Here is a 144,179-nt window from a genome sequence, read left to right as displayed (position 1 = left end):
CATGAAACACGACACGGATAGCAACCAAGATAGATTTGTAATTCACCTAGCAGACAATGACGAGGACGACGAATAGAGGTAAGGTAAATACTGCATTTGTTTTAAAAGTAGCTAAGTTTGCTGGCTATTTTTTTGTCCGAACTACATACTCCGATATTTATTATTATTATTATTATTATTATTGTTACGGAGATATCCGTGGTAGGTAGAGGAGAAAGAAGGTGCGGGCGTGAATGGGTTTCAAGCTACGAAATTATAGTGCATGTAAAATGAATTTAAAATTTAACAAGGTTATATTTTCTTTTCAAAAACAAAGCAATAACAGACATGGCAGGAACAATGTAGCAAAACAAGGGGAGTTACAATATTTACAGGTTTTGGGCTTCACGCCCTGACTTCAGCGATCAGCTCAGTTTTACCACAAACACAAGTTTTAACAGAGGGGCAGAAAACCCCATTCATCCCTAGGAGCCCCTGGCTCCGAATTACACAGAAAAGCCTCCACGAGGCATATGACACTCCATTTTCAAAAGAGCGATCCGCTCTCAAAATTTAAGCCTCTCAAAGGCCACACCAAACTCTACCTTCAAGCTGTCCTCTAAGGACGTATTCACAGGGGTAAAATACCCAACCTACTGAGGTCTATTACATGAAAAGAAGGTTGATTACATGACCTCTAAAATAACAATTTGAGAGGAGGCGAATTTGCACTCCTAATACACTTTGTTTTTAAAACCTAATCTGGCTCTGGGCCGCTAACGCAAGGGCTAATCCCATACTACAGAGGTGACTTAGAGAAGAACACTTTACATTACATAAACGAAGAATAGTTTGAGAAAGTAAGTTCACCTCAAAACAAATGTGAGTGGGAGTTCGAGAGGGAAAGCACTCTCTATCCCAATATGTAGCTTTACAAGAAAAAGATGAAAAGAGTAATTACATTTTAGGAAAAGGTTACATGATGGAAATGCTTCGAACCCGCCGCGAGTGTTAAACTGCCGACCTAGCAAGAAAAGAAGTTATTAATAGGCCATTACCTGGTGTTGAACGGCTGAAGAAGAAAGAGGCGCTTCCCGCCTCCTGCTATGTACTAAATACACTGAAAGATGGAACAGAAGTGGCCCCGAGACCCTAAAATCAGCAGTTTATATCCTCTCGCGGAAGATTCTAGGCATTAGGGGAAAGAAAACACCCTCCCACAAAATTTTTATTGGCTAGGGAAAAGAAACCCCTACATAGAGGGAAAGGAAACACATTATTGGTGGAAAATTAATTAAAGAAATTCGGGATTGGCTAGATCCAAACTAAGGGGAAACAGAGGGGTATACAGCCAACTTAAACAATGACAGAAAGAAATTTAACAAAGAACAAACTCTTGAAATAAAAATTTCTCCAACAAAATAGTTCTTTGACTCCGCACTAGGTCGCACTATTGTTGATCTTAAGTAGTGTCCTCTAGAAGAGAAAGTTCACACTTCTTACTTCAAGCGAAACAAAAACACATCAAAAATGACCCAGTTCACAAACTCAAAAATTTCCAGGTAGTGACATCTTCTGAGAAATTAGTAGATTAATAGTGTAGATAAAGTTCAACCTTCCTCCAGAAGAGGAGTTTCAACTGGCGCAACTTTTAAATAAACGGTGTAGAGGTGTACCGCCCGGTACAGACCTCCCCCCCCCCAAAAGTTCCTCCAGGGGTGACACATGAAATCAGTTTGAAACAAAGTCCAAGTAATGATGTTGATACGAAGATAGATAGCAGAGCATTTACAAGATTTCTTAATTCAGTTACAAAATGTTGTTGTTGCAGGTGAATGAAAGTCTTTATGTTTGTAGAATTTGAATTTCTGAAGATAAACTTTTAATACTTAAAGGTGAAGAAAAATTTTGCAATGTCCACCAAATATTGTTGTTGAATTCCCAAGTGTAGTTATTGCTTATGGTGACTGTCCATGTAGTTGATGTAGATTGAGTCGGATGGCCAGACCGGCCGTTGCAGCTTGCGTCCAACGGAGGCCGCTCGGACCCCTCAAGTACCCTGAGATACCGCTCGCCCGCACTATGATGGGAGCAGCGGTGTTGAAGTACGCCGCGCCCGCGGTGAACAGATACAGGCTGCGGGCATGTAGCAGGTCGTGCGCCGCACATCAGCCTTGGCCGGGAGGAGAGCTCCGGCTCGCCGTGCACATGTCGTCCTCGCTGGAGAGGAGGGGGCCCATCCCCCTCCCCAGTCGCTGCACGGCGCTGCGCGGCTGCGGGGGCGCTGAAACATTAAAGCTAGGCGGCAGAATTGTGTTGGACTATCATCTTCTTTGAGGGTACAGGCTTGTGGAGAGGTTGAGGGGCCAGCGGCGTGTAGATCTCCATGGCATTTACTATTATGAAGCCACAGTGTAAGGTGGAGCAGGAGACGGGAGCGTGGTAATGGCCGTGGCAGGAACAGGATGGCAGTTTAACGGGTCGGGGCAGGTTTTACACAAGGCTTACATCTAAAACCAAAATATTACAGAAGGGGCAGAATGCCTTAAAAGTGAAACTCAAAAAAAATATAACCTTCATATCCTTTCAAAATAATATGAAGCAAGTTAACACAGAAATTACACCGGTTTCACCTGGGACAGGTGAACTCTAAATATCCTCTCGGTGGCTGGATTACTTAGCAATAAGGTAACCGGCGTAAGAAAATCGAGAATGATACAAGGCCCATGAAATCTGGGGGCAAGCTTGCCCGCGGGAACAAAATTTTTGACCATAACCTGGTCACCTACCTTCAAAGTGGTGGGTCTCCGTCCACGATCATACCTTTCCCTAACCTTTTCATGAGATACCTTAAGATTAGCTTTAGCCTTCTTCCAAAGATCTTTAATGTTGTCCGGATCTATTGTCTCGGGCAGAATGTCACTCAGAGATCAGAGGTTAGAGAGCGGCGTGTTGGGAACAAACTTAAACATCAAAGAAGCTGGAGTAAACTTGTGTGATTCATGAACCGCCGAATTCAAAGCAAAAGCTAACCAATGCAGGGACGTGTCCCACCTAGAATGATCTTCATGATGATAGGCAATAAGTGCGGACCTGAGATTACGGTTAACCCGTTCAGCCAGAGATGGTTGAGGGTAATAAGCAGATGTAGTTACATGAGAGATGGACAAGTCAAAACAGAATTTACGAAACAGATTTGATGTAAAAGCTTTAGCATTATCAGATACAATGTATTGGCACGGACCAAAAGAAGCAAAAATAGAATTTAGGCAAGTAATGGTGGACTGAGCGGTAGCCAGCTTAGTCGGAAATAACCAAGAAAATCTAGTAAAGCCATCTACGCACACACAGATGAACTTGTTAGCATTACCCTTTGACTGGGGGAAGGGTCCTACATAATCGATATACAGGCGTTCCATGGGGCGCGACGCTTGATGCGAAGACAAAAGGCCTACCTTGGTGGACATGGTGGGTTTACTAAGCAAACAAGATTTACAAGCTTTTACAAGTTCACGGATTTCACCGTCCATACCTTTCCAAATGAACATTTCACGAATTTTTTCACGGGTTTTAAAGATTCCAAGATGCCCTCCTAATGGGGTCTCATGATAATACTTGAAGATCATAGGCACAAGAACAGCTGGAACGACAACCTTCATCATCTTGTCATGCCTCGAAGGGCAACATAAAACACCATTCCTCAGAACATAAGGGACGACATGTTCCCCAGAAGAAAGGGTTTCCATTATCGGAGCCAGCGTCGGATCTTCACGTTGGTATTTCTCGATATCCCTAAAGAGCATGGGAGCATCTGTTAGGATGGCATTAACCTCAGATAGTATGGACTCGGAAGGTGATGAACTGTCGACAGGTTCATGGGTCTCGACGTCGTTAGAAAACATACGGCTGAGTCCATCAGCCACAACATTTTCGGTACCTCTGATATGCCTGACATCGAATTGGAAGGCGGAAATACGGATGGCCCAACGGGCTATACGACCAGTACGACGCGGTCTACCTAAGACCCAGCTTAAGGCTTGGTTATCTGTCTCCAGGTCGAATTTGACATGTTCCAGATAGAGACGGAACTTTTCTAAGGCGAATAAGACTGCCAACCCTTCGAGCTCATAGATGGAATACTTGGCTTCTTGAGCCGATAGAGTCCTAGATGCATAGGCGATGGGACGCCTCCCTAGTTCAGTCTCTTGAAGAAGGACTGCAGCTACAGCTGACGACGACGCGTCCGTTTGGACGATGAATTTCTTCGAGAAATCAGGCATAGCAAGTACAGGTGCATTACAGAGAGCTAATTTAAGGTCTTCAAAAGCGGCTTGTTGAGAAGGTCCCCACTCAAATTTGATGCCTTTCCTACGTAGAAGGTTTAAGGGCGCCGCTCTATTAGCAAAATTAGGAATGAACTTCCTGAAGAAATTCACCATACCGATGAACCTGGCGATACCTTTAATGTCCTTGGGAGGTTTAAAATCACGGATGGCCTGTGTTCTAGAATGATCGACTGCTACACCATCGGGTGACACAATATGCCCTAGGAATGACATAGAGGGCTTAGCAAAGGCAACCTTGGACAACTTAACAGTTAACCCAGCCTTACGAAGGCGATCAAGAACTTCTCGCAGATGATCTAGATGTTCTTCAAAGGTTTCGGAAAATACGACGACATCATCCAAGTAGTGATATAAGTACTCAAATTTGATGTCGGAAAAGACCCTATCTAGTAGCCTAGTGAGCACAGCTGCCCCCGTGGGGAGCCCGAAAGGCACGCGGTTGTATTCGTATAAATTCCAGTCCGTGGCAAACGCTGTAAGATGTTTAGACTCTTCGGCTAGAGGAATTTGGTTGTAGGCCTGATTCAAATCCAAGATCGTGAAGAACTTGGCCTTACGAAACCATGAAAAACAAGAATGAAGGTCGGGAAGGGGCACAGATTGCAACACCACCTTCCGATTGAGAGCCCTGTAATCAATGACAGGCCTGAAGCCTCCTTGGGGTTTCGGGACTAGAAAAATAGGCGAAGAATACGCTGACTTAGAGGGCGTAATAATACCATCCTTCAACATCTGATCGATGATTTCTTTTAGAGCCTTCATTTTAGGTGGAGATAGCCTATAAGGTGGAAAACGGACAGGAATCGAATCCGTGACCTCAATTTTGTATTCAATAGGATCAGTAACACCAAGAGTATCAGTGAATACCTCTGGAAATGACTGACATAATTTACGAATACTATTAGCCTGCTCCTCAGGTAGATGTCTAAGGTCTAACAACATCTCATCCTGGGTAGGCGAAATAGATGAACATGATGCAGAATTACACTTTAATAGAGGGATTTTACAATTAGAAGCAAATTTGAATGTGCACGACCTAGACTTGAGATCGAGCACAAGACCAGTGTGAGAAATGAAGTCCGCTCCCAGTATGATGGGGCAAGACAAATGCTTGGCCACAAACAATTTGATTTTCCATGTAAATTTAAAAACCCGAATTTTGACATGTAAGGAACCTAGAATTTCTAATGGAGATGAATTAGCCGAAACATATTTAACAGGAGATGAGTCATAGTCAGGGAGTTTACAAACAGCTTTCAATTTAGAGTACCAATCAGCCGAAATAATGGAACAAACACTGCCTGAATCTAAGAGAGCTGTTATAGGCTCGTTATTTAACTCAATCTTAAGAAAAGGAACAGGTGCGGGGGTATCCGCCGCAATCCTAAGACACTCTTTAGGGCATTCAAAAGATGAATTTGAAGGCTGGTCGTTCTCTGCATTTACAACCTGTTTACTAGGGGCTGAGTCTCGGGAAGATGGATTAGTCGGCTCAGCCGACGCCACTAGTCACTTTTTATTATTGGCATAGCTGAAATTTGCACCAGAAGTTGAGCAGGAGGGGGTGCTATTTGAGTTTGGGCAATTCTTGGCGATATGTGAGAAGGCCCCACACTTAAAACAGCCTTGTGATGACCCTGCTCCATTCCTTGTCCCACTTGACTTGGTCAGAGGACACTTATTCCGCAGATGGTCAGGCGACCCGCAAGCATAACATTTACGGGGATTGACTGGTCGGCGAGGTGGAGGCCGAGTGTTGCTAAAGGAAGGCGGGGGTTCTTTCGCGACGCGCAAAGAATCGGCGTATCTAACTCCTTCCGCTGAGACTGCCAATGCTTCAAGTTCCGAGAAAGTTTGCGGGCACGCCGCGAAACACAAATATGACCTATAGGATGGTGAAATACCTTCCACAATAGCTTGTACAATTTGATCCTCAGGGAAGTGAAGAGCAAACACCCTAGTATAAAACTTAATGTCCTGTATGAAATCAGCCAAGTTTTCATCCAAACGCTGTACACGATAATAGTACTTCTGAATAAGGGAGGACCTGGCCCTAGCCGGGATGAAGTTAGCTAGCAAATGGGCATGGAAATCCTCGATAGAAGATTGCTCGGCAATGGCTCTAACTATTTTGTCAGATAGAACACCAATAGCATAAGGATAGATAATTTGCAAAATTTGACATGGCGAAAGAGAAAACACAAGGGCATGATCCTGAAATTCCACTAGAAATCTTAAAAATGAAATTACGTCACTGGTGGTGTTGACGGAAAACTTAGAGATACCTCTAAGCAACATTGCCAATGGATGAGGCAAGCTGCTGAACCCAGGTGACATAGTCATTAAAGGTTTCAATGGCAAAGAAGTTAATTCAGAGCGGATGTTACTCAATGACACACGGCGTTCAGATTCGTTGTTCGATGGGGCAGAGATAGTTTGAGCAGCAACGGTTATCCTATTGACTTCTCCCTGAGGAGGCTCTTCCTCGTCACCTACATTCACCGTGGCGGGTTGATCAGTTTTGGGAGGAACTTCGCCGGTTAGCAATTGAGTGACCTTATTAGACAATTCAGAAATAGTTTCAAGGAGCGTATTAGCGTCCTTCCTCTGAACGTCATTCACCTTTAGAGACAACAGATCATTAACTCTATTTGCAAAGTGATACAGCCTGCCTTGCACACGCTTAATTTGATTAGGAGACGGATCGTTTTCATCAAAAAAGCTGACTACAGATGCTAGCCCAGTAATATTCTCGACAATCGTGGAAAGAGAGTCATCAATTTCTTTCTCTCCCAAGTTGGGGATGGAAATGGGCAAATCAAGGGACTCTCTAAGCTTGTTGGTGTCGATTGCAACCGTGCCTCCAGATTGCACATTTCTGATAGTTAACTCGTATATCAACTCCTCTTTACGCAAGTAGTTAAGGAGGAGAACATCGCGAGGGCCGGGCATGGTGACAGAACAATTTTGAAAAACTCAAAAAATTCCAGCAACTGAGAAAATTGTTAGAGTTCGAATCAAAGCAATGTTTAGCCGTCAAAAGGGGCTAAATTGAGACCCATTCAACCACGCTCTGCTACCACTTGTTACGGAGATATCCGTGGTAGGTAGAGGAGAAAGAAGGTGCGGGCGTGAATGGGTTTCAAGCTACGAAATTATAGTCCATGTAAAATGAATTTAAAATTTAACAAGGTTATATTTTCTTTTCAAAAACAAAGCAATAACAGACATGGCAGGAACAATGTAGCAAAACAAGGGGAGTTACAATATTTACAGGTTTTGGGCTTCACGCCCTGACTTCAGCGATCAGCTCAGTTTTACCACAAACACAAGTTTTAACAGAGGGGCAGAAAACCCCATTCATCCCTAGGAGCCCCTGGCTCCGAATTACACAGAAAAGCCTCCACGAGGCATATGACACTCCATTTTCAAAAGAGCGATCCGCTCTCAAAATTTAAGCCTCTCAAAGGCCACACCAAACTCTACCTTCAAGCTGTCCTCTAAGGACGTATTCACAGGGGTAAAATACCCAACCTACTGAGGTCTATTACATGAAAAGAAGGTTGATTACATGACCTCTAAAATAACAATTTGAGAGGAGGCGAATTTGCACTCCTAATACACTTTGTTTTTAAAACCTAATCTGGCTCTGGGCCGCTAACGCAAGGGCTAATCCCATACTACAGAGGTGACTTAGAGAAGAACACTTTACATTACATAAACGAAGAATAGTTTGAGAAAGTATGTTCACCTCAAAACAAATGTGAGTGGGAGTTCGAGAGGGAAAGCACTCTCTATCCCAATATGTAGCTTTACAAGAAAAAGATGAAAAGAGTAATTACATTTTAGGAAAAGGTTACATGATGGAAATGCTTCGAACCCGCCGCGAGTGTTAAACTGCCGACCTAGCAAGAAAAGAAGTTATTAATAGGCCATTACCTGGTGTTGAACGGCTGAAGAAGAAAGAGGCGCTTCCCGCCTCCTGCTATGTACTAAATACACTGAAAGATGGAACAGAAGTGGCCCCGAGACCCTAAAATCAGCAGTTTATATCCTCTCGCGGAAGATTCTAGGCATTAGGGGAAAGAAAACACCCTCCCACAAAATTTTTATTGGCTAGGGAAAAGAAACCCCTACATAGAGGAAAAGGAAACACGTTATTGGTGGAAAATTAATTAAAGAAATTCGGGATTGGCTAGATCCAAACTAAGGGGAAACAGAGGGGTATACAGCCAACTTAAACAATGACAGAAAGAAATTTAACAAAGAACAAACTCTTGAAATAAAAATTTCTCCAACAAAATAGTTCTTTGACTCCGCACTAGGTCGCACTATTGTTGATCTTAAGTAGTGTCCTCTAGAAGAGAAAGTTCACACTTCTTACTTCAAGCGAAACAAAAACACATCAAAAATGACCCAGTTCACAAACTCAAAAATTTCCAGGTAGTGACATCTTCTGAGAAATTAGTAGATTAATAGTGTAGATAAAGTTCAACCTTCCTCCAGAAGAGGAGTTTCAACTGGCGCAACTTTTAAATAAACGGTGTAGAGGTGTACCGCCCGGTACAATTATTATTATTATTATTATTATTATTATTATTATTATTATTATTATTATTATTATTATTATTATTATTATTATTAATCTGCTTACCCTCCAAGGTTGGTTTTCCCTCTGACTCAGAGGGATCCTACCTCTACCGCCTCAAGGGAAGTGTCCTGGAGCGTGAGACATTTGGTCGGGGGATACTACCGGGGAGAATGACCAGTACCTCGCCCAGGCGGTCTGACCTGCTATGCTGAACAGGGGCCTTGGTGGGGATGGGAAGATTGGAAGGGATAGGCAAGGAAGAGGGAAGGAAGTGGCCGTGGCCTTAAGTTAGGTACCATCCCGGCATTTGCCTGGAGGAGAAGAGGAAAAACACGGAAAACCACTTCCAGGATGGCTGAAGTGGGAATCGAACCAACCTCTACTCAGTTGACCTCCCGAGGCTGAGTGCACCCCGTTTCAGCCCACGTACCACTTTTCAAATTTCGTGGCACAGCCGCGAATCGAACCCGGGCCTCCGGGGGTGGCAACTAATCACACTAAACAACTACACCACAGAGGCGGACAATTATTATTATTATTATTATTATTATTATTATTATTATTATTATTATTATTATCCCAGTCCCTAGTTCGTGATTTTACTTTTCCTATGCCAGGCGAGTTGGCCGTGCGGTTAGGGGCGCATAGCTGTGAGCTTCCATCGGGGAGATAATGGGTTCAAGCTACACTGTCGGGAGCTCTGAAGATGGTTCACCGTGGTTTCCCATTTTCACACCAGGCAAATGCTGGGGAAGTACCTTAATTAAGGCCACGGGCATTTCCTTCCCATTCCTAGACCTTTCCTAGCCCATAGTCGCCATAACACCTATCTGTGTCGGTGCGACATAAAACAAATTGTAAAAAATTGTTGCACTTTTCATTTCTTTACTGAAAGCGAGACACTGATATTAGCAGCATAAAATTAATATTTTAATGGGCCTACTTTGGTATCAATTTACGTTTAGTCTTTGTCGAGTTTATTTGCCAATGCCTTCCTCCTGTTTCTTTCTTTCTTTCTTTCTTTCTTTCTTTCTTTCTTTCTTTCAACATCTGCGACCACCGCATGGGTTAAGCACGAAACAAATTATTCTGCGATACTGGTTTGTGCTGTGGTTCATTATCAAGTTTTTATATTTATATTTTGACTTTAGAATAAATTAAATGTTAACATGTTTAAATAATCGACGCAAAATATGACAACCTTGCTTTTGACAGAGCTCACTTGCCTTTTAAACGACACGCGCCTCTTGTGTCCAGAGGGAAGGAGCCGACTGTCAACCCTCATTATCACTAGGGCGGGCAGACTGTCAACCCTCATTATTATAAGGGTGGGCCAAGTTTTGAGATCAGAGGAAACCGCGTGGGTATGCTTTGAGCGTCAGGACTATACTCTCTGTGACTTGCTACCCACCGCTGTTATAATGAAGGTTTGCCTCACAGGAATCTCTGTTATATTCTGACTTTCTTTCAGAATTTCCTCGTAAAGCTTGGAGCTAATACATGACCTTTCACTACCAGAGTCTAATAATACCTTCACTTTTCTTCTCCATATAATAATTTCTATCGTCGGAGTCACTACCTCACTACTTATATCCTCAGTATTATAACTACTTACATCACTTAACAAATCACTCCTTATATCTAAATTAATACTACTATTTCTTACTTTATTATCTATGACTACGTCATCACTTAAAACATTTGACTTATCACTATTTAGGTCACAATCACGTTGTTCTCTTAAATCTAATTTTACTACACAATTATCTACACTACCTACCTGTTTTTGACAACTTTTACCTTCGGACTGTTCACGCGACCTGTTTATGCAGTCCGCTGAGAGTTTAAAGTGCGCTGGCTCAATGATGGCTCCTGAATTACATTCGTGTTAGGCCTATTTTCATCTCTATGACTCAAATCCCCACGCCTCCCATTGTCAGATTGCCTCGGGTAACTCTGTTGACCTCTATCACTATTGAAATTCCTATTAGCCCTCGTCTGATCATAATTGTTCCCTCTCCTCTGATAATTATCTGACCTGTTTCCCGCTCCCTCTACAGTTCTACTTTGTGGTCGATTACCACCTATGCTACTATTCAGAGCCTCAAAACTATCTAGCAATACCTCCATTTCTTTGATAGTACTGACTTTCTGCATACACGCAGCTTCCCTAATCCTATCAGAATAATGTTTTAACATAATCCTTACGATATCAACTTCTGAACCAATACTATTAAGATTTTTCCAGATAAGCACGTGTGCCAGAAAGTATTCTGTCATAGACACTCCCTCCTGGTGTCTATATTTACCAAACATAATCCGTTCTCTCTTACGACCCTGGACATTCTCATCCCAAAACTTATTAATGAACTTTTCTTTAAATTCTTCCAAATTGGACATATTATTACGGTACACTTGAAACCAGGTTTTACTTTCACCGATGAAGGAATTAGACAAGATCTCTAACACGTGTTCCCATTCGATAATATTATCCCTCAACTTACTTGCAAATCTTTTCTCAACTAATGTTACAAATTCCATAGGATTAAATTGTTTTCCAGTAAACTTAGGCAAATCTTGGTCCCTATTGTATAAATCACTCGTTAATACTATTTCTCTTGTAATCTGATCTTCTCTCATTTCTTGCCGTAGTACCCTCTGGCAATTCAAAACTTTTTCTTCCGCTACTTTCTCCGCATTCTCTTTCATTATTCTCAATTCTTCCTGTAATTTTTCCTCTTTCTCTGTAACCTTCTGCGACAAAGTTTCTTGTTTGTTCTTTAGTTCTCTGACCTGCCCAAGCTCTTTTTCAAACGTTTCTACCTTACTGACACATTCCCTCATATCTTGCCCCACTGCAATATGGATCTTGTCTAGTCTTTTATCTATGATCTCGTGAATTTCTTCCTGATTACTAGAAATCTTATTACTTAACTCTTTGATATTCTCTGTACAAGTTCCTTTGACATGCTCAATTTGAGTATGAAGTTCGCTCCGACTCAACTTCATTTCACCTTCAATTTCAACACACTCTTCATTTAGCTTATTTTCTAACTTAGATTCTAATTTAGATGTTTGATTATTTATCTCTAATATCTTAGTATCTATATTACTAATGATCGCATTACAATTTTCTTTATTACTGACAATTAATTCTTCCATCTTACTACTCACAGAGTTAATATTTTTATTAAAATTTTCGTTATTACTACTAATTATTCGATCCATTTTTACTAATACTTTCGTTATTCCTACTAATCATTTTTTAGATTTTTTTATTATTTTCAATTAATTCTTTCATGTGTTTAATCCTATCTTCACTCAGTTTCTTGTTTTCATTACTGATCTCGGTAAATTTGGCCATCAGCAAATTTAGAATAACTTGGTTCATTCCCCCCGCGATTTCCTTTTGGGTTTCAGTATGCTTCTCAATTTCTGCACTTTCCTGAATTACCTCAGAAGCCTCCATCGTATTCACCTGCTCCCTACTCTGAATTTCACCTTGGATGTCCGCAGAAGCAATGACCTCGTCGTCACATGACTTGTCATTGTCTTCCTTGTCCATCTTTGGTTCACTAGTGATAGAACGCGATCTCAAATTAATTTCCCTCTTCAAATCCCTTGACATATCCCCAAAATACAAATATATATCACAAACTTACACTCCTGACATTTACCGGTAATACTTCCGTTGGCTTAAATTGTGTATACTCCTCCCAAAATGAACCTATGATATGCTGTCATTCAGAACAAATTCTGAATTTCTTCGTGCACCACGTTGCGGAGCCAAATTGTAAAATGTTCCTGACTCTTTTACTGAATTTACAAACATATAAAATTTCATTTATATTGAAAAATCTGAATATCTGCATTTAACATGAAAATTATGAAAATTAACATTCATTAAATAAAATACACAATCGACGAACCCTGGACTCACACTTACTTCTTACCTGCTTACTTACACATACGTTATTTGAAGGGTGCCAGCTACCACTCAGTGCAGCAATAATAGAATGAGAATCTTGACTATCTCTAGGGTGTGGGGTAATAAGCTTACTTTTGACAACATACCATATAAGTTCTGGGAAAAGGAGATTGGCGTTCGGTTTCCCCATTAATTTTGAGGTTAAGATATTTTACTGTCATTGAAATAAAACTATGAATTCGTTTGACAGAACAAAATATATTCTTTAAATAATATATAAAAAATAGTGAGTCTTGTTGCGATAAAACAGATGAGAATATGAAATTATGACATTGCAACTGAAAGAAACTAGGCATGAATTTGAATTCTTCTTGACCGGACATTTAACAATTTATACGAAATATTTCCCTCACTGATTCACTTGACTGTACCTTCAACACTTTTAGTGTAATTATGACGTATTCCTTTGATCTGGTGTTTACTGTAGATGTGTCACGCCTAACTTGATGATACATCCTTGTGACTGCTTCTTCTCCATATCATCTGACTTCTTTGTAAGTCAATATGGTATTATCTCATAGCAGGTGGTATCCCTCTCTGACTCCATGGTAAGCCCTTGCGTCCGTGTCTTCAACTAAGTGACCAACTAACTTTGGCTTCACTCTCTCAATGACCAATGATTAATGGCTCACTGAGTCTTTTCTATCTCTCGTTCACACTCGTTGACTGACCGACTGAGGCCTCTTCATCTAGTAGACTTCTTCACTGTTCAGCTTCCGTTTAACTAATGACTGACGCTACAATATGCATCCACCTTTTATAGACGTTGGTTGACACAGCTACGTAACCTCCAGAAATAACAATGACATACTCCCACAACGCCTCAAACTGTTGCATGTAATGGTGAAATCCCCCGGGGCGGCTGAGTCTCTGAGCGAATTGCTAAAAGCTCACGATGACGTAGCCATGACGTAGCAATGACTTGGCAGAATCGCCAGCATTATTGCACAATGTAACGATGCCATATCCAACATCTGACATATAACAATTCTCACTGTACATGTATTGAGTGTTATTTTACACACACGTATATATGCATACATCTAAGTACAATCCTGCAAGCGACAAGCATTGCAAAATTGAATTGAATAAGAATTATAACAAAATAATAGTAATCTCACAGATAAAATAATAATAATACGGACATAATAATAATAATAATAATAATAATAATAATAATAATAATAATAATAATAATGATGATGATAATAGTACAGATATGATCTTGTAACGGGATTTGAACCGTTACAATATGAAGGGTTTAGAGCTGAAATGAAACTAGAGAACCCATCATCTTCAACCTGAGAAAATGGTTGAAAGTCTTTTGTGAACAGGCCGAGAAGTAATTTAACCAATTTTTTTTCTGAACAACATTGATCTTCCTTGGAATGTAATTTGAAATACTCGCTTGTGTCCTGCCTTTAGAAATGTTGGAAGAGGTAGAAGCTCCACCGTTGTTGTTTCTGTTGTTGGCTCCTGGAGTTAGTGTGACAATCACATTTTCAGTTCCACTTGAAGAGTGTGGCCTAATTGGAGTGGGAGCGTCAATGTCCGAATCATTTGACACGTCTGCTGTTCGCCTAGTAGTTTGTGTAGTAGAGTCTGCTTCTTCTTGTAAATTCACAGTAGGGTTTTCCTTCATATATGATTTTTTAAGTTTGAAATCATGGAACGGTACGACATTTGTAACCCACACAAATCACATTTTGCAGTTTTATTATTAACATTAACAGCACTAAAGTAAATCCACATATGACTGGTTTTGGAGCGCTCACTCATTTTTCCTTCCTTTGACAACACGCAGCAGCAGCCAGCAACGTTATTGCGACAATGGTACAGTAACTGCATGCAACGGTTAAAATTACTGTTTTAGTGTTTTGTCCAGCCGGAGTAGCTACGAGCTGAAAACTTCAGGAGGTGCCACATTCGTATTCCCGCGCTAACTGCTCTCGTAGCGAACTTCAACCAGTGACGTCACCGAGAATATAGGCCTGCTTCTCCCGTAGATTCCAAGTGGCTTCTGGTCAGCTGTGTAAGTGTTTATTACGAACAGGCAGCAATCACACTACTAGAAACGAGGGTGGTTCCTGACCTTGGTCTTATATATCCTACCCTTTCTGGCTGACGTTAAGCCCCCAGGCTGTCTCGTGAAAATTCTGGAAAGTATGTATCACAGCCAGGTAGTGGGACAGTTTGTGAGTGAGAATTGGCTGTCAGTACAGACCACAACAAAATAAGCACGCAGGACGAACCTCGCGTCAGCCAGAAAGGGTAGGATATTTGGTGTCGTCCTGATTGCGAACAGTCTAGATTCTGAACAAGTGGGTACCTGAAAGGGATGATTTGGGTTTGACATACATTACATTGCGAACAACTGGGTACCTGAGGGGGATGATTTGGGTTTGACACACATTAATGTGTCGAGATTGCGGCCAGGCATAAAGTAGAGGCACTTAAGCGAAAATATAATGAGCAATTGTGTGCCATTACAAAGACGCGGTTGGTTGATATTTCGTAACATTATGACCAATGATCCGACCTTCAATTGAAGAATGTGAGGCGGCAATCCTGGCAAATGCAGCGAGTTCAAAAATCTGTAAATCAAGAAGGACAGGTTTATTATTTTTATCACAAAAACTGTAAAATAGTCCACCTCTGTGGTGTACTGGTTAGTGTGATTAGCTGCCAACCCCGGAGGCCCGGGTTCGATTCCCGGCTCTGCCGCGAAATTTGAAAAAGTAGTACGAGGGCTGGAACGGTGTCCACTCAGCCTCGGCAGGTCAACTGAGTAGAGGTGGATTCGATTTCCACCCCAGCCATCCTGGAAGTGGTTTTCCGTGGTTTCCCACTTCTCCTCCAGGCTAATGCCGGGATGGTACCTAACTTAAGGCCACGGCCGTTTCCTTCCGTGTTCTTTGTCTATCCCTTCCAATCTTCCCATCCCCCCGCAAGGCCACTGTTCAGCATAGCAGGTGAGGCCGCCTGGGCGAGGTACTGGTCATCCCCCAGTTGTATCCCCCGACCCAGAGTCTGAAGCTCCAAGTCACTGCCCTTGAGGCGTTAGAGGTGGGATCCGTCGCTGAGTCCGAGGGAAAAGCCAACCCTGGAGGGTAAACAGATTAAGAAAGAAAGAAAGAAAGAAAGAAAGAAAGAAAGAAAGAAAGAAAGAAAGAAAGAAAGAAAGAACTATAAAATAAAATAAAATAAGCAAAGCAATATGGGGGATAAGTCTGTTTGTTGTATGTTAAAAGAAAGCAATGTTATATGTTACCTTGAGAAAGTTGGCATGAAATTGTCCCGAAGTACATTTGTTGCCCAAAATGAAGTTATTTGAAAGCAGTTGTTATATTTTTGGATATTTGTAAGGAAATGAACGGAATCTGTTCCAGTTCTTAAAACCAATGAGTACAATGGACCTGGTGGTGGAATCAGTGGCACTAATTTCACTTTTCCACAGTGGCGGTTTCTGGTATAGCGCAATGGAGCAATGAACCTCCAGTTTATATCAAATTTTATTCAACTACTTAATATTCATAACTCCCTTTCAATCTCGAAGCCCTTGCTTAGCCCATCTATCCGTAATATACTCGTATTGGCTTTCATTTCATGTGAACTGCGCACGTTCCGTGGCTGGATACTTGTCTGGAATGAACCCCCTTCGAAGGCGCTCTCTCCGTCCGTACCTGGGCGAAGGGAGTGGCGAGGTGCGGGGGGACATCGGCCAGCACGTAGACAAGACCAGGATATTGCAGAAACAGATATCCTTGGTTTACGCATGCGCAATATGCCACTCTCTCTAGTCGTGTTGTCGGTGGTGTTGGGGCAAGGTAGACTGACCTTGTGTTGGGGTATGTGCCTGCCATCTGTTGCCCTTACAGGAATTCAACTACGTAACAGAAAATAGTGCACATAATTAGCGCTAGTGTTGAAGAGCATCATTACTGCCAGCAGTCACATTAAACTGCCAAATTCCAATTGATGTATTTTCCAAATTTTGCCTTCTTTGGAATAAATACTTTTTGGAGAGAAAATTAACTTAAAAATCACCGAGGCAAAGAGTAGCGGGAATGTAATACCTCCTCTGCGAACCATGTGACCTTGCCGCGGTGGGGAGGCTTGCGTGTCCCAATGATGCAGATAGCCGAGCCGCAGGTGCAACCATATCGGATGGGTATCTGTTGAGAGACCAGACTAACGAATGGTTCATCGAAAGGGCGGTAGCAGCCTTTCGGTAGTTGCAAGGGCGCCAGTCTGGATGATTGACTGATACAGCCTTGTAATAATACTCAACATGGCTTAGCTGTGTTGATACTGCTACACGGCTGAAAGCAACGGGAAACTACAGCCGTAACTAACTCCCGAGGACATGCAGCTCTCTCTGTATGAATGATGTACTGATGATGGCTTCCTCCCGGGTAAAATATTCCGGAGGTAAACTAGTCCCCCATTCGGATCTCCGGGTGGGGACTACACGAGAGGGGGCGATCATCAGGAAGATGGATAGTGACATTCTGCGAGTCGGAGCGTGGAATGTTAGAAGTTTGAATCGTTGTGGTAGGTTAGAGAATCTGAAAAGGAAGATGGATAGGCTAAAGTTAGATGTAGTTGGCATAAGTGAAGTACGTTGGCAGGAAGAACAAGATTTTTGGTCAGGCGACTACCGAATTATCAACACAAAATCAAACAGAGGAAATGCAGGAGTTGGTTTAATAATGAATAAGAAAATAGGGCAGCGGGTAAGCTACTACGACCAGCATAGTGAAAGAATTATTGTCGTCAAGATAGACACCAAACCAATGCCCACCACAATAGTGCAGGTCTATATGCCTACTAGTTCAGCGGATGATGAATAAATCGAAAGAATATATGAGGAGATAGAAGATTTAATACAATATGTAAAAGGTGACGAGAATCTAATTGTGATGGGAGACTGGAATGCAGTGGTAGGCCAAGGAAGAGAAGGTAGTACAGTAGGAGAATTTGGATTGGGACGAAGGAACGAAAGAGGAAGTCGTCTGGTTGAATTCTGCACTGATCATAATTTAGTCCTTGCCAATACTTGGTTCAAACACCACAAACGACGGCTGTATACGTGGACGAGACCTGGAGACACTGGAAGGTATCAAATAGACTTCATTATGATTAGGCAGAGATTCAGAAACCAGGTGTTGGATTGCAAAACTTTCCCAGGAGCAGACGTGGACTCTGACCACAACTTGTTGGTCATGAAATGCCATCTGAAGTTGAAGAAATTGAAGAAAGGAAAGAATGCAAAAAGATGGGATCTAGACAAGTTGAAAGAAAAGAATGTGAGGACAGTAGCGGCTTTTCAGGTGCATCAGGTACAGCCCGGCTGCACTATCATTTCTCAAAACAATTGTCTATCATTTTCTGTATCCCTACATTTTCTGTTTAAAACATATTCGTTGAAGAATCCGAAGAGTGCGCTCTATATGTTGTGATTACTCAACATGCGTAGCGCTCAGAGTTAAGCAACCACCGCTGTTCGCTTCACTTACGAGTGCTGCGGACTGAGTGCAGCCCTCTCAATGCTCAAAGCAGTGCGGGCTGACTTGTGACGTGTAATACAACGGTTGCCATGACAACGCTCAAGACTGTCATGAGTACGCGTACGGTTGTATTTTGCGTGGTGCAGCCCAGCGAGTCTCTGGGATATTCGGCTGCTTGGCCCGAGCTGGGACGATATTATCCGAACCCAACCGAACGTGTAACCCGCCCTGTCGCTTAGGTTGAACACATGCGGGCTCCTACAGCATTGCTGCCAATATTGGTATCTCAATCTCACGCTAAAATACAATCAAACAAAGACACATTTACTAGTATATTTTGTCGCGAGAGTTGTGGCTACAGTTACACCAGCTGTAACAAGAGGCTTGTTATAAATTTGAACGTGTGGTGCACGGAGTATTCTTTCATAGTGAAAATAAATGTCCGTTGTTATAATGTGAATCGTGGCCGTGTGGCGGATTAATTGTGAGTGAACTGTAAATAACATAAGCGCATTTGAAGAGCATTTAATAGCACAGCTCACACGGTGAGCTCTTGGCGTTTTCATAGTTACTATGTGAAGCGTAGAATAATTATTGTCGTATGGATGTTTGGAGAGAAAGTGCGTTTGAAATTCATTAGGGATATAAATATGTAGTATTATAGTATTTAAATCTTTTCTTATAGCGTGAAAGAATAGTGTTCCCTCCAAAGCGTGCTTTAACATGGAACCCTCCGTGGATTTAGTTTGTATTTTAAGAGAAACTCCGTTTTCGAAATGGAAGGAGGAGGATAAAAGAGAAATTTTATCAGTCAATCGTCCCCAGCCAGATTTGACATATCAGAAAATAACAGGTACTGCCTCCGGAAAGATGCACACACGAACTTTCCAAGTATCTTGGTATAGTAGTTACCTGTGGTTATGCGGTAGTCATTATTTGCAGAAACACTTTTGTTGGCCTTGTCTTATTGTTGGAGTGAAACAGGGAGTCTGGAATCACACAGGATTTGAAAATATGTCCTGTGCTACTAGGTCTTTCCAAAAGCACGAAGGTTCCTCGGAGCATATAAAAATGCCGTGGGATTTAAAGAACTTAAGAAGAATCAGAATCAATTTACTGGCGCTTTAAGAAAAATGCTCGTCTATACATCACAAAATATAATGAGAATGTGAGGCTTAACAGACTTTTCAATGCAGTTTTATTTCTTTCTAAGCAGGAAATGACATTTAGAAGCCAAGATGAGAGCGGCGACTCCTTAAATAGAGGGAATTTCAAAGAACTGTTGAAACTTCTAGTTTCCAACAGCTCGTTAGAAATGCAGCATATCTTTTATAAAGAAAGTTTTTTAGCGCAGAATCGAAAACTATACAATGTGAGTTAATAGACTGCGTCTGTACCTTCATTAGGGATGCTGTGAAAGAAGAAATTTTAGAAACCTATTTCCTTTCACAGTTCAGGTCGACGATACAACTGACATCACAAAGAAATCGCAGTGTTCGGTGATACTTCGGTATATTATCCACAAAGGTGCGCTAGTTGAACGCTTTCTTGGTTTTTTGAAGTTAGTTCGGACCGTACGGCGATTACTTTATTCAGCTTGCTGCAGACTGTATTGAGTGAAATTTCCTACAAAACTAAATTGATTGGTCAGTGTTATGACGGAACTAGTGTCATGGCAGGTCATCTAAATGGTCTTCAAACTTAGGTCAATGAGGATGCCCCTCAAGCATTATTTGTACATTGTTCGGCACACTGATTAAATCTAGTGGTACAGCAAAGTATTACCAACATATCAGAGTGCCGTTTTTTTTTTTTTTTTTTTTTTTTTTGCGAGTCTTGGTGGTATTCTTTCATTTATTCATTCATCAGCCAAAAGAACTTTCGTAGCTGATTCAGTAATTACGAAGCGAATACCATCTGGTGTGGATACACGTTGGTCATCACATGGGAAACTTTTGAGCGTGGTTGTCGAGGAGTGGGAGGGATTGAAATAAATTTTTGAAAGAATCATGTACGATCCTCAGTCAGACGAAAAAACCATTCGCCAATCAGAGGGGTTGTTTAATAACTTTAATAGCTTCCAGTTCACATTTTTATCAATGGTATTCAATGACATTTTTGAGCTTGCTAATATATTATTTAACGTGCCCCAAAAGAAGTCTCTGGACGTTTAATTCTGCCTTTCAAAAGTAAGACCCACACGGCAACTGACACTAGGTAAAAGGAATGAAGAAACATTTAAAACCAGTTTTAGTACGGCTGAGAAGAAAACCAAAATTGAAATAAAAAGACATTCTGGTTTAAAAACAGAAAGTGAAATTTTGTCCGCCTCTGTGGTGTAGTGGTTAGCGTGATTAGCTGCCACCCCCGGAGGTCCGGGTTCGATTCCCGGCTCTGCCACGAAATTTCAAAAGTGGTACGAGGGCTGGAACGGGGTCCACTCAGCCTCGGGAGGTCAACTGAGTAGAGGTGGGTTCGATTCCCACCTCAGCCATCCTGGAAGTGGTTTTCCGTGGTTTCCCACTTCTCCAGGCAAATGCCGGGATGGTACCTAACTTAAGGCCACGGCCGCTTCCTTCCCTCTTCCTTGTCTATCCCTTCCAATCTTTCCCATCCCCCGCAAGGCTCCTGTTCAGCCTAGCAGGTGAGACCGCCTGGGCGAGGTACTGGTCATTCTCCCCAGTTGTATCCCCCGACCAAGAGTCTGAAGCTCCAGGACACTGCCCTTGAGGCGGTAGAGGTGGTATCCCTCGCTGAGTCCGAGGGAAAAACCGAACCTGGAGGGTAAACAGATGATGATGATGATGATGATGAAGTGAAATTTTTCTACAGTATCGAGTACTTTATTTTCAGATACTGGATTTAGTCTCCGTAGAGACTGATACAAGATTTCAAGATATGCAGAAGCTCCAATTTCTTTGCTTAGGGGATAGCTCTAAGTTTGAAGAATTTTCTAAAATCCTCCCTCTTGATGGTCTAGAGAACTTAAAAATATCTTATCCCACGACATTTGACACACAGGTTAAAAAATGAACTTCAGTTTATCTATTCTGATTCCACCTACAAAAATACCAGTTTGGAGGAAATAATTCTCAATAAAAATGAACTCACGGACGTTTTCAAAGAATCGTATAAACTATTTTAATTAATACTTACCATACCGTCTACCAGCTCCTCAGTAGAAAGAAGCTTTTCGTGCCTTAAGCGAATAAAAACCTACTTAAGGAATTCAACATCGCAGGAGAGGTTGACTGCGCTGGCAACTATATCCCTGGAGAAGTCACTGCTCAGCGACTTGATGGATACAATGCCCTTTTACGATGACATCATTGATAAGTTCGCTGCTTCAAAGGACGGAAGAATAGATTTAACGTACAAGCAATAGACGTTACCGAATGTAATATTTGTTTTTTAGTTGATGTTATAGTTACATTGTGCTTTTTAAAGTAATTGCATGAAAATTACACAGCGGATATTTGTAGACCATTATCATACCAAAAGATCTCCCCGATCCCTTATTTCCTCCTAGCTAGATTATCCAACACACCTATTCAAAATGTAGGCTACACATTTACTGCAGATGCGAGTGCTGGGCTGCACCAAACTTACAACCCACGAGCCGCCACTGTGTGAGGGATTGTTTCAAGGAACATGTTGCACAAGGACTAAATGAAAAGGCTGAAGGAAACACTATAGAGGAAGAGTGGAGAGTCATGAAAAATGAAGTCAGTAGGGCTGCTGAAGAAATGTTAGGCAGGAAGAAAAGATCAACTAAGAATCAGTGGATAACTCAGGAGATACTAGACCTGATTGATGAACGACGAAAATACAAGAATGCTAGAAATGAAGAGGGCAGAAAAGAATACAGGCGATTAAAGAATGAAGCGGATAGAAAGTGCAAGGCAGCTAAGGAAGAATGGCTGAAGGAGAAATGCAAGGAGGTCGAAGGCTGTATGGTCCTGGGAAAGGTAGATGCTGCATACAGGAAAATCAAGGAAACCTTTGGAGAAAGGAAATCTAGGTGTATGAATATTAAGAGCTCAGATGGAAAACCACTTCTAGGGAAAGAAGACAAAGCAGAAAGATGGCAGGAGCATATCCAACAGTTGTATCAAGGTAAAGATGTAGATAATTTGGTTCTGGAACATGAAGAGGCTGTTGATGCTGATGAAAAGGGAGACCCAATTTTGAGGTCAGAGTTTGACAGAGCTGTGAGTGACCTCAATAGGAACAAGGCACCTGGAATTGATGACATTCCCTCTGAATTACTGACTGCCTTAGGAGAAACCAGCATGGCAAGGTTATTTCATTTAGTGTGCAAGATGTATGAGACAGGAGAAGTCCCATCCGATTTTCAGCAGAATGTTGTTATACCTATTTCCAAGAAAGCCGGTGCTGACAGGTGTGAAAACTACCGCACCATTAGTTTAGTATCTCATGCCTGCAAAATTTTAACACGTATTATTTACAGAAGAATGGAAAAACAAGTTGAAGCTGAGTTGGGAGAAGATCAATTTGGCTTCAGAAGAAATGTAGGAACACGTGAAGCTATCCTGACTTTACGTCTGATCTTAGAGGATCGAATCAAGAAGGACAAGCCCACGTACATGGCATTCGTAGATCTAGAAAAGGCATTCGATAATGTTGATTGGACCAAGCTATTTATGATTCTGAAGATGATAGGGATCAGATACCGAGAACGAAGAATTATCTACAATCTGTATAAAAATCAGTCTGCAGTGATAAGAATCGAGGGCTTTGAAAAAGAAGCAGCAATCCAGAAAGGAGTGAGGCAAGGCTGCAGTTTGTCCCCTCTCCTTTTCAATGTTTACATAGAACAGGCAGTAAAGGAAATCAAAGAGAAATTTGGAAAGGGAATCACAGTCCAAGGAGAGGAAATCAAAACCTTGAGATTTGCTGATGATATTGTTATTTTATCTGAGACTGCAGAAGATCTCAAGAAGTTGCTGAATGGTATGGATGAAGTCTTGGGTAAGGAGTACAAGATGAAAATAAATAAGTCCAAAACAAAAGTAATGGAGTGCAGTCGAACGAAGGCAGGTGATGCAGGAAATATTAGATTAGGAAATGAAGTCTTAAAGGAAGTAGATGAATATTGTTACTTGGGTAGTAAAATAACTAACGATGGCAGAAGTAAGGAGGACATAAAATGCTGACTAGCACAAGCAAGGAAGAGCTTTCTTAAGAAAAGAAATTTGCTCACTTCAAACATTGATATCGGAATTAGAAAGATGTTTTTGAAGACTTTCGTGTGGAGCGTGGCATTGTATGGAAGTGAAACATGGACGATAACTGACTCAGAAAGAAAGAGAATAGAAGCTTTTGAAATGTGGTGTTAGAGAAGAATGCTGAAGGTGAGATGGATAGATCGAATCACAAATGAAGAGATACTGAATCGAATTGGTGAGAGGAGATCGATTTGGCTAAATTTGACGAGAAGAAGAGATAGAATGATAGGACACATCTTAAGACACCCAGGACTTGTTCTGTTGGTTTTTGAAGGAAGTGTAGGGGGTAAGAATGGTAGGGGTAGACCAAGATATGAATATGACAAGCAGATTAGAGCAGATGTAGGATGCAATAGTTACGTAGAAATGAAAAGGTTAGCACAGGATAGGGTGGCGTGGAGAGCTGCATCAAACCAGTCTATGGACTGATGACTCAAACAACAACAATACCAAAGAAAACGCTAACTGCCTAGCCACAGGAGTTCTTAAAATTAAGTTACTAACATTGCGAACATGCATCCAAAAAGTTTACTCTGTTTTTCAAGTGTGATGCTAGTGTTTACAACAGTTTGCAATAGTTATCATAATTCATAATATTATTGTACGCTGTGCAAGCGTGTGAGTGTTTTTCTGCATTGTTGTGCCGTTCAGAAACATAATTTTTAGGACATAAAGAAGTAATAATATTTTCTTTGTGTGTGTATTTTTGTGCACTGTAGTTGCGTCCATAATTTTTGTTCCCGGGAAAGGTAAGGAGCTATATAATAAGTTTGAAGAGTGATATGACACTTAAGAAGACAACCTTTCTTTCTCTCTCTCTCTCTCTCGCTCTCTCTTGAGTGTAAACTTAAGATTAAGGATGCCGGACGCCCAATGCCTGATCTTGATATAACGAGGCATCCTAAAAGTAAAAGTAATGAAATCATGCGTAAATTCAGATTGGATTTATACCGTATAAAATAATCGAGTGGATCTGTGGGTGCGAAATTACTAACATGTTGATTTGTTTTCCTTTTTTATGATTCATGAGTGATGAAAGCAAAAGGACTTGGACCAAAGTCGGAGTGGTAGATATAGGATATCTGCCCAAAAAATAATAATAAAGAAACACAGAAGTTCTAAATCTCATATGCTTGTCCAGTTACAATTCGATCTCCTGGGAAGACACGATAACCGTCAGTAATTTGACTGTGCTTACAGGCAGTCTGTGGAAAGAGACAACGACCAAGTACGGAAAATTCGTTATGTGCTGTGTAAAGTATGTGGCGCGTTTGAGATGGCATTGCGCGGGCATGACGAAACAAGTGAATAATCGAATCCTGGCATATTTCGAGGCTTCGTCAATTTTAATTCTGAAATTGACGTTGCATTAAGAGACCATCTGTTCAAAGCTACTGTTTTCAAAGGCACCTCGAAAGACATTCAGAATGATTTGCTTTCGTGCAGGTATGAAATCTGTCGTGAGGAAAAAAAATCCCCACAGCGCACTTCATTTCGGTAATCGCAGATGAGACCACCGATATATCAACTACCGCACAATTTGTTATCATTCTTCCCAACGGTAAGCCAGTTGAAAGATTCTGGGGTTTCCTCTACCCTCAAGTCATGATGCTAAGAAAATAGCAGAGTGTTTAAAATTTTCTTTGAGCGAAGTTGTAGATAATAGGGATAAGTTGATTTCACAAGGTTACGATGGAGCAAATGTAATGAGTGGTCACCAATCAGGGTGCAAGTTCTCATCAGGGAAGATTTTAGGCATGCACATTACGTGCACCGTTATGCCCATTCTCTGAACTTAGTCATGGCACGGGTGACAGGGGGGGGGGGGTATTTCTTTCTGTTGAACCCCCAGTGACGAAAGTTACGCGCCGCCACTGCTTTGCCATTTGCGCAACACAATCCAGCGGCTTCATTTTTGTATTTCAATGCCTTACAGTTTTGGCAAACTGAGTGGATACATCCAATAGCAACGCACTGGTAGGCACTGTAGTCAATTGAAACATCGTAACTGAAAGCAGCTCGATTCAAACTTGCAAGGTTATTAGCTGAACGACGCGCTGCACGGGTTTGTGATACTCGAATCCTTTCAGTTTCATTTCGCTCTTCACGTTGTACAGTCCGATTAGACTGAAAATTATCTTGGCTTGTAGTATTTCGAGTTCTTCGACCGAAGTTGCTCCGCCCGCGTCTTATAGGCGGCATGAGTCTTGAAAAGGGAATACTGTATATGGAAGCACACACAAAATATACAAATCAACTGTCCGGCTCCATGGCTAAATGGTTAGCGTGCTGGGCTTTGGTCACAGAGGTCCCGGGTTCGATTCCCGGCAGGGTCGGGAATTTTAACCATCATTGGTTAACTTCGCTGGCACGGGGGCTGGGGGTATGTGTTGTTTTCATCATCATTTCATCCTCATCACGTCGCGCAGCTCGCCTACGGGCGTCAAATCAAAGACCTGCACCTGGCGAGCCGAACATGTCCTCGGACACTCCCGGCCCTAAAAGCCATACGCCATTTCATTTTTTTAAAACCAATCAACCAAAGAAATCGATTAATTTGTTTGTTGAAAAGCGTTTGTTGAGATGCGAAGATTTAAAAACAATCTGGGTAGACAAAGGTCTCCAACTATAACAAAACACGACACTGCATTCGACTGTCTGGAGAGCGTTATGTTTGGGAGATCCGTACCGGCAGTCGAGGCAGCCAGCCAGCCAGCCAGCCCGCGCGAAACCAAAACTCATGGAGACAGTCTTCCTGTCACAAACTGAGAACTAAGCGAGATAAGAACTTGGGGTTTGTTTTAAAAATAACTTCCATATCTGAAGACCATTTTCGTCGCTTTGACCCCCCCCCCCCCCCATGCAAATTCAACAGCAAAGAAGTTGGCCAGCGACTGAATTTTTCGTGCCTGTACATAAAAATCTCTGAACATGACTGAAATGAAACACAAATAGTGCATGTTCTTATCATTTAAATTTAAAAAGGAACTTGTCTACGTCGAGCTGAAATGTTCCCTTACCAATAGTGAAAAAATTACAAATATAGTGATTATAAAATAGGAGTTATGACATGATAAGTTCTATGCAATGAAGATATTGCATTTGAGGTAACATTCCATTTTCACACTCAATTATTTTGTAAACTTTTTTTTTTTTGTTAACGGCATCAAATGCGGCTTGAAATTTTGTACATAATCCGATATTCACCCATTTTAACCGATAACATTGAGATTTACGGACATTTGGCAAACGCGCTGGATTAGAGGACAGCGCTAAACGCAAACGTGGGAGAAGGAAAGAGAGACGAACAGTTTGAATAGAAAAAGAGAAATGGGCTTTTACGTTTTTCCTGGCATTTTTTCCAATTTTTCTCTTCGTAAAAACCTTACTCGGACTTCGACGAATATTTGAAGAAAGAATTAGCCGAATTGGTCCAGCCGTTCCCGAGTTTTACGCGTAGCAACACATTTAGCGATTCATTTTTATTTATATAGATTTTATTTATTTATTTATTTATTTATTTATTTATTTATTTATTTATTTATTTATTTATTTATTTATTTATTTATTTATTGTTATGTATTTGCTTATTTATGTGTTTCTGTAGTCACGTCCTAGTTCGTGAACCATGGGCGACGGCCGAGTGGCCACGTAAGTGGTCCTGAGAGTCGGGATACCAGTTGCTATGGAATGGGAGTGGGGATCTCGGACGTATTCTGAGTCGTGGCCCTCCTTGTGCTCAGGCGGCTAGGACTATAAAATCCACCGGTGGTCCATAACACATTAGAGGAGAGATCCTCACCTGGACTATGTGCAAGTAGGGTAGCATCCTGCTTCATGAATTTACCGAGCTCAGAACATTTTAAGCAAGCCTCGGACCTATGGGAGTAACGGAGTCCCACTCCCATTTGACAGGCGAGGGATTCCTTGGAAACAACATGGCGAACAAAATAGACTTCGATGGGGAGCTATCAATATTAATGGGGCTTATGGAAGAAAGAAAGTAGAACTGGCTGAGTCAGCAAGGAGGTTGCATCTGGATGTGCTAGGAGTAAGTGATATTCGGTTACGGGGAGATAATGAGGAAGAGATAGGAGATTATAAAGTGTACTTGACGGGTGTTAGAAAGGGAGGAGAAAAATATGGGGTAGGGCTGTTTATCAGGAATACCATTGCACGCAACATACTTTTTATTAGGCACGTAAATGAGCGAATGATGTTGGTAGATTTGGCAGTTGGAGGAATTAGGACGAGAATTGTCTCAGGGTATTCACCATGTGAGGGTGCAGATGAGGATGAAGTTGACAAGTTTTATGAAGTATTGAGGGACACCATGGTCAGGGTCAACAGCAAGGATAGAATAGTGCTAATGGGCGATTTCAATGCGAGACTTGGAAATAGAGCTGAAGGATATAAAAGGGGGATTGGTAAATATGGGGAAGATATAGAAGCTAATAGGAATGGGAAGCGTTTGCTAGACTTCTGTGCTAGTATGTGTTTAGCAGTTACGAATACATTCTTCAAGCATAAGGCTATTCACCGCTACACATGGGAGGCTAGGGGTACCAGATCCATAATAGACTATATCTTAACCGACTTCGAATTCAGGAAATCTGTAAGGAATGTACGAGTTTTCCGGGGATTTTTCAATGATACAGACCGCTACCTGATCTGTAGTGAACTAAGTATCTCTAGGCCTAGGGTAGAGAAAGTGAAATCTGTCTGCAAACGAATAAGTGTAGAAAATCTCCCGGACGAGGAAATTAGACAAAAGTACATGGATATGATTAGTGAAAAGTTTTGAACAGTAGACAGTAAGCAGGTTCAAGATATAGAAAGAGAATCGGTGGCATACAGGGATGCTGTAGTAGAAACAGCAAGGGAATGCCTAAGAACAACTGTGTGTAAAGATGGGAAAAGGCGAACATCCTGGTGGAATGATGAAGCGAGAGCAGCTTGTAAACGTAAAAAGACGACTTATCAGAAATGGCTCCAAACAAGGGCCGAGGCAGTCAGGGATTTGTACGTACGTGAAAGGAACAGAGCGAAACAACTAGTTGATGAATCCAAAAAAAGAAGTCGTGGGAAGATTTTGGTAATAACCTTGAAAGGCCAGGTCAAGCATCAGGGAAACCTTTCTGGACAATAATAAAGAATCTTAGGGAATGAGAGAAAAAGGAAATGAACAGTGTTTTGAGTAATTCAGGTGAACTCATAATAGATCCCAGGGAATCACTGGACAGGTGGAGGAATTATTTTGAACATCTTCTCAACGTAAAAGTAAATCTTCCTGGTGGTGTTGCGAACAGCCAAGCTCATGGGGAGAAGGAAAATTATGTTGGTGAAATTACGCTTGAAGAAGTGGAAAGAATGGTAAATATACTACATTGTCATAAAGCAGCAGGAATAAATGAAATTAGACCTGAAATGGTGAAGTATAGTGGGAAGGCAGGGATGAAATGGTTTCATAGAGTAGCAAAATTAGCATGGAGTGTTAGTAAGCTACCTTCAGATTGGACAAAAGCAGTAATTGCACCTATCTTTAAGCAAGGGAACAGGAAGGATTGCAACAAATATCGAGGTATCTTATTGATTAGTATATCAGGCAAAGTGTTCACTGGCATCTTGGAAGGGAGGGTGCGATCGGTCGTTGAGAGGAAGTTGGATTAAAACGAGTGTGGATTCAGACCACAGAGAGGCTGTCAGGGTCAGATTTTCAATATGCGCCAGGTAACTGAAGAATGCTACGAGAGGAATAGACAGTTGTGTTTATGTTTCGTAGATCTAGAGAAAGCATATGACAGGGTACCGAGCGAAAAGATGTTCGCCATACTGGGGGACTATGGAATTAAAGGTAGATTATTAAAAGCAATCAAAGGTATTTATGTTGACAATTGGACTTCAGTGAGAATTGATGGTAGAATGAGTTCTTGGTTCAGGGTACTTACAGGTGTTAGACAAGGCTGTAATCTTTCACCTTTGCTGTTCGTAGTTTACATGGATCATCTGCTCAAAGGTATAAAATGGCTGGGAGGGATTCGGTTAGGTGGAAATGTAGTAAGCAGTGTGGCCTATGCTGACGATTTGGTCTTAATGGCAGACTGTGCCGAAAACCTGCAGTCTAATATCTTGGAACTTGAAAATATGTGCAATGAGTATGGTATGAGAATTAGTCTCTCGAAGACTAAATTGATGTCAGTAGGTAAGAAATTCAACAGAATTGAATGCCGGATTGGTGATACAAAGCTAGAACAGGTCGATAACTTCAAGTCTTTAGGTTGTGTGTTCTCCCAGGATGGTAATATGGTAAGTGAGATTGAATCAAGGTGTAGTAAAGCTAATGCAGTGAGCTCGTAGTTGCGATCAACAGTATTCTGTAAGAAGGAAGTGAGCACCCAGACAAAACTCTCTTTACATCGGTCTCTTTTCAGACCAAATTTGCTTTACGGGAGGGAAAGCTGGGTGGACTCAGGATATCTTATTCATAAGTTAGAAGTAACAGACATGAAAGTAGCAAGAATGATTGCTGGTACAAACATGTGGCAACAATGTCATGAGGGTACTCGGAATGTTGAAATAAAGGTTAATTTAGGAATGAACTCGATGGATGAAGCTGTACGCATAAACCGGCTTCGGTGGTGGGGTCATGTGAGGCGAATGGTGGAGAATAGGTTACCTAGGAGAATAATGGACTCTGCTATGGAGGGTAAGAGAAGTAGAGGTAGACTAAGACGACGATGGTTAGAGTCGGTTTCTAACGATTTAAAGATAAGATGTATAGAACTCAATGTGGCCACAACACTAGTTGCAAATCGAGGATTGTGGCGACGTTTAGTAAATTCACAGAGGCTTGCAGACTGAACGCTGAAAGGAATAACAGTCTATAAAGATAATGTATGTATGTTATTATTATTATTGAATATCCACTACAATATGGAGCCCTATTTCACAAAAGTGTATTAATGCTGTAGTTTATGACGTCAAAATATTTCTAAACAAAAGATTAAGAGTTCAATTTCTTAAAGATAATAATAATAATAATAATAATAATAATAATAATAATAATAATAATAATAATAATAATAATAATAATAAATATAACATTACTACTAATTTAGGCTTACCTTTCAGGACTTAATTTTGTTCATTTTCTTCGATTTTTTCCGTGCATGCGCATCCGTAGTCCAGCTTTCATTCACTGACCTCTTGAGTGCTCACTTTTTATCCAATTCTTTCATTCTTTCATTGTAATAAATGAACGAGTTCTCACAAAACACGTAACAGCGAAGTCGTCGACTTCACTTTACTTAGGTGTGATAATATTTATCAGTTCCTTCATCACTCTTGGGCACTTCCTTAGACAATTTCCGTGGAACCTTTAAAAATCTTTTTCTAGTTCGTAAACAGTGTCGAACCACTGGGGCGATGGATTCAGTAGTCCTCCTCTAGACAAAGGCAAGATCCAGTCAGAGTTCCTAATATTAATGCATTTTCCAGTTTTTCTCCGTAGATGAAGCTAGTGGTGATTCCTTTTTTCGTAACTCGGTATGCAATATACCCCGCCAGCATTTTCATTAAGTCCTTATTTTCAATACGTAAACAATCCTCGAGTTTGTGCTGCTCAGTAAACTGATCTATTAATGAGTCAATTATACAATTAAAGTCTTCATACTGTGAATCATAAATCTCCAAATTAGTTTCGACTGATTCTATGGAGTCATTAGTAACAGCACAGTCTACTCGGTCGAGGACATCTACAGTTAATGTTTCACACTCTTCCCTGTTGCAGTTTGCAGTTTTAATTATGCCATATGAACTTTTACTCAGTAACAGGGACTTTATTCTCTGGGTAACTGTTGTGGGCAGGGGGTGGTCGTATAAAATATACGATATAGCCTTAGCCACAGTGGCAGAGAGAAGTTCAGCGGCTTTTCTTGCGTTTAGTCGTTCACTACCAGTTACTAGTAATTAATGTTGTTCGGTTATTTTATGAGTGAACTTTTAGTCCCCAATTTTCTGGTACTGCACTAGGTGTACAAAGATGTCTTGCCTGAGTGAAATCACTGACACCAAAGATATTATAGACTGATATTAGCGCGCCAAGCAATGCGTAGTGTAATGGGAAGGACAGGCCAGGGCAGTCCACTGCGCATCCGTCTCTCTTCTAGCTACCGTGGTATTGACTACATGGCTCATCAAATTTATCAATTCCTAAAATAAAATTCGTCAGAATGGCGAAGTCGCTGGTCACTATCTTTGAAATGATGTCGCTATATGACTTCAAAAATATTCCAGATTGATGATGATGATGTTCATGTTGATATTTTGTGTTATTGGTTCTTTCCTCACCAAATAAAATGTGTAAATGATCAATACAAATCAATAAGTGTTGAAAACAAGGAAGGAAATGTAGGTGGCGGTAAAATGAAGTGGCGCATGTTTTTAGTGCCGAGAGTGTCCGAGGACATGTTCGGTTCGCCAGGTGCATGTCTTTTAATTAATTTGACTCACGTAGGCGACCTGCGTAGCTTGATGACAGGATTAGGTCCTTCCTAACATGAAGTCCTGTGCTGAAGACGGCACGAACACCAGTCCCAGAGCCATAGGAATTAAGTAATGAAAGTTAAAATCTCCGACTCGACCGGAAATCAAACTCAGGACTCGTTGGAGCAAAGGCCAGCATGCTAAACATTTACGCATGTGGCCGGACGACATGAAATTAAAGTAGGTATATTGCCCGCTGCTAGTTAAAAGAAACTCTCATCTCGTAGTACTGGCGCTTAGATCCATTATGCGGTCACAAGGCGGCATTTACTTGAATAACGAACTTTATTAAGCGATATTAACCACCAAGACGGTTAATTCACTCATTTCGTTTCAACATTTGGAGATTCGTTTCGAAAAAAAGCGTATTTCTATTTGTCGTAAGAGTTCATCTATTCGCTTATCTACTCGATGCACTTAAACTGAGAAATTATTCATGACGCATCCGATTATTGTGCGTGATATAACTGAATGATATTTGAACTTCACTCGATTATTTGATTCGATTATTTATGTTACCGAGTTTTTGTGGTGGTTAAGCATGAAAGAAGGTGCTGGGTGGTGAATAGGTCTCAAGCTACTAAAGAGAAATTAAATTTTAAAATTTAACAAGGTTATATTTTCTTTTCAAAATTAGGTAACAACAAATAGAACAGGTACTTAGTAGCCGAAATACAACTTGAAATGTACAATTACAGGGATAAAAGAATTTGGGCTTCGAGCCCTGAAAACACAATTCTTGAGCAACTAGCTCAACTTTACGATATACCAATTTCAACAAAAGGGGCAGAAGACCCCACTCAAACCCTGGAGCCCTTGCTCCAAATTACACAGCAAAGCCTCCTCGAGGCATACAACTCTCAGTTTTAGAAAAGAGCCACTCGCTCTTAAAGTTAAGCCTCTCCCAGGCCACACCAAACTCAACTTTCAAGTTGTCCTCAAAGGACATATACACAGGGGTAAAATACCCAACCTACTGAGGTCTATTAGGTGAGAAAAGATTAATACATGACCTCTAAAATACAACTTGAGAGGAGGCGAACTTGCACTCCTAATACACTTTGCTTTTAAAACCTAATCTGGCTCTGGGCCACTAACGCAAGGGCTAATCCCATACTACAGAGGTGACTTAGAGAAGAACACTTTACATTACATAAACGAAGAAAAGTTTGAGAAAATAAGTTCACCTCAAAACAAATGTGAGTGGGAGCTCGAGAGGGTTAGCACTCTCTATCCCAATATGTAACTTTACAAGAACAGAAGAAAAGAGTAGTTACATTTTAGGAAAAGGTTACATGATGGAAAACGCTTCGAACCCGCCGCGAGAGTTAAACTGCCGACCTAGCAAGAAAAGAAGATATTAATAGGCCATTACCTGGTAGTAGATCGCTGCCGAGGAAAGAGGCGCTTCCCGCCTCCTGCTATGTACTTAATACACTGAAAGATGGAACAGAAGTGGCCCGGAGACCCCAAAATCAGCAGTTTATATCCTCTCGCGGAAGATTCTAGGCGTTAGGGGAAATAAAACACCCTCCCACAAAATCTTTATTGGTTCGGGAAAAGAAACCCCTACATAGAGGAAAAAGAAACACATTATTGGTGGAAAATTAATTAAAGAAATTCGGGATTGGCTAGATCCAAACTAAGGGGAAAAAGAGGGGTATACAGCCAACTTAAACAATAACAGAAAGAAATTTAACAAGAAACAAACTTTTGAAATAAAAATTTCTCCAACAAAATAGTTCTTTGATTTCGCACTAGGTTGCACTATTGTAATTCTTCAGTAGTGTCCTCTAGAAGAGAAAGTTCACACTTCTTACTTCAAGCGAAACAAAAACACATCAAAAGTGACACAGTTCAAAAACTCAAAATTTTCCACGTGGTAACATCTTCTGATAAAGTAGAGAATTAATAGAATAGATAAAGTTCAACCTTCCTCCAGAAGAGGAGTTTCAACTGGCGCAACTTTTAAATAAACAGAGTAGAGGTGTACCGCCCGGTACAGACCTCCCCCCCCAAAAGTTCCTCCAAGGGGTAACACAGAAGAACATAAGCTTTGTTTCCAAAATAAGGTCCAAGTTTTGATGTTGATATTAAGATTAATTGCGGAAGCATTTATAAGATTTTAGTAATTTGGTTGGTTGCAATTTCAAAATTTTGTTGTTGCCGGTGCAGTAAAGTTTTTATGTTTGTAGAAGTTGAATTTCTGAAGATAAACCTTTAATGCTTAAAAGGTGAAGAAAAGTTTTGCAATGTCCACCAAATATTGTTGTTAAATTCCCAAATGTAATTATTGCTTATGGTGACTGTCCATGTAGTTGATGTAGATTGAGTCGGATGGCCAGACCGGCCGTTGCAGCTTGCGTCCAACGGAGGCCGCTCGGACCCCTCAAGTACCCTGAGATACCGCTCGCCCGCACTATGAGGGGAGCAGAGGTGTTGAAGTACGCCGCGCCCGCGGTGAACAGATACAGGCTGCGGGCATGTAGCAGGTCGTGCGCCGCACATCAGCCTTGGCCGGGAGGTGAGCTCCGGCTCGCCGTGCACATGTCGTCCTCGCTGGAGAGGAGGGGGCCCATCCCCCTCCCCAGTCGCTGCACGGCGCTGCGCGGCTGCGGGGGCGCTGAAACATTAAAGCTAGGCGGCAGAATTGTGTTGGACAATTATTTTCTTTGAGGGTACAGGCTTGTAGAGAGAGTGAGGGGCCAGCGGCGTGCAGATATTCATGGTATTCATTAAGCCACTGTGTAGAGAGGAGCAGGAGACGGGAGCGTGGTAATGGCCGTGGCAAGAACAGGATGGCAGTTTAACGGGTCGGGGCAGGTTTTACATAAGGCTTACATCTAAAACCAAAATATTACAGAAGGGGCAGAATGCCTTAAAAGTGAAACACAAAAAAATATAACCTTCATATCCTTTCAAAATAATATGGAGCAAGTTAACACAGAAATTACACCGGTTTCACCTGGGACAGGTGAACTCTAAATATCCTCTCGGTGGCTGGATTACTTAGCAATAAGGTAACCGGCGTAAGAAAATCGAGAATGATACAAGGCCCATGAAATCTGGGGGCAAGCTTGCCCGCGGGAACAAAATTTTTGACCATAACCTGGTCACCTACCTTCAAAGTGGTGGGTCTCCGTCCACGATCATACCTTTCCCTAACCTTTTCATGAGACACTTTAAGATTAGCTTTAGCCTTCTTCCAAAGATCTTTAATGTTGTCCGGATCTATTGTCTCGGGCAGAATGTCATTCAGAGACCAGAGGTTAGAGAGCGGCGTGTTGGGAACGAACTTAAACATCAAAGAAGCTGGAGTAAATTTGTGAGATTCATGAACCGCCGAATTCAAAGCAAAAGCTAACCAATGCAGGGACGTGTCCCACCTAGAATGATCTTCATGATGATAGGCAATAAGTGCGGACCTGAGATTGCGGTTAACCCGTTCAGCCAGAGATGGTTGAGGGTAATAAGCAGATGTAGTTACATGAGAGATGGACAAGTCAAAACAGAATTTACGAAACAGATTTGATGTAAAAGCTTTAGCATTATCAGATACAATGTATTGGCACGGACCAAAAGAAGCAAAAATAGAATTTAGGCAAGTAATGGTGGACTGAGCGGTAGCCAGCTTAGTCGGAAATAACCAGGAAAATCTTGTAAAACCATCTACACACACAAAGATGAACTTGTTGGCATTACCCTTTGACTGGGGGAAGGGTCCCACATAATCGATATACAGGCGTTCCATGGGGCGCGACGCTTGATGAGAAGACAAAAGGCCTACTTTAGTGGACATGGTGGGTTTACTGATCAAACAAGATTTACAAGCTTTTACAAGTTCTCGAATTTCACCGTCCATACCTTTCCATATGAACATTTCACGAATCTTTTCACGAGTTTTAAAGATTCCAAGATGCCCCCCCAATGGGGTCTCATGATAGTATTTGAAGATCATAGGTACAAGAACCGCTGGAACAACAACTTTCATCAACTTATCATGCCTCGAAGGGCAACATAGAACACCATTCCTCAGAACATAAGGGACAACATGTTCCCCAGAAGAAAGGGTTTCCATTATAGGAGCCAGCGTCGGATCTTCACGTTGGTATTTCTCAATATCCCTAAAAAGCATGGGAACACCTGTTAAGATGGCATTAACACCAGATAGTATGGACTCGGAAGGTGATGAACTATCGACCGGTTCGTGGGTCTCGACGTCGTTATGAAACATACGGCTGAGTCCATCAGCAACAACATTTTCGGTACCTCTGATATGTCGTACATCAAATTGGAAGGCAGAAATACGGATGGCCCAACGGGCTATACGACCAGTACGACGCGGCCTACCTAAGACCCAGCTTAAGGCTTGATTATCTGTCTCCAGGTCGAATTTGACATGTTCCAGATAGAGACGGAACTTTTCTAAGGCGAATAAGACTGCCAACCCTTCGAGCTCATAGATGGAATACTTGGCTTCTTGAATCGATAGAGTCCTAGATGCATAGGCGATGGGACGCCTCCCTAGTTCAGTCTCTTGAAGAAGGACTGCAGCTACAGCTGACGACGACGCGTCCGTTTGGACGATGAATTTCTTCGAGAAATCAGGCATAGCAAGTACAGGGGCATTACAGAGAGCTAATTTAAGATCTTCGAAAGCGGCTTGTTGAGAAGGTCCCCACTCGAATTTGATGCCTTTCCTACGAAGAAGGTTTAAGGGCGCCGCTCTATTAGCGAAGTTAGGAATAAACTTCCTGAAGAAATTCACCATACCGATGAATCTAGCGATACCTTTGATGTCCTTAGGAGGTTTAAAATCACGGATGGCCTGTGTTCTAGAATGATCGACTGCTACACCGTCAGGTGACACAATATGCCCTAGGAATGACATAGAGGGCTTAGCAAAGGCAACCTTGGACAACTTAACAGTTAACCCAGCCTTACGAAGGCGATTGAGAACTTCTCGCAAATGATCTAGATGTTCTTCAAAGGTTTCGGAAAATACGACGACATCATCCAAGTAGTGATATAAGTACTCAAATTTGATGTCGGAAAAGACCCTATCTAGTAGCCTAGTGAGCACAGCTGCCCCCGTGGGGAGCCCGAAAGGCACGCGGTTGTATTCATATAAATTCCAGTCCGTGGCAAACGCTGTAAGATGTTTAGACTCTTCGGCAAGGGGAATTTGATTGTAGGCCTGATTCAAATCCAAGATCGTGAAGAACTTGGCCTTACGAAACCATGAAAAGCAAGAATGAAGGTCGGGAAGGGGCACAGATTGCAACACCACCTTCCGATTGAGAGCCCTGTAATCAATGACAGGCCTGAAGCCTCCTTGGGGTTTCGGGACTAGAAAAATAGGCGAAGAATACGCTGACTTAGAGGGCCTAATAATACCATCCTTCAACATCTGATCGATGATTTCTTTCAGAGCCTTCATTTTAGGTGGAGATAGCCTATACGGTGGAAAACGGACAGGAATTGAATCCGTGACCTCAATTTTGTATTCAATAAGGTCAGTAACACCAAGAGTATCAGAGAACACCTCGGGAAACGACTGACACAGTTTCCGAATACTATCAGCCTGCTCCTCAGGTAGATGTCTAAGGTCTAACAACATCTCATCCTGGGTAGGCGAAATAGATGAACATGATACAGAATTACACTTTAACAAGGGAATTCTACAATTGGACGCAAATTTGAATATGCACGACCTACTCTGGAGATCGAGCACAAGACCAGTGTGAGAAATGAAGTCCGCTCCCAATATGATGGGGCAAGACAAACGCTTGGCCACAAACAATTTGATCTTCCATGTAAACTTAAAAACCCGAATTTTGACATGTATGGAACCTAGAATTTCTAATGGAGATGAATTAGCCGAAACATATTGAACAGGAGAAGAGACATAGTCAGGGAGTTTACAAACAGATTTCAATTTAGAATACCAATCAGCCGAAATAATGGAACAAACACTGCCTGAATCTAAGAGAGCTGTTATAGGCTCGTTATTTAACTCAATCTTAAGAAAAGGAACAGGTGCGGGGGTATCCGCCGCAATCCTAAGACACTCTTTAGGGCATTCAAAAGATGAATTTGAAGGCTGGTCGTTCTCTGCATTTACAACCTGTTTACTAGGGGCTAAGTCTCGGGAAGATGGATTAGTCGGCTCAGCCGACGCCACTAGTCACTTTTTATTATTGGAATAGCTGGAATTTGCACCAGAAGTTGAGCAGGAGGGTGTGCTATTTGAGTTTGGGCAATTCTTGGCGATATGTGAGAAGGCCCCACACTTAAAACAGCCTTGTGATGACCCTACTCCATTCCTTGTCCCACTTGACTTGATCAGAGGACACTTATTCCGCAGATGGTCAGGCGACCCACAAGCATAACATTTACGGGGATTGACTGGTCGGCGAGGTGGAGGCCGAGTGTTACTAAAGGAAGGCGGGGGTTCTTTCGCCACACGCAAGGAATCGGCATACCTAACTCCTTCCGCAGAGACGGCTAATGCTTCCAGTTCAGAGAAGGTTTGCGGGCACGCCGCGAAACACAAATATGACCTGTAGGGTGGTGAAATCCCTTCAACAATAGCTTGCACGATCTGATCCTCAGGGAAGTGGAGAGCAAACACCCTAGTATAAAACTTAATATCTTGGATGAAGTCTGCCAGGTTTTCATCCAAGCGCTGTACCCGATAATAGTATTTCTGAATAAGGGAGGACCTGGCCCTAGCCAGGATGAAGTTAGCTAGCAAATGGGCGTGGAAATCCTCAATAGAAGATTGCTCGGCAATGGCTCTAACTATTTTGTCAGATAGAACACCAATAGCATAAGGATAGATAATTTGTAAAATTTGACATGGGGAAAGAGAAAACACAAGGGCATGATCCTGAAATTCCACTAGAAATCTTAAAAATGAAATTACGTCACTGGTGGTGTTGACGGAAAACTTAGAGATACCTCTAAGCAACATTGCCAATGGATGAGGCAAGCTGCTGAACCCAGGTGTCATAGTCGTTAAAGGTTTCAAGGGCAAGGAAGTTAATTCAGAGCGGATGTTACTCAATGACGCACGGCGTTCAGATTCGTTGTTCGATGGGGCAGAGATAGTTTGAGCAACAACGGTTATCCTATTGACTTCTCCCTGAGGAGGCTCTTCCTCGTTACCTACATTCACCGTGGCGGGTTGATCAGTTTTGGGAGGAGCTTCGCCGGTTAGCAATTGAGTGACCTTATTAGACAATTCAGAAATAGTTTCAAGGAGCGTATTAGCTTGCTTCCTCTGAACGTCATTCACCTTTAGAGACAATAGATCATTAACTCTATTTGCAAAGTGATACAGCCTGCCTTGCACACGCTTAATTTGATTAGGAGATGGATCGTTTTCATCAAAAAAGCTGACTACCGATGCTAGCCCAGTAATATTCTCGACAATCGTGGAAAGAGAGTCGTCAATTTCTTTCTCTCCCAAATTGGGGATGGAAATGGGCAAATCAAGGGACTCTCTAAGCTTGTTAGTGTCTATTGCAACCGTGCCTCCAGATTGAACGTTTCTGATAGTTAACTCATATATCAACTCCTCTTTGCGCAAGTAGTTAAGGAGGAGAACATCGCGAGGGCCGGGCATGATGACAGAACAATTTTGAAAAACTCAAAAAATTCCAGCAACTGAGAAAATTGTTAGAGTTCGAATCAAAGCAATGTTTAGCCGTCAAAAGGGGCTAAATTGAGACCCATTCAACCACGCTCTGCTACCACTTGTTACCGAGTTTTTGTGGTGGTTAAGCATGAAAGAAGGTGCTGGGTGGTGAATAGGTCTCAAGCTACTAAAGAGAAATTAAATTTTAAAATTTAACAAGGTTATATTTTCTTTTCAAAATTAGGTAACAACAAATAGAACAGGTACTTAGTAGCCGAAATACAACTTGAAATGTACAATTACAGGGATTAAAGAATTTGGGCTTCGAGCCCTGAAAACACAATTCTTGAGCAACTAGCTCAACTTTACGATATACCAATTTCAACAAAAGGGGCAGAAGACCCCACTCAAACCCTGGAGCCCTTGCTCCGAATTACACAGCAAAGCCTCCTCGAGGCATACAACTCTCAGTTTTAGAAAAGAGCCACTCGCTCTTAAAGTTAAGCCTCTCCCAGGCCACACCAAACTCAACTTTCAAGTTGTCCTCAAAGGACATATACACAGGGGTAAAATACCCAACCTACTGAGGTCTATTAGGTGAGAAAAGATTAATACATGACCTCTAAAATACAACTTGAGAGGAGGCGAACTTGCACTCCTAATACACTTTGCTTTTAAAACCTAATCTGGCTCTGGGCCACTAACGCAAGGGCTAATCCCATACTACAGAGGTGACTTAGAGAAGAACACTTTACATTACATAAACGAAGAAAAGTTTGAGAAAATAAGTTCACCTCAAAACAAATGTGAGTGGGAGCTCGAGAGGGTTAGCACTCTCTATCCCAATATGTAACTTTACAAGAACAGAAGAAAAGAGTAGTTACATTTTAGGAAAAGGTTACATGATGGAAAACGCTTCGAACCCGCCGCGAGAGTTAAACTGCCGACCTAGCAAGAAAAGAAGATATTAATAGGCCATTACCTGGTAGTAGATCGCTGCCGAGGAAAGAGGCGCTTCCCGCCTCCTGCTATGTACTTAATACACTGAAAGATGGAACAGAAGTGGCCCGGAGACCCCAAAATCAGCAGTTTATATCCTCTCGCGGAAGATTCTAGGCGTTAGGGGAAATAAAACACCCTCCCACAAAATCTTTATTGGTTCGGGAAAAGAAACCCCTACATAGAGGAAAAAGAAACACATTATTGGTGGAAAATTAATTAAAGAAATTCGGGATTGGCTAGATCCAAACTAAGGGGAAAAAGAGGGGTATACAGCCAACTTAAACAATAACAGAAAGAAATTTAACAAGAAACAAACTTTTGAAATAAAAATTTCTCCAACAAAATAGTTCTTTGATTTCGCACTAGGTTGCACTATTGTAATTCTTCAGTAGTGTCCTCTAGAAGAGAAAGTTCACACTTCTTACTTCAAGCGAAACAAAAACACATCAAAAGTGACACAGTTCAAAAACTCAAAATTTTCCACGTGGTAACATCTTCTGATAAAGTAGAGAATTAATAGAATAGATAAAGTTCAACCTTCCTCCAGAAGAGGAGTTTCAACTGGCGCAACTTTTAAATAAACAGAGTAGAGGTGTACCGCCCGGTACAATTTAAATAAACGGTCGGCAGTTATTTGATTATTAAAAGTACTCCATTATCGCATCACTAATAGGGTGGACATTTATCAATTCCAAGAAGAAGTGGATCTTTTTTTTTCTTTGCTAGGGGCTTTACGCCGCACCGACACAGATAGGTCTTATGGCGACGATGGGATAGGAAAGGCCTAGGAGTTGGAAGGAAGCGGCCGTGCCCTTAATTAAGGTACAGCCCCAGCATTTGCCTGGTGTGAAAATGGGAAACCACGGAAAACCATATTCAGGGGTGCCGATAGTGGGGCTCGAACCTACTATCTCCCGGATGCAAGCTCACAGCACGGCCAACTCGCCCGGTAGAAGTCGATCTGGTCGTGTGTTTTGAGACTGGCCCATGCAGAGAAACCTGTTCTTACTAATCCTCTTCCTGGAATTTGTGAATTTAGAGACTCCTGAGTTTTGAGACGACACGGCACTGGGAAGAAAGACCACTTGCCATCACGAGGCTACCAGGGTTTTCCAACGTCTATGCAGCATGGGGCTGCTAATAAGGCTAGGCTAAGCGATTCTCAAAACCAGTCCCCACTCTCTCTTACATCATTTTTGAGATAAGATTAGTCTATAGTTTTCAACATACATCTTCGATGTAGCATTTGTTGTTAGGCTCTGAATTTCGGAGTGTGAGTTGGCGCCCACGGAGCCTTTACCTGAGTCCTCCCTTGTTTCCACTTACTTCTGCCAGGCTCCCCACTTTCATGTATCCTTTCCGACCCCGACGGTATTAGAATACCACCACCACATTGTTTTTGTTATCGGAGTCCTTACCTACGACGAATAGAAGCAAGCCTTGTGTTTATATAATAGATTGTTTTTATCGAGATTTACGGTAAAGTAAGGGATTTATGGGGAGCCTCCGTGGCTCAGACGGCAGCGCGTCGGCCTCTCACCGCTGGATACCGTGGTTCAAATCCCGGTCACTCCATGTGAGATTTGTGCTGGACAAAGCGGAGGCGGGACAGGTTTTTCTCCGGGTACTCCGGTTTTCCCTGTCATCTTTCATTCCAGCAACACTCTCCATTCTCATTTCGTAGCATCTATCAGTCATTAATATATCACTTTGCGAGTGGCGACCCCATCGTACTAACAGCCTATATATGCTTCATTCATTACATCCCTAACCCGATCAATGACTGGAAAACAGGTTGTAGGTTTAAGGGATTTATGGTGACCTGGGTATGTTTAAAACAGTGTTGCCAACTTATATTTTCAAGATCCGCTAAATACTACTAAAAATCCGCTAAAATTCTGCCAAGAAATCCGATCTCAAACATTGAGCAATAATAATAATAATAATAATAATAATAATAATAATAATAATAATAATAATAATAATAATAATAATAATAATAATAATAATAATAATCTCCTGTCTCGCTTTCGCAGATGATCTCGCAATCCTCGCAACAAACGAACAACAGGCAATCAGCCAAATCGAAACCCTCAAGAAATGCTCAGAAATATTCGGCCTACAAATCATCTCCTCATAAACCAAGGTCATGTGCAACCACTGCAGCCTCCAGAATTTGAACACGAAATTTGGCACAATCGAAAAAGTAACTGAGTTCCGATATCTCGGAGAAATTATAGTACCAACAGGAAAAGAACAGAAGGCCCTCGAGGTCTGCATCCAGAAAATGAAGAGAGCCCTCGGCCGAACGCAAAACATTTACAACAAAAAATGCCTTTCAATGTTCACCAAAATTCGACATTACAACACCGTGATCAAACCTGAAATACTACACGCGAGAGAAACACTGGGTCTCCACAGAAAAACAGTACTCGAAGACATCCTGAAAGAGGAACGTAAAATCATCAGAAAAATTCTCGGCCCAAAACTGACTGACGAAGGAATATAGACTGCCATCTACTACAAAAACCGAGGAGCTCTCGAACATTGCGGCCGACATCAGAAAAAGACGCCTGAAATTTTACGGACACATTAAACGCCTTCCAGAAAACAGCCTGACAAGAATCATACTTGAGGCAACAGAAAACATCCAAAGAAATAGGTGAAAAAGGGAAATCCGCCAGAACCTGGAAAAATCAGGGATCAAAGCGGCCGACATCGCTGACCGAACCTGCTACAGAACGAAAATCAACAAGTGGGAAGTAGAGTCAGAGAGAAACCACAAGAAGTAGACAGGAGTTAATTGGACAGAAGAACGAAGAGCCACGATGAGAGAAAAATTGAAGGCTGCCTGGCAAGGAAGGAAATGCACAACTTCTAAGTGAGCTCTGCGTGATCAGTTTTCTGGTCTTTTTCTCATCTAATAATAATAATAATAATAATAATAATAATAATAATAATAATAATAATAATAATAATAATAATAATAATAATAATAATGAAAGTAAATGTCTGCACTCACCTGATCTTTGAGTTTCACAGCGATTAACCCCCTGCCTGCGAGCCGGCGAGCTAAATCTTCTAGGCGTTTTACTGCCGGGTACAAACCTCAAGGGTCACACACAGAACAGGACAGTTCATTAAACGGTCTTCCTTCATAGCATAAATATAAATGCTACTCTCTCACAGTTTCATTATCTGTCGTCATTCGTCAACTAAGAGATAAGTACCCTTTCCGCACGCATTACAAATTTATCATACCATGATCTCATAACATCAAATCAAATAACATGTTTTCCTCATGTGACTGCTATCTCCTGACAAGAAATACGGAATAGCTCAGAGACAGACTTGAGTTAAATTTCAAAAATGTGAAATGGATAAAACGCTAAATTCCGCTATAATGAATCTAGAATTTCGCCAAAAAGTCCGCTGTCCGCTAAATGGTATATTTCTCCGCCGACAGTATTCTAATTCCGCCAAATTTAGCGGAAAATCCGCTAACTTGGCAACGCTGGTTTAAAATAGAAGAAATCCTAATGTATAAGAAGACTAGTGTGTCAAAGCGATACAAAGGTGAGAATGGTCGCTCACCAGTGTGTTCCAGACGAGTAGAACTTGGACGTAAAAAACCTAGGCTACATTTCGAGCGAAAAAGCGATCCCGCGAGGATAACATTGTGGCATTTCCTAAGATATTTGACCGAAAAAAATCAGCCTTTACTAAACAGCACTGACAAGTACTCCGTAGTTCTACAACTCAATGAGACCGCTGTACCGAAACAGAAACCATGCTCAAGGAAGATAAACATAGCCAGGAATTTCCGAAGTGGTTGTCTGACGGGGAGACATTTCACGGGACATTCAAAAGCTGCAGTAGTAATTTTAATCAAATTTGTTAAATACATGTAGACTTGAATCACAGAAAATGAAACAAACTTTTCACCAGTCGCCTTTGCTCACCTTTCTGATAGAAAGAAAGAAACTTATATACGAATGCTAGTATCCAGTATTCGGGAGATAGTAGGTTCGAATCCCACTGTCGGCAGCCCTGAAAATGGTTTTTCGTGGTTTCCCATTTTCATACCAGACAAATGCTGGGGCTGTACCTTAATTAAGGCCACGGCCACTTCCTTTCCTCCCCTAGCCCTTCCCTGTCCCATCGTTGCCATAAGACATATCTGTGTCGGTGCGACGTAAAGCAACTAGCAAAAAAAAAAAAAAAAAAAAAAAAAAATTACGAATGCTACGATTGCTTCTACGAGAATTACCTGGTTGGCAGCCTGAGACGGTGTATCCTGGCCTTAGAGCTTATATTTCCCTCAGTTAACATTCGCGGATGATTTTTATTTTTACGCAGTGCCTCCGGAGGAGGGTTCAGTAGATTGGTGTGACTACAATATACAAGTGAAATGAAGACGTCAGACTGTGTGTTGCTCTTGTTCTTCTCAAGCCTGAAAATGTTGAAGAAGGCTGGCTGTATCAAGCACCAGAAGAGGAATTCCTTCAGTACTTAGTGGAACAATGGCTAGAAAATACTGAAGTGCCACCTGCTACCGGCGACGTCATGCAACCAATCGCACCCCAGAATCAGCCACCTCATCAATACCGCACTTAAAATCTGAAGCTAAGAAATCTAATCCTGATATTCTGAAGACGGACTTGAATTTGTAAGGATTGAAACGCAAAACGGAGAGGCAGCGTTGGATGGAAGAATAGCAAGGATTACCGGAATGTGAGCCCCTGTCTTGAAGCTGGTGTGAGGCGACAAGATAAAATCACTTCAAAACTGTTGAGGTTCCTATTTACGAAGAAGGCTGTCGCTAACAATTGATCACTTCGCTCTATCATTATAGAATTATTATTTATTAAACTTATTTTAATATAAATAAGAATGTTTTTGACATTTTGTACATCTAATCCAAGCGTACAGACAAAATTATCATTTCATTTATTTAGGTGAAAAAAGGTTAATTGGCCGCACTACGGATATGAAGTCAAGCTCTGCATTCGGGGGACGAGCGGGTTTGAACTCCACCGTTCTCTGTGCTTTCATATTTTTACTTCAAGGCAAATGCTGGCACATTTCGTATTCATAGGCTACAACCGATTCCTCGCACCTCTTTGCCCAGCTTTATTAACTATAATACATTTAATCTTCATTAGCTCCTTAACTGAGTCTGGTACCAGGAGGGGCATCGGGTCGTAGAAACTTGCCGTATAAATTCATTGCAGCTCACCCCGATCCCAAATCCAGAAACGGAACTAAGTGTTAGACATGCAGGTAGGTAAAAATAGGCTAACAATATTTGACGCATTTGTTTACTTAACGTGCCGGTTTCAATATTTGAACAGTTTGAGCATTATTTAAGTGTCTCCTACCGTATAATGGGGAAAAGAACGTGTAATTTTACTGCTAAGTCTGCTTAGTCATTTTCGAACTAGTTTTCCGTGGTTTCCCATTTCTCCTCCAGGCAAATGGCGGGAGAGCACGTAACTTAAGGACACGGTTGCTTCCTTCCCTCTTTCTTGTCTCTCCGTTCCGATCTTCCCACCCCCGAAGAAGGGCCCTGTTCAGCACAGCAGGTGAGCCCGCCTGGGCGAGGTACTAGCCCTCGGTTGTATCATCTCACGCTCTCCAGGACATTTCCCTTGAGCTGGTAGAGGTGGATCCCTCTCTGAGTCCAAGCGAAAAGCCAACCCTGAAGTGTAAAGGGATTAAGAAAGAAAGAAAGAAAGAAGAGAGCACAGTAGCATAGTAATTTTTTAAAATATTATTCGTGCATTGACTGCTTAATAGTTAACTTTGCCAGTTAAAATAAACCTATCTATCAAGGAGAAGGGGAATCATGGGAAGCGTTAGCCCCAGGGAGTAAAGATACAGGGAGATGCCTTGGAGCAAATACAGTAGAGACAACACGCGACACTTACGGATTTCGCCTTTGCTAAAATGGGAGACAATTCAACGGTGGCGCTCCTAGTGACTTGACCTGAACAAATCGCGCTAAATTCAAATATCAATGGAAATGTATGTACGGAAATCGATAAATAAATTACGTCTAGAAAGAAAGTGGTATTGAGATATTAACTTCGAAGTTGCTAAAGCAATTCTGGATAAATAAATGAATAATTATTTAAAAGGTTATTATTCAAAGACTGAAATTAGACACATAAACAAGATATGAAATGTGCTGCTGTGAAATGGCTTGATCTTTCATTTATGCATTACTTTTTTAGCTTTAGCATTCCTGCCTGAACTTTTACGGTTGGATTTGTCTTTTTTCTCATTTAAAAAACATTGTATGATCACATTAAGACACTTGTCAATAAAAATATCGGCACATTCCTTACACACATGATGCAATGAATTAACATTTAAAAGCTGGACAATTTTCCTCTCAACATGAAGGCTACTAACAGAAGGAAAATCTATAAAATTCCGGCTTTAATCTGAGAAGAGGGATTAAAGAAAGAAAAGTATGAAAATGTTGTCGATAGTGATGCTTTGAGGAATATATACGTAGCCTACAATTAGAGTAAAAATGTAATATACCCTTGGCTGTATAGTCGAGGATTTTTAAAGTCAATGGCCTGGAAATGATTTGAACAGATCTTATAATTCTTATATAAGCGTAACGTCCCTTCTGTCTTGTACACCTTATCCAAATCACTTCTGTGACATTTCAAAACCCACAGATCACACCTACAACAACACATCGGTATTGAAGGTTAACTGCTGCACTATACAATAAAATATGCGTATTACCTTTTATGCCAGTTAAAATATGGGTCGAGCAGGTCAGAAGATTATGAAGTACTATAAAAATCTCTTTGTCACTGGAAGAATATATATGCAAACACACAGTGGCGAAACTACTTGGAGTCAGTTGAGGCAATGCCTACCCTAAGAAATACGAACAAATGCATCTGCTGTTGCTATTGTGTTAAATCAACAATGAACTGTTTTTGATATGTGCTACATGATGACAGCAGATGATGTGCTTCGCGATCGCCCCATTAGATGGCGACAGCAGACTACTTGTTCTGACAGGGAGGCAGTCTGTAACTTGTCTCACCTAGGACTTTTTGTTTTATTTCCCTTCCGTCAGCTTGTGAATGGCGCGGGGTGGTGGAGGAAGGGTTGGTTTACCGCCCGCACTCCTTTCTCCTCAAGGTCTAGAACCCAGAGAGGCAAGCCTCCTAGCTATTTGAGAGTGTAGTAACTCCCCGCGCAAAGGTGACAATGAAGTACCCAATTGTTAAGTGTGTTTTTCTTTTGAATTAGAAGGCAATCAATGCATTATTGGCTGTATTTGTGACAATTCAGATATGGACTGTTAGTTGTGTAAAACGAGACAATAATATCAGTCAGGCTCTTCTTTCATAATCTGACAGCATTTCATTCATTTTTTAGTATATCCTCAAAAAGAGATCATCTTCTAGAATCCAAAGGATTCAGATTTCCAAAAGCATGCGCTACCCATTGGAGCTCTCATTCGAGAGCAGTCCACACAATATTTTCACACTATGCTGATCTAAAACAGGTTTTTGAAGACATTGCAGAGAATGATGAGGACTGGGACAGTGAGTCGTACAATTCAGCTGTTGGGTTGCTTGCCATATACAAGAAGACCCAATTAATTTATTTGCTCTATCTCTATAGAGATTTTTTTATATATATAGAGACCATCTCGTTGCTCTACCACAACATAAAAGCACATCTGATGTAATTCTGTGCAATACTGAAATTAGAAAAACCACTGGTATCCTCAAGGTCCTGCGATCAGAAAATACAGTATCATTTTGCGTTGTAAAATGTCGCAAAATAAATAACGAGATAAGTGTAAATCACAGGACACTCCGAAAGCTCAAAATGTTAACATATTAAGTTCTTGACACCTTAATTATGCAAATGTAAATACGGTTTGGCGATTTTGAAAGCATCCAGTTTGAGTTGTTGGATCCAACTCAGTTCATAGTTTACAAAGAGAGCTTCCCTGCTATTAAACTGAACATAAGACTGTTCAGTTACCGCGTTTTTAATAGGGAAAGACTGGAAAGTGAATTGATTAACATTTATTCCAATATAGACAAACATTTGTCCCCTAAAACTTTTACATTATATTGTCCTCGATGACCTCGAACCAGTGTATGTGGAAGTGTCAAAATTGATTCCTTTAATATTAACATTTCCTGTGACCACGGCTTTCTATGAAGGGAGTATGAGCACTCTGAAGAGGATAAAAACATACTTGCGTATTTCAAAGAACAATGAAAGATTTCTATCGAGAAAATGCTTGTGAAAAAATTGATGAGTGATCAAGTATTGAAGGACCGTGTGATTGACCATTTTGCAACCAAGACAACTCGACGTTTGGAACTACTCTTCAAGAAACTTTAAGGTAAGATTTCCTGCCTACCCATTAATTAACTAATAGCTTCGCCACTGCAAACACAATATTACTTACATGTTCTTGTCACGAGGGAACTTGAAGAACGACCGCGCATTTTTCTCTACTTCGTAATTACTGCAGCCAAACACAGCGCTTACCTTTCCCCTCATGTTGAGAGGAGATATCAAGGAATGACACACGCTACTATTTAATTATGTCAACTCACTGAAAACGCATAAATAACACCAAAAACTTCACACAAAAATACACGTGCTCTTATGGGAGAATCAGTACTGTTCAGGTCTATCCGCTAGAGTGAGTTCCAATGGCTGTCCCTCGATATCTCGCTCAGTGTCGCGTATTGTCTCTACTGTAGGCTATTTGCTTGGAGCTCTGAGAGTGAAGCCCAATGACAGTGGTCTACATAGGGGGCGTAGTCGTAAATAGGCGCGAGAACCCATGCTATTTTTTGATAATCAAATCTGTCACAGCTCACTGAAGTGAGTACGGTGAACGCAAATTGTAATTCCGGGAATTTTCAGATGCAAACCCTCTACGACACGCTTAAACGTAAAAAAGATACTAATATTTAGTTGATGTTGTAGCTCTTACAATGTCGTGTTGTGCACACGGTTGCACGAATCGGAAATCCAAAAATATTCCTGGAATAACATTTCACGGGTATTATAAGATTCTAAGTATGGTTTGTAATATGTAGTACAGTATATTATATCACCTCCGTTGTTATTGCGCTAGTACTTCGGAGTCTCAGAAGCAACGTCCACTTTTCGTAATAATTTTTAGGTTAGACTTGCTGTTTATCGTCAATTTTTCTTGAGGTTTCCTGTTCATGAAGAAAGGAGAACAGAATGGATTAAGGCCATTAGAAGGGAAAATTGGATAACTTCTCCTTACACCAGAATATGCCCAGCACATTTCAAATCGGAATAGTTTGATCGGTCCATGAAGAAATTTGTTTTGAAGGAGAATGCAGTACGTACTATTTTCGATGCATTCCCTTCTTACGTACCGTACAGAATTAGAAAACTCGAGGCCTAGAGAGTTTCTCATTTGGGTATGATGCGCATAGGTATCACCCAAATATCACTATAAAATTTGTCACAAATGGAACATAACAATTGCTTTTACACATATCAAGTGAAAAATCTCTGGCAAATTAAGAAATACCGTCGTTATTTGAGAAATATGAAAACATACTTAAGGCTTGTAGACAGGACTGTTTTATGTCGTATTCCGCTGCTGATGCCGTCTTTTGTTACTTTCTTGAGGTCCAGGGCTAGCACAGCACCGAGGAATGCGAGTGCTATGTCTGTGGATTCTCATTATCCTTGTCCATTCGCTGCTGGTGCCGTCTTTTGTTACTTTCTTCAGGTGCACCGTGGAATGGGAGTGCTATGTCTGTAGATACTCATTATCTTTGTCCATATGACTAGAGTGGCCAGTTCAAACAGCAAAATGGAGGTCAACAGAAAAATCATCAGAGAAACATAGTAAATGTGAACTTTGCAACAAAACATGTACAAGATACCATCTACTCAGTTGTGCAAAAAGAGTGAAATCTCTCATAGAGTACAGCAAGGAGAACTAACTATTTTAAAATGCACAAATGTGCGCATTAGTTATATTATTATTATTAAAGAAAAATAGCATGATCCCTGGACCAATAAATATTTTTATTTCTGTTCGAACGAAAGTAGCTCGATCCCTGGACCAATAAATCACCAGTCCACTGAATTTTTCTTATGTACATTGGCCATACCATTTTGTTGCCTGTTAAATATTGTATATCGCGATACAATTCATGAAATGATGTCATAGACAAGTGAAGCAATGAAACGAAAGCAAAGAACTTCTTGTCTTGTCTTGTCTTGCGGATATTTATTTGGGATTCAAAAGACTTTTTCCCAGTCACAAGATCATTAATATGTTACACTTATATCACAAAAACACACGTTTACAACACGAATATCCGATTGTAGCATGATCACACGAAGATAGATGCACTTAAGGAAGTAATATTATATCGGGTATGAGGAGGGTTATGGAGGTAGTACATTCAGGACTGAGCAAAGACACAAAGAACTTAGTAAGCTGGAATAGGAGTAACGTGTGACGCTGTACGAGATCGGAAAATAATAAGAACCTTGAAACAGTATCTACTCACCAGGGACATTGAGAAGTGCCACCTCACAAACATGTCGGAACAAAACCAACTGCAAAACTAAATCGTGATTACAATTTTATGCGAGTGTTATCAAGGTACTCATTTAAAATAGTAATGATCGTAGGCGAAGGTTGGTGCAACAAAACTGAAAGTCGTGTAGGGAAAGATACTTGAACTTTAAGTAATTTCTGCATCAAAATGGTCTGGTAATGTGCATATTGGGGGCAATGAAAGAACAGGTGGTCAACATCGCACTCAGATTCTCCACAGGAACAAGTTGGGTCGTTCGTAATGTGAAATCGAGTTAAATATACTGGGGTTAAGGCATGATTAAATCGTAGTCGGATGATATTAGTAATGTGACGTCGTGTATACGTACCAGTTGCAAACCACGGTAATGTGGGAATACTCGGTTGAAGTTGGTAGTAATATTGTCCTTTCGTATGAGCAGATAATCGCCATTGTGTGCACCATGTGTGTTGAGCTGCAGCTTTGATATTCGAAAAGAAGTCGGGAATCGGAATTTTGATTTGTAATATATTCGCGGTATCTGCACTGGCGTCTTTCGCTGCTATATCGGCCATATCGTTGTCTACGTGCCGATTATGCCCTTTAATCCATATTAGCGTTATAACAAAACCGGATGTTTCAAGTCGAAATAGGAGAGACTTGACTTCGTAGACATATGTATTTGTATGAGGGGCGAGTGAATGCAGAGCTTGTAAAACACTTTGGGAATCGCTGAATATATTTATTTTTTTGGATTGCAACTGTTGAGCATATACAAGGGCTTGGTATATGGCATATAATTCTGCTGTAAAAATAGTTAAATTATTAGGTAACGGATATTTAAAGCTGATGAGTAGTTGGGGGTCGTAAAATGCTGCTCCGACTCCAGTATTGGATTTTGACCCATCGGTGAATAGGTGGTAATCTGGTGTAGTTATGGGACTTTTAAATTTCTTATGAGCATATAATGTGGGATAAGGTGCAGACATAGATTGGATTGATGCATCAGAAGGGGCAATGATAATAGAAGGACGGAATGTTTGAATATCATAGTGGTATGAATACGTATTAATACGTGGTGTACGAAATATAGTCTCAGTAAGATGGTGGATTTCAGCATAAGCCATATATATGGCAGGATACCGATGATTGGGAGGAGGACGCTGTTGATAATATTCATATAATAATTGTAATTTAGGGACAATAAGGGAGTTCGTTCTACTAATATGTTTAAGTAGGAATTTTTTGGAAAGTTTTATCCTGCGGATGTACAGTGGTTCTTCCGTAGTTTCGACTAATAAAGCGTTAGTAGGTGTTGTGCGAAGGGCACCCACACTGATACGTAGTGCTGAAAATTGGAGACGGTCCAACGCTAATAAACTATGTTTAGTGGTTAAATCAATAATATGGGCGCTGTAATCAATTATGGACCGAATGGTTGCATGATAAAGCTGTAGTGCTGACAAAGGGTCAGCACCCCATGCACGTTTCGTTACCGTTCGTAAAATGGTGATATAACGATCGGATTTCCTAATCAGGTGTCGTATATGAGGTTGCCATGTGAGTTTTTGGTCGAAATATATTCCTAAATATAAGTGTTGTGAAACCAAGGGAATGCTATAAGTGTCAAAGTTAATAGGGGTTTTATCAAAGGTCCGTTTATGTGTAAAGATCATTGCTGCACATTTAGGTATAGAAAGGGAAAGTCCATGGGCCGTTAGCCACTGAAAGACTAAACTTAGAACCTGAGATATTTTGTCTCTACAAAAGTCAATGTGGGAGTCAGCACAATAAATAACATAATCATCTGCGTAAGCTAGAATACGGGCGTGTGGTAGCACAAGAGATTCGAGCTCTTTCATGTAAAGGGCAAACAAAATTCCACTGAGTATTGATCCCTGTGGTAAACCTTGTGATGTGTAACGGCTATCAATTGTGTGTTGGTGAGATTTAATAGTTAACCGGCGGTTAGTAAATAGTTGATTTAAAATAGAAATGAATTGGAAAGGGATTCCAGCACTAAATAATTTCTCCCAGAGGATATGCAGTAATACAGCATCATAGGCACCTTTAATATCCAAAAACACCGCTACGAGAGATTGTTTCCGCCATTTTGCTAGTAAGATGTCAAGTAAGAAAATAATGATAGGGTCCTGTGTACTGATACCCCGTCTAAAGGCAAACTGGTACTTGGGTAATAGCGAGTAATATTCCAATACCCACGCCATGCGTTTCATAAGGATTTTACAAAAAACTTTGCGTATACACGATCCTAGAACTATGCCTCGGAAATTATCAGGTTCAGTAGGTCGTTTTGTTGGTTTTAGGATGGGGGTGATGAAAAACTCGTTCCAAGATGCTGGTACATGTAATGTCTCTAAAATACTATTATAATATTTGAGTAAGTAAATTTGAACATGGGGGGGTAAGGCCTTGAGCATTTGATAAGTAATTGCATCAGGTCCTGGTGATGAGCTATTGACGTTACATAATACAGAGCGTAATTCATTATATGTAATTGGATTCAAAAGGGAAAGAAAAGAACAAGAGTTATTCTGTGAGGTGGGTAGAAAGAGGGGATTTACGGTGACAGGGGCAAGGGTGTATAAAAAATCTTCTAGAACTTGTCGCGGATAAGCAGAAGAGGTTTGGTATTGGAAAGTTCTCGTGATCATGCGGATTGCGTTCCAAAATTTTGCTGCTGGGAGTTGTGGAGTTAATTGAGAAATAAAAGATTGCCAAGCTTTTCGCTTTTTTGCATTAAAGACGAGTTTTGTTTTCGCGATATGGTTTCGCAATTGAAAATAATGCTGCTGCGTCATCGATTGGCGATATTGTTTGAATAATTGTTTGCGCTTGTGGATAAGATCATGACATTCTTTATCCCACCATTTTAGTTCGTATTGCTGTGGATGGGTCGTCACTTTTAATGGTCGACATGGATGAAACATGTTTAAATATTGGGTTAAATAAGGGAGTAAAAGGGAAAAGGAAAGAGGGGACTTATGTTTCTGCTGCAAGATATAATTGAGGTATGATTGGTAAGTAGAGACATTGAAGTTTTTATAAGATCGGACGTTACTTATACAGGAGGGTGGAAGAAATTGGAAATGTGGTGGGTGAACACCATAGGTGATGATAATGGGGAAATGATCACTAGTGTGCGTATCAGATAATGTATGCCAGGTGGTAACAGGGGCCATAGTGGTGCGGCAGAAAGTAAGGTCTACTGCGCTAGGTGGAGATCCAGGCGGAGTCAAACGGGTCGGAGAACCGTCATTTAAGAGAAACAAATTCTGATGAGTTGAAATAGTAAGTAAGTTGGAACCTTTGATTGTATCTACCATACATCCCCATTCAGTATGGTGACAATTAAAATCTCCGAGAAGAAAAAGATGTGGAAATGTGTCAAATTGTTGGATAAAATGCGTCCATTGGTTCTGAGTGATGTAAATGTGGGGAGGGCAATAGATGTTGATGAAACAGGTGTTATGGTGTACTATTCCTACAGCATAAGTGTGCGGGATGATGTATTGTAAGGATAATTGTGTAACTGATAAAGAAGTATGTACACATGTGGCAACTCCATCAAAGCCGTTACCATCATGTCGGAGAACTTGATAACCTCGTAAACGAAAAGGGATATGCGGTTGAAACCACGTTTCTTGTAAACAGATAAAATGAGCTCGTGTTTCATTCAACAAAACTTGTAACTCATGTCTTTTAGAGGCGGCACTTCGACAATTCCATTGAAGTAAAGTGATCATGCTAGGATATTCATGATAGAGTCTCGTAGCTTGTATAAGACATGGTGAAGTTGAGGCTCGTGACCCATACTTTGAATTAACAGTACCAGCAATTGCTGGATTTCTTGTTGTAGGCGTTCCTTGGAAGGAGGATAGGGTGTATCTTGAGGGGTTGTAGAGGGTGGCTGCCTAGCAGATGAGAGCGCACTGGAGGGATATGCTATTGACAGGGGTTGTTGCATGGCACTCGTGGATGGAATCGAATGTACTGGAACTGACGGTTCGTTTCGCAGAATGGCCATGTATCCTTGACGATCGAAACCGGGTTCAGGTGTAGGAGGGGGAGATTGCATGATTACTTGGGTGAATTTGCGTTTACGCGGATTGGGAGTCGAAGGGGATGGGGGATTTGACGGTAGAGGAGGAAACTGAAGGTCTTGTTGCTCAGAATGATAAATGGGGAGGGCGATTCGGGCTTTGGCTTCGGGAAAGGATTTGTGCTCAGTACTCATTAATTTTTTAATGGTGACCTGATATTTATGTTCTAGACAAATTGATGAACCTGTGACATGATTTTTTTTACAGTACGCACATTGCGTAAATTGCTCCGTACATGCTTGGGTTTCATGTTGTTGAGCACATTTCCCACAACGAGCAGTTTTCGCTTGACATTGTCGAATGGTGTGGCCATATCGCTGACATTTGCGGCAGCGAATCGGTGAAAAGATGTAGGGTTCTACTTCCATGTACACCTTATATAAGGCGACATGGGAGGGTAATGCTTGTGATCTGAAAACAATTTTTACTGAACCCGTAGGCAGGTATTGGGTTTCCCCATCTTGGACGGCACGGCGATTAAGTCGTTGCACACTTTTCACGGGTGCCTCGGATTCAAAGTACTTTAATATGTCGTCATTCGATAAACCCTTTTCAACGCCGCGAATAATGCCAACTCTTAACACTTGTGAGGATGGGATGTACGCTTTAATTTTTAGGGTTTCAAGCATGGGATTACTCAGAAATGCGTTTGCTTGAGAAGCCGTATGAAAGGTAACTTGTAGTCGATTACGTCCTTTACGTTGAATCGACTTGACATTGAGTTTGGTTTCATAAAAACGGCGACCAAGTGCCATAGGATGCAAATTGCCGATGTTTTGCTCGTTTAGGGATTCAACAAAGACAAAGAAAGGTCCGTGATGAAATCGATTATAATATTCCGGAGTAGGAGCCACTTGGGGCGTCTCGGCTTGGTTGTTAGATTGTTCAGAATTAGACCGGTCTACCACTTCGGTATTACTTCCCTGAACGTCAGACGCAGTGGACTGAGAATCTTGCTGTCTTGTCGTATTACTGGATGAATTGGTTATAGGTTCTTCTTCCATAGGTACTACGATTTCACGCTCCACTCGTAAGGAAGTCCCATTTACCACTGACGTTCCTCCACTGTCGGTCTCCATTGCTTGGCACTCCCGCACCACACGCAAACGAACACACAAGTGATGACCACTACCTTGCACCTCTAACTTGCACAAGTAGAGTAGTGTACCGCACCACTGTCACTGCGTGACTGAAAGCAAAGAACTTCAGTGAACACAGATATCACACACGAAATTGTTGAAAGTGTAAGACAAAAGACATACGTGTGTCACTGTGATACAGGTGGGCTAAACTGCTATTTGTGTGAAACAGTTTCAACTGTTCCTGTTTCGAGCTCGAAACAGTTTCAAAATAACTGTTTCGAGTAGCAGTTTTGCTTCTTCCAAATACTAGTGTTATGGCACGATTCAAGACCAACTACAATATCTCAGACCTTAACCGACCTATCGAAACTGTCCATAATGGCGGCAGCTGGAGTGTTAGCATGCGTTTATCTTGATTTGTGAAAGTCGTGTTGTTACCAAATATTTACGGAAATTTGAATATTATTAATCGTACATTATATTTATTTATGGTCTTAAGAAGGTTATAGATCCTCTTTCAATGCCGTAAGAAGCTGTTTGTTCTCAAAGAGCTTATTTATTCCAACAATATCGGTGGTGATTAGGTTAACGTTCATTCTCGTGTTGTTCTCTGAAAGTATTTTCTTCATTTTTAGTTACCTATGCAATATGTTTATAGTTTAATGTGCTGTGTGCCTGGATGTAAGTAAGAGTTTCAGTGTTCCCGTTTCCAAAAGACCTAATATTAAGGCAAAATTGGGTTAAGAGCATTCGTAAGGAAAACTTCGAACCGAATCATAGGCCTAATAATGCTGTGTACATTAATCATTTTATCATTTTCGAAATCAAATGTATTGTTAGGGAAAACATTATATACCCGTAGAAGGTGGTGATCTAATTCGAGTGCCGCGCAAACTTCCGAAGTTAAAACTAATGATGCCTATCCTAGCATTTGCCCTATCAGCCAACGCACCTTACTACAAAGAAAATTAAATCAGTCCCAAAAACATCCGGAAAATCATGACCAAGATTTATGATTTAGAGACGAAATTAACCGGTGGTGCAAGAATGATGTAATTAATTTTCAACGTTTTACAATGAACGTGCGTAAACTAAACCTAACCCCTTTCCCGTGAGTGAACATGAGGATTATGTTCTTTTTATGTAATATACAATTTCGCCGTCAATTCTGATGAGTTATAAGGTAACGAGTTCTTTAGATGGCCAAGTGTTTCATACAAATATCGCTTGTACCTACTCAACAATACAGGTGGATTTTGGATTGTTGAAATATTGTTGGAGAAATTTGTTTGCGTGTTTTACATAATGGGCGGTGGTTAATAGTGGTGTCATAGTATTTCATGTAAGGTTAATAATGTTCTTTGTTGACATCTATATATCGTATTTAATTATTCATATTTCGAGTTAATGAGTTGCATTTCATGACGTTCGACTTGTGATCTTTTCTTTAGGTGACTCGGAATAAACACGCATAACCTTGCCCTCAACCTCTCATATCGCCCACCAATGTCCGCCATGTTTTCCCTGGATTACGGTCTGATGTAATTATAGTTGGTCTTGCACGATTACTACAGTGTTGTTGCACATTGCTATTCTAATAGCGACTTAAAATCTGCTGTACAGAAGGAATTAACATAAAAATAAATTAAACTAAACTGTTTTTTGCCAGTGAAGTGATGCTTCAAGAGCTACAACTAATAATTAAACATGATTACTTTTTAATATATTGTTTAAATGCTCTCGTTAATGCTTTTACACAATTAAGTAAACATTAAGGTTAGATCATACTGGTTTTTTTACACTATAATTTGGCTTTTTCTCCTTGATTCCAGTATAAAGACATGCTAATACTGCTCATAAACAAATACCTTTCCAAGCGGCTATTAGAAAATTTTCGGTCGTAAGTTATAATATTGTCAAGGGGAACCTGAGTAACCGGGACTGTGCCTGTGGCTGGGTCCAATGACTTGTTATTAGCATGGTTGTGTTTTTACAGTTTATACAGAATAACCTTTCCCAATGTTACTAACATTTATTATATCCATTAATACCAAAAGGCCATAGACTTGTACAGAAGAACTGTATACAAAATTTTGGGGTGTGCCTTTACAAATTGAGCTCAGTGAATAGGGATGTACTGAAACACTACCGATAGATGTCTCACGTGTAGTACCCGGTATGCGCTTGTCGATCGTCATTTGTTTATATGTGTTTTTTAATGGAAGTTACCTAGTTAAATGCTGAAGTTAAAGATTTAATATATCGTTACGACAACAAAGACGACAAGAAAATTGTGATACGTGACTACTGCTGTGTCCCAATACCCCAAAATCAAGGTCGACCGAATTCATACCAGCAATTCCCTAAGCAAGAGGCTTTCCGTAAAAAGTGGTTGCATGCGATTCATAGGTAGGACCTACGTAATAATAACATGACTCCTAATATCAAAGTCTGCTCGAAACATTTTACAGTTGAAGATTATGTCATTACTGAAACTGGTAAGTAAGCCAATTAGTACTAATTAAGAAATAATTTCAGTTAATATGACCTATTTCAATAATTTTAGGCGAAAGACAAGACTTAAAGAGAACGCTGTACCTTCGATATTTGCATGGTGTAGCACAGGTACCTTGGAAATAATTCAGACAGCAAGAAGATATAGAAGTGGGAAAACAGCCGTAAAACCGTGTGCGCTACGGTACCCTGAATCACACAGTGACATATAATTTGACACTGGAGCACCATCAATTTCAGACTTCCTGAACAGGAAATAACTCATTACTTCCAAATTTGAAATTTTTAAACAGGTACGGTATTTGTCTTATGGTCCGAAACAAGATCCTGAAACTCGTGCGCTACATGGAAATGAAGTTCAGTTGTACTGGATGTAGCCCCAGGCACTGCTGTCATACCAATGTCAAATCAAATCAAAATCTCTTTATTTGCAAATGAGGTGTTTACCTCGGTGGCAAATGGTACACTAAAATACATTATTGTCAAGCACTAAATATTAAATTAACAAGAGAATAAAATTTTCCTATAATACAATATTATATAATTTACGCAAACAATGTTTTCTATTAAACACACAGCTCATCCTTAATTAATTTACATTGTTTACAAAATTCTACTTATAATATCTCCTGTGCTATTTACAAATATAGTCATCTGATATACAGTATGTGGAATTACTTCAAATGATACTGTACAACTGGTATAAGATTAAAATCTACATTGCATTTATTTACTTTTTCTTTTCTTTACCCATTCTGGAACCTAAGTAGCATAACGACCTGCTGCGTCTTAACCAGAGCCCCTTTTACCACCACTTTTCAGAGTTCCTGAAAGGCCTTCACAGCTACCGTAGCGGTCCCAGGGCCCTCGAAGTCCCCACTGTACTTCACCCCTACAGGCAGTCCCCTACTTTGGCTGTCCAAACTCCTTAGACCAGGGGATGGAATTAATTTATTCACACACATTTTTTATTTACATTAACCTGCACTGGTCGAATGCCCTCTAACATTTCATTTATTTTCTCTATTGCTGTTTATTCTCTTCTTGAATATCTGTACAGATTTTGGAAAAGGATCAAACACTACCCCTGGTAAACTGTTCCACTCCTTCACACCCTTCCCAATGAAAGAAAATTTACCCCAATCGCTTCTGCTAAAATTCCTTCTAATTTTATATTTGTGGTCAGTCCTGCCGATATAATTATTTTCCAACTGAAGCCTCTCACGGATATCTCCCCATGCTGCTTCTCCTGTATAGGCTCTATATAAACCTATAAGTCTAGTTTTCTCCCTTCTCTTACTTAAAGTTTCCCACCCTAGTTTCTTTAACATTTCTGACACACTACCCTTTCTCCTGAAATCCCCTGTTACAAATCTTGCTGCTTTCCTCTGCACACTATCTATTTCTTTTATTAGGTATTCTTGGTGAGGATCCCAAACACTGTTTGCATATTCCAATAATGGACGAACCATACTTAAGTAACTTTTCTCTTTTAATTCTTTGTTGCATCCTTTAAGTAGCTTCATTATGATATGTAATGATCTGTATGCTTTCCCAACAATGTCATCCACATGACCCTTCCAGTGCAAATTACTTTCAAATCTTACACCTAAGTATTTGCACTTGCCATCTTTTGGGATAACTACCCCATCCAAAGTATATTCAAATTCAGTTTTAAAACTCCTGTTTGTAAATGTTGTAACAGTTGATTTGCCTCCATTAACCTTCATGTTATTCTCTTCAACCCATTGTTGGATACTCTCAAGGTCCCTTTGTAATTCTGAACAATCCTCAATGGTATTTATTTCCCTATAAACAATTATGTCATCTGCATACAATCTTATTTTTGATGTTATATTGTTCCCTAAATCATTTATGTATATTAAGAAAAGTAACGGACCGATTATACTACCCTGTGCAATTCCCTTCCAAACTTTCTCTTCCTGCCATATGTTAATTCCTACTTTGACTTTCTGAGCCCTTTAATTTAGAAATGTTTTTACCCAATGTGTAACCCTTATGTCCAATCCTATTCCCTCCAATTTCTTTAATAATATTCCATGTTCCACTCTATCAAAGGCTTTGGAAAGATCTATGGCTATGCAATCTAACTGGCCTCCTGAATCCAATTGATCTGATATGTCCTGCTGAAATCCCACCAGTTGTGCCTCACAAGAAAATTTCTTTCTAAATCCATACTGGCTCCTCATGAACCAATTTTTATCATCACATATCCCTCTGATGTACTTTGATATTAAACTCTCCAGTATTTTACAAACTATACTGGTCAGGCTGATAGGTCTGTAGTTCTCTGGTTTCCTTTTATCACCCTTTCCTTTATAAATTGGTATTATTATAGATTCCTTCCATTCCTTTGGTATTTCACTATTATTTATGACATAGTCAAAGAGAAATCTTAAATAAGGCACTATGTACCACCCCATTGTCTTCAATACTTCTCCAGTAATTTAATCACTTCCTGCCGCTTTTCCTTGATGAAGCAGTTGGATTTCTCTGAAAATATCTTCATTTGTGAATGAGAAGCTTCTTGTTACCCTCTGTGTCTCTTCCTCTCTATCTTCTGTTTCGGTTTCCAACTCCTGACAATCATCTACTGAATCTCTGAATTCCCTACTAAATAGGTTTGCTTTCTCAGTATGTGTTAAATAGAGTTCACCCTCTTCTCTCACCATTGTAGGAATTTGGATTCCTTTTCCTTTTTGATTCCTGATATATGAATACAGCTTTTTCCATTTCCCTTTGTGGTCATTGCCCTCTTGAAGTATGCCATTCATATAATTCTCTTTTGCTTACTTTTTCACTCTATTCAGTTCCCTCATTAGCTGTTTTCTACTTTCTCTACTCTCCCTACCTTCTTTGATTTTCCTGTTTACTATTCTACATTTTCTTTTTAATTTTCTTATTTCCCTTGTATAATAAACAGGGTCTGAGGTCATTTTACCCTTCTTAACAGGTACAAATCTCTTCTCTCCTTCCCAAATGATTTCTTTGAATTTAGCCCAAAGTGTATCCACATTACTCCCTACACTTATCCAACAACTCAATTGTGATTTAAGGTAAGTCCCAAATTCATCAACTTTAGTTTTTCTGTACAATTTCTTGTTTTGTGTGACCCTCTTATTAAGCATTTTTGGTACCAGTCCTACATCCATTATTACAGCCTTATGGTCACCTATTCCTTCAATTACCTCAGTTATATCAACAATTTCCCATGGTTTAACCAAGAATACATCTAGTAAGTTATTGAGACGAGTCGGTTCTTGTACTACTTGTGTAAATCCTCCCTCCCAAATTAATTTATTTGCCAGTTTCTGTTCATGGGCTTCACTTGTAGCTCCATTCCATTCAACCTCAGGCAAGTTTAGATCTCCCCCAATTATTACCACATCATTATTATTGTTCTTATGAGTATAATCTATTATTTTCTCAAATATTTCCATGTCTCTTTCCTCTCTTCCAGGCCTGTATGTTCCTATAATTCCCACCTCCTTCATATTATCACAAATTAATTTTATCCCTAATATTTCATCCCTTCATCAGTAAACCATTCATGTGAACAATATGTTTCCTTCACCAGAATAAACACCCCCCCTCCCTTTTTATCTCCTCGGTCTCTACGATAGACTGTGTACCCTTCTGGAAATACTTCTCTATTACCCACCCCTTCTCTCAACCACGATTTCACTCCTATCACCACATCAGTCTCATAAGATTCCATCAATGTACTGAATTTTAATTGTTTATTTACTACACTCTGACAGTTTACCAAGAGCAATCTCAGACCCCCTTCCTCCCTAAAAATTGACTGTTGCAATTGGGTAACTTGAAATTCCTTAATTTCCTGAGTTTCATTTTCTAGTTGGCTGAGCCAGCTTGAAGTACAGCTGGCTCTTTCTACTAGTTTTCCTGGTCGGTATTATAACTCAAGGGAGTGGCCTTTTTTACAGTACATATCTTATGATTAATAAAATCTAGAACAATATTTGCTATCTTTCGTTTACCTGAATTGTTTAGATGAAGGCCATGCTTTGTGTAACAGTGTCTCTCGAAACTGCTGCTATCAATTACCTGTGTATTACGAAAATGTTTACAAATTTTAACCATATCTGTATTAACTTTGTCCACTTCAATGTTCACACACGAGTCTATAATCAAATCATGCCTGTGGGGCACGTTCACTACAAAGATGTTAGTGTGAGTCAGCTTACCTAGTGTACATTTAAGTTCAGAAATAACATTCTTGGCGTCGTTGTGAGCTACGTCGTTCGTCCCGCCGATGATCACCACTGAATCACGACTTCCGAGATTTCTTGCCGCCTGCTCCGTGTTTTCCAATACCTTCTTCATTGGGGCCCCAGGATAGATGACTGCCGATGCTGCAATATCTTCATTGACCATTTTCTCCGCAATTCCCCTCGCCTGGCTATCACCAAATATAAGAATGTTCGACACTTTCGCCGGTGCACTGTGTGGGATTTTAGGCCTAACTTTGCCGCTTCTCGTAACGGATTTTGCGCTATACGTTTGACTGCTTCCCGTACGGATACCTTGCGTATCGCTTACTGCCCTCAGGGCTGAAAATCTATTTTTGGTGTCAATTACAAAGTTGTCCTTATTAAACTGTACACTTTTCCTCCTAGAATCTGAAGCAACTTGACACCACGCGCTAGAATTCTCGGAGCCACCTGTGTTCTGAGTGTTTCCTGGTACCGGTACTTTCGATTCCAGTAAACGTACCTTTTCCTTTAAAATCTCATTCTCCACTTTTAATGCTTGTAAATCCTGTTGCAATGAAGAGAGAATTACAAGTACATTATCATTACCTCCATCCTCCAAGTAATGAGACGCCAGCGATTCGTTGACCGTTGTAGGCCTAGGTTTGCTACCGCTATTCAAATTGCTCTCGCCACAGCTAACACAAGTCCAAGTATCTTCATTTTTAGCAAAACCAGCACTACATATACACTCAAAATGGTACCAAATTAAACACTTTTCACACTGGATACCATTCTTCACTCGCTTCTAGTTTACACCACATTTATTCCCGATTATTTCGCAAGAGAACCGGGAGCTATCTTCACTTACATCCTTCGCTGACGCCATCTATCAACATGTCATGCCTTATGTACGCCTATAACCGGCAAAGAAAAGAAAAAATACCGTATTAGGAATGTTTTCAAAATGCCATTTGTACTTTAAGAATTCAATCTTAACAAAAATGCTAAAAGAAGGAGTTGCTGCATTTATTCCTTACTGGTACCTTTCAATCAACTCTCGCATTTTTCTGGATGTTTTTTCGCCCCTTTTTTTCAATTCTGTTTCCAAATCCGCAATCGTCATTGCACCTATACCATTTCCCGTCTTGTTGAAAACATTAGCAGAATATGGTAACTCCATTTTAATGCATTTAAAGCAAAAGTTTCGTTTCGATGATCGCAGATGTAGGAATACTCCATATAAGTCTCATGTAAAACAATCGAGCAGCGGAAAGCTCATACCGGGTATTACCATTACGCTGCCTAGCGAACAAGTTTTGCGTGATACATCCCTATTAAGAGTACCAGTACTGTACTAATAACAGGACGAAATTTAGATACATTGGTGGATTATGCCTACAAAAGTAATATAAGCATTCATAATAGAAAACTAATTATCAGAAAATTGGGGCACATACAGTGTATGAATAGAAGATATCCTAGTTTAATTATGTACACAGACTTAAATGACAGACACACAATAAACTGAATTAAAGAAAAAACTATGATGTTAACAATGCCTCATTAGAAGGGGAGACATGTAACAGATTTAAACCAACTTAAATTCTGCTTGTATAATCTGCAGAGATAACTGTAAATATATATGAGCATGCTGAGAATATAGGTTAGGCCTACATGAGATTTTTTTAAAGATTAAGCAACATTACATCTAATATTTTGTGTTCAAATTAAGATTAAATTATATAAAACTAATTACCAGCACACTGGAGTACTTGACTTAAGTTGATATGATTCATTGTATGAATAGAAGCTATCCTTGTTAAATGATCAACATAGATTTAACAGGTAGACACAATAAACTGAATTAACATAAAAACAATATTCACATAGCCTCACTAGAGTGAAATTTAAGTAACTTAAATTGTAAGTCGATCTGGGGAGATATTTACAAATATTTACAAGCATGCTAAGGATGTACATAATTTAAGAGCAAGCTTACATTATCTTACAGCAATATTGCAGCTAATATTTTATGTACAAAATAAAATTAAATTATAGAAAACTAATTACCAGAAAACTGTATGTATGAACAGAAGATATCCTTGTTAAATGATTCATTCATTCATTCATTTATTTCAATTAATTCCAACGAGCCTGCAGGCTCATACATAGGAATTGTACAGGACATTACATACTGGCGGGCACTTACACATCAAAATATAGTTTGTGTATATAAGATAATTAGTGAATGGTTGAACATATAAACACATACAATATATAAAATATGTACATCATCAATATGAGGATTACAGAGAATTATTTCTGACTGTATTTACATTTACGTAACATGAAAGTTGCAAGGCACAAGAATGGATTATGGAGTATTTTCATTTACATAAGAGTTGCTGAAGTACTAGATTTCAGATTATTTACAATTACATAACACAAAAGTTGCAGACGTACAGGAATTGATTACAGAGTATTTACAGTATATATACAAAACTCAGAGTTGCAGAGATCTACATAGATTTATCTGACAGACATAATAAACTGAATTAATGTAAAAACAATATTGATAGCCTCACTAGGGTGGAACATAAGTAACTGAAATTGTAAGTTGATAATCTGAGGAGATATTACAAATATACACAAGCATGCCAATAATGTACATGAACTTACAGCAACATTACATGTAATATTTTATATACAAATTAAAATCACAGTCTTAGTAATTGCACTGTATTTCACTGTCTTCAGTATCTTACATACTCCAGTTACACTGCCTTTAATACTGTAACATGATACCCAGAAGCTATGATGCAGTCCACTGGCTAAAATTGGCATTGAGGAACAATAACTGCCGCACGTGTTGTGGACTTAGTCTAATGCGTTTCTCATTGACAAACGCTCCAGCCTTCGAGAATATACGTTCGCAAGGAACTGATGATGCAACCATGCCAAATCTCTCTCGCACAACTTTTGACAGCAGTGGATAATTATGACTGTGTTTTTGCCACCACAACAAAGGATCCGCAGTCCTGGGATAGTATGCCTCCTGCAGGAACTGTTGTACTTCTACTATAGCCCCAGATGTGCCTGTTCCTGGAATAAAAATATTTAAAATATTTAAAATAATTTTCTTGAAATGTAAATTAATAACCATCACATTAGTTTATTGAACTTTTTCCTTACCTTGTGGTTGAGTGTTGGCAATCATTCTGTCAAACTCCTCCCAGACTGACGAGTCACAGTTCGAAGTTGCTTCTTGTGGTGCAGATGGCTGTGTTGTCTGAATACTTTTGTAGCCAGTTCTAGTGCATGTTTCTTTGCTGCTTCTGCAGCAGTTGTATCTACAAATCCAGGCTTCCTGTATCTGGGATCCAAGAATGTACACAGAGCTAGAGTTCCAGAATGCTCAATATTATGGTATCTTGTGGCAATTTCCTGGTTTAAAATTTCCAGTACCGACTTCACGGGGGCACAGATTCTTTGTCTCAGCATAGACTTGCAAACTAATGATAAAACATGTGTCAGTGGAATAGCATCGCTACCTGTGATATACTTTTCTCCACTAAGCTGCTTTGTGATTTCTTCAAATGGTTTCAGCACTGTGCAGAGATCTTTACAAATTTCCCATTCTTCTTCAGAGAGTACAGGTAAGGTGTTGCTGGTCAATGCTGTTGTTACCTTTATTGCATCTTTGAGCTCTACAAAGCGACTCAAGCATATAAAATGTCGAGTTCCACCTAGTTGGTACACTCTGAATTAATTTTTTAGGGATAACATCACTGTGAGCTTTCTGGTAGTCCAATAGCTTTCTTGTTGCAGTTGCACTTCGTTTGAAGAAGGCAACAATAGATTTGACCTTTTCTTGTAGTGGTTGTACTTTATCTAAAGCTTCCTGAACAACCAGGTTCAGGGTATGTGCATAACAATCAAAATGCTTCCACCCTAGGTCATTCTTCACAGCATTTTTTATGTTACTTGCATTATCTGTGACAACCAATTGAACTTTCTCAGATAAATTTAATTACATGTTTCTTACATGTGTAGCCAAATTACTGCTAGTATGTGGCCCATCTACTGGTGTACAGTCCAGTAATGTTGTAATAAACTTGAAGTTTTCATCCAAGTAGTGGGCAGTGACAGCTATGTAAGAATCATTATTTTTAGAAGTCCAACAAACTGTAATAAGGCAGACACTTTCAGTAGATAACAGCTGTTGTGAGACAGCATTGAAACATTGCTCATATGCTGCTGGTAGGTAACTAGAAGATAGGAGTTTCCTGTTGGGGAGTTCATATGAAGAATTTAATGCCTTCACAAATTCCCTAAACCCACGGTCTTCCACTATAGAGAAAGGTTGAAAATCCAGCACAAACAGCTTCATTAAGTGGTGATTGAGCCTTTTCTGAACAGAATGACTGATTTTCTTTGTCAAAAAACTTGATATATGTGACTGGTGGGATGAACTGCTGGTGTTTGTTGCTGTAGTATTAAGCCCTGAAGAAGAGTTGACACTTGTAGTGGGTACTGAAGTTGAAGGAATGTGAAGATCTTGATTATGGGATAGGAAAGAAGACACAGGAGGTTACTAAGGATTGCTTTGATTTTCTGAATTGTCAGGTAAGTGGGAAGGTGGCCCTGAAGCAGTACTTTTTCTTGAAATGTGAGCAGAAACTTGAGGATTATCCACATTGACTATTTCACTGTAAAAATTTTCACCTGATTTCGATATTATCACTGTAGGGTGTTTTCTCCTTAGATGTGTTTTTAAGTTTGTTATTGATGATTTATACGACAGCTTCTGGCTACAGATATCACATTGTGCCACATGGTCACTGTCCCTTACCTCTGTAAAAATGACCATAATGGGCTGGTTTTATTCCTCTTGACCCTCACATTCATTTTCAAACACTATAATTTACTAGTGCTATACAAAATGCGTTCACGAATAAGTTAATGAACCAAAATAAAACACACTTAAAATTTACACTGCACTCACAAGTCAGCCATATCCTGATTTTCACCCTGTATAACTCAAAATTACAGAAGCGTTCACCTGCGCGTGTTGCATACAGAATTTGCGGGAAGTGAATATCATGAATTTGCAATTTCTGCAAATTTTGAACTATATGGCGATATCCCACATGATCAGGTAACAGAATATTATTTCTCTCTATTATTGCATTTCAATACAGAATTCGTTAATACTAGAACAAAGGTAACGATTAAGCGTATATAATTGCCAGTGGATTGTTTACTTTTTGTTCTTTACTACACTCAGGCGTCAATTAAATCGTATTAACTTCGAGTATTTAAAATTCGCGGTTTAAGGATTGTGAGCCTTTTAAATCGCTCTCGGCGCCGGGCTTGTGCATCTGTTTCATTGGTGTTCTGCCAGATGGCACTGACGATCTCGTTGGGCACGCAGACCGGCCAATAGTTACAGCCATTAGCGAAGTAGCAACAGAGAAAAGAACAGTTTCAGATTCAGTGGTCGTAACAGAGTGTTTTGTGAAACAGCTACATTTCGAAACGGTTTCGATACCGGGTCACGCAGAGCAAGACCAACTACAATTACATCAGACCGTAATCCAGGGAAAACATGGCGGACATCGATGGGCGATATGAGAGGTTGAGGGCAAGGTTATGTGTGTTTATTCCGAGTCACCTAAAGAAAAGATCACAAGTCGAACGTCATGAAATGCAACTCATTAACTCGAAATATGAATAATTAAATACGATATATAGATGTCAACAAAGAACATTATTAACCTTACATGAAATACTATGACACCACTATTAACCACCGCCCATTATGTAAAACACGCAAACAAATTTCTCCAACAATATTTCAACCCTCCAAAATCCACCTGTATTGTTGAGTAGGTACAAGCGATATTTGTATGATACACTTGGCCATCTAAAGAACTCGTTACCTTATAACTCACCAGAATTGACGGCAAAATTGTATATTACATAAAAAAGAATATAATCCTCATGTTCACTCACGGGAAAGGGGTTAGGTTTAGTTTACGCACGTTCATTGTAAAACGTTGAAAATTAATTACAACATTCTTGCACCACCGTTTAATTTCGTCTCTAAATCATAAATCTTGGTCATGATTTTCCGGATGTTTTTGGGACTGATTTAATTTTCTTTGTAGTAAGGTACGTTGGCTGATAGGGAAAATGCTAGGATAGGCATCATTAGTTTTAATTTCGGAAGTTTGCGCGCACTCGAATTATACATACATACATACATATCTTTATTGCCCACCCTAGTGTACACCATCGGCTTAAAGGCAATAAAGACAGACAGACAGAGCGAAACAAAGGAAAACAAGCAATAATAGCAACTACATCTCTCTTTAAACTACTTAACTACATTTACTACCTCTACATCTACTCAGTATCATCCCACACGTACACGGATAGCCAGCACACATGCAGGACGATACCGCACTAATAACTACCCAAAGCCCAACCCCTGACTACCACCTAAAAAAAAAAATGATTAGACTGGTCGCTGCAACAGCCCTGGCATGGAACACACGCCCACCAACCCGTCTACAGCAGCCACCAGCCTTGCCACGTGAGAACTGGTATCGTATCTCACCGACCCTCGCTGACAAACACTGTGTTCCTTTCCTTATCATGTGTTACAAGCCACCCTGGCTGAAACCAGACCCAACAGGTGGCCTGCAACACACTTCCGCTATGTACGTCACACATACTCTTGACCATTGTCAGCACACTACCTTCCCTATCCTTTTCATTTCCGTGCAGACATGCTCAAGTCTAACTTCTTTGGAGTGGGGTCAAGTCCCCCACCCCTCCCTCTTCCCTTGATACGTCACCCTCACCTCTCACGCACTACTCCCGCTATCTACATCTCACCTTATAAAACTTAAGACTTAAACATCAGCTAACAACCATTTAAAATCCCTCATCAACGCACCTAAAACAATTAACACCTTTTTTTTTACACAGACAAACTTTTTTCATTCGAAGTCCATTAGTTCACTCAGTCTTCTCCACCTACCGCACCACACTTCATATATCAAACCGACTCACCTTATTAAGCTTCAGACTTAAACATCAACTAACAATCCTTTTATATCGCACTTAAAACAATTTGACTTTTTTTTTAACATTTCACTTACACACAAACAAACAGTTTCCATTCCAAATCCATTAGTTCACTCCGTCTTCTCAGTCTACAACACCTCAATTACATCAAACTGTTAGATCCCATTTCTTCCATCCTATTAAACTTAATACATAAACATCAAGAATCCCTCAATTTTACACCCCTCATCAAGGCATCTACACCATTTAAAATTTTTTTTTTAAATAATTTTTTTTAATGACCTACTTTCATAATTTCCATACTGCCAACATTTTCTCCTTAACTACATTCCCACTTAATCTATCACAATTCTATCACATATACCTTCTTTATACTCCCTCCTCACACAAATACACTTAAACAATCCATTTTTTTTCACTCCTCATTTACACACCAACAGACAGTACTCCATTCCAAGTCCATTAGTTCACTCAGTCAACTCGCTTTTTTTGTTTTTTTATTATTTTTTTTTTACTTCCACCTAAGCTTTACACTACCCTCAAACCTACTCAACCTCCCCTTTTCTCAACGCTTACCTGATTTTCTCAGGCTTTCCCTTTGCCCCAGGCGGATCACCTTTCCACAGGGCAAGGTGTTCTCCCCCTTTCCCCTAACACTACAGCCCCCTCTTCTGATATCATGATTGCCATGATACCCTTCCCGCATTTGCTCCGGGCGGATATCCATTCCTCTGAGCAGAATGCCTTCCCCCTTTCTCCCTCAGCACGAACCACACTATCTGCACAACCCCTGTTACTCCCTCAATTTCTTTATAAATATAGCTCTGGCCACATTTAAGAATTTCGTTATATTCGTTCCTTTCTCCCACTCTCTACATAACCAAGATGTTATCTTATAGCTTTACCCTACCATATGCAGCTCCTTCTTACTTAGTAGTTTGATCTTTATCTCCGCCAAAGGTCGGCATTGATTAAAAATATGCAGGTCCTCCCACTTCTCTCCACATAACACACATCTATCCCTATTCTCACTACCTACCCACCCCCTATTCCTCGGAACACCCAATAGCCACCAATACAAACCTCTCTTGTCCCTTCTACCCTCAAACTCCGTTTTCGGGTTTATTACTTCCACCAATTTATTTAATACTGATAAAGAGACTCTCTCTCTACATTCCCCTATTAAGCTCTGTCTTTCAATATCTAGTAATCTTCCCTTTATCCTTTCCCATACCCATTTATTCCTACCATCCCCCCAGACCTCTCCATATACCCCCAATCCAATCTTTTGTAACCATTTTTTGCACTTATTCACCCAGTAACCTTCATTCGTCATACCTTTCTGAAAATTAAACGTTTCTTGTACTAACGCCCCACCCTTCCCTTCCTCCAATCTAATCCAGTACTTGAACACCCTCTTAGCTATTTCAACCTCTATCGATTCTTTACAGACTAATCTGGCCCCGGCATTGGCTGTACAATTCGGTAGGTCCATCATGATCTTGCTAAATTTCGCCACCACCTGGTTTAGTTCACTCCTGTCTTCCTCCATTCCCCATACTTCAACCCCAAATAGCATTTTGCCCATTACCAGTGATTTAAACACCGTTTTCTGAATTTTGTATTTAACGTCTGGAAATTTCTTTTCTAATACTCCTACTACCGCAAGCGCTCCTCTTCCTTTAAGTTTTGCCTTCTTACACTGATTTTTCCAAGAAGCATTCCTACTAATTATTGCACCTAGGTACTCAATTTTTCCCCCTGGTTTAATTTCTTCCTGCTGCAGCCTCCAGACTTCCTTATTCTTTCTCCCACCCCTTTTCCTACACACCATTATCTGAGTCTTTCTTACATTTACTCTGAGAGACCATTTCCTAGTATATTCAACTACCTTGTCAACCCTTTTTGCAAACCATTTGCCGTCAAAGCCAAAATCAATAGGTCATTCGCGAATAGCAACCCCGGAACCTCCATTTTCCCTACCCAAGGGCATTGCCATGCGTCTCCACCATGACCCTCTAAAATATTATTTATAAATAATATAAATAATATCGGGGATAGCTTACATCCCTGTCTCACCCCGCTTTTCGATTCAAAACACTTACTCAACCTTCCATCCTGCAATTTAATCATCACAAACACTTCCTCATAAATAGTTTCAATTGCCACCCTCATTTTTTTCGACATTCCAACCTCCCCTAATCTCAAAAATAGCGCCTCCCTACTGACCGTATCAAAGGCTTTTTCTAAGTCAATCGCTGCTATAAATAATTTACGCCCTGCTATCAAAGTGTCCAAAATCCAAACATTATCAATTGTATTACATCCTTTCCTAAATCCATTTTGGAACTCAGATATCCTACCGTACTGTTCCGCCCAATTTGTTATCCTATTCGCCAAAACCCCTGTGTACACCTTTGACAGCGAGTCTAGGAGTGTAATTCTTCTATAGTTGTTTGGATCACTACTAGCTCCTTTATTTTTATAAATAGGGCATAATACCCCCTTCCTCCATTCTCTAGGAAATTTCCCCGTTTCCAGCAACCTATTAAAGAATTTCACAATCCCTCTCAACATCGGTTCATTTGCCACTACCTCTTTCCATACACTATTGGAAATACCATTCACACCTCCTGCAGCCTTGGGTCTAGCATTTTTTAATACTGTAATTACCTCCTGCCTTGTTATCTCCCCATCCAATATTGTAATGCCTACTTCCAGTTCCCTTCCAATTTGTGACTTGTCTATTCCTCTACCCAATTTCCTCTCCCCTTCTAAAAGCCTTTTAAAATGCCTAACCCACTCGTTTTCTCCTATTTTATCCCCCTTCCCCTCCGGTTTCGTTCTTCTGATCTTGTTTATTGACTCCCAAATCCTCTCAAATTTCTTCTCTCTACAATATATATTTATTTTTTCAGCTTCCGCCTCCTTCCATCCTCTTTTCTTCTCATTCAATACCTCCTTATATTCCCTTCTCAATTTACAATATTCCTTCCTTTTTTCTTGCACACCCTCCTTCCTAAACTCCGCAAGGGCTCTCATTACAACCTCACGTTTTCTCCTACAGTCTTCATCAAACCATCCATTCATTTTATTCTTTTTTCCCTCTACCCTTCTCCTCACTTTCTTCCCCACCCTCCATACAGGGAGTTCAATTAATTTTAGCACGTTATCCATATCATTCCCTTCTACCGCCCTTTCAATTCCTACCCTTAATATATCTCCCTCCTCTTTCAAATGCCGTCTTAAATTCTCTTTAGTATTATCATCCCATACATACTTCCATCCTCCATTCCTATACCTCTCCTTACTTTCCTCCATCTTTCCCTTCTTATCAGCGACCAACGTTCTCAATTTTATTTTGATAGGTATATGTTCTGTCAACCCATATTCTAACACCTCAAAACTTATTATTCTCCTTAACGCTATCTCTGAGCTTATTCCTATGTCCACCACACTCCCTCCATTTGTTGTAATATACGTCAAATCTCCCACACTATCCCCCTTCATCCACCCATTTAAAATAAATAAATGTTCTAGAGCGCATAACTCTAATAACCTTTCTCCATAACTATTTACAACATTATCCTAACTCTTCCTTTGCAGTACCCCGTCTACTTTTACTTCTTTCCCGTATACCGGTACTCTATTGCTCACTCTCGCATTCCAATCCCCCAATAAAATCATCCCATCTTCTACATACATTCCTTTAATTGTGTTTATTTATTCAATCAGTTCATCAAAAAAATGTTTATTTGCATACACTGAATCGCTCAGATGGTTATAAAGCAGTGCCAGACAAATTGCTTCTGCTGCCCCCTTCCCAATTTTTACTCTCAACCACACTACCCCTTCTACCCTAGTCTGTAACGTCTCCACCCATTCAGCTATCTCATTTCTTATTAAAACTACTATGCCCCCTGGGTTTCGGCCCCTCTCCCCTATTTTTTTCCTTAACACGTTAACTACTCTATAACCGTCCCATGTAATTTCAACCCCCTTCCCTAACCACATCTCTACTAGAGCAATAATCTCAAAATCTTTCACTAAATCCACAATTTCCTTATTCCGTAACTTCCCCATCAACCCCTCAATATTCAGCATCCCTATCACCATATCTAGTTATTTATTTCCCCCCCCTCCCTCCCTATACTTCTGCAATTCACCACTTCCCCCCTTACTTCTCGTGATTCTTCCTTTTGGCTCCACCCCATCCCTCTCTTTCTTCTCACCCCCATCCTTCCCCTTTTCCGTGCCAGAGCCTTTTTTCCCACCCCATAGATCTTTTAAACTTAAGGATCTCGCCTTATTTAACGCCTGCTTTCTCTCCAGGTTTATTTCTGCATTATTCCTATTCGGGGAGGTTGAGTCACTACCCTGACTCCTTTCCCTTCCCGTCACCTCTTCACTACCTGTATCCACTTCACTTCGGTCTAGTGTCCTACTTGTTGATTCACTCCTTCCTGGGCTGTTCTGACTCACCAAGGACTCTGCTGTCTTCGCTACCTGCCCGCTGACACCGCAGTCCCCTCTTCTCTCTTCCTTCTCCGTGCTGATGTCGCCCTGCTCTCGATTTCTGCAACTCAATTCCTCCTCACATTTTTCCATCCTCAGCAGTTCCTCCTGTGTCGACGATCGCGACCAATTTCTGCCTGAAGTAACCAGACACCTCCCCACTATCTTGACTCGCAATCCCTGCGCTCTAGCACGCCACATATGCCGCTTATAGACACCCGACCGCATCCTGTCTTCTTTCTCTATCTCAGCCTTCAAATAAATGTTCGATACTTTCAAATTTCCAGCATTCCTCAGAAGTATATCAGCCATCAGGGTTGATATTAATCTTAACTTCACCGGCCTATGTCCCTTGTTCCTTCCCACTCTATATATATCATCTATATCAACTACAGAAAAGTTTATCTTCATTTTGTTCGAAACTATGTCCACCACTTTCAATACTAATTCCACTTTTGATTCTGTTCCTTCATCCGGTACACCATACACAAACACATTTTTTCTTGCTGATTCGTTCCTCGCTAACCTCACTTCTCTCTTCATTGCTGTTAATTCCTCTTCCAGTACCACCACCTTCCTTTTCAAGCTCCCTACCTCATCTTCTATCTCTGCTAACTTGTCATTTACACCTCCAATTTCTTCTTTTATAAAACTTTTTAAGTCCTTCATCTCCTTCATTTGGGTTGCCTGGTGTTCCTGCATCATTTCCTTAATTTCTTCTCCTTTGCTTGCTTCCTTCACCACTCTCTTGATCTCTTCAAGCTCCTCCCAGCCGAACGGTCCCTGGTTTGGACCCGGATTTTTTTCTATACCTCCTACCACCAGCAGCGTAGCAATAACCGTCGCACACAACATAATCTCCAACAGTCCTTTATAACCACTAATTTCTCTTCCTCTCTCAACTCCACCATCCTTCCAACACTGCCTTGCACCATGCCATCTTCCAATTCTTAGCCTGTATTGCTGTATCGTTATTCCCACATTGCGCACCTCAGCTCATTCACACGTCCGCACTTCCCGATGTCTCGCTCGTGACTGTGGCACTCGAATTAGATCACCACCTTCTAGGGGTATATAAGGTTTTCCCTAACAATACATTTGATTTCAAAAATGATAAAATGATTAATGTACACAGCATTATTAGGCCTATGATTCGGTTCGAAGTTTTCCTTACGAATGCTCTTAACCCAATTTTGCCTTAATATTAGGTCTTTTGGAAACGGGAACACTGAAACTCTTACTTACATCCAGGCACACAGCACATTAAACTATAAACATATTGCATAGGTAACTAAAAATGAAGAAAATACTTTCAGAGAACAACACGAGAATGAACGTTAACCTAATCACCACCGATATTGTTGGAATAAATAAGCTCTTTGAGAACAAACAGCTTCTTACGGCACTGAAAGAGGATCTATAACCTTCTTAAGACCATAAATAAATATAATGTACGATTAATAATATTCAAATTTCCGTAAATATTTGGTAACAACACGACTTTCACAAATCAAGATAAACGCATGCTAACACTCCAGCTGCCGCCATTATGGACAGTTTCGATAGGTCGTTTAAGGTCTGAGATATTGTAGCAAATACAGTATTTGATTGTAGTTGGTCTTGCGCAGAGCGAGCGACGAATACAGTAGTTCGATTAGCGAGGTAGCAACAGAACAGTTTCAGAAGCAGTGGTTGTAACAGGGTGTTTTTTTGAAACAGCTACATTTCGAAACGGTTTCAATACCAAAACAGTTTCAAAATAGCGGTTGCGTTTAATCTGTCCCATCTCTAAACTGTGAGCGCAACACCAAATGTACTTGTAAAGTGGTAATGTACGTATACATAATATTCTCCAAAAATCAAATATTTCTTAATTTGCCAAAGATTTTTCACTTGATATGTGTAAAAGCAATTATTATGTTCCATTTGTGACAAATTTTATAGTGATATTTGGGTGATACCAATGCGCACTATACCCTCTCATTTTCTCGCCCTTCGTGGCCCTTGTCTTCGTTTGGCCGATACCTTAATTTTTCGAAGTGTCGGATCCCTTCCATTTTTGCTCCTAATTAGTGTTAAAAGAGGATGGTTGCCATGCTGTAATTACTCTTAAAACAATAATCACTACCACCACCTCTAAAATATTTATATCCCCCTATAGGCGAGGATAGAATAAGGCCCACGGTATCCCCTGCTTGTCGTAAAAGTCCCTGTGGAATTGGGGTAGTAGAACAACAACCACGGCATCCCCTGCTTTTCGTAAGAGGCGACTGAAAGGGGCCACAGAAGCTCTCAATTTTGGAGCATGGGTTGGCAACCACGGGGCCCTTAGCTGAGTCCTGGTATTGATTCCACTTACTTGTGCCAGGTTAATTTTAATCTCATGTCCGACCACCGATGGTCAACTCTTGTTCTTCTCCGACCCCGAGGCTATAAGAGGGTTCGAGGGTTAGGGAGTCTTTCATTTTCTCGCCCTTCATGCCCCTTGTCTTTATTTGGCCGATATCTTCATTTCTCTCTGATTAGTGTTAATACAGGATGGTTGCCTAGTTGTACTCCCTCTTAAAGCAATAATCGCCGCCACGTGTGTCCGGCTCCATGGCTAAATGGTTAGCGTGCTGGCCTTTGGTCACAAGGGTCCCGGGTTCGATTCCCGGTAGGGTCTGGAATTGTAACCATCGTTGGTTAATTTCGTTGGCACGGGGGCTGGGTGTATGTGTCATATTCATCATAATTTCATCCTCATCTCGACGCGCAGGTCGCCCACGGATGTCAAATAAAAAGACCTGCACCTGGCGAGCCGAACATAAACTGGTTATTACATCTCAGGTACGGTACCTATTAGTTTCCTATCAACCTCAAGCCTTACGGTATATGTATGTATAGCGATGTAGAGATCACGTAACAGTCCATATTGAAGAAATAATTGAATATGTCACTTGGGTTTTGTAACTAGATCGTAAATAAAGGTTACAAGTATCTTCACATGGGTGAGGGTATTTAGGGATCTCTAGTAAGACCCCAGTTAGAATATGATTCCACACCAGGACTACTGGTGAAGATTCAAAAGAAATTAGCTCGATTTGTTCTGGGTGATTCCGGACAAAGGCTGGGAAGTCTTGGGAGTAAGGAGACGTGCTGTTCGAGATCTCAGTGGAGAGATGGCGTGGACGGATCAGCTTGAGTGGTGTGTTTAAACGTAGGAAATATGAAGATAAAATTGGAATTGGGGCAAATATTAACTTATACAGGAAGATCAATTAGGAATTTGAATAACTTATCGATATATGTCCAAGTTCTTTGAAACGGTTTAAGTAAAGACTGGGAACACAAAAGAAGAGAGGACGACGAATATACAAATTTTGTGTTGAAGTAGACGGTTTGTCAACGCGAACTATTGTCAACCCGGAGAAATTCCTTTTAGAACCAAATTCAAGAGCAATATTAGACGACACAGGTTTAGGTGGGCTCTTTCCTTTACAGTGTAACGTTGTACATCTGTTGTCAACTGAAAGAATTGAGATTTAGCAAGGTTGGGAATTCAACTCTGCCGACACATCTTATCATAGAAGCCCCATGTAAAGTTTGACTTCTAACCCGTCCGGGATCGGTTCGGTGTTTGTTGGAAAGTTTTATCCCAAATTAAAATGCTTATGACGATCACGGATTGTTGTTGGAACGAACCTACAGTTTATTCGTATGTTCCATGCAAAATTTCAACTCTATGACGAATATTTCAGAGCACCTATTTCTCTGCTTGTGTCGACTAGGTTTTGCAAATTTGTAAAATAACCGCCTAGTCAAACACAAAGTTGTACTAGTTTTAGTTGTTACAATGAAATTGACTGTCAAAGATTAGACGAAAACTTCTGGGCGATAATACTTCCAGTAGTGACTAAAGTTAAAACTGTGCAGCTCTTCTTGTTTGACTTTGATTATTTGTTACTCAGTAATGTATCTCAGAAAATATAGGAGTTTCATTTTTCTTATTTCAAGTTTAATAGTACAGTATTATCTTTTGTCCATACCTCCATTTTTGAACCCAGCCTCGGGACTGTTCCGTTGATACCTGTGGTCTTAATACTGAAAGAAGCATTCTGACATAGAGCAAGGTCCGTTTACTGCCTGCCTGGGTGGGAAGAACGTTGCCATTGGAAACATGGGTGGATCCAGTGCGGTTGCCATGGCCGGTTTATGTTGCTTAGATTTGTCAAACCCTCTTGTCAATTTATTTCTTATAATTGCAATTCAGTATGGAACAAAAATGAAATTTATAGCTTATAATAAGATGGTACCAGTCTGAGCGAACAAATAAGCTGGTAGTGAGGGGAAGGAGGAAGGAATGTGGCAATACTGTGCAGTGCTCCTCCCTTCAGTCTTACCTGCCAGAATGCTGGGTATAGCGCAGGGTTTCTAATGTTAATGTGACACTTTAAAGATAGGTAAGTGGCCATATGGACATTTCTGTGGAAACTGTTTGTGCTGTACAATTCTTAACACAAACTGCAGAGTTTGTGGATATCTTTAACGCATACCCCCTGTGGGTATGGGACGCATGGTATCCCCTGCCTGTCATAAGAGGCAAGTAAAATGGGCCCTAGGGGCTCTCAACTGGGGAGCGTGGGTTGGCGACAGTGGGACCCTTAGATGAGTCTTGGCATTGCTTCCACTTACTTGTGCCACGCTCCTCTCATCCATCTATCCTGTCTGACCTCCGTTGCTCAACTCTTGTTGTTTTCTGACCCCGATGGTATTAAAGCATTCGAGGCCTTGGGAGTCTTTCATTTTCATGCCCTTTGTGGCCCCCGTTTTTCTTTGTCTGGTACTGCATTTTTTTAAGTATTGGATCCCTTCTTTTTTCCTTCTTTCTCTAACCCCTGTGGGCAGGGGATGCAGATGTAGACTACACCCACGGTATCCCCTGCCTGTCATAAGAGACGACTAAAAGGAGCGACCAAGGAATGATGACGTTAGAACCATGAGATTGCTTGTGATTAGTATCATTGCGTGTGGAACACCATGGGTCGGCATTGCTTGCGACTGGTACCACATTATTTCATATTGTATGTTAGGTATTCAGCCCGAAGCCTGGTTTGATCCTCTACAGCTGCACCAACAGCTGCCATAGATAGCCTAGGAGTCACTGAAGAAGCATACTAGGGAAATGAGGAGTACGGTAGTTTCCCGTTGCTTTCTGCACTGAGCCAGAAGTTGCTATTACATATCAGTCTGCCAAGCCCACTGAAATGCATGCACCAACTGACCCTATGAGCGGTATTTTCACACCATTCATAACAGGGACTGGCTGCATAAGGGATGGTATTACTAGAATCGCTCATACCTCAGTCACTTTCATATTGTCGGAGCCAAGGGAGAGACTGAGGCAGGTCAATGAAAGTAACAAATTTATTCTAGCCTGTACCAGGTGACATAGTGCTCTGTAAACACTGCATGTTGCCAGCAAGGGCATTGTTTCATATTGAAATGCAATTATAAGAAATAAATTGACAAGAGGGTCCTCCTTTTCAAAACAATATATCAAGTAAATAATATTACATCAGTTTTGGGACTAGTTTCAGCCACTTAGTGGCCAACTTCAGCCAAATAAAAGTTATACAGATTATGTGATAATTAAAACATATGTATAACAGACAAAGACAATGTTGCAGGAATATTATAACATTAAAATACATAAAGTAACAAAATTATGGTTATGATCATCTTGTCATAATATGATGTCTTTAAGTTGACTTAGGGGGGACAAAGAAAGAGCCTCCCCGAAGAGTGTATGATTTATATTCGAGCGTTCCCTGGGCAATGGTGAGGTGTTAACACCGGCTGACCTTTCCAATCCAGAAGTAACATCAACTATTATATAATGACATTCATAAGTTGGGAAAGGTTCTTTTCAGAACCAAAAATGACCATCATAACTATAAACATAGAAGGTATGTCAGATTGTAAAAACAGCTCTTACAAGAACTTTGCCAAACAACAAACTGTGATGTAATATGTGTACAGGAAACTCACAGGGATGTACACCAACCACGTCCTACAATACCAGGTATGAAATTGGCAGGAGAGAGACCACACAGACGATATGGTAGTGCAGTCTTCGTCAAGCCAGATTTCCAGATACTCTCCACATCAATTACAGAAGAAAATGATATAGAATTGATCGCAGTGGAATTGAGCAATTCGGTTATAGTTTCCATGTATAAACCTCCTAATGTAACATTCTCATTCATGCCACCTAACAATCTCGATGATTGGAAAGTATCTTTCTTCATTGGTGACTTCAACAGCCATAGCAGTATTTGGGGCTATGAACAAGACAACGAGATTGGTGAGAATGTTTTAGAATGGGCTAAGGAACACCATCTGTCTCTTATCCATCATAGCAAGCTCCCTTCTTCTTTTGACAGTGGTAGATGGAAGCGGGGCTATAATCCAGACTTAATATTTGTGAGCGAGAAGATAGCACATCAGTGTGTTAAATCTGTATGTGCTCCTATTCCAAATACACAGCATCACCCAATAATGTGTCAACTAGTAGCTGCCATTAGATCTCAAGAGGTCTACTTTAAAAGGAGATATAATTTTAAGAAAGCTAACTGGGAAAGATTCACCAACTTACTGGACGAGAAGATCAAACCACTCAATCCAATTCCAGAAGCATATGAATAGTTTAAGAATATCATCAGGGAGTGTTCAAGAGCTACAATCCCTAGTGGATGTAGAACAAACCACATACAAGGTCTAACTCAAGAAACATCTGCCCTCCTAAAAGAGTATCATAAACTATTCGAAGAAAACCCTTTCAGGAATGACACCATCACAATGGGACAACAAGTAATTTCTTCTATTTCTGAAGTAAAACAGGCACAATGGTTAAGTTTGATGGAAGAGATTGACATGGGTAGTTCAAGCTTGGCGATTACTTAGACGACTCAGTAGTGATCCTAATAAAACTTCAACACATTCCCATGTCACAGCAAACCAAATAGCACATCAACTTCTACGAAATGGACAACCATCAAAATACATGTCGGCTTCAGAATAAAGGAATTGAGAGGGATTATGAGCAGGAGACAGATACACTCACTAAACCTTTTAATTTATCTGAGCTGAAGATAGCCATAAATCAGTGTAAGAATGGTAAGGCTGCCAGCCTAGATGAAATACTGTATGTGTTGCGCAAATTAAGCAATTTGGACCTGTTGCTAAACAGTGGCTATTAGAACTGTACAACAACTGTATAAACACCTGCAAGTAACCACGTGTGTGGAGAAAAGGCAGAGTAATCGCAGTTCTCAAACCAGGAAAAGACCCAAATGATCTGAAAAATTACAGACCTATCTCATTGTTGTGTCATCTGTACAAGATCCTCGAACGGATGATCCTGGAAAGACTCACTGTGATCATTGAACCACTTCTTATTCCAGAGCAAGCAGGATTCTGTAAAGGGGAAAGTTGTACTTCACAGGTCCTCCATCTGACACAGTATATCGAAGATGGATATGAAAATCATGAAATCACAGGGGTGGCTTTTAACGACTTATCTGTTGCATATGATACAGTTAATCATCGTATACTGTTGCGCAAATTATACAGGTAGTGTTCTTGCCCCTATGCTCTTCAATATCTATACGAATGACCAACCTTTTCCTTGGCACCAGAAGCTTCATATATGCAGGCATAGTCAGGGTTGTCAGATACCTGAAATAAAAATACGGGGCAGGTGTGTGATCTAGGAAAACAATGGGCTCATATGCTACAAGTTATAAACTTTGCTTCAAAATGGTACATTTATTATTATGGTGACATCATAGTGCAGTTTATTAAAGCATGCCTTAACATTTATGCAGAGACTGAAACTTTCAGCACCGAGCAAGTTGACCATGTGGTTTGGGCCATGTAGCTACGGGCTTGTATTCGGGAGACAGTGGGTTCGAACACCTCTGTCAGCAGATCTAAACATCATTTCCTGCAATTTCCCATTTTACACCAGCCAGATGCTGGGCCCATGGTCGATTCCAGTCCTAGCCCTTTTCTATCCCATCGTCACCATAAGACCTGCCTCTGTCGGTGCGATGTAAAACAAATTTAAAAAACTTAGTGTATTTAATTACTCATACCAGTTCTTTCGAATTCTTAGCAATTTCATAAAAATCTCTGCGTGACGTTAAAGAAAAATTTACAGAAATGAACAGCTCAGACCTAATCAAGTCAACAGAACATAATTTTTTGTCACAGCTGACAATTTCACATGAACATGTGGTGGACTTGGACTACCTCAGGTAGTTGTCCACTATTACACGTGTTATTCACCAGGATGGGCAACCTAAGACTGCAGACAAAATAAAAAACAATTTTAAACATGTACAAACTCACACCAGGAAAAAACCAAGGAGTGAAGAAATATGCTGTCTTTGAAAGAAAGAAGAAAAGCTCTTGGTACTTATCAGAGGAGGAAACACATGCGTATTTCTCTTGAGGTTCAAAATACACGACAGTTCCAGTCCCGGATAGGAACTGTCTGGGATGCGGGACATTTAACATGAATATGGTACTGTTCTGTAAAATCCGGGATGTCTGGCAACCCTAGGCGTGGATTTTATTAACAGGAGCCTATTCTAAAAGAATTATTGCACTCACTCTAGTTTTAGTGTTTAATTATAAGGATTGCATTTATTATCTCAGAAAAATTTCCTGATATTTATTCATTTCATATGTTGACCTAATACTGATCATCCATCTGGCTCCAAGGCTAAATGATTAGAATGCTGGCCATTGGTTCAATGGAGTCCTGGGTTTGATTCCTGGTTGAGTCGGGGATTTTAACACTCATTAGTTAATTTCTGTGGCTCAAGGGCTGGGTATTTATGATGTTCTCAGCATTAGATAGGGCCCCATCCTCATAGACATGCAGCTTGCCTATATGGCATTATTATTGTTATTTAGATGATCGTTTCAACCTCATATGTGTTACAATTACACAACTTCCTTGACTGTTGCAGTTCTTTCTTTTTACGTCAATACTTCATTCTCTGGTTCGCTTTTGCTTGTTCCTCATTCGTGAACACCCTTCTTGTTCTGGATTTCTCTATGAGCAGATCCGTCATCTCCGCACTTTTCCTTCTGAACACTGTTCTGTTTGAGATGCCACATTTTTTAAGATCCTGATTAACATTTTTCAGCCATGGTACTTGGGTCTTTCTTCTTTTCTGGAAGATGAGGATCGTATTTGCTGGGTGTTCCGGTCCCCTTTTTCTCAGGTGTCCATAGAGTGCCAGTTGCCTTTTTCTAATCGAGGTTGAAATGTTCTCGTAATTTTCATACAGCTCATGATTTGATCTCAAACGGAAGGTAAAGTCTTTTCCTGCTGCTTTCTTGGGTCTCAGAATTTTCCTCAGAAATTTACGCTGTTTCTTTTTTATTTCTGTAATCCCCTTTCTGTCTCTGCTGCATACAGGTATTATAGTGTCTGAGTTTGGCTTGATAGGAGAGGAAAGTTTCCTGGCATAGTCTGAATGCAGTCTCCATGTTCTTTGCTCTTTCTTTGATAGCTGGCATCTCATTGTTAGGAGTCACAATGTCCCCCAGATATTTTAATATGTGGACTCTCTTTATGTCACCTTACTTGTCCAGGTTGGTTCTTTGGGATCTGTGTTCATCTACTTCGTTTTCTCAAATGATATATGCAGTCCTGCCTTTTCTGCAGTTCCTTACAAAACTTCTATTATTATTATTATTATTATTGTTATTATTATTATTGATCGTCTGAAAGCTTTTTTTCCCTTCAGTGTCTGTCTGTTCTTGAAACTGAAAAGTGGCTGGACATGTTTTTGCCAACTCTGTATTTAGAATCTACCCATTTAGGATTGTGCTATCAGACGATAATGACTTAAAGCTGATCGCATGGAGTAAGAGTTTATATGATGAATAGAATGGTTATTCATAAATATCTGGTTTAAGATAAGGTCCATCAAAAAATTGTACATAACAGATTTTGTAAAAAAAATACAATTTCCAATTACCATATGCGTAGTTATTGTTTGATGGATAAGAATAGAGTTTTGTACAAAAATGTGATGTTCTTGCTGGAAGTCCCATGAGGCACTTCATACATATCATTTCAGGGTCACTTCAGGGTGGGTTCATGGGAAGAAAAAACAGTCACAGCACCATGTTAGTGGTAAAATGAGCTACAGTATACAACTGATATTCAGGGACAGTTTTGTAACTTTTGTACAAAGAACCGTACTGTAATATATATTTTGAAATCATCTTCATTCTCTCCAAAATTTGTTCAGCTTTGTATTGCTTCATGTTACTGTGCATCCTGAATCAAATCTGCGAATGCAGCCATGTACAATAACGGTACATAAATCCATGGAGGAAACATATATTCAGTTGCAATTTGCCACTTGAATTTGCTATTTGCTTAACGTCGCACCGATACAGATAAATCATAGGGTGATGATGGGAGAGGAAAGGCCTAGGAATGGGAAAGAAGTGGCTGTGACCTTAATTTAGGTACAGCCCCAGCATTTGCCTGGTGTGGAAATGGGAAACCATGGAAAACCATCTTCAGGGCTGCTGACAGTGGAGTTCGAACCTACTATCTCCCAGATACGAGCTCACAGGTGCGCACCCCTAACTGCATGGCCAACTCACCTGGTAAATCGCCATTTGAAGAATTGATATAAATGCTAATTTTTAATAAAATTCTGTACATTTTTGAAAAATTCACTGAAAATTTCTCAGATTAATATTTTGTGTTATGCATAAAAATCTTTGTCTACACGCTCTGATGCGGGTTTATGTCTGACTCTTTACTCTCATTGGATTGCTCGCTGTCAGAATTGTGTTTAATATATATGCCGGGCTCAGTAGCTCAGGCGGTGAAGCGCTGGCCACCTTCACTCAAGTTGTTGGGTGCTGATTTGTCCTGCTGTTAGAAAATCTAAATATTGCAAATTTTTTTCATCGCCATCTAGTTTTATGTGTTGAGCGGCACCTAGATCGCTCTTCAGTACTTCCTCCACTACCTTAGTGATGTCACGTTATTCCAGGGATAGTGGCTTGCGCGTGTTTAATGGGTACATTTTGAAGTGGACACGATACATGTTTTAGTCGGTGTCTGGCGACGCAACTGATCACACAGTGCTGTGTTAGATTACTTCCCAAGTGTTCTTTCCTCTTTGTAATGTTGCCATGTTAAGGAGCTCTGGTGACTCACTTGTTGCTTACATGACTGCATTGAAGAATTCTGCCATCCTGATTACTCTGTGATGTGTTACAGTAAACAGAACATTGAAATTGACATACATTCTAAATGGCATTTGCACCCCCTGTGGGTGGGGAACGCAGACGAAGAATACACCCACAATATCCCCTGCGTGTCATAAGAGACAACTAAAAGGGGTAACCAAGAGATGGTTGTATTAGAACCATGAAACTACTTGTGATCAGTACCATCACACGGGGAACATCATGGGTCGCCTTTACTTGAAAGTAGTACACAATAGTTTTGTGATTAGTAACAGCAGAGTGTGGTTCACTGCCCCGTGATTAGTACCATTGTGAGAAACACCACAGGTCTGGGCGTTGCCTGTGATTAGTACCACTATATGAGCGACACCGTGGGTCTGCGTTGCCTGTGATTAGTACCTACTATAAGAGGAAACCACAGGAATACCAGTGCCCATGATTAGTATGTAAGGAACACCATGGGTTTGTGTTGCCTATGAGTGGTGCCATTATGTGAGAAACACCATAGGTCTGAGACACCTGTGCGACGTACAATACTTGTGAGTAGTACCATAATGTGTGGAACACCATGAGTCCATGCTACTTTTGATTAGTATCGCAACATGACAAATACCATGGTTCTACTTTACTAGTGATAAGTACCATTATGAGGGGCCATTGACCTGGATTTTAGACCCCTTTAGACAACAGGGTATCCTCGAATCAGGACTGTGCTTTAGAAAAAATCTGTTGGTCAGTAATACTATTGTTTATGATAGTTTCTGGGTCGGATCCACTGATTGTTTTAAATTCATATATATCCATTCATCCTTCGTCACATTTTTATTCTGCTCAGTGGATGATTTTGAACTTTTAAATTGTCATTACATTTCCTACCTTTAGGGGCCGATGACTTAGATGTTAGGCCCCTTTAAATGATGAGCATCGTCATCATTATCATCAAACCAAGCTCGGTAGCTGCAGTCGCTTAAGTGTGGCCGGTATCCAGTATTCAGGAGATAGTAGGTTCGAACCCCACTGTCGGCAGCCCTGAAGATGGTTTTCCATGGTTTCCCGTTTTCACACGAGGCATATGCTGGGGCTGTACCTTAAATAAGGCCACGGCCTATTCCTTCCCAGTCCTAGCTCTTTCCTGTCCCATTGTCATCAAAAGACATATCTGTGTTAGTGCGGCGTAAAGCCAATAGCAAAAAAAAAATATATATATAGCATTATCATCTATCTGTTTGCAACACGGTAGTTGAGAACACAGGATTATTACTTTAATAATTCACCAAAAACCTAGTTCAAAAAAAGATGTTTGATATCTGTCTTGTTTACCATCAAGGTTCCTGAGACAGAGAGTAATATCCTCCAATGCACTTTCATATAAAGTTTGGTGAATATGCTCATTGAGCGGCTGCTGTTTATGTCAATGACCTACGTCTCTGCACTTATCATACTTTGTTTTGAGTCAGCGATTTGCAGTGTCATTCTGCTGCAGTTTTTAGTTTCTATCCTTGTGACTTATTTCATGAAAACTGATGAACAGCTGCGCTATGGCAAGGAAGTGGAGCACCAAGGGAGAGACGGGGCAGCACACTGTAATTCAAAATTGGTCAATACTGGACTCTTTCAGGTCTTGGCACTTATGATGTATAGATATAATCTACGTTATAGAGATAAACATGGTACTTACATGTCTCGGTCGTATTCCAGGACTCCATAAACTTCATCATGATCATCATAATTTCCTCAACCTGAAGGCTGCAGAACAACATGGACGTAAACTTCACTCAGCCAGTAGTTGGATTTGATTACAAAGTTGTCTGATGCTATCAAGGAATGTTCTGTATGTCTTTCTTCGGGTATTCTGCCTGCAATACATCCTTCCAGTATTATGCGCCAGTTGGAATGTCTTATCCGATGGCCAATAAGGTTTTTCCTTTACTCAGTAGTCTTCATCTTACAAAAATTTCACATGCAGTAAATGTTGTAATTCCTTAACCCTTTGCAGTCCAATTTTCTGTCACATGTTCCAACAGTCTGGTCCAAATTTGTTTTGCACATTTTTCCCTAGTCAGATTAAACTCAGAACTTTCATTCATAACTATAATTTTATTATTATTATTATTATTATTATTATTATTATTGTTACCGTGTTTTAGCGGTAGTTATGCGTAAAAGAAGGTGCGGGCGTGAATGGGTTTCAAGCTACGAAATTATAGTGCATGTAAAATTAATTTAAAATTTAACAAGGTTATATTTCTTTTCAAAAACAAAGCAATAACAGACATGGCAGGAACAATGTAGCAAAACAAGGGGAGTTACAATATTTACAGGTTTTGGGCTTCACGCCCTGACTTCAGCGATCAGCTCAGTTTTACCACAAACACAAGTTTTAACAGAGGGGCAGAAAACCCCATTTATCCCTAGGAGCCCCTGGCTCCGAATTACACAGAAAAGCCTCCACGAGGCATATGACACTCCATTTTCAAAAGAGCGATCCGCTCTCAAAATTTAAGCCTCTCAAAGGCCACACCAAACTCTACCTTCCAGCTGTCCTCTAAGGACGTATTCACAGGGGTAAAATACCCAACCTACGGAGGTCTATTACATGAAAAGAAGGTTGATTACATGACCTCTAAAATAACAATTTGAGAGGAGGCGAATTTGCACTCCTAATACACTTTGTTTTTAAAACCTAATCTGGCTCTGGGCCGCTAACGCAAGGGCTAATCCCATACTACAGAGGTGACTTAGAGAAGAACACTTTACATTACATAAACGAAGAATAGTTTGAGAAAGTAAGTTCACCTCAAAACAAATGTGAGTGGGAGTTCGAGAGGGTTAGCACTCTCTATCCCAATATGTAGCTTTACAAGAAAAAGATGAAAAGAGTAATTACATTTTAGGAAAAGGTTACATGATGGAAATGCTTCGAACCCGCCGCGAGTGTTAAACTGCCGACCTAGCAAGAAAAGAAGTTATTAATAGGCCATTACCTGGTGTTGAACGGCTGAAGAAGAAAGAGGCGCTTCCCGCCTCCTGCTATGTACTAAATACACTGAAAGATGGAACAGAAGTGGCCCCGAGACCCTAAAATCAGCAGTTTATATCCTCTCGCGGAAGATTCTAGGCGTTAGGGGAAAGAAAACACCCTCCCACAAAATTTTTATTGGCTAGGGAAAAGAAACCCCTACATAGAGGAAAAAGAAACACATTATTGGTGGAAAATTAATTAAAGAAATTCGGGATTGGCTAGATCCAAACTAAGGGGAAAAAGAGGGGTATACAGCCAACTTAAACAATGACAGAAAGAAATTTAACAAAGAGCAAACTCTTGAAATAAAAATTTCTCCAACAAAATAGTTCTTTGACTCCGCACTAGGTCGCACTATTGTTGATCTTCAGTAGTGTCCTCTAGAAGAGAAAGTTCACACTTCTTACTTCAAGCGAAACAAAAACACATCAAAAATGACACAGTTCACAAACTCAAAAATTTCCAGGTAGTGACATCTTCTGAGAAATTAGTAGATTAATAGTGTAGATAAAGTTCAGACTTCCTCCAGAAGAGGAGTTTCAACTGGCGCAACTTTTAAATAAACAGAGTAGAGGTGTACCGTCCGGTACAATTATTATAAATATGAGCCTAGTGAGTTATTTACAGCTTTACACAAAAGTCTAATGTCTCATTTGCCAATTATGAAAGATCACTCGTCTAAATAATTTTTTATTGTGTGCCTTTCTTCAGTGGAATTTTCACTAGGAAATGATTTTTTACAAATATTTTGGATGCTCCATTTAGGAAACACTCAGAATCAAGCTATCAGCTTTAGAACAAGAACTCAGAAAGTTAGTAATTTTCTAAAATATGTTGACAGTAAATATAGGAAATATTTCATTCCTGGGCCAAACTTGTCAGTTGACGAATCTGTTGTTAGTTTCAAGGGAAGAAATATCCTGTATAACCTACAACCCCAGAAAACCAACTAAGTGAGGGCTCCGTGTGTATGTGTTGACGGACTCTCTTTGTGGATACTTTGTATACTTTGTGCCTTACCACGAAAAATTGACAACTTGCAATGCTGGAATTCACTACACCATCTTTACTTGACAATTCTCTAAACTCTTCGTCTAATTCATATAACACTGGCCTACGAAGATTTTGCGGAAAAAATAATTGTATGTGATATACATTACATTTAGTGTCCTTTGTAAAAAGAAGAAAAAACAGTTGTTTCATATCACGTAAAGATTTGTAACAAGTCTGTCTTATGTTTATGCAAATGGAGCTTTGTTGTTGTAAATGAGGCTTGGTTGGATTGTATGGAATGCAGGTATGGACATGTCAGAGAGAAAATATTGCATGTGCTCTGTTTTGGAGGGGAGTAGGTAATCGTACAGGAACACCAGAAGAACAATTAGAACAGTTGGAGTTCGTGCATGCGTCATATCAGACAAGGTCAAAATGCCAAGATCGCATTTCTCTGTAGTCTGAGAGGAGAATCTGAGAACGTGTGTCACGCCTTTGCCTACAAGTTACTATGTGCACTTGAAGTTGATTGAGTGAATAAGTGAGTTAGTTTGTGTTAAAATGGCAAGTGGCAGTGATGTGTGTACAAACCCAACTCTTTCTGTTATACATGCGGCCAGTATACAATTAAAGGCCAGAAGCGAAATATTACGCCACTTATAAAAAGCCTGTACTTAGCATATTTTAACATGAAGTGAGGTGATCAGGACAAGAATTTCGCACCCCATATTGTGTGTAAAATGTGTGTAGCAAACTTGCGGCAATGGTAAAATGGGTTGTTGCATCAATGCCATTCGGAATCCCAATGGCTTGGCAGGAACAAAGAAATCATTTTGACGAATGTTATTTATTTTTATTTTTATGTAAAGTCTCCGGGTTCAATACGAAAAACAAAACGCACATTGTGTACCCCTGCCTTCCAACTGCTATAACCCCCGTACCACATGGACCCGATGTTCCTGTCCCTAAACAACCAATACAGTTACCACAGAGTGTGTGTCTTCGTCATCTTCAAGTGCGGAGGATGGTGATGATGATACCTTTGTACTGAATGTTGAGGATAAAACTCCACGTCTTTATAATGAGTGTACCCAGCTCGATATCTGCAGTCACTTAAGTGCAGCCAGTATCCAGTATTTGGAAGATAGTGCATTTGAGCCCCACTGTCGGCAGCCCTGAAGATGGTTTTCCATGATTTCCCATGGAGGAAAAAACATTGCAAATCATCCATTCATTCATCCTCAAAGTGTGTTATTGCCCCCTTTACATATTAAATTGGGACTTAAGAAGCAGTACGTGAAGAGTTTGGATAGAGGCAGTCGCTGCTTTCGGTACCTCTGTCCGAAGTTTACAGGACTTTTGGATGCTAAAATTAAGGAAGGTGTTTTCGACGGCCCCCATACCTTCTGCTTCAGGTACATTTTCTACTTCAGTTACTGCTTCGTCGTCTAAAAGGTGAGCCTACTTCAACGGTTTGACTGAAGATGAAGTTTGTAAAGTTGAAAATCAGGTGCCTGAACCACTGAGCAGAAAACTAAATTGGGAAAAGAAGAACCTGAATCCGAAGGAACATAATTTCAACGCAGCTAATTCCGGACTGGAAAGTTTAGTGGACAATGTTAAGTTTCTTCCAGCTGCTTTTTAGCACGAGTATCATAACTCTTTTGTATGAGGGGACTAATAGATACTTATCTCAGAAGGTGGCTGCAGGTGGTGTTCTGCATTAAAAATAAAATACATTTAACCTCTTCCTGTTCTCTTCTCACCAAGCTCGATAACTGCAGTCACTTCAGTGCGGCCAGTATCCAGTAATTGGGAGATAGTGGGTTCGAATCCCAATGTCGGCAGCCCTGAAGATGGTTTTCCGTGGTTTCCCATTTTCACACCAGGCAAATACTGGGGCTGTACCTTAATTAAGGCCACGGCCGCTTCCTTCCCATTCCTAGGCCTTTCCTGTCCCATCGTTGCCATAAGACCTATATGTGTCGGTGCGACATAAAGCTAAAAAAAAAAAAAAAGAAGAAGAAAAGTTCTCTTCTCATGTTGTGAGGAGCGAAACAAGTATCCAGTACAGCGGGCTCGGTGAGCCACTTACTGCTCGCATCCAGAGGGTCACGCCACTGTACTCGTTATGCCGGAGTGAAAGGGTAAATTAATTTAGGTGTTTAGAACATATGTTGGAACCAATAATGTAATGACGTTCGTCTTGCTAAACTTGTCCCCACCTGTCCATGTCTTGACTGCCAGTCCCTTCCCGCGCTCTCCCATGCACTGCAACAGGAGAACGTAGTAGTGCACTTCCAACACTGTTGCCTCATGTCGGTAGATTTACTGTATAAATTATAACCAGGAGAGTTTTCCACCTATTCAATACTTAATTGTATTTACAATGTTATTTACATTACATGGGAGTGGTTTCAACCCTACTTGGGGTCATCATCAATCATATTAAACACACACAATATTTGACAAAATCCTAAAACATGTTTTTAAACAGTAAGAACATAACAGTAAGAACTTTATGAATATATAAAATAATTTACAATATGATGTGTGGTTGAAATAGGCAAGGTGCTATGGCACTCAAAATGTTGCAATGAAAGTGAAATATTCCGAGTGACATAGGTGAGCGAAGTAATAAACTTCATTGTTAGGTTCCGTATTGAGTTGAGACTATGCTTAAAGTAAATACAAAATTTTAATATTCCACCTTCTCAATACTAAAAATCATTTGATGTTTTTACAAAAAACATTACAATGATATTAATAGGTACTAGTTTCGGTCCACTGTGGACCATCATCAGCCTAGCCAAATTACAACAGTAAAAGACATAGTGATAAAAATAGTGTGGAGAAATGAGAGAGGATCTAGAAGGATGGGATGGTGGTGGAATGACAGACAAAAGTTAAAAACTTTATTTGCGAATAATGATAAAAGTAATAGAAGTGTTCACATTGACAAGTAAAATCTTGTGAAGTCACGTAAAAACTCTTGATGAGATAGTCTTTGGTTGGCAGTTACTCCTGTGTTGCACAATTAAAATATATAACTAAGTATATGCTTCTAGAAAGTTCTAGATGTGAGTTCCACTTTAGCGTAGAGGGAAGAATTGTCCGATGAGACCAGCATAAGATTAAAAGTTGACAAAGTTGGACATGTTCTATGGTGGAATGAAAAGCTTGCTGTGTTAAACAGAAGTAGTCTCAGTTCAATCGGGACCCCAATGAACCTGGGGAAAGAAGGTAGTATTAACGCGAGTAATCGAATAGAGAACAAACGAGGCGCCGGAAAATATATAAACTATGACTCACCTTGTGCTGCGTGGAACAAACTTGCTGTATTGAATGCAACTTACGGAGTGAGCGTAGCGTGGAGTAGATCAGCAGGAGAGGGGGTAGGTGAATACGGAGGGGAGGAATGATGTAAGTGGTGGAGGGTGGGAGGGATGGGAAAGGTTCAAGGCGGGGTGGACGGGAGAGGAAGTGATGGTGTTTGTATTGTTGGGGGACCCTTAATTGACTTAAAGAAAGAATTTTGGACGACCGATTTGTTTTTTCTGTAGTAAGTAATGAAAAGGTCAAATAAAATATTGGGTTTCTCAGTTATTTCGTTAAGGTTATAGTTGGCATTAAAGTATTGATCTAAATGAATGTAAAAGTTCTCTATTATATTGAGTAGAGGTCCTTTCTTAGCTATTTTGAGAATGTCCATGTCTGTTTCAGTATTCGTGAATTTGTGGTTATAGTCGACCATATGTTGACCGATAGCTGAGAATTTGTTGTATCTGACTGCATTGAAATGTTCCAAATATCTAATGTTGAAGCTCCGGCCGGTTTGCCCCACATAAGAAGTATTAGAGAATATATTACATTTAATCCTGTAGATGCCTGATTTTGTGTACCTATTTATTTTATTAATATGTGATGTGTTATGTAAGATTTGTGTGTTGTTGTTGTTGTTGGTTTTAAAGGCTATTTTCATACCTTTTTTCTTTAAAACATTGGTGATCTTGTGAATTCCATTGACGTAAGTGAAGATGGAAAAAGAGTCGCAATACAAACACCATCACTTCCTCTCCCGACCACCCCGCCTTGAACCTTTCCCATCCCTCCCACCCTCCACCACTTACGTCATTCCTCCCCTCCGTATGCACCTACCCCCTCTCCTGCTGATCTACTCCGCGCTACGCTCACTCCGTAAGTTGCATTCAATACAGCAAGTTTGTTCCACGCAGCGCAAGGTGAGTCATAGTTTATATATTTTCCGGTGCCTCGCTTGTTCTCTATTCGATTATTCGCGTTAATACTACCTTCTTTCCCCAGGTTCATTGGGGTCCCGATTGAACTGAGACTGCTTCTGTTTAACACAGCAAGCTTTTCATTCCACCATAGAACATGTCCAACTTTGTCAACTTTTAATCTTATGCTGGTCTCATCGGACAATTCTTCCCTCTACGCTAAAGTGGAACTCACATCTAGAACTTTCTAGAAGCATATACATAGTTATATATTTTAATTGTGCAACACAGGAGTAACTGCCAACCAAATACTATCTCATCAAGAGTTTTTACGTGACTTCACAAGATTTTACTTGTCAATGTGAACACTTCTGTTACTTTTATCATTTTATCATTAATACGGTTTTTTACTTTTGTCTGTCATTCCACCACCATCCCATCCTTCTAGATCCTCTCTCATTTCTCCACACTATTTTTATCACTATGTCTTTTACTGTTGTAATTTGGCTAGGCTGATGATGGTCCACAGTGGACCGAAACTAGTACCTATTAATATCATTGTAATGTTTTTGTAAAAACATCAAATGATTTTTAGTATTGAGAATGTGGAATATTAAAATTTTGTATTTACTTTAAGCATAGGTGAGCGATACATAATACAAGTACACTAAACATGTTAAAAAGTCTGGGATAAAAGTACAAAACAGATGCTCTGTGTTGTAGGTCAATTTCAGTATGATTTTAGACACATGGTGTATCAGATGGAATTCAGTGGGTCCTGGTAATGCATTAGACCCTACGGTTGTGGGCCGAGTGCTATGGTACTAAGATGAACACAATATAACATGATACATATAACCAAATATACAAGTATGTACAATGTTTGAGTAACAAATATGTAGATGATACACTCTAGAAGAATCTGTGAAGGGTTGATTATACACTGTATCAGCTTAAGCAGAGAATTTGATACTTGGTGTATTAAATAACCAAGCTATGTCGATAGGGCTGCATGGTTGATTGTTGCAATTGTGCAGACTGAATATGATGTTTTAGAATTCTTCTTGAGATGAAAGTAGACACTGTGCATGGTGATATTAATGGGCGGAACTCTCAGTTCATAGTGGAAACAAATTGAACCTGTTAAAATTGAGAAAAGCCAGTAAAATGCAAAGTACGCGGAAAGAAGAAAAGATTACAACAAAGCGAATGGACACTCACCTCATGCAGTGGTGTGTGCAGCTTAGCTGAGAGTATGTGACTGGTGGCGGAAGGAGAAAGATGGGAGGGGAGGAAGGCAGGCGCTTGCGGGTTGGCTAGAGTGGTGGTGGCTTGGGAGGGGATGGGGTGGGTGGGTTGGAAGGGGGAGGAGGGGAGAATTTAAGGCGGAGCTGAAGGGTGTGGGTGAGAGGGTAATTGTTTTGGAAAAGTACCTTTAATTAAACTTAGGATTGAATTATGGTTGGCTGAATTATTGCTTCTGAGAAAAGTGATAAATAAATCAAAAAGAATGTTGGTTTTATCTGAGATTTCATTAACATTGCAGTTGGCATTAAAATATTGGTCTAGGGGTATGTAGTCATTTTCCATTATGTTGAGTAAAGGGCCCTTATTTGCTAATTCAAGAATGTCCATGTCTTGTTCAGTATTGGTGAAATTATGGTTGTACTCTTGCATGTGTTGGCCAATAGCTGAAAACATATTGTAATTTTTACAGGTATTGCATTTGATCCTATAAACTCCTGATTTTTGTAAGCTGTGGTGGGACAGTGAACTGGAACTGGATGTTGTGTGTTGCAAGAAGTTAGAGTTTGAAAATGTAAAAGTTTTTTTTTATTTAACATAACTGAAGGATTTTATTTTGTTCGTAATATTTTGAGAAATGAAGAAAAAAGAACTCTGGACTTTGTTGGAATATTTGTTTATGTAGCTGAAATATATGTGTAATAATTTTCTTTCAGGCAATAGAAAAATGTAAATTAAGAAAACTTCAAGATCGGATTGTTAACATAGCAAGAGTGATAAAGTGATTCGTATATCATGATTTAATTTGGTAACATTTAATTTGGAACAGCCTATACCGCACGCGCGGTTAGGGATGTTGAAATACTGATGTAATTTATCTAGCGTCTGTAGACAGGAAATGACCATATATGGTTATGCGAATGTATTGGCAAACGAGAATCTAGTGGAAATTGTTTCTTATTGGTTGATTGTAATCGGGCCATATCCGGTCTTTTTGCCGGCTTTGGAAAAATGATGCGTATGCTCGGCGTCATTTTCCATCCGACCGCCCTAGCGAGCGTTCGCGCTCGAGGGCTACCCTCGGGAACTCCTGCCTTTCCGAGGTAAGCGTTATTTCAGTGCTATTTTCATGTTATTATCTATGTTTTCTGATTTAATTTAATTTAGTTCCTTTGCGTTTCGGCATTTTCTTGGTTAATGTGATTTTCAAAGTTTTAATATTCAACGTGTCTTGAGTTTGCCCTAGATTCTCGCTTTCGTAATTTAAAGTCTTTCTCCTGTCTTTTAATCAACTATCCTTTCATTTGTGTTTTGGTTTTGTAATCATTCCGTTAGTCAAGTGTGTAAAGTATCTGCAGCTCTGTTATGTAATTTAATCTCTTGTAATTTTGGTTATTTGTTATTTTTAATATAATTGAGCTAGAGGGTGTTTCATGTAAGTCTTTTCTCCCCCAGAACGTCATACGTTCCATGTACCTCGATAAGGGCTTCCCGCACGTTCCACATCCTGTCTTAGTTGTCACTTTAGGCCTGTAAGTGTTTTCTATATTTGCTTTAATTTTGCGTATTTTAAAGATGTCAATACATTGCCACTGCGTTATTTACAACTATTTCCTTAGTCATATTATTAAGTATTATATTATTTACTACTGGTATTACCTTATTATTATTATTATTATTATTATTATGTTATTTACTATTTCTATTATTATTTTTATTTATGTACACGCTTGAAATTGCGGTTACATTTGATTTCACTAGTGACAAATTTAAAATGAAAGAAACGACCAAAATTACAAGAGATTAAATTACATAACAGAGCTGCAGATACTTTACACACTTGACTAACGGAATGATTACAAAACCAAAACACAAATGAAAGGATAGTTGATTAAAAGACAGGAGAAAGACTTTAAATTACGAAAGCGAGAATCTAGGGCAAACTCAAGACACGTTGAATATTAAAACTTTGAAAATCACATTAACCAAGAAAATGCCGAAACGCAAAGGAACTAAATTAAATTAAATCAGAAAACATAGATAATAACATGAAAATAGCACTGAAATAACGCTTACCTCGGAAAGGCAGGAGTTCCCGAGGGTAGCCCTCGAGCGCGAACGCTCGCTAGGGCGGTCGGATGGAAAATGACGCCGAGCATACGCATCATTTTTCCAAAGCCGGCAAGAAGACCGGATATGGCCCGATTACAATCAACCAATAAGAAACAATTTCCACTAGATTCTCGTTTGCCAATACATTCGCATAACCATATATGGTCATTTCCTGTCTACAGACGCTAGATAAATTACATCAGTATTTCAACATCCCTAACCGCGCGTGCGGTATAGGCTGTTCCAAATTAAATGTTACCAAATTACATCATGATATACGAATCACTTTATCACTCTTGCAATGTTAACAATCCGATCTTGAAGTTTTCTTAATTTACCGGTACATTTTACTATTGCCTGAAAGAAAATTATTACACATATATTTCAGCTACATAAACAAATATTCCAACAAAGTCCAGAGTTCTTTTTTCTTCATTTCTCAAAATATTACGAACAAAATAAAATCCTTCAGTTATGTTAAATAAAAAAAAACTTTTACATTTTCAAACTCTAACTTCTTGCAACACACAACATCCAGTTCCAGTTCACTGTCCCACCACAGCTTACAATTAAAAAAAACTGCTGTTCTTGTTGATGTGTGAAGTATTGTTCATGCTGTTGGTCCTGAAAGCTATTTTAATGCCTTGTTTCCTAAAGATATTGGTTAACTTGTAAACATCATTGTTGTACGTGAAGGTGGAAAATGTTAGAGGTTTAGTAATTTCTTTTTTGAGGGTAGTTTTAGGGCGATGTTTGTGTTTATTGATTATCCTTTCTATAAAATGATCGCTGAAACTGTTGAATTTTAAAATTCCGCAGATTTTGTTTAGTTCATTCTTTAGATCTTTCTTGGACATGGGTATGCTAAAAGCTCGATGAACTAGATTATTGTATGTAGCTCGTTTGTGAGACTGGGGGTGCATTGAATCTTGGCGAATGGTGGAAGCTGTTTGAGTAGGTTTAATGAATATTTTATAACTGAAAGAATCTGAGTTTCTAGTGATAGTTAAATCTAGAAAGTTTATTTTTTGATTTGATTCGGTTTCTAGTGTGAATTTGATATGAGGATCAATACTATTGAGTTTTTGGAGGGTAGTGGAAATGTTAATTCAATTTTCATCCATAATTATGAAAACATCGTCAGCATATCTGGCCCAGAAGTTAATGTTTTCAAATTCATTGTCAGTTTTGGTGTATTTGATGAAATCTAGGTATATTTCTGCCAAGATGCCTAAGGCTGGTGATCCCATTGCCAAATCGTCCTGCTGGTATATGACATTGTCGAAAGTGAAAAACTTTTTGTTTACAATTATATTTAATAAAGTGATGAAATCTTGTATCTCTAATAAGGATACATATTTACAATATCGAAAGAGTGAATAGAGTAGTCAGGTTGCATAATGAACTTGTTTAGTTTATCTACTAGCTCTGATGTGTTTTTTAATAGACTTTTTAGATAAAAATTGATAGTTTTGCTTAAGAAACTTTAGATGAATTGTGATATTTTGTATAAGGGACTTTGTCTATAGTTGATAATTGGGCGAATGGGAACGCCAGCCTTGTGTATTTTGGGCAGAGCTTTAGCAGTGGAGAGACCTAGGTTCATAAATATGAGTTTGGTTTTTTCCTGTTCAGTTAATAAAAATGAAGTGTTTTTAAGAGTTTTTTAAAGTAGTCTTTGAAATTTTTTGGTGGGGTCTTTTTTGATTATGGAAAAGAAGCTATTTGTGAAAAAGTTTTTTGTTTTATTAACATATTCTTTTTTTATCTGTAATCACTGTTGCATTGCCTCTGTCAGCTGTGGTTACGATAAGTTTGTTGTCATTGATTTTCTTTTTGAGGGTGTATATGCGCTTTTGTTCTGCTATTTTTTCTTTATTATTGAGATCATTCGTAGGGGTTGTTTGAGTTGGAGAGGATGTTGTTCAGTTTCCTTTTAACATTGGTTCTAACTTCATTTTGTGTACCTTCTGGCCTTTTGCTTATGGCTAGCTCTGATTCTGTAATCATGGTGGCTATGTTGATATTGTTCAAATTGGGCCATTTGTGTTTGGGTCCTTTGGCTAAAGTTGAGTGTTCAAATTCACCTAAGGGTGTGTTTGATAGATTTACAACAGATGGGTGAAACTGCTTACAATTGTCTATGTTTCTGTTAAAGTTTCTATTTTGATTGTTATGTAGTTGGGAGTTTTTTAGCCTGTTTAGTTTTTCTCCAAATTTGATTGTTTCCTGGATAGTTTGTGGAATAATTTATTTTCTACTTGGTGATAGAAAAGTGTCCATTGTGCGCTTGAAAGTAGTTTAGTCACTGCGAGGTGAGTGACATATAATTTATGTTTTAAATAAATTTTGTTTCCCTAGAAGAATTTAATTTTGTCACTTAACTATATTTTGTTGGTTCTATTTTGAGTTTTGACAGTTTGGGGTGAGATCCGATGTTACCTTTTATTGCTTTTTAGAAAATTAGGTGTCAAGTTAAGTGATACACATTGTTTTAGGAAGTTTATAACCCTTGGTAGATTTACTTGCATGTAAAAGATCTTGTGTGGGACTAAATTACGGCACCTTGGCGTCTCTGAAAAAACTGTAAAATTAGTTACTGGGATGTAGAAACAAATAACATTTTCAAAACTGTTGTCCTGTTTCTCTAGCAGTGTAAGCACGCTTGTTCTGTAACACGAGTGTTGTTCAGTTCTTCCGTTTGTTAGTGAATACAGCAGGGAAAAAGCTACAACTCTTATCACTTGATGAGAAAAAATTCAGTACTGTAAAATTAGTTATTGGGACGTAAAAACAAATAACACTTTCAAAACTGTTCTCCTGTTTCTCTAGCAGTCTAAGCACACTTGTTCTATAACATGAGTGTTGTTCAGTTCTTCCATTTGTTAGTGAATACAGCAGGGAAAAAAAAAATACAACTCTTATCCCTTGATGAGAAAAAATTCAGTTCATAGAAGCAAATTAAAATCAGAAGCAGTCAGTGAAATCTTATCCAAGTGTTATTTCAATGTGGAGAAGCACAACTCTATGATACAATTAAGAGAAAAGATAGTGGAGTGGTAGTACAGTACTTACATGCAGTGTAACACTTGTTTTTTCAAAGATAATTGTCCAAAATTGTTCCAACACATGTTTTGAATAGGAACACAATAAGCTTAAAATATTGATCAACCATGCATAAAGCAGAAATATTTTCTGATCCTGACTCCTTGGGTTGGTATATTTTAAGAAAAGGTTTGAATTAAATACCCCCAGCAGTTTTCCAGCTATAAGCATACAAAGAGACAGATAAAAGTACAACATTTTGTTCATAGACTTACAAACAGCCTGAAACATACAGAGTTTCTTTTATAAACCCAGACCATCCAGCAGCATTTCTACTTTCCAAAACCTAAGCAGTTCTATGGGCGGCGCGTGCATAGTTCTTGACCTTGCCAGGAGTGTGCACTTGTCTGACCTATCATCAGTAGCCAGTCTGAATTTCAGCTGTTAACATGTTGAGATAGCTATCATTGCAACACCATATTTTCATATGTTAAAGTTATTTTAAGTTCGAGTCTGCTCGACGGGTAGGCAATGCATTTGTTCAGCAATTTCCTAGTGAAGTGCCACCTTCATGAGCACAGATTCATGTAATTGTAAATAAATTTGAAACTGCTGGCTCAGTGCTCACACGAACAGTTTTAACAGAGGAAAAGCTAGATGACATTGGTGCGAATCTTGAACGGTCAGGGAATAAATCACTCACAAAATTAACACAACAAGTAGAGGTTTCGGTTTCTTCTGAACACAAAGCTACAAAACTGTTACACATCAAACTGTATAGGTTTACACGGGCCCATGGTTTAAAACCTGCTGATCCAGCCACAAGAGTGAGATATTGTGAATTGTATCTTGCATCATTGAATGATCATTTATTCGACCCAGAGCTCATGTTCTTTCCGGATGAGGCCTGGTTTCATCTTAGTGCTCATGTCAGCAGTCATAACTCTCGCTATTGGTGTACAGAAAATCGTAATGGTGTTTATAAAGTCCCTCATTATGAAGGATTTCACTTCCAGCATCTTATATAAGGTAAAATTTCATAGAAGATTGTATACACACTTAAAGCAGGGCAGCCGCGCGCGATGTAAGTTGGGCTGAGGCAGCTGCTGTAGCACAGAGAACTCGGTCTGAGTTTATAAGAGAGACTCTGTATACAAAAAATAATGTAAATGTATTTACTGAATTTGTAGAATACAATCAAACTTTGCTTTTTTGATATTGATAGATTTGTAACCCTTCTTTTTGTAGCTGTTCCAGGATGAAGGTGTCATTACTGGTTTCTTTTAGATGACATGTACCATATGTTTACTGTTTTGTTCTTCAGATTCTCTTAAAGCTATGGAGGTGCCTTTCCTCGTCAAGTGTGAGCCAAGTTGGCAGTCTGATAGAGAAGAACCCTGTTGCACCGTAAGTTAACTTTTTAATGTCATATATTGTTTGATATTACCAAAGTATGCAATGCTATTACAGAGATGCATCATGTCATCAGTGTACTAAACACATTCCCTTCAGTAAGTAACAGGATACACCAAAACTCTTGGGATCAGAATTTATTATTATTATTATTATTATTATTATTATTATTGTTACGGAGTTTTCCGTGGTAGGTAGAGGTGAAAGAAGGTGCGGGTGTGAACGGGTCTCAAGCTACGAAAGTAAAATTAATTTAAAATTTAACAAGGTTATATTTTCTTTTCAAAAACAAATAAATAACAAGCATGGCAGGTACAAAGTAGCAAGTCAAAAGGGTAGTTACAATATTTACAGGATTTGGGCTTCACGCCCTGACTTCACAATGCTTGGGCAATCAGCTCAGTTTTACCCCAAACACAAGTTTCAACAGAGGGGCAGAAAACCCCATTCATGCCTAGGAGCCCTTGCTCCAAATTACACTGAAAAGCCTCCACGAGGCATACAACGCTCAATTTTCAAAAGAGCCACTCGCTCTCAAATTTAAGCCTCTCCCAGGCCACACCAAACTCCACCTTCAAGCTGTCCTCAACGGACATAAACACAGGGGTAAAATACCCAATCTACTGAGGTCTATTAAGTGAGAAAAGGTTAATTAAATGACCTCTAAAATAACAATTTGAGAGGAGGCGAACTTGCACTCCTAATACACTTTGATTAAGACCTACTTGGCACTAGGCCGTTAATGCAAGGGCTAATCCCATACTAAAGAGGTGACTTAAGAAGAGAACAATTTGTTTTACGTTAACGAAGAATAGGTTGAGAAAAATAAGTTCACCTCAAAACAATATGAGTGGGAGCTCGAGAGGGTTAGCACTCTCTATCCCAGTATGTAGCTTTAAAAGAGAATAGATGAAAAGAGTAGTTACATTTTAGGAAAAGGTTACATGGTGGAACGCTTCGAACCCGCCCCGAGAGTTAAACTGCTGAGCTAGGAAAGAAAGAAGTTATTAATTGGCCATTACCTTGTTGTTGACCGCTGCCGAAGAAAGAGGCGCTTCCCGCCTCCTGCTATGTACTTTACACACTGAGAGAAGGAACAGAAGTGGCCCGGAGACCCTAAAATCAGCAGTTTATATACTCTCGCGGAAGGTTCTAGGCGTTAGAGGAATGAGAACACCCTCCCACGAGGATTTTATTGGTTCATCAATAAACCCCCTACACAATACTAAGAAGAAACACATAATTGGTGGAAAATTAATTTAAGAAATTCGGGATAGGCTAGATTTAAAACAAGGGGAAAGAAGGGGTTAATATTGCCAACTTAACCAATTACTGAAAGAAATTTAGCAAAGAACAAACATTTGAAATAAAAATTTCTCCAACAAAATAGTTCTTTGACTCCGCACTAGGGTGCACTATTGTTGGTCTTCAGTAGTGTCCTCTAGAAGAGAAGGTTCACACTTCTTACTTCAAGCGAAACAAAAACACATAAAAAATGACACAGTTCAAAAACTCAAAATTTTCCACGTGGTGACATCTTCTGAGAAAGTAGAGAATTAATAGCGTAGATAAAGTTCAGACTTCCTCCAGCAGAGGAGTTTCAACTGGCGCAAATTTTAAATTAGCGGCGTGGAGGTGTACCGCCCGGTACAATTATTATTATTATTATTATTATTATTATTATTATTATTAACAAATACATTGCAGTTGAAAAATTTCCTGGTGGCAATGGTCATGTACAGTAGTGCAATAATAAAGTAACGTTAAAACATAATGAAACAACAACTAGAATATTACAAGAAATGCTACTGGTTTTACATTCTAAATCCAGAAGGAAATTACAACTTTTACTTTTCACTTTACACTAGCACAATGGTCTTCTTAATTGATTTGATACCGGGAGGGAATCTGTCAAAGACTGCTGCAGGTAATTTCTTCCAATCCTGTATGGTCCTGTTTATGAAGGAAAACTGGCCCTGATTTTATGTTGTGATCATTTCTCAATCGCAAAAACAGAAAATAAGATTGAATTGGATATATGAAACAACTTAATCTGTACCAGTATTACCCATACTTTGGCCAAATTGTCAGCTGATAAGATCTGGCAAGGTGCTTGATGCACCACAGTAACACTTCCCTCCACGTAGGGTTGCTGACGGGAAGGCAGACTGGATGTAAAGCTGGGCTTGGCCTATATTAGTGCTGATCCCAAGTAATTAGAAAAGTGGCCAGTAATAATAATTCTGTAACCTCAGCCACATTTAAGCTATCTGCACATCTGCTTTACTACAGCAGGCAGCATTGGGACTGAATTTCAATCAATCTTGTAGTATCCCCCATCAAATCTGTTACCAGAGGTAGTTTTACCTACAACATCTGATGTGGAGTGATAAATGAGACATTTTCCGCCCAACAACCATCCAGACATCTCTGTTTGATTTGAATCAATCATCTTGTGGTCCATGGAGGAGAGCTATCACTTCCAATTAAAATACATAAATCAACTCTATAGTACCTTTCCGGTTTTTATATCTCCCTTATTGTCATCTTTAAAAACTGGCAACCCTACTTCTGAGTGAATTAAATTTCGGATCGTACATTTACAAAATGTTAGTGCAAGCAAGTAGGGGCTGTTTCAAAACCAAGTGAGGTAGGGTGCAGTGATTGATCTTTGTCTTACTCTCTCAGAAATTGTGGTATTGATGATGAGCAATCAACAGACCTCGTCATCCGTTTTATGAGGGCTCTTTTACCATGTATAAAAGTATATTTTCTATTACTTTTTATTTTATTTTTAACCACGCTTTTATTCCATTGACGCTATTTTGGTTTATTTTTGTGTATTTTAATGTGTTATTTTAACTTCTGACTTGAGTGATATATACCACCATACTTTAAGGCAGTGCCTTATTCCATTGTGATATATATTGTCTATCATTGTATCAGAAAATACAGCATTGCAAATTAGTTCCATTGATTATTATAATTTCATAATGATTCCCGGCTCCATGGTGTAGGGGTAGCATGCCTGCCTCTTACCTGGAGCTCCGGGTTCGATTCCTGGCCAGATCAGGGATTTTTACCTGGACCTGAGGGCTTGTTCAAGGTCCACTCAGCCTACGTGATTAGAATTGAGGAGCTATCTGACGGTGAGATGGCGACCCCGGTCTAGAAAGCCAAGAAAAATGGCCGAGAGGATTCGTCGTGCTGACCACATGACACCTTGTAATCTGCAGGCCTTCAGGCTGAGCAGCAGTCACTTGGTAGGCCAAGGCCATTCAAGGGCTGTAGTGCCATGGGGTTCTGTTACATCATATCATTAGGGGCTGATGAACTAGATGTTAGGTCCCTTTAAACAATAAGCATCATCAGATTATGATATTCCTAATTGTTTCATAATGGTATTGATTTTATGCCTTTTTATATTGGCAGCAAATTTATCAACATAAATTTTTAAAGAATACTGTTTTTAAGTATAGCAGGTACTAGACGTATTATTCATCACAAGTAAATTTCATAGCAGGTCATGTTTTAACTTAAGCCTGCAGTGCTGTATTGTTAAATACACTATTGAACTATTAAACTTTTCCTTGTTTAACCCACTCAACACCAAACCCGTTTATATACGTTATTGACACCGATCTCATATATGTTATGGTTTGAAATTCCATGGAAATGCTCAATCACATTCTGTACGGTAGATATACCACTCAATTTTGGGTGTTTTGAAAGTGATCAGCTTCGTTGGAGTGTAACATCTTTCATGCTAATGTTTAGCCATCAGGGCGTGTTGAAGTATACATTCATCTCTTGTTGACAAAGAAATTGAATGCTTCCTCATAAATAGTGATTCTGGAGAGCTATATTTTGATAACAAATATGGAGAATATCTAGGTGTCGATATTGAACTGCAAGAAAGTGCGAGACAAAGTCACCTCCTGCTCAGATGAATTCTTCCTTCACTAAATGTTAATGATTTTAATATCAGTTCTTGGATCAACAATTTTATATTATATTTCAGTTATAATATCATTTTTTTGTGCTCTCCCTTTTGCACTCCCAAGTAAATGCCGGGACGGTCCCTTCCACTTCCTTACCCAAATTTTTTTTTTGCTATTTGCTTTACGTCATACCGACACAGACAGGTCTTATGGCAACGATGGGATAGGAAAGGCCTACGAATGGGAAGGAAGCGACTGTGGCCTTAATTAAGGTACAGCCCCAGAATTTGCTTGGTGTGAAAATGGGAAACCACGGAAAACCATCTTCAGGGCTGCCGACAGTGGGGTTCAAACCCACTATCTCCCAATTACTGGATACTGGCCGCACTTAAGCGACTGCAGCTATCGAGCTCAGTCTTACCCAATTTCACGGACCTGCATTCATTTCATATTCATTATCTTCTCAACTGAGCTTTGCATCGGAAAGGGCATCTGGCTGTAAAAATATGCTGTAAAGTATAATCTCACTTCGTCCCCAAACCCATATTTGGCTGCGGGGCTAAGGAGATGATATCCGTTCCATTCATAGTATCAGTAACAATTTTTCTATAAAAGTGCTTCTTCCATAAAAAAAAAACTGGCCCAGAGGGTTTGGCTGGTCATCAAAACTCGTTAGTGAAAAGGTTAATAATGTTTTTTACAGGTATGTCATAGTGTAATATTTATATTTAACTTTTGTGTTTGATACACTAAAGAGCTTTTAAGTTACATTCAACTGAGCCAACATTGAAGAGTATGGTTTTCTTTTTGAGAAATGAGAGCAATTTTAAGACATAATGAGAAACATTGACAGATTAATGAGGGAAGAGGAACCGACAGAATGAGGATGCAGGGACAGTTCTTATTTCCTCTCAGCCTAAGTCCTGACACAAACTTATCCTCCTGATAATGTAAATGTATCACCAGCATTTGGGAGATCATCGCATGCCATGCTTATTATCATATGAATTGAGAGGTGTACCTAGCCCCAGGCATGAGCCCCATTTTATATGTCTGAATCAGCCGAGAGGATTCGCCGCGCTGACTACATGACACCTTGTAATATAAGATGAAATTCTAAAGGATTTGATTATATAAAGTCCACCTGTTCAGTACACTTCTGCCATTTAATAAATTGTTTGTTTGAAAAGTTACGTAGTTGTTTAAAAAAACGCCTAGGACAGGTTTCGACCTAGCCTAGAGGTCTTCATCAGCTAAAATAACGAAGAAAGACATATAACAAAAACAGTGATACATAAAAAATCTGAGGTAAAATACAATCAACAAATACAATGGAAGTTTATGTTTAAAATGTACATGGCTTCAGTATTAAAAACACACTAAAAAATACAATGGAAATCTGTTAAAAATGTATGTGGATTCAAACTTGGATGAATTTAGTTGTAAGTATTGGTCCAACCATATTTAATACAATATTGGTTGGCTGGAGGAAGTACTTAAAGTATTGTGAAGACAGTTAGATGTTGTTCTAGTTTTTCATGTTTCTGGAAACGGAGTGAAATTTTTGAAAAATCTTATATTGCCTCACGGAGATTACAAGTATAGCTAGCATGTCCTCTTTCCTCCAGCCCTATGTTTATATAGATCAGGTTGGGTCGGTGTTGACCTCCATACTGACTGGCGACCGTTCCGATGTTGTGTTGCATAGTTTTTCAAACAACTATGTAACTTTTTAAACAGATCATACATTAAATGGCAGAAGTGTATTGAACAAGTGGACTTTATATAATTGAATTCTTTTAGAATTTCATCTTAGATATTTGAAGTAAATTCGGAACCAGAATGAAGTAACCTGTAGGCCTTCGGGCTGAGCAGCGGTCGCTTTCCTCCCACTTCTAGACATATCTGTGATGGTACAAGGTGAAACAATTTTTCTTTAAATCATTAAGCTTGATATAAAAAAATGTATGCAATGAAGGTGAGATGTTATACAAAAATTTCAATTAACTTCACTGGCAGTACAAAGTGTGAGTTGCCTAAGTGTAGCTTTTATGTTGAATTTAGGAGGTTGTGGATTTGAACTGCAATGTCAGCAGCCCTCCAGGCACATGCTGAAATTGAAATGCTTAATTGAATCTGTCAGTTGAGAGGAAGAAAAATCTAAATTGTTAATAAAGTGCATTGCTGAAAAATTTAATTTTTTTTACCATTTGATATATGGCCTCTTATAATTATTATGCACTTAAGACAACTGATGTATTTAATGAGGGATTAGAGAAATAATTATTTTCGGAAAACAACGTAGTTCCTTTCTTTTGTTGGTGATGGAATTAAACATACACTTAAGAAAATGGAAATTGCAACACCATGAAGGCATTGGTCGTTTGTGTTGATTTTCAAGATATGGAACGATGCCATATAGGTATGCAAATGATCAAAGTTTTAGACGCATTGGATTATTGCTACAGGTCTCCCCATGTGATTGGTCGCGGAGGAATCAACTCCAGTATACGGACTCTGATGTAGCGTAGTTGACTTGCAGTCTGTGCAGTGAAGTGTTCCCCATGAAACATGCTTCGACGACAGAGAACACGCTATCAACAACTGTTGCTGTTTGAGAGAGCTTAGATAATGGGGTTGTGTGAGGCTGGATTATTGCTAAGGACTGTCGCTGCACGTGTTGGCCGACAGGCATCTACGGTACAATGTGTATGGCAGCAGTGGTCAAATGAAGGTACCCACACTTGTAGACCTGGTGCAGGCCCAGCACAACAGACAACTGTGAGAGAGGATCGCCGCATCATTCGAATGGCCTGGATGGAACCCCATGCAACAGCAGCGCAAATTCGAGCAGCTGTGGCACTCCACGTTACACAACAAACAGTTGGTAATTGGCTGTGTACAGCTGGCTTACGAGCCCATGTCCCTGCAGAAGGTGTTCCATTGACCCCACAACAGCGATGTGTAAGGCTGGCCTGGTGTCGAGAAAGATCGACGTGGGCCGACGAATGGCATAGGGTCGTCTTTAGTGATGAATCGCGCTTCTGTCTTGACCGCAGTGATCGCCGGAATCGTGTGCGCCGACATGCCGGGGAGAGGGGCCGCCCAGATCTTATTGTCGAGAGGCACACAGGGCCAACACCAAGCATTATGGTCTGGGGAGCTATTGGCTATAATGTGAAATCACAATTAGTGCTTGTTGAGGGCACTATGACTGCTCGACAGTACGTTGATAGGGTACTCAATCCAGTGGTTGTCCCTATGATGGTGAACATTGCTAATGGGATGTTTCAGCAGGACAATGCCTGGATTCACAATGCACACATCTCCAGAGAAGCTCTCTACGACATCACAACCTTAGAATGGCCCGCCAGATCCCCGGACCTCAGTCCTATTGAGCATGTGTGGTACATGATGGGTCGACAACTGGCCAACCGTCCTCAGCCACCCACAACTTTGGAACAACTGACTCGTGCAGTGCAGCAAGCATGGACCACAATTCCTCAGTAAGCGATCCAGGGCCTTATTGACTCCATGCCTCGACGAATTCATCAATGTATTGCAGCTCATGTTGGGCACATCCTGTATTGATTTTTGTCCAAACTTGCGGTCAGAGGGTCCTGAAAATATAATCATTGAATCACAACCAAACACTCGTCCTGCATGTTCAGTTGCAGCAATGTAGCAAGACTCTTTCTGGGTGTTGCAATTTCCATCTTCTTCAGTGTGTTTCCGGTAACTTTACTGATAAAATGAATTTATTTTTACGACACAATTATTATTATTATTATTATTATTATTATTATTTGTTTACAATTTGCTTTACATTGCACCAACACAGATAGATCTTATGGTGACAATGGGGTGGGAGAGGTCTAGGGATGGGAAGGAAACAGCTGTGGCCTTAATTAAGGTACAGCCTGGTGTGAAAATTGGAAACCACAGAAAACCCTCTTCAAGACTGCCAACTGCCCACTATCTCCCGGGTGCAAGCTCACAGCTGTGTGCCCCTAACCATATGGCCAACTCACCTGGTCACACAATTATTATTTCCTGATCAAATAAGTGAAAATCAACAGGAAGTAAACTAAGTCAACGAAATGTCGTATGGCTTTTAGTGCCGGGATATCCCAGGACGGGTTTGGCTTGCCAGGTGCAGGTCTTTCTATTTGACTCCCGTAGGCGACCTGCGCATCGTGTTGAGGATGAAATGATGATGAAGACAACACATACACCCAGCCCCCGTGCCATTGGAATTAACCAATTAAGGTTAAAATCCCTGACCCGGCCGGGAATCGAACTCGGGACCCTCTGAACCAAAGGCCAGTACGCTGACCGTTCAGCCAACGGGTCGGACAACTAAGTCAATTGTTTTATTACATGATGATGACATGAATTGAAAAGAAATTACACTATAGGAAAAGATTTTAATTTTTTTTATGATACTAATTGTTTTTTCAAACAAAAAAAGTCCGGCTCCATGGCTAAATGGTTAGCGTGCTGGCCTTTGGTCACAGGAGTCCCGGGTTCGATTCCCGGCAGGGTCGGGAATTTTAACCTTAATTGGTTAATTTCGCTGGCACGGGGGCTGGGTGTATGTGTCGTCTTCATCATCATTTCATCCTCATCACGACGCGCAGGTCACCTACGGGTGTCAAATCAAAAGACCTGCATCTGGCGAGCCGAACATGTCCTCGGACACTCCCGGCACTAAAAGCCATACGCTATTTCATTTCAAACAAAAAGTCTTGTTTCAAAACATGTTCGGATCAGATCGCAATGCAACACAAGTGAATCACCACTACTTGCAGTTGGCCACTTCAATATCTCCTCGTAAAAAGAGCTGTGCTTTCTTCTTGAATGTACTTCATGAATTTCTGAATATCTTTGATTTTATTTTTGTTTATCTTCACTTTTTCTTCTTTGTAAACCTTGTCTACAGTCTTAGGAAATTCTGGTAGCATACTTTTTTTCACCATGTTAAAAGAATGATTAATGCAACATTTTATAAGATACTCAGCTGTTCCCTAGCCCATAGTTGCTGTAAGGCCTGTCTGATTCACTGGGCTAGCAAAGAGAAAAATATGTTTTTGAATGAGTGTATATCTTATCATAGATTATTCTTCAATTCAAGACACTTGCCTATTGTTCCAGGACCCAAGTGGAGATTCAGGAGACAATTGCAAAGTAAAAGTTGAAGCAGAGAAGTTTTTGACTGATCCAAAGGTGGAAGAGGTCGAAGAAGTAATAGTCAAGGAGGAACATGATAATGAGGTGACATATTATCTTGTTGTATGCACTTATCTGAGGGGAAGCTTTGGGAATTTCTGACTACCTTTTTTGTCATGGTATTTATAACTGTTTTATTGTTCTCATGAAGTGAAGCAAATGTTTATTTCTGATGATTTTGTTAAGTACAAAATTTACCCCTTGAGATACCACCCATAGAAACCAGAGGCGCTTTATTTTCATTCTTGCTGATAGAGGTCAGAGAATCTACGGGCGCATGTTCTCACTGTAGCTAAAAATAGTTGGTGCCATTTCAGCAAAATACTGTTTGACTCTTCTATAAGGATAAAATGTACTGGTTATGAGCATAAGTTGAGAGCTCTTCTTTTAAGGCATTGATAACACAGCCACTTTTCTGCATAACCTGTGGCTGCTTGATGTAGATGTTGGCTTGTTTGTTTCGCTTGTCTATTTCAAGTGTACAAAATTTGGACGATGAATCCATCCTGAATGTTCCTAAGGAAGACTCAGGTTTTGAGGATAGCAATATTACACATCAAGTGAACGTGATGATTCTGGTGCTTCAGGCTAGTAAACTTAGATAAAAAATTAATTTCAGATTGGTGTGAAGTGGCTTCTGTAATAAAGTTTTATACTGATCACTAAAATTTGAGGTTGTTTTCTGATGCGAACCCATCGTCAAGTGACGAACAGTGGGGAAGTAAATGATTGGTTGTGTGGTGGAGGTAGTAATGGGGCTTAGCACAGCTAATGGTGTGTGATGTAACATAAGATTCAAATAAGCAAAATTCAGATATATTGTTAACTTGATACCATACAGTATTGTTGAGCTGTTTAACCACACTGGAGCACAGTATTGTTTACCTGTTTAACCACACTGGGGCACAGCATTGTTGAGCTCTTCAACCACACTGAACCACAGTATTGTTGAGGTGATTAACCACACTGGAGTGCAGTATTGTTGAGCTGCTTAACCATACTGGAGCAGAGTATTGTTTTTTGTTGAGCTATTTAACCACACTGGAGCACAGTATTGTTGAGCTGCTTAACCACACTGGAGCACAGTATTGTTGAGCTGTTTAACCACACTGGAGCACAGTATTGTTGAGCTGTTTAACCACACTGGAGCAGAGTATTGTTGAGCTGTTTAACCACACTGGAGCACAGTATTGTTGAGCTTTTTAACCACACTGGAGCACAGTATTGTTGAGCTTTTTAACCACACTGGAGCACAGTATTGTTGAGCTTATTAACCACACTGGAGCATAATATTTTTTGCTGTTAACCACACTGCAGCACAAGAATGTTTACCTGCTTAACCACACTGGAGCACAGTATTGTTTACTTGCTTAACCACTCTGGAGCACAGTATTGTTGAGCTGTTTAACCACACTGGAGCACAGTATTGTTTACTTGCTTAACCACTCTGGAGCACAGTATTGTTGAACTGTTTAACCACACGGAACCACAAGATTGTTTACCTGTTTAACCACACTGGAGCACGGTATTGTTGAGCTGTTTAACCACAGAAAAGACAAGACTCGTAGCACAGTTTCCTAGTGTTCTTGCAGAGGCACCACAAGATATACCGCAAAGTTTTTCGAAGATGTTGCAACTTTCTTTTTTTTTTGCCTCTGTATTCTCATGTTTTTTGGTCTGAAAGAAAGGGTGTGATGCAGGGTTATTCCCAAATGTTTAGGAAATTTACTGTCCCTGAGGATTGAATTACATTGTTTGCCATCTTCTTTAAACAAGATACCTCAGTTTTATCTGAGCTGGGCCTAAGTCTCGTTTTGAAGAAAGTGCTTTCATCTCCATAAGAGTTATAAATCATGCCAGTGTTTCTTTCCGCCTTGTGGGATGTGGTGCATGAGCATATGGTGGTCCTTATGTTTCACCGAAGTCTGCATTCATTATTGTCACGGGTTGCGACTGACTTCGATAGCAGCAAAGCTCTCTGGAACTCCTGGAACCCAGCCTACAAGCCCAGAAAACACTGCCATGATTTGTAGCCCCAGCCATGAGAACCTCAATCACTATATCATGCTATTGTTTTTTATTTGAAGTTAAATTGTCCATGTTCCTTCCGATGATTTAAAATCAACAGTTGGCAATATATCAAGTACACTTTTAACACTGCATGGCACTTTTGTACCTGTGCTACCAGTGGCAGGGGTGTCATTATATGCTACTTTTATCAGGAATATCTGTGTGTTGCTCATCGTAGGCAATGTATTGGGGATTGACTGTAGTCATTAGTGCTTTTAGGGCCCTGCAATAATATCACTCATAGCCTCAGCATTTGTGCAGGTATTTCAATTGGATGCTATATGGGCTGCCACACATCAGTTTTGATGTTCTCTTTTCTACTACCAGATGGCAGAATATCAGAACTATTTGTAATACTTAGCCTCTTTCATATTGCATAAATATTATAAGTATCTTGTCCAGTATCTGTCTGTTATATCCCGTTGCATAATGTTTTTGCCCTCTCTTGCATTATTTCCTCTTGAAAATATTTGTGCAGTGTATTATGTTGCTGACGACATGAATAAATAAATATCTCTTTTCAGGATATGATGGTAGAAACTCATGAACAGCAGTGTGGCACGAGTGATGTACCAGTATATGAGTAAGTAGTCGACTAAGTAATGTAACATATGAATGTCTGTAGAAGGGGTTGTGTGACAGACAATAAGGTGCACTCACACCTGCAGGACATTCTTGTCACACATGGAACTATAGCATATTATATCGACATCCATCTGGAAACACTTATTTCCATCATGTGGGCTTATGGGCTTAGGCCGTATCGCAACGATGTACTTATTCATAGAGCTCTGCATCCCAGAAAGACAACTAAGCAAAGCTCACAGAAAGAAGAAGTGAGGGGAACTGCCTACCTGCCTTACATTCACAATACCACACACCGAATCACCAAGTTCCTCTGCAAGCACAATATAAAAACTGTGTTTGGCACCGTCACTAAAATTGTTCCCAGTTTAGGTCCGTACTGTTTCACCCCAGGGTGTACAAAATGTCCTGTACTTGTGGCAAGGTATGCAGAGACCAAACATGTCAGTCCATTGGGACTCGCATCAAGCAACACCAAAGGAAAATCCATCTCAACCAGCCAGGCAATTCAGCAAATAGCTGATATTCAATCCCTTATCCCCACTAAACACTACAGGTCTAGGATTATACGGGAAGCTGTGAAAATATGCAAAATTCATAACAGTTTCAAGTAATACGTGGTTGCCAGCCATTAAGGATTTACGTAGATAGTTCTTCTTCCATGTCCTTTCTCTATTGTTATTTCCAAATTCGTACAATAATCACCAGATGGTTCATTTCAAGCTGTGTGTTAATGTCATACATACACCAGTCCTGCTCCCCACTCTCACATGATACAAACTTTCTTTCCATTCTTCAGCTGTGTTCTGTTCTCTCCTGGTGTCTTTCATTGCATTTTATTTTATTAGGTTCTATTTATTTCTTCTACCGCATCCCTGATTCATCTGATGTCCTCTCCATCCATTACTCCTCACACACACACGGTGTGATGAACTTCATCGGCTCCTGCTTGGAGCACTGCGCCAGCGTACGCGAGCCACCTGGTGAGGAACGAGCGCACAACTACAGCTCCAATGGTAGAACAATCTCATATTCAAGCCCTCATTATTGTAGAAGTCTTCCTCGTGAACAACTGAGATTTTCTTCTGAAGACGCTGAGCAAAGTTCTCTGCGAAATGTGAAGAGTTTCAACTTATTTTTTTGACATGGCACAAGCCTATTTCATGTCTAAATTTACAGGCTGTAAAAACATCAATATTAACTTATTTCCATGTTAGAACTCATTTTTTACAACATTACATTAATCATGGGAAACAGTCAAGAACAGAATGTACCAGCAGGTTCAATGTGGCGGGATAATGTGGTGTACTGATACAAGTGAGAGTGACAACATTTTCAGGTTTCACTTCTATGTTCCTACTATCATATACCACATCATACATTTCCAGTGTTCTCTCCAGAAATTTTCGTCAGCCATGTGGCAGTAGCCAGGACGGGAATACTACATAAAAATGAAAATGATTAAGTTTCCAACTTTTCCCCTCAGCGCATTAACAGTAATATCAGACTGGTAAACTTAACTGCAAAATTGAACTATTTTAGTGTTATTATGACTAACAAGACATACTGGAATATTTTGAAGTTCTAGTGTTCTACTGCTCATTGATAATCATGTAACACTGGAGCTTACCACTCTGTTGCTATGGACTGCCACACGGCTTTGTGACAGGTGGAAACGCGCACTTGTGTGCAATTCCACACTAATCCAGTGAGCGCTCGTGTACACTTTGTGATAGTAAGGTAAAACATTTAAACTCTGATGCAATTGTTGCAATTATCCTGACAATATTGAAGATTTTTCATGCAAATAAACAGTTTACAGTATTTCAATTTTGATTTGGAACAACAAATGGTTCAAGTAAGTATTAAAAACACTGATTTCATCGCACTAACTCTGCTGAATATGACATCAGGACAGGCATACTACAGCCATTAAAACTTTCTACAATGATTCATATCACCTCACATGTGACAATTGGACAAGGGTTGGAGATACATTAAAAAGAATTCAAATGAGGCTGCGTCAGTGTAATGGCCGCAAAGTTTTGTTATGTATCCTGTGACAGGTACTTAGTCAGTGTGCGTACGAAGTTTTATTTCTTATTTCAAACAAAATGTACATTTTCTGGGGTTTCATTGGGGCAGTAGATGTACAGAACACTACCACCTTTATTTTCAGATGTTCCCGTAGTTGATTTTGGACCTTATTAATCTCCTAAGTTACTTTATTTTCTCCAGTGCAATTTTGATCCTTATGGAGTATTTACTGCCCATATGTTGCAAAATTGGACAAAGGAAAGACATTTATTTCACTTCTTTGCACCATAATATCCTCCAATATTCTGTATTTGTTTCGATTTTTGCTGTATACATTCACTGAAGTTAACTAACACAGCAAGCTGGAGCAGCACTAACTGAAGCCACTCCCCTCCCCTGGCATGATCAACACGAGGTACATCCCGTCCGATATGCTGTTAATTCTTAGAGGAAGCAGTGTTGGGAAGTATTGATACTAATGGAAGTATCATGTTTGTCCCTGTGTCAGGTATGCTACCAGGCAGATTTGGTATTAAGTTGCGTGCTTCTGGGGTACGGGCCAGGAGAAAACCCCATAGGCAGAAATAAGAAGATGCTTACAGGTAAAACCTAGCAAGTTCTATATAGTACATGTGAGGGTGTGGGCTGCAATATTTCATTGGTAATGTTAGTTAAGAATATTTGTATTGTACACAACTCATTAACTAATTCCAAACTGATCCGTTTATAGTGGAAATCACTCCTCCTAGGTGTTGCTGTGACTAGTACAGGCCTTGCCAGCTACCAAGCAATGCAGGAAGGAAACCTAGGATGTGCTGCACTGTCTGGTCTCCATGGGGTGCCTGGAGAATGTAGCCATGCCCACAGGGGGAGGGAATGAGGGAATGGGCCTCCTTCCTCCCAGCCTGTGCTATGGCCTGGTAGACAGGACGCAAGGGTGGAAGGCCAGGCCGCATGCCTCCTCCACTGTTTCTGCTGACCAGAGCCTCCCTAGGCACTGAGCAAGCTGTGTGGTGGTTGTCACCAGAACAGCTGTTGCATCGAACCTGGAGCCTAAAGTTAACCTGACACTGGCCCCACCTCATATAGCAGAAACACTGTAGAGCTGTTGAGGGGGACGTTCTGATCTTGCCTGATTGTTGCTTTCTGCTGACCAGGGCGTCCCTAGGCACTGAGCAAGCTGTGTGGTGGTTGTCACCAGAACAGCTGTTGCATCGAACCTGGAGCCTAAAGTTAACCTGACACTGGCCCCACCTCATATAGCAGAAACACTGTAGAGCTGTTGAGGAGGACGTTCTGATCTTGCCTGATTGTTGCTTTCTGCTGACCAGCGTGTCCCTAGGCACTGAGCAAGCTGTGTGGTGTTTGTCACCAGAACAGCTGTTGCATCGAACCTGGAGCCTAAAGTTAACCTGACACTGGCCCCACCTCATATAGCAGAAACACTGTAGAGCTGTTGAGGAGGACGTTCTGATCTTGCCTGATTGTTGCTTTCTGCTGGTGGCAGTACACTTCGTTCTGGAAATCCTTCAAACAGTCTTTGTTCATATTGGCATTACAAGTGTGTGGTGGCTGCATTTGAACCACTAACGGCGAAGACCTGTTTGCTGCCAGCCGGTCTTGAACCCTTGCCACTACGGACCTTTTTATCAAAACAATTTTGATCACATTTCAGCATCTGTAAAAAGAAACATGCTGCTCAAGCATGGTTTCCAAATAATGTCTTACCAATGTTTCACTGAATAGGTATCAAACTGTTACTATATGTGTTTCCGGCTTTTATCGGTAGAGGGCAGCCCCCTCTGTCAAGAGCATTGATGATCTTGTCTCGACTAGGTCTTTAAACCATCTTCTCCTGGATATTTATTTTGTCCTGCTGATGGAGAAGAATAATTATATGGAGCCCTCACACTCAGGAGCAATGTTATTACCTTTCAAATGGATGTATTTTAGATTTAAAACCGTGCTAAATAACTGCACGATTAACGTGTTCTGAAGATTGATATTGAGGGTAATGTACCAGTTTGAATTTGCATCTCTTGTGTATGATCCTTTTCCTTTACTTTTACTTTTATTTTGGCCGGCCGAAAACTCGTCTTGATACTCGGAGATTGGATTGTATGTGTTTGTGTGCGTTGTTGATATAATTGTAGTGCAACTAAATCTGAGCCTCTGTCTATTATAATGGGCTTTTCGACGAAACGTCTTTGCCCCCGGTTGGAATTATGGGTTGTGTGTCGATCGGATGACTTATTCTGGCCATACGCAGCGATATTTGAGGGTGATCTACGTGTGGCCATGTGTCGCTGACGTTTGCGGTGAATGGAACGCTAATGACTTTTGTCCTTATTAACTTTTGGTTGTGTTGCACTCTGAGAGTTGGCCGGATTTACCTACTAGCACTAGTGATCACTGTTATCTGCCGCATGGCTGAATGAATGATTAAATGAATGAGCCGGGTATTTAGATGAAGTGTCGGTCTATTGAATTTACATTTTACAGTTCTTTTTCCCCCCTTTTCTCTCGATTACTATCTCTTCTACTCATTTAGTGCGCGCCCCGATCTTTTTCGACCTGGACGTTGCCATGTTGATTTATTTCCTTCTTGGCCACACGCTGGCCCATGTTTATCTGACTGATTCATTTTCCGTTCTTTTCCTGGTGTATCTTTTTCTCCTTGCCCGCTGGGGTTATCTTTTCTTGGGTCGACCCCTTTTTTTGTGTGCTCCTTGGTGTGTTGGAACCAAATGAAATGAGATCGTGGTATTGTTAAAAAAATATAGATACGAGAAAAAGTAAGGGTGAAATGGATAAGGTACTCCCGACTTGTAATTAAGTATTGACCCTCAATAAGTGGGAGCAATCGATTTAAGGCCTAGCCTAAAGCTTTTCTCTTTGCAAATGTTGTATGCGAAGTCGAGTTCAGAATATCATGATTGATTGTCATTCGGGCTAACCCATATACGTATGTATTACCCAATTATAGTCTTATATTTTCTATTTCAATTAATTCTTTAATTAATGTTGCTTTTCAATAAACTACCATTTATCGCTTATCCGATTTTGACTCAAAGTAGTGTTAGTTTAAGCTTGTACTGATTTAGGTGAATAACATTTCCAGTTCAGGGCACTGTCGTTCGCCCTTCTTGGTTGCGGTTCAAGTGTAGTTTCCTCTTCTATTCTCCTCGTTGTCTATGTATTTATGTGAGATCGAGGGGGTGGGGGCGTGTGGCTCAGTAAATGGTAGCAGAGACGTGCTCGATCAGGATATCTCATCTGGAAAAAAGCACAGGTGAGATAGAACTGGGAATGTTATTCTGTTTCGGATGCGTTAAGAAAAATCGTTATTTCTTTTCGATTTAACCTATTGAAACTTGCTATATTAATTCTGATCTTGTGTGTCGTTTATTAATTAACTCTTTCGATGACCATTGTGTATGTGTGGGTTTTTCATTGCTGACGAAACCTTGGTTGAGACATGGAAAGTGATAAAGTTGTTGACATGAGTGGTGAGAGTGATGTATTTGCTGGAGAGGTCTCCAGGAGGAGGAGGCTAGACGGACTGTCAGAGCCTTTTCTATTTGGGAAAAAACTAGCTAAGACAACCTCAGTTAAGTACCTAGGGGTAATCCTTGAGGCAAGACTGAGCTGGAAGAAACATATAGATTATAAGGTGGATAAGGCTCGCAAGATTATGTGGGCCTGTCGCAGGGCCGTCGGGAAGACTTGGGGCCTAAGACCTAAGGTGGTCCAGTGGCTCTATATCTCTATTGTACGGCCCACGATCACCTATGCATCTTTAGTCTGGTGGCCAAGTTCAGAGAGTAAAACTGTGACCACCAAGTTAAACAGTGTCCAAAGACTTGCGTGTCTAGGAATAACAGGGGCACTGAATACTACACCATTATGTGCAATGGAGGCCATCCTAGGTTTTCCCCCCTTACACTTATATGTTAAGGCAATAGCGGGAATGAGTGCCTATTGCCTCTGGTCACTCGGAGGGTGGTCCTTCAAAACCCCGAATAGAGGTCATGCCTCTATTGTTACAAGGCTTCACCAGACTTGCCCTATGACAATGATGATCGGGGATCTGATGAAGCCTAGCTTTAATTTGAATTATAAATTTACAGTGGTGATACCCACAAGGGAGGAGTGGGCCGCGGATGCTGGGGCCTGTCTTAAGTCTGGGGGCTGTACATGGTACACAGATGGCTCGCGGACGGAGACGGGCACAGGCGCCGGGGTCTGGGGACCTAAGACAAGGCTCTCCCTTCCTATGGGTAAATATGCTACTGTTTTCCAGGCTGAAGTATACGCAATACTAGCCTGTGCTGTATATATATGGAATATGCCTGGACACAGAAGACACATCACTATTTGTAGTGATAGCCAGACAGCACTAAAAGCACTTTGTGCAGTTAAAACAACATCAAAACTGGTATGGGAATGCCAAAGGATGTTAGATCAGCTGTGTGAATTTAGCTCAGTTACCCTATTATGGGTCCCTGGGCACACAGGTATCAGTGGAAATGAAGAAGCTGACAAACTAGCGAAACAAGGCTCAAAAGGTTCTTTCACAGGACCAGAGCCCTTTCTGGGAGTGTCACTCCGAAGCGTGAAACTGGTAATATCCCAGTGGACAAACCAGTCTCACTTAGATATTTGGAAGAGGTTAACTATAGCAAGGCAGGCACGTGAACTTATCAAAGGGCCTAGCCAAAGTTATAAAAAGGTCCTAATGAATTTGAATGGGACCAGAATGAGAATGGTAGTTGGACTGTTAACAGGCCACAATACCTTACAGAGACACCTACACATCATGAAAATCACTCAGGATCCAATGTGTAGAAGATGCAGTAAGGAGGAAGAGACCTCCGCGCATGTGTTATGTCAGTGCAAGGCTCTTGCTAGCACTAGACATCGATACCTTGGCTCACATTTTGTGAGCCTGGAAGACATCAGGAATGCCAATATCCGGACACTGGTATCCTTTATAGGAGTACTAGGGCTGGACTAGGCAAACCTCTTTAAGGGGCACAAAGGGTCTTCATAGACCTACGTGTGGAGCTCTGCAAAGACAGGGCTCACCCATTTCTTATCTATCTATCTATATTAGCGCCAGTCGGCAGGATCCCATGGAATTAATGACAGGTGTAACTTCACTCTTATGTTGGAGTACTTTCTGTCTAATACTTTTGTCATGAATTGTGCTGTTTGCTGCAACCATCATGGACAAGTATTCGATTATCTGTTAGTTGATAATTGTCATGTGCTCCTGATAGATGTTGCCAGAGCATTCTTGCTTGCTTTTACAGTTCGTATTGATATAGGACCCTGATATTGAAAAATTTCTAAAATTGGTATTTTCACAGTTTTTCATGACCCTAGTTTCTCCTATTTTTGTACAGTATTCATATGCCCTTGAAATATATCCTCTTCATATAACAGTCCTCGAGATCCAGTGCTCTCTCTTCATCCATTACACTGTTTACAACTGGCATATTTCAGATCCTCTGGGCCATCTCACATTCCTCCTTGTTCAAATCTTCACTGTATTCTATGGGATAGTGCTTTGCCAGCATGAAGAAAATTGCTTTTGTATCGATTTTTGACATCTGTAGACTGGGAAGAAGAAATATGCTATTGTGATGCTTACCTTGCGTCCCTCTCCTAACTGTCTTAGATTTTGGCAGAGACCGGGCAAATTGGCCATGTCGTTAGGAATGCGCAGCTGTGAGCTCGTATCCGGGAGATAGTGGGTTCGAATCCCACTGTCGGCAGCCCTGAAGATGGTTTTCTGTGGTTTCCCATTTTCACACCAAGCAAATGCTGGGGTGTACCTTAATTAAGGCCATGGATGCTTCCTTCCCATTCCTAGGCCTTTCCTGTCCCATCATCACCATAACACCTATCTGTGTCGGTGTGATGTAAAGCAAAATAGAAAAAAAAAGAAAAAAAGAGATTTTGGCAGAAAGATTGGACTACACTGTGGCTCCACCTGTTGTACTCATCCCTTGTGTGATCAAACTCTTGATCTCTTTTCATGAAAATGAGATACTGAATGCTGTCATCACTCATGTTTTTGTGATTCTGACCAGCTCAAGGTCAGGCACTATAGAGTTACTCTACGTCAAAGAAAATACCATGCCAAGATTTGTAAATATTTGAAATGAGCAATGCAACCAATGTAGATTGGTGTACTGGAAAGATTGATAACATTTGTAACTAAGGGTAACTAACATTTGTGTGCTAGGAACAATACTATACTGCAGATCAAGTCAAGGGTAAAGGAAAATGTGCTTCCGCACGTGGGCTGAACTTTCCTAATTTGCCGTTTACTTTCTGCCAGTTGCCAGCTGTCAGATGCACTGCCTGACCCTTAGGCCACAGCCCCATGAGCAACAATTACTGATGAAAGTCTCTGACAAATGAAGTTCAAGGGATATGGACCATTAAGTGAAATGGGAGGACCCTCATGGAGCAGAAAATTACTTTGCTCTTTTTGGAGGAAGGAGCAATTTCAAGGTTTTGTCTGCATGTCTGCACATTATTTAAATCTCTTTTGATCTGCCTCAACAATATGACTACATTGGGTCTGTGTTTAGTAAGATTTGTTTGACATAATACATACAAAAGATATCTACATTTTTTATTTAGAACTAATACTAAAATAGTTTGTCTTATCTATAGGTTAGTAGGAGAGTTCGTAGTTATTCATTGTGTTAGATGGCGGTGAAAATAACAAAACATTTATAATACACACTTGTCATCAGTTTTGTATCGGAAATAAAAAACCTTGCATACAGCATGGTATCAGACAAAGATAACTGAAAATTAAGTATGTGTATATCACACATTATATTTAAGTTGCTGTGTTGAAATATAGTACTGGCAATGATCAGGTTTAATGGTTTTTAACCTGCATATCTCCCTGTGTTTCACTGCTCTGTGAATCCTTATTCCATACAAAAAGCACACTGTACAGTGAAAAGATATTAAACTAACACATGCTGCTGCAATGGGTGGATACATGTGCCTGCACATAAAGTGTTATTGTAAAATACACTATTTTCATCATCACGTTATGTTTGATTATGATTTTGATTACTTCATCAGGCCAATTTTACTACAAACACACTTCCTGCACCTACCTGCTACTACTGCCTGCATACACTTTCAACAAATATTGCAGAGCTGGGGGTCACTTCCGGTTGCACTTTCAGGTGTGCGGGGAGCAGGTGTAACTACTATTATCTCATGTAAGGAGACACTCATTCCCCTCTTTATTCTGAGCACTTCAACTCTGATGTCCATTTTCATTCTGGAGATTGAGATGCTTTAGTGTCAATCAGTTCAAGAAAGGAGTGGTCCTTTTGATGCCAGTCTTGTGTTATGGGGTAGCGAGCACAGTGCAAAGTGGTTCCCTTGTTCATTAAAGAGATAGGGACTAAAGGAATTCTCACTCCTGGTTTGCTGTATTTTGCATAACCTCTTTAACAATTAGGTACAATTTTACTCCATTCAGTATCATACCTGTTAATAATTTCTGTCAAATTAGTGCCATCTTATGTGAACTGAATGTAATTATTTTTATGAAAAAGTATTTGTTATGTATTGTGCTTAGACTAAATAAAATATACCATTGATGTTATAGAAGTTACTCTATTTTAAATGAACTGCACACAGTGAATACATGCTGAATTTGGCCATTCTGCCTTACCTCTTGCCTTAGAAGGTTGTCTCCTATGTAACTACCGAAGAGGCAATGTTAGGTCAGATTGTCTCAGGGATTATCGAATCCCCTGAACAGTATTTCGGACTGAATATAAGTGAAGAGCAAGGATATTGTTTTAAATGTTTTTAATAGATTAGCTCTGCCTGTGTTGAAGCTAGACTTTATTAGGTTTGCGTTTTTGGTAACAATAGATTAAATGAATGAAACTCCAAGTTAAAATAGTACCAGCTGACCAAGGAACTGGCCGCATGGCTGGGGTCATAGCTATTGACCTGTATTTTGGAGATAGTGGGTTCGAACTCCACTCCCAGCAGCTCTGAAAATGGTTTTTTGTGCGGTTTCCCATTTTCACACCAGGCAAATGTCAGGGCATTAACTAAGGTACAGGCCATGGTCACTTTCTCCTCACTCCTGAGTCTTTTCTGTCCCATCATTGCTGTAGGACCAATCTGTATCAATGCGATGTAAAGAAAATTGAAAACAGTACCAGCTGAGAGTAAGTAAGAGCAAGACCGAAGCAATGAGTATGACATACCTGCCAACTTTTATGGTTTATCCATAAAATTTACATATATTTTAGCATTTTATGGTTTTATGAAATGATGGTGTCATTTTACGAATTCGTGGATAAAGATTTGAAACTTTAACACTCAATAATCACTCCACTTCTATACAATCAATTGTTTGCGTGGGTTGGAAGGCAAGTCCACAATAATAATAATAATAATATAAAAGAATTTATTGGACTCCAACCTATTCAATACATTACTGGATGTTAACATTTTTAGTTAAACATCGTTAAAATGGAGACATGTTTCGCCCTCCATGTGGGGCATCATCAGTCATAGCAAAGCACCTCAAAATTAAACCAGACGTCTGGTTGGAAATTATGAACAAAATATGTAAGAAAGAATACATTAAAAACACGTACAAAGTCCTATCCTAAACGAAATAACCACAGACTAGTTACACCTAATAAAATACGCTAGTGGTTTCTTAATATTAAAATGAGGTTATCATATGCACAGTATAAAAATGGAAGTAATCAAAGTCCGTATGATATTGAGTTCGATGGTAGTTCTGCGTAGTATATACAATTGTTGGCAAGATAAAACACAATTTATAATTACTGTACACTTATTTATAATTGTTAAAATTGATGAGGTAAAACATTCCAATTTGTCTATTTGTAATTTGGCTCCAACCAAAATAATTCGCCCTAGGATTCATGAGGTAGTCAACGTTGGTCACTCTCTATTTAAATGGAGTGCACAGTGCAAGTGAACAGCTTTTGTTGATTATAAACTGAGGCTGTGCTAAGACAGAGTTAAAACAACACCAGCTTCAAATGAAGATAGTTAAATTCTTCCTAGTTGACTAAAAATTTGCGTATATTTTGTTGTTGAAGTGTGGGAAAGTCAGTTGTTGGTTGAATGGGCAACGGTCGAAAATGTTGTGCAGTGCAATCGGTGTTTGAGCTGTCCTACATGTGAGGGAAATCTGAAAATGGAGGATTTGTCTTAATTAGTTAAGTGAAATGACGGAAAAAGAAAAGAAACGGGAAAATCATTGAGAAATGAAAAATGTGAAAGTTAAAAATTTACCTTGAAAGCTGTTGAGCTGTTACCTAATTGTTAGGAGGTTTGTGGAGCACTGGCTGTCGCTAATGTCCTGCTCCTCGTGTTGTACGTGTGATGTCTTAGAGGAGGGGAGTGGATTTGAGAAGGCGGCGCTGTGGGTATGTGATTGGCGCTTGGGGAGGAGTTGTGTGTATTGGAGGGAGAATAGGGGCGTGATGAGTTGAGCGGCTTAGTGGGGGTGCTTGGAGAGCTTGTTTTGAGGACGTTAACAAGTCTTTTGTCTTTCAGATTTAAACTATTGAGCGAAAATATTAATTGTTCGTAAAGAGGGCTTCGGTTGTCTATTGGATCATTTAAATTCTTATTCTTATTATATTTTTGGTCCAAAAAAATGTATAAATTTTCGAACTCGGTCATGAGCCTGCCTTTATCTAGTCTTTTTAAAATTTGGAGATCTTGTTCGATTGTGGTAAAGCTATGTCCAGTGTCTTTCATATGGATGCTCATGGCTGAGTGTTTATTGTGCTTTTGGGCATTGAAATGTTCTGCATATCTAATTGCAAAGCTTCTACCAGTTTGACCGATATATGAACTGTTACATTCAGCACATTTCAGTCTATAAATGCCAGAGCACATACCCACAGCGCCGCCTTCTCAAATCCACTCCCCTCCTCTAAGACGTCACACGTACAACACGAGGAGCAGGACATTAGCGACAGCCAGTGCTCCACAAACCTCCTAACAATTAGGTAACAGCTCAACAGCTTTCAAGGTAAATTTTTAACTTTCACATTTTTCATTTCTCAATGATTTTCCCGTTTCTTTTCTTTTTCCATCATTTCACTTAACTAATTAAGACAAATCCTCCATTTTCAGATTTCCCTCACATGTAGGACAGCTCAAACACCGATTGCACTGCACAACATTTTCGACCGTTGCCCATTCAACCAACAACTGACTTTCCCACACTTCAACAACAAAATATACGCAAATTTTTAGTCAACTAGGAAGAATTTAACTATATTCATTTGAAGCTGGTGTTGTTTTAACTCTGTCTTAGCACAGCCTCAGTTTATAATCAACAAAAGCTGTTCACTTGCACTGTGCACTCCATTTAAATAGAGAGTGACCAACGTTGACTACCTCATGAATCCTAGGGCGAATTATTTTGGTTGGAGCCAAATTACAAATAGACAAATTGGAATGTTTTACCTCATCAATTTTAACAATTATAAATAAGTGTACAGTAATTATAAATTGTGTTTTATCTTGCCAACAATTGTATATACTACGCAGAACTACCATCGAACTCAATATCATACGGACTTTGATTACTTCCATTTTTATACTGTGCATATGATAACCTCATTTTAATATTAAGAAACCACTAGCGTATTTTATTAGGTGTAACTAGTCTGTGGTTATTTCGTTTAGGATAGGACTTTGTACGTGTTTTTAATGTATTCTTTCTTACATATTTTGTTCATAATTTCCAACCAGACGTCTGGTTTAATTTTGAGGTGCTTTGATAAGACTGATGATGCCCCACATGGAGGGCGAAACATGTCTCCATTTTAACGATGTTTAACTAAAAATGTTAACATCCAGTAATGTATTGAATAGGTTGGAGTCCAATAAATGATTTTCATTACTTGCAAGTCCACAATAGCCGGTAACTCATTCTTTGATAATAATTGGTAGTTTTAACCATGTGATGTTTGTGTCATCATTGGAATTGATTTTAAAACAGGGATAACAGTTCTTCCATGTGAATCTTAGGTGTCGACAGGCTTTGTTCTGCAAATTTCTCGTTCTACTCCGTTCACTTGTTGTGATTTAACCCACATTCTTTGACCATGTGAGTGGTGTTCTTTGTTCATGAAGTTAGCGTTCCTTGAAGTGTTCGAGATCTTGTGTTATAACTTCATGCTTTGCAGTTTCCTGTACTCCTTGGACTAATTTAATTCATTTCACGTGTGTGTGTTTTTTAACATGTGCATTTTCTTTGTTCATGAGGTTGGCGTCGTGTTCATTTAATGGTTTAACACTGTGTGTGCTTTGACATGTTTTAATGACGCGTTTGACTGGCTTGAGTGTTTATGTTATAATTTTATGTGACGTTCAGTGATCCTGGTTCCTTTTTATGTTTCAGTACACATAGAGATATTCATTCTCGGACATTTTCATATGCTATATTCCTATTGTAGGATTCGTGAATAAATCCAACAAGAAACAGCACTTCCAGCCATTTAAAGAATTATATTCTGTTGATTTTCTGTGCATAGTAAAATCAGGAAAGGGAGAAATATTTGCCTTTTGAATAGTATGTAGGCGTGATATTAATATTGAACATGGTGGAAGAAATGATTTAAGTAATCATGTGAAGTGTGGTAAACACGTAAGTTATGTTAAATCGAAGGAAGATAACAAAAAATCATCACCTTTCTTGCCAAGCCTGGAAACGTTGACAGTGACATAATTAGGGCCAAGTGTGTGTTTACTTCCTTTTTGGTGGAACACAATGTGCCCATAAGTGCGTTTGATCATGTTGGTGCTTTATTTAAGAAGATGTTTCCCACATCTGAAGTTGCAGAGAAATATAGCTGTGGTCGCAAAAAAAAAAAGACTTGCATTGTATATAAAATGGCAAGAAATGCATCATCTGAAGTTGTTAAGTGCCTTCAGAATGGACTATTTTCTTTGGCAACGAATGAAACCAATTATATGAATGCCAAGTTTTATCCTATTGTTGTTACATTCTATGATATTCAATAGGAAAAAGTAGTGAACACTGTACTATCCATACCAGCGTTAGATGGGGACTCAACAGGGAGACACATCAGTAACCTGATGTTATCACAGCTGAATTCTCATAACATACCAATTGAGAACTGTGTGGCTTTCTGCTCTGATAATGCTCCTGTTATAATAGGACACAAATTTGTGGTTTCAGCAGATCTGAAGGAATTTCAACCAGGTATTGCCTTCATAGGTTGCTTTTGCCACCTGATTAATCTAGCAGCTGAAAAAGGTGCTGGAAGATTACCACTTAAAGTGGACGAGATCCTTGTTGATATATTTTATTTCTTAGAGAAGAGTGTCAAAGGAAATAACGCCTTCAGAAATTTCAGAACTTGCACAATAAAGAGGCAATGAAGAAGCTAGGTGATTATCTTTAGGCGGATGTTTGGATAGACTACTGGACAGTGAGATCCACTTCTTTCTTCAAGAAGGAGGTATTATTATGTACCCAAAACATTTCCACAAGCTTGACATCTTTCAGAATACCTAGAGTATTTGGGAGATAGTAGGTTCGAACCCCACTGTCGGCAGCCCTGAAAATGGTTTTCCATGGTTTCCCATTTTCACACAGGCAAGTGCTGGGGCTGTACCTTCATTAAAGCCATGGCTGCTTCCTTCCCACTCCTAGCCCTTCCCTGTCCCATCGTCACCATAAGACCTATCTGTGTCGGTGCGACGTAAAGCAACTAATTGGAATACCTAGAGTTGAACAAAGTGGAGCCAAAGAGTAACAGAAGAAGAGAATTCTTGCCTCTGTTACTACGCATATGCCTAAAATATTAACATATTCTTCCAAATGCAACAAACCCATTCTAAAATGTAAGACTTCTGCTACAACATGTGAGCAAAAATTGTTTATGTTCTTGCCCTCAAACATCAAGGCCTTTTGCACTTTCCTTCATGTGACTATTCCTGGCCTTTCAGACTTCTTCCCCACAAGTTCACTTTTTATTAGAACTCTAATAGATTTACTAAAGCAGTTGTTCACCATGTTTTTTAAGCCCAAAATTGTCAAAAGCTCCTCATTGCTTGAAGTTGAGTACACCTTAATACAAAATTAAAAGAAGTGACAATGAGTTAATTATTAGCATTCAGATTTTGAACACAGTTAATGATCTATTTCATCAGTTAGAAACTACTTTTGTACTGCCTGTGATTACATCATCAACAAGTTTCAACTCAAGGATGATGTGTTGCTAGGTTAGACAAAATTGAAGGTGAACAGTTTTCTTTCATTTGTTTTTTCTTGGAAAAGTTTCCTATCATGTTATGCAAGGAAGAGAATGAAACTACAGGTGAGGTGGTAAATAAGCTTCAGAGGCAGTTCATAGCTTTTCAGGTAGATGACCCTTGGGTTCCAAATCAAGATGCTGCAAGTGATTCCAGTTGGGCACAAATATAAAGAATCTGTGGAGCCAGTGGACTTCGTAAATATAACTGAGTTACTAGGGTAATGCAACCTATTCTCACCACACCCCGTAACAATGCAGAATGTGAACGTGTTTTCAGCCTTGTGAAGAAAAAGAGAACATAGTTCAGATCACCCATGTTCAATTAATCTCTGAATTCTATTTCTGTTTCGAAGACCGGGAATTCTGCTCCCTGTTATGACAAAACATTTTCCCATGACCTTTTGCAGGAAGTTAAAAAGGCCTCAACTATGATTCAAAATCAATCTAGCATGTAATTTGCAGTGTGTATTATATTATTTCTTGCCTGTGTTATGTTACACAATTTGTATTGCGTAAAACCTTTTTTCAATTATTGCATATCTGCTTAATTTATCAAGAAAGTCCTGTTATATATGCTCCAAACCAATATTTACCACTCCTGCTGCTGTTTAACATGGATTTCTTGTTGGTTGTTATGTTAATTTACAAATCATTGGCTTGTGGTGTAAGTAGATATGATTTCATTGAAACATCCTGTTTAAAGCATGAAGTATTGTATTTTGTAGCCCAGAAGTATTGTAATATTCAAGCCAGGGTGTGTCAAAATTATTAGATCTTTTGTCAGGGGTGAGTTTTACTGATAGCCCTCTTCAAAAGTTGGCAGGTATGGTATGAACAGGACATCTATCCAGTTCAACCTTATGCTACAGCGAGAAAAAAATTGAATGTATGGAAGCCTTCAGTTGCCTGGGAAGTATAATATCAAAGTACATGTAGGCACAAAACTAGAAGTGCAGAATAGTATAAAAAAAGAGATTCTACTCTGTCCAGGACCTAGTGATGGACAAGTGAGTTTCTGTGAGAGCCAAACAGACCATGTTTAAACATATCTCCTGCCTGTGATGCCTAGAGTGCTGTTTCAAGTAATAAAGGACAAGTTAGTAAACTACAGCTTTGTAAAATGAAGTTCCTGCAGTCAGCTTTGCAAAAGACTAGTTCAGAATGTTAAATTTTGGGGATTTTCACCTGCAGAGACACATCAATGGCATGCAGAATCCACGACTGTTATTTGGATGAACCTTGTGTTCAAAGCAGTTTAGTGTCAATAGCCATCCAAAGTTATACCCTCTAAACTTTTTATAGAAGATATGAAATTGGAACTGAGGATGTCAGAGAAGGGACTTTCAGTTGCAGAGAGACTAACTGCTATACAACTCAAGTGGTTTGGAAGTGCCACACATAGGATACTAGAGGGGAGGATTGGGAAAATATAACAAGCTTGTCAAGATAGAGCAAAATGGAGGGAAATTGATCATAAACATCCTAGTCATCTTGCTGAAAGGATACAAATATGAAGATGTAACAATAGTGAACAGTCCTAAAATAACTTCACCTCACTTCCCTTGGCCTTTACATTGATTAGCATGTCCAAGATCATAGCCAAAGACCTGTACCTCTAACAGATTAGGCAGTGTATTCTCTTTTAAGAGACCTGCCTTCCACCCTTAACTTTCTCTGACACAGTGACTGTTGGACTCGCAACACTGATGGATACAAATTGATATTTGCAATCTTAACCACACTTTCTTAACATGCTGTGGCAAACGAAAAAAATGCATATGTATATTTTATTGAAAATTGAATTTCATATCCCGTTTTTGTGATCCTTTTTGATGAGACTAAACAGTTGGTCCTGGTCAGATACATCCAAATCTTGTACCCAAATCTGGATATAAGTTACTTACTTACTCATGGGTGGCCCAGATTGGTTTCCCTCGTCCTGCTCGTGATGTCATCACAGGAGCACCGTGACTGTGTAGCATATAACTGCATGTGCATCTTATATCGTTATTTACAGCTGTCTGTCTTATAAAGAAAGTATTTCCATGTAATATCTATACGTAATTTCTTTCTGTATATTGCTGTTGGTTTATATAGTGGCCTACTGTATTTTGCGTAGTGTGTGTGTGTGTGTATGTGTCGTTCATTTCTGTGAAATCTCTGTTAAGTTGCTGTGTTTCGTGCAGTGAGGTGCACTTAATTTCTTTTCGTTAGTTGCATGAATAGCGTAATAGTACTGGTAGCTGGAGTGAAATTTCTGTGTTCATAGTATCATTGCGATGGAAAACCGTGCCGCAGTCTACAGTGACACCTGATGATTGTTCAGAAGAGGGATTTCGATACCTCGCTTTCCGTGGAAGAAAATATGACAGGTCAATGGGAAGTCCCACCGGGGAAATGCTTTCCATTTTTCTCGTACAGCCCTTCTGGGGTGAATAGAGGTTATCTCGGGGAGGTCTACTCATTCCATCGGAAGAATGGTAAACCAAATAAAGGAATTTAAGTTAATTTTGACGGACACTCACGGAGGTGCTGAACTGTGACCAAAAAACCCACGGCACATGACACCCTTGAAAGGACCTTGGCCTGCCCAGCGACCGCTGCTCAGCCCAAAGGCTTGCAGATTACGAGGGGTCGTGTGGTCAGCACAACGCATCCCCTCAGATGTTATACTGGGCTCCTCAATTCTAATCACGTAGGCTGAGTGGACCTCGAACCAGTCCTCAGGTGGAGAGAAAAATCCCTGACCTAGCCGGGAATCAAACCCGGGGCCCCCTGGGCGAGAGGCAAGAACGCTACCCCTACACCACGGGGCCGGCGCTGAACTGTGACGCATACCTTATATTATACGCAAAGTGTGTCAAATAATTAGCACTAAAATCCCCGCTGTACCACAAGAAATAGTAAAAATGTATGTTAGAACGAGAACATTTATACACATACGACGAATGAACATTCGGGCAAGAACTGAAAAATCCATGGCAGCTCATCGGCGAAAGGCACGACAGTGTATTTCATCTTCAAAAGCAAACCATTTCAAGACATCTGATCTCATGGGTAGGACTGTGTTCTAATTTTTATTCCTGTTCTTTCTTATTCTTTAATTTTAAAAAGTAGGAATATCTATGCATGGTTTCGAATATGAACTTACTTCTGCTGCTGTTATAATATGTGTTAAGCTTTAAACTCGATAGCTGCGGAAGTAAGTCAATATATCGTACGTTAACATACGGTAGTTCCATTACGGAAGTTCTGCTGCCAAAATTTAATATTACAAACTTTTCATATCTCTAAATATTTATGTTAACAGATTTGAGAGCGCGTAACCTTCCTCAAACTAAATAGAGGAACTTGGAAATGTTAATAAATTCCAAGCGTTGGTCAATGCACCGTTACATTTATGCCTTATTCGTAAGAGAAATAATGAAAAGCTATGCTATACTCTTTTTCACTCGTATAAAAGCAGTAATCTTTATGTCTGGTTTGCAATTAGTTCTGAGAGACTGTAATATATGCTGGTATTACGAGATTCCTACTGATTTGCGCGCTCTGGACTCGGCTGCTTTGCTCCTACTGTGATGTCATTTCGTTAACCAATAGCAGCTCATCTCGCGTTGGGCCCAACCTTTAGTAGTGTTTAAGAACCTTGTTACTTACTAAATCCATCGAGGCTATGAGTTGTTGAACTGTCATTCTGGTGTGTAGTTTCCTTTCACTAGGGTGACCAGTTCCTTTTCACTGCTGACAGTAGGGTCTGATCTTCCTGACAAGAGGGCTATGTCCAGAACTAGTACTGTCTGAAAAACACAGAAGAGGAAGCTGGCGAAAGTGTGTTGTAAGGAATGCAATGTATTCTTATGTTCCTTTCCCTGCTTTCAAACCTATCACACGCAGAACTACTTCAAAATTTCAGTGCGATTGAAAGCTGAGTCGATAAGCACTAGCACTTGAGCACACAGTAACAACGGGCCTAGCATAGCGGACGCATTCCTTTCGTCTTCAAACTGGTTACTCCTGTCATCTGTTGACCATAGCTGTAGCTGTAGCTGTAGACTCGCAAGACAGCCACGAGATACTTTCAAGGGTGAAGTTCCCCAGCAGTCTATCATAGCAATATTGGTGACCATGCCAAATGTTGCTGAACTTCAGGGATCTAGTGTTTGAATATGGCTGTGATGGTGGTTATCAGACAAAGCACTTAACAAAATACACAAAAGCAATTTTCCTGGAAAACTGTTGGGAAAAATATTCATGTCAGTCTTGAAATTTTAGTGAATTCTGAGTACATTTGGTGAGTTCCATCTTTAACCCTTAAACTCCAGTGTAGTGAGTAAGGAAGTGTGATCATCTGGACAGGAGGCACGGATGGCTTATCGAGCCCACTGTGCGGGATACTTGTCTCACTGCACTCTCGCATCTTCAGCTGGCTTTTGAGGTTAAGAGAGGAGAGACAGATTTTAAAAGTGATTTTATGTTTAGTACATATTTAGTCAAATGCTTATGATCATAGCACATTTTATTAAGTCAAATATTCTGATCCTCCTTTTAGATCCGCAGTTTTGGACATGGCACTGACTGCGTAAAAGTTTGTTTTGTTTGCTATTGTAAATTTTGTCTTTTGTTCCCTTTATTTCTATTTTATTAATTAAATGAACATTAACTTAAAATTACAGCTTGTTCACCTACATTAATTTGGATGTCATAAGCTAACAAAAATATTTTTAGAAGTTCTTCTGCATGTGATAAGTTTGAAAGCAGGGGAAGGAGCACAAGAATGCATTGCATTCCTTACAACACACTTTTGCCAGCTTACTCTTCTGCATTTTTCAGACAATACAAGTTCTGGACATACCCCTCTTGTCAGAAAGATGTGATCCTACTGTCAGACTGGAGGGAAGATGAGACCATTCTAAATTTCAGTGCAACTGAAAGCAGAGTCGATAAGCACTAGCACTCGAGCACACAGTAACAACAGGCCTAGCATAGCGGACACATTCCTTTCGTCTTCGAACTGGTTACTCCTGTCATCTGTTGACCATAGCCATAGCAGTAGACTCCCAAGACAGCCACGAGAGACCTTCAAGGGTGAAGTTCCCCAGCAGTCTATCATAGTAAAATGAAAAGCAGCCAAAAGACACATGTCTACAGCAGTTGACCGAAGTGAAAATATTAATAGGAATAATACGTCAAGCCATGCATTCACATTTGAAGGTCCCAGATGAAAAACTTTTCTCACTTGCTCTGCTACCTGGCCTGCTGATAAACTACCTAATTCTTATAATAATCTGTAAGAAACAATATTTGTAATGGAGAAAGAATTACTACAAAGATTATCAAGCAAGAGGTTACATGCTTTGTCATACATGGTTTCATTATAAGCTTGCAAAACTGAGAAGTTCCATCAACCAGATTTGGTTTTTATTTGTGAATGTTGTGGCAAGACTTGTGAAATGTATCTTGCTATAACTTGTCCACTTTGGCAAAGGTGACTAATGTTATTTCATTTTATTTAACTTCCTTGTTTGGCCATCGGTTGCAAATCAGTTGACTGGTACCTGAGATTACCCTTTCTCTACATACAAATTCACAAATTTAATCTCTTTATAGTATTAGAATTGATTACTGGATGATAACAAACAGTGGTCTGAGAAAAATAGCAAATTTGTATGCTTACAAATTTCATGCTGTCTGCAAAGTTCCCAGGAAGCCACTTCTTCATAAGCCTTAACAGATGGAACCTGTTTTTTAAAATCCTATATAATATGGATGGGATAGAACACTGGAAGAACTCTTATCTATAAAGTAGAGAATATTGCTGTTGGAGGAATATTTTATACGAATTGTGCATGTTTCAGGACTGTAGGTCAATCACCTCGAGCTGATTGTAATGCAGAACATTCTCAGTCAAAATTGAGGCAGGTCTGGTAAATAAATAAAAATCAGTCGTGACGGCTTCAAATTCTAAAAGCCGATCAGCTGACTGGCTGGTGAGGTGACTGTGGTGCTTTCACAGGGTCAGACACTCAAATCCACGTCAACACCCTACTCCAATAAATACAACGTTGACATTTAAAATCAGCCTTGACAATACTTAGAGTTATTTTATTATTTATTTGTTATCATCTCATACACCGTACATGTTTCAAGTACCTTACCGTCCTATTCCTCAGCAATTTTTCACACTAGCAATTATCTCTTGGACTTCTTTACTTATTATTAAACAAAGTTCCAAACATCTCTTAATTGAAATCTAATGTGTGTCATAATTAAAATATATCATAAATGTCATAAAAGAACACTCATATTTCACAATTCTATTTACAATCTTCTTAAAATTTCATCCATGTCTGTTACCTAAAAGTGTTATTAATTTATTAGAATCAGCGTATCTTAATATGCTTACTAAAATCTTCCAATTCAGACATCATATCAGTTAAATGTTGCTGGTATTTCCATTTGTCCTCGAAAATCCTTAGAGTGGTAGCTGTTCACTTCAAGATATTTTTAGGTAATAAAAATGATATTTTAAGAAGATTGTAAATAGAATAGTGTACTGTAGTGTTAGTGTTCTTTTATGTCATTTACAATTATAGTTACGACACATTCGATTTCTAAGATATGTTTAGAACTTTAGTTTTTGGGGTTTAATAAGTAAAGAGGTCCAAGAGATAATTAGTCGTGTGAAAAAACTGTTGAAGAAGAGGAGAGTAAAGTCTTTGGAACATGTATAGTGCATGAGATGACAACAAATAAGTAAAATAAATCTTAGGTATTGACAAGGCTGACTTTAAATATCAAAGGTGTGTTTCTGGAGTAGAGATTGTAGTCAACAGGGACCATTATAATATCAAAACACAATGGTTAAATCAAGAAACTCCACGTCAACACTTGCGCTCGGAGCACAAGGGAGGAGTGTGGCCAGACCCTGTCCTAGACTAAGCGCCCCTTTGTTTTGTCTTAATTTTCAGACAATCACGTTTTTCATTAATAGGTGAACATTTCTTTTGTTGTTTCTACTCGGAAAGTATTATCACATTAGAATGCCTTGGACTGTAATAATGGCACCTTTCTATTCACAGGATCAATTCCTCATCATTCTGCACAGTGACGAGCTCTACTGAAGTTGAAATCAAGATCGACGAACCCAAAATCGAAATTTCTCCTGTGGAAACTGAAACTCTTTTTGAAAATCATGTCATTGACCTTAGTCTTGATCATCAAACTCCATCTTGTTTGTATTCTGACGAAAAGGCGTCTTCACCACTTGGTACAGACGGTTTGTTCTGTTGCAGTATCTGTGGGAAAAACTTCACACGTCGGAAAAACCTGCAGCAACATTTATTGTTACATGATACGGAGAAGTCCTATTCCTGTACGAAATGTAACAAAGTCTTCAAACAATTACGGTATCTTAGGTCACACACTGTGAATCACACTAGGGAGAGAGCACATGTTTGTTCTACTTGTGGTAAAGGATATGGCAGCAGTTCAGATCTGAATAGACACCAGATCACCCACACTGATCAACGGCCATTCTCCTGTAATATCTGCGGAAAAGCCTTTAGAAACAAGAGCGCTCAGAAGAAACACGCTGTGACGCATACTGGCGAGAAGCCCTATTCTTGTACAGTGTGTTCCAAATCCTACACTCAAATAGGTAACTTAAAAACTCACCTCCTAACTCATACTACAGGCTTACCGACACATTTTTGCTCGACCTGTGGAAAAGCATTCCGAACTTCAAGGAAACTCAAAAGACATGCCTTAACGCACATAGAAGAGAGACCATACCTCTGTACTATCTGTGGGAAGACATTTCGAGATAAACCTTGTTTGAGGAAACATACTGTGTCTCATACTAGTGTTAGGCCTTTCCGCTGCGATATCTGCCTTCGAACATTCTCGAAGAAAGATACTCTCAAGGCTCACATTTCACTTCATGACGGCATGAGACCGTATTCTTGTACCACATGTGGAAAAGGCTTTCGTCGACGATCCCATCTTGAAGGACATAAGGTTTTACATAGTGATCCACTATGGTTGTCCTGCCCAATTTGTAGTAAGACATTTAAGCATCGTGGTGCTCGCTACAGACACATGCTCATACATTCAAAAACTTTACCGTCTTGTGCAATATGTGGAAAAGAGTTCAGTCACCTCTCCAACCTCAAACGTCATAAGTTAACACACATGAAATCCGTAGTTCAGTCCTCCCTTGACTGCATTCAGACTATTAGAAATTAAACTCCACTGTTCAAGGTGACCTATGTTATAAGCCCAGTGAAGATTTGGTATTCGTAGCCAGGTCGGCTCATTGGTACAGTCTTGACTGGTTAAGGCAGGGTGAAAGGTAGATTATGACCAGTGCATTACGTGTACATTTAGACAAAATACTGCTGATGCTGCAATGGGGTAGTGGCAATATGTAGGTTTTGTAAAAAATGTTTGTTTGCTAATTTACAGAAAATGCTAGAAGAAACTTTCGTGCCCATTTTCATGATTTAATATGTTCAAATTGTGTTGTTATGCATAATTTCAAATGTAAATGTCATGCTACAAATTAATTTTGAAATGTATCAAGAAATCGCAGGCCTACATTTTCAATAGCTGGAAAACTTGATCAACTACAAATGTACATGTACAGGAATTCAGTACTTTTAACTGGACAGCAGACAAAGCTCTAGGGAAAGAAAGGCGATTTCACCTCCGTAAAAGTACTTTGGTAGAAGCATTAAACCAGACTAATAATTTGGAAATTTTACTGTTTCCAGAAGACATGAATTCATGTAAGTGCCATCAATAGAGCCCTCTGTACGGCAGAACTGCTGCTGAAAAATTTCTCTTGCACAATGTAATATGTTTAAATGTAGTATCCATTGCACAAATGAATACAGACCAAATTCCTTTCTGTACCATTAGACCATAGTGAGATAGGGTGAGAAATTCCTAGCACTTTGCCGTAAACTGCACCTGGCATATTCCAGTGATCTGTTTTTTCTGAAGGTGGACTGGACTTTCATTTTATGTACTAGTGGTGCAATTCCCAACTAGAGTATGTCTTGCATTAGATTTTATATATAGCTGTCCTATCTGTTCCTTATAGAAATGTATACCATTTTTTTCAATCTGAACCAAATTTTGTATACATACCTTTTATGGCTCTATGAGTAACACTATCTACAACAAATGTAGACAACTGTTTAGCATGTTAAGATAGGCTAATTCAGGGAAAATATCACATTTTTCATACAAGGACAATACAAAGTTCATTTTAAGCCTCATGACGTGAAAGAATAATTATTTGCGTGTTCCCGTGAGACACCAAAATCCAGGTTTTAAAGCCCTACAACCAACTGTTCTCTAGATGTTACCAGCACATTACCAGTTCTGTAGGAATTGGAAGAAGAAATGACTGGCTGTAACCACGGCAATGTCATCTCAAGAATTCTACAGTAGAATACAGGCCTGATGTCTGAAGTAGACACAAGCATGAGCATAGGCTGAGATACTTATTGCTTCTGGATCCAGATTTCCTTACTCTTATCACCACAATGGTTGTGAAGAGTCCCAGAATCTTTTCACAATTTACAACACTGATTTCTAACTACTGTTAACCTGCCGATATATTTATGGTTACTGGGTCCATATTTCCATTTCACCATAATGATTGTAAATTGCATGAAGTGTTTCTTTTGGTATTTACAAGATCAAGAAATAGGAGGAATATTAATATGGATATATTTTTGAGCTTGGGGTCCATCTAGAACTAGTGTGGACAGTTTTTCGACACCATGGTTACCATGGCAACCAGTGTGTGTCAACCATGTATACTAGGAAAGGGAAAAACATATATGCTTTTGCATTTAGCAGATGAACTGAAATATTTTCTCAATGAAATATGGCCGTAGCCTAGGCCACCACCCTCTTAATGTAATATCAAGCATCATCCCAGTCAAATAAAAAAATAATTATTTCTGTAGAAATAATGCTCATTAGTATATATAGAGGATTACAGCAAGGCAGTGCTTTGTTGCCCCTGGTATTTATCTCTGTGATTGCTTGCCATAATACACTAAAAATGAAGGAGCAGCAGGACTTGCAATGTTTTATTCCTCGTGGAAGACCCGGTGATCTGGGGTGAAACCGAAAATGATGTGGAGGAAAAGCTACAGAAATGGAGTCAAGAGTTTAAGAGACATGATTTAAATATCAAAAGTCTAAGACTGTGGTGATAATGTTACAGAGGGGAAAACAACAAACTACAAATCAGATAAAATTACAGCAAACTGCAGTGTTCCAATGTTTAAGTACTTGGGTATTATAGTATAGTAGGCGGACAGTCAGGTTAGAAAGGCAACTCAATTTTACCACCAAGTAAGACAACTGCTGTGGGACAAAGGAGCTAAGATGACATTATATAAATCATATTATACACCCATCCTCACATATAGCTTAGAAACAACTACGTTAATGAGACAAGACAATTTAAAATTCCAAGCTGCAGAAATGAAGTTCCTATGCACCATGATACAGAAGACCAGGAAGGACAAATTCAGGAATGAAAATGTCTGAGAGGAAATGGGAATAGGAGACTCCCTACTACAGAGGATCCAGAAATCAAGACTGAAATGGTTTGGTCATGTAAGAAGGATGAGTGCAAGCAAGCCTGTAAGAAGAGAATATGAAAGAGAATCAAAAGGAAAAAGATGAGTGGGCAGACCCAGAGGAAAATGGACTGATCTAGTGAAGAATGTTGTCAAGGAGAGAGGACAGTGGTTTATGGACAGACAAAGATGGAGGGGGCTTGTACACCACACCCAGGCAAATGGAGATAGTTAACCATGATTAGGATAGGTGCTTTATTGCTTGTTGTTGCAGTTTGTAGAAGAAGCTAGCAGTTTCATTTACAGCAAAACAATCAGATGTACTTCTCCATGCAAATGTGTTATTTACAGCAATATGGTGAAACATGTTTGTTTTCTATCAGACAACTTCATACTGCTCATTTAAGTAACTTTTGCATATGAATAGGAGGTTTATTCTGTGTTGTTGCTGTTCACTGCCTCAGTGTGTTTTGATGTCTCTTTTAGATTTCTCCTACATTAATTACCATCTTGATGCCTTGCATACAATTTGACAGGATATATGCTATTTAATGAGGGGAGGGACTTAGGAAAATTTGGATCATTTTATTGTTTGACTGAGCGAAGCCAGGTATGACTGCTATTGCTAGATAAATTCTATTGTTAAGGCCATGTGCCTTCTCTTACTCTGAACCTAATTATAATCATATGCCTTCAGCAAATGATTTGTAAGTTAATTTGGAGTGTCGCAAGCCATGACATCGGCCTACCAATCATAATATGAAAAATGTGTTACCGTTTACCAAAGAAAGCAAAAGAGCACTAGTCTATTTACATTAGGAAATAAGTTACACTAAGTTTTGTGCATTTCTGGAGTGTACGTATCATTCTGATCCAGATTTGAATGTTATGCCTCTGTATTAATACACTTGTCCGACTGCTGTCCCATTGCAGTGCATAAGTTAATATACACATGTATAATCCAACTCTGTCATGCATTATATGACTCCTTGATCATGAAGACTCCCAGGCAGATGAAGTCTGCTTTTGAAGAATCAAAGTAGGTTACCATCAGAGTATATGGTAGACATCGATAGTTTGAAAAATATGAAACATCCAGTAAATATTGTCTGTCAGACCTATGTAGCATCTGGGTAGCATCCAACATATAGATTAAGAAGAATAAATTTATTACTTAGTGTATGGCAAATATATATATATATATATATACAATTAGATATATATTAAAATCACAAGAAAACAATCTCATATAAGGATGTCCAGCCTTTCCATCTACTCTAATACTGCCTCTGATAGAATCAAGAAGTCAGCCTGGCTACCTGAGTAGCTTGAAGCTGCTGACGATGTGAGTAATGGTTTGCCGTGGGGCACCACAGTCACAATCCAGTGACGTTATGCAGTTCCACTTGTTGAGTGAGTCGATACATCTTCCGTGGCTTGTCCGAACTCTGTTAAGTGTGACCCACTGGCTGCGTGGTAGATGAAATCCACTAATAATTAACTCACGTCCCTAGCTGTAAACTAAAAGTACCTTACACATGACCCTTGGGTGGTGCTAAGCGAGCAACAATATTCTGGCAACCAGTCTACTGAAAATATCTCCTGGCTATCACATGGTGTTAAGAACACCAAATGGAAACAGCTCTTTTCAGAGCTTCATAACAGGAAACATTGCACTATCTATCCATATTTTATTTAATAGGGGAGTATAAAAATATTTTCTTGCCTTAAAGTCATATTTATAACATTGCATGAGTCAAGACAACTATGAAGCATTTAACATCCCCCTCTCAAAAAGCAATATTGCAATGCCGAGATTTAAACTCAAACCATGCAAAAATTGGCAGGCAAAGAAAAAATTAATTGTATACATTCTGGAAACATACGGATATTCATAAATGGTGCATAGCCAGTAGTTGACCAGCTGCACAATATGTTCATCCTATTTCAAGCAAAGAGGAGTTTCAAAGAAAGTCATCTTCTGCAACAGCCAATTGTTGTGCAGCAGAGTGGCCATATTCATATACACCACATCCTATACAACCTGTGATCAGTAAATATGGTGAATGAATTGCTGGCATATGGTGTAGGTGGTATTACCTGCCCAACGTTGGTCTGTCATTCACGAAGCCATGCAGTTTGTGTGTTTGCATTGTGGAAGTATGGTGTAGTGCTGAGACGTAGTTAATGAAAAGTTGAGCAATGTACAAACATAAAAATCTGGACTTGGGAAAATCCGAAGACAACGTCGCGAAATGCGGCGTCAGGTGAGCGGAAAATGTGCTTTATCAGAAAAGACAGGATGGAGGCTTGCAGATATTTTATCAGCATTGTGGATAGCTGCACAGTATGAATTTTATTCCCTATTGATGGTTTTTCAATTACATTGGTTCAAATGTAAACAATCCTCCTATTCAATTCTTCATAATATATTAGATCTATAAAGATAATATATCTACAGCCGGGGTGAGTGGTTCAGACGGTTGAGGCGCTGGCCTCCTGACCCCAACTTGGTAGGTTCGATCCTGACCCAGTCCAGAAGTATTTGAAGGTGCTCAAGTACGTCAGCCTAGTATTAGTAGATTTACTGGTACGTAAAAGAACTCCTTCGGGACAAAACTCTGGCACCTCGGTGTCTCCAAGAGTGGTTAGTGGGATGTGAAGCAAATAACATTATGTATTATTTACATTATCGAAACATGTTTTGACACCTTTTGGAGTCATGTTCAATGGAAACTAAATTTTAAAAATATAAGTTGCATTAAAACACTATTTCTAATAAATTATTTAACAAGTGGTTTATTAAAATCTTGCAATGGAATCCTGGTAGCATAATACTGACACTTAATTAAATAAATAGTTTATTTAGAAATAGTGTTTTATTGTAACATATATTTTTACATCTTATTTTCCACTGAAGATGACTCTAAATTGGGTCAAAATATGTTGGGATAATGTGGATGTAATATCTTATGAACTATTGAATAGGAGGCATGTTTACATTTGAACCAATGTAATTGTTTTTGAATTTGTTGCAGATAATGAGCCAGGATGCCAGAAGTACAACCAAGAATCGAAGAGGCAAAGAATAGAGTGCACGGCCTGGGGTCATTGAAATAAAAAAGGATAGGTGCGAGAAATCACACATCAAGACAATTTTCTTGACCTTTTTTGATGCTGGAAGGGATCATTCAAATGAACACCTGCCAGAAGGGCGACATTGAATGGCACCTTCCTCGAGATCATCTTGGGTTGTGTCCTGAAGAAGAACAGACGTGTGCATCTCCAGTATACGGCATATAGATCCTGCTGGCTGCTGCAAAATAATACAAACCCCTATACCATCATGGCCATGCAGTAGTTTCTGGCACATAAGGAGGATGTTGTGCCCTGAATTATTCGCAAGATCTGGCCCCTCTTGGTAATTTCCTTTTCCTTGACAAGGAAGCAGATTTTCAACATTGCCAACATTCAATGTAATGTAAAAGTTGAACTCCACAGCATCCCACAGGCTACCTTTGTCCAAAATATGTGAGACCTCTTCATGCATTTGCAGAAGTATGCAACCACTTTGAAAGACAATAAGCTGTATTCCTTTATACATGTACAAATAAATCAAGAAACCAATCATTCACCGTATTTATTGATCACGGGTTGTATATCCAAGGACGACATCACAGCCAACAAGTGTTCAAAAACATGAAGTTCCTTTCTCCTCTAGAATGTAGTTTTTGACTCATACTGCATACCACATTCTGTGGCACAATTTGTTTTAAGATGACATTAAGTGTGGCACCAGAGGTCATAACAGGAATTTCTAGTATTTTTTACTACCGTTCAGAAATCGACTTCCTCAGCGGGGATTGAACCCTCGAACTTCAAATCATGAGTTTGACACTCAACCACTGATCCACCAGACCGTAGCCCATGTGGACTAAAGTCCAACTGATAATAATGTCATTGATTAAAATAAACGGCATAACTTTATTTATTAAATACGTACATGTAACTTTC

General features: G+C 39.8%; 1 protein-coding gene across 3 annotated transcripts; it reads left to right on the top strand.

Annotated features, from left to right (window-relative positions):
- The first annotated feature begins 76,703 nt into the window (after positions 1 to 76,703).
- On the top strand, positions 76,704 to 143,778 carry LOC136881970 (gastrula zinc finger protein XlCGF57.1). Of its 3 annotated transcripts, none has more exons than XM_068229425.1 (5): positions 76,704 to 76,837; positions 102,262 to 102,344; positions 111,446 to 111,565; positions 114,115 to 114,173; positions 143,204 to 143,778. In XM_068229425.1, the coding sequence occupies exons 2-5, from the start codon at positions 102,276 to 102,278 to the stop codon at positions 143,205 to 143,207; spliced, it is 252 nt and encodes an 83-aa protein (XP_068085526.1). In that variant the 5' UTR covers positions 76,704 to 76,837; positions 102,262 to 102,275; the 3' UTR covers positions 143,208 to 143,778. The 3 variants fall into 3 exon arrangements, with proteins under 3 accessions (XP_068085526.1, XP_068085524.1, XP_068085525.1); XM_068229423.1 differs by lacking the exon at positions 143,204 to 143,778 and adding an exon at positions 136,641 to 139,056; XM_068229424.1 differs by lacking the exon at positions 143,204 to 143,778 and adding an exon at positions 116,721 to 116,786.
- Positions 143,779 to 144,179: the final 401 nt, after the last annotated feature.

This window comes from Anabrus simplex, chromosome 10, assembly GCF_040414725.1.
Source record: "Anabrus simplex isolate iqAnaSimp1 chromosome 10, ASM4041472v1, whole genome shotgun sequence".
NCBI lineage: Eukaryota > Metazoa > Arthropoda > Insecta > Orthoptera > Tettigoniidae > Anabrus > Anabrus simplex.
The sequence above is the reverse complement of the archived record's forward strand: the minus strand, read 5'-3'. Positions and strand labels throughout refer to the sequence as shown.

Excerpts from the sequence above, each read along its gene's own strand:
- LOC136881970 (XM_068229423.1), top strand. The coding sequence starts at position 102,276 with ATGGAGGTGCCTTTCCTCGTCAAGTGTGAGCCAAGTTGGCAGTCTGAT. Across the intron at positions 111,566-114,114 it reads AGGAGGAACATGATAATGAG|GATATGATGGTAGAAACTCA; the intron begins GTGACATATTAT and ends ATCTCTTTTCAG. Across the intron at positions 114,174-136,640 it reads AGTGATGTACCAGTATATGA|GATCAATTCCTCATCATTCT; the intron begins GTAAGTAGTCGA and ends TTCTATTCACAG.